Source organism: Choloepus didactylus, chromosome 4, assembly GCF_015220235.1.
Source record: "Choloepus didactylus isolate mChoDid1 chromosome 4, mChoDid1.pri, whole genome shotgun sequence".
Lineage (NCBI taxonomy): Eukaryota > Metazoa > Chordata > Mammalia > Pilosa > Megalonychidae > Choloepus > Choloepus didactylus.
The window spans coordinates 195,553,946-195,698,124 of NC_051310.1; the positions used below are offsets into that span (position 1 = coordinate 195,553,946).

At 38.1% G+C, this 144,179-nt stretch overlaps 2 protein-coding genes, 1 long non-coding RNA gene and 1 pseudogene across 3 annotated transcripts; 1 reads left to right on the forward strand and 3 right to left on the reverse strand.

The window, feature by feature from the left end:
* Window positions 1-7,338: 7,338 nt before the first annotated feature.
* On the reverse strand, window positions 7,339-78,051 carry LOC119533097 (zinc finger protein 596-like). Its single transcript, XM_037835209.1, has 7 exons — window positions 77,883-78,051; window positions 14,737-14,822; window positions 12,900-13,026; window positions 12,067-12,156; window positions 11,471-11,547; window positions 10,270-11,045; window positions 7,339-7,483 (listed from the first exon to the last, which is right to left on the reverse strand). Exons 2-7 carry the CDS (start codon window positions 14,746-14,748, stop codon window positions 7,339-7,341), a joined length of 1,227 nt encoding a protein of 408 aa, XP_037691137.1. The 5' UTR covers window positions 14,749-14,822; window positions 77,883-78,051.
* Window positions 14,866-17,555, reverse strand: LOC119532509 (annotated as a pseudogene).
* Window positions 64,614-64,990, reverse strand: LOC119532516 (60S ribosomal protein L36a-like). Its single transcript, XM_037834987.1, has one exon. It carries the CDS (start codon window positions 64,947-64,949, stop codon window positions 64,629-64,631), a length of 321 nt encoding a protein of 106 aa, XP_037690915.1. The 5' UTR covers window positions 64,950-64,990; the 3' UTR covers window positions 64,614-64,628.
* Window positions 78,052-78,054: 3 nt separating the features above from the next.
* On the forward strand, window positions 78,055-104,780 carry LOC119532521. The gene is made up of 2 exons (XR_005216556.1): window positions 78,055-78,469; window positions 103,771-104,780. It is a non-coding gene; the product is annotated as an uncharacterized LOC119532521 (long non-coding RNA).
* Window positions 104,781-144,179: the final 39,399 nt, after the last annotated feature.

Consider the following 144,179-nt stretch of genomic DNA (forward strand, 5'->3'; position numbering starts at 1 on the left):
ATGGATGAACCTTGAAGACATAATGCTGAGTGAAATTAGCCAGTCACAGAAGGAGAAATATTATATGCTACCACTAATGTGAACTTTGAAATGTGTAAAACGAATGGTTTATAATGTAGAATGTAGGGTAACTAGCAATAGAGAGCAATTAAGGAAGGGGGAACAGTAATCCAAGAAGAACAGATATGCTATTTAATGTTCTGGGGATGCCCAGGAATGACTATGGTCTGTTAATTTCTGATGGATATAGTAGGAGCAAGTTAACAGAAATGTTGCTATATTATGTAACTTCCTTGGGGTAAAGTAGGAACAGGTTGGAAGTAAAGCAGTTATCTTAGGTTAGTTGTCTTTTTCTTACTCCCTTGTTATGGTCTCTTTGAAATGTTCTTTTATTGTATGTTTTTCTTTTTCTTTTTTTTTTTTTTTAAATGTTTTTTCCATACAGTTGATTTAAAAAGGAAAAACAGGTTAAAAAAAAAAAAAAAAACATGGAAAAAAGTAAGTAGTGCCCCCTTGAGGAGCCTGTGGAGAATGCAGGGGTATTCACCTACCCCACCTCCATGGTTGCTAACATGACCACAGACATAGGGAACTGGTGGTTGGATGCGTTGAGCCCTCTACCGTAGGTTTTACCCTTGGGAAGACGGTTGCTGCAAAGGAGAGGCTAGGCCTCCCTATAATTGTGCCTAAGAGCCTCCTCCCGAATGCCTCTTTGTTGCTCAGATGTGGCCCTCTCTCTCTAGCTAAGCCAACTTGAAAGGTGAAATCACTGCCCTCTCCCCTACGTGGGATCAGACACCCAGGGGAGTGAATCTCCCTGGCAACGTGGAATATGACTCCCGGGGAGGAATGTAGACCTGGCATCGTGGGACGGAGAACATCTTCTTGACCAAAAGGGGGATGTGAAAGGAAATGAAATAAGCTTCAGTGGCAGAGAGAGTCCAAAAGGAGCCGAGAGGTCACTCTGGTGGGCACTCTTACACACACTTTAGACAACCCTTTTTAGGTTCTAAAGAACTGGGGTAGCTGGTGGTGGATACCTGAAACTGTCAAACTACAATCCAGAACCCATGAATCTCAAAGACAATTGTATAAAAATGTAGCTTATGAGGAGTGACAATGGGATTGGGAAAACCATAAGGACCACACTCCACTTTGTCTAGTTTATGAATGGATGAGTAGAAAAATAGGGGAAGGAAACAAACAAACAAACAGACAAAGGTACCCAGTGTTCTTTTTTACTTCAATTGCTCTTTTTCACTTTAATCATTATTCTTATTATTTTTGTGTGTGTGCTAATGAAGGTGCCAGGGATTGATTTAGGTGATGAATGTACAACTATGTAATGGTACTGTGAACAATCGAATGTACCATTTGTTTTGTATGACTGCGTGGTATGTGAATATATCTCAATAAAATGAAGATTAAAAAAAAAAGAAGTGGAAAGTAACTTTGATATACAAGGATTTTCATCTATACATCCTACAGAAATTGCTGCTCTTCCTGAATGCTGTAATGAACTCACAGGAGAGAATAGCTCTGAAGTTATTAGGCATGACTTGTGGTGAATTAATTTTATAATCAGGTTCAGAGAAAGTCTCAATAATAATGGGACTACATGTTGCTCTTGATTCAGATTGTGAAACTGGCAAGATGGCCACTCTTGATGTAAGGGTCACAGGATGTATAGCCTGCAATGCATGACAAGTAACTTGTCAGAGGTGACCATATTATTTTCTCCTTGAATTAGACTTGGGGTGACTCTGTTAAAAATGTTTGAAACAACTGGTTTTGAATTTGAAGTCAATACAAAAATATCAGCTCAGCATCTTCATTTACATGTTCCACATCAACAAAGATCATTTCAGGGTCTTCACCATCCACTTGTTTGGTTTCTTTCATACTTTTCTGTGGTTCTGGCTCTTGTACACACATACCAGTGCTTCCTTTACATAAAATGCAACCTTAAATGTGCACTGATACTTCTAAATAAATTGAGATATTTCAGGCAGAAGGTCACATCTTGTCCACATCCATGGTGATACTGGAGCTCCCAGTGGCACACCAGTGTTACAACACTACCCAGGCAAAGACCTTAATGTCTAATTTTTATGGTATTACTCTAACTACCCTGGATCTGTTTTAGCTACTACTTGCATGTTATATTTTTTTATCCCTTCACTTTCAACCTACTTTTATCTTTAAATTTAAGGTGAGTCTCTTGCCGACGGCATATACTTGAGTTAATTTTTTATGGCCAAATGATTTTTTTTTTGCAATATATAATACATATACTAGAAGATGATAACTTTCAAAGTAAAATTAAACAGGAGTTTAAAGAGCAAATTTCAAAGAATTGTATGGGCTACTGTTCTGCAATTTCAGCTATTTCCTTCTAGCTGTTCTAATACACTAGAAACTAAAAATATATTTATATGATCCAGTATTCATGGTCCTTTGTTAAAACTTATCTTGTCTTTTGCTACCTCTCCCTCTCATTGGACCACTATTTCAATCTTCAGGGATATGTGGGCACTGACCACCCTAATTTTTCTTATTGTAAAGGGGTGTCAATAGAATGGGGAAAGGGGTACACCAGATTGATGTTTTTGAAGAGGCTATTACCTCTGGATGTGGGGACATCTATAGCATAGGAATACCCTGGAGGATTTAAATTTCTGAGAAATAAACCTAGTGAGTGAAATTTTAAAGAGTCTCAGATAGGGACCTGTGTATTCATTAGAATTTGGGGGACCAATGTTGATTTGGGCTTGGCATATTGTGGCCATTTGAAATATTTAGCTGATGCTTTCACCATAGTAACCTCTAGGAACAAACTCTTGACTATTTTAAATATCTTAGCCACTGAACTCTTATTTTGTAAGCTTTCTTTCTCCTCTTTTGGGCAAGAAGACATTCTCAGTTTCTTGATGTCTGGGTCAGGCTCCTTCCTGGGAGTCATATCCCACATTGCCAGGAAGATTCACTCCCCTGGGAGTCATGTCCCATGTTGCAGGGTGGGTAATAACTTATTTGCAGACTTGGGATTAGATAGAGAAAGGCCACACATAAGCAACAAAAGAGGTCCTCTGGAAGTGACTGTTAGAAATAATTAGAGGTAGAATTAGCCTTCACTTTACAGCCATAAGTTTCACAACAGCAAGCCTCAAGATCAAAGGTTTGACTTATTAAATAGGGGGTTCCTAATTTCACAGAAAATATATTCTGTCCAAGGTAAGCACTGTTGCACATTATCTTCACTTTGTTGTTCAATCTTCATCTCGCTTTTAAAAAATTATCATAACCCAAAACACCCCAAAGCTCTTAGTATGTCCTAATTATTTATTCCTAGCATTAATGTGGTTCTAGTAAGGTATTCCTATTAAATATAGTACATGGTACACCATGGTTACTTTTCCCCATATATCACTATGTTGTTAACTCTGTACCAGTGTCATACCTTATAAGCACAGCATGCAATCACTTATTTATATTTGTATTACTTATCTGTGGGATACATGGCATTAAACAACCCCTTTCAATCATGTTCACCTTCATTAAAACACTGATACTTTTAATCCCATTAATGAGATTTCCTCACCCCTGTCCTTTCCCATTCCTTTAAGTTCAGCCTCATTAACAGGTCTGTATACGTTAGGTAATCATTCTCCCTCTAGATTCTGTCTACATCTGGGCCCTCTATAATCTACATTTTAAGACACTGATTTTACATTATACAAAAAGTTCATATTTGTGATAATATGCAATGTCTCTCCATTTGTGTAAGCATTATGTTGTCAGGCTTCATCCATTTTGTCATGTATTTCAGGATTTAATTTCTTCTTATTTCTGCATAATATTCCATGAAATGTATACACATTATCTTTATCCACTCCCCTGTTGAAGGAACTTGGATGTTTCCATCTTTTGTCAGTTGTGAAAAGGCCACTAAAACATCAGTGTGAAAATGTCCGTGTCATTTCTTTCAGATCTTCTAGTTATATACAGCATAGTGAAATTGAAGGATCATAGAGTAATTTAACATTCAGTTTTCTGAGGAACTGCCAAACTGTCTTCTACAGCATCTGTAAAATTATACATTCCCACCAGAAGTGGGTAAGAGTCCCAACTTCTCCACATCCTTTTCCATCATTTGTAGTTCCCTGTTTGTTTAATGGCAGCCATTCTTACTCATGTGAGATGATAGATCATTGTAGCTTTGATTTGCATTTCCCTAATTGCTATTAAGATGAATATTTTTTCATTTGAGTTTTAGCCATTTGTGTTTCCTCTTTGGAAAAATGAATTTTCATATCACTGTTCCTTTCATATTTGGGATGTTTGTACATTTGTTGAGTTGTAGGATTTCTTTACGTATGCTGGATATCAGTCTCTTATCAGATATATGGTTACCAAAACTTTTCTCCCATTGAGTTGTCTGCCTCATGGGCTTTTTGACAAAATCCTTTGAGAACACAAGCTTTTGATTTTGAGGAGTTCCCATTTATCTATTTTTTTATTTGTTTCTTGTGCTTTGGGTTTAAGGTCTAATTAAATATCTCTTATAATAATTGTATTGATGATGTATCTCTATATTATCTTCTAGGGATTTTATTGTACTGGCTCTTATATTTAGGTCTTTGATCCAAATTGAATTAATTGTATAGGGTGTGAGGTAGGGTTTATCTTTCATTCTTTTGGATATGTATATTGAGTTCTCCCAGCCTCATTTGTGGAAGAGACTACTTTGTCCCAGTTCAGTGGATTTAGGAGCCTTGTGAAAAATCAGTTGACCATAAACCTGGGTGTTTGTTTCTTAATTCAAGATTTTATTCCATTATCAATATATCTATCTTTGTGCCAGTTCCATGCTCTTTTGACTACTGTGGCTTTCAAGTCAGGAAAAATAAGTCCTCCCACTTCATTCCTTTTAATAATTTTTTTTTTTTTTTTTTTTTTTTTTTGCAATTCAAGTTCCCTCTCTCTTCCAAATAAACTTGATAGCTAGTTTTCCAAGTCTGCAAAATAGTTTGTTGATTTTTTTTCTAGTGCATTGAATAAGTAAATCAATTTGTGTAGAATTGACATCTTAATGATGTTTAGCCTTCCTATCCATGAACATGGGGTATCTTCCCACTTATATAGGCCCTCTTTGATCTCTTTTAATAAAGTTTTGTAATTTTCTGTGTAGAGGCTCTTTACATCCTTGGTTAAGTTTCTTCCTAGGTACTTGATTCTTCTGTGAATGGATTTTTTTGTTGTTGATTGTCTATTCAATTAATCATTACTAGTATAAAGGAACATTACTGATTTTTGCACATTAATCTTGTATTCCTCACATTTTGCTGAATTTATTAGCTCAAGCATCTATGTTGTCAATTTTGCAGAATTCTCCAAATATACATTCATATCATCTAAAATTAATGAAAGTTTTACTTCCTCCTCTCTAATTTGGATGCATTTATTTCTTTTACTTGCTGTATTGTTCTGTCTGGAACTTCTAGCACAATGTTGAATAGTGCAAGGCAGGTGGCTGACAACTTTTGATCCCAGGTTCTGCTCTACCTTCTCTCTCAGCTCCTGTGCATCCTTGGTACTTTCTGCCAGGACATTTCTATTTAAGCACCTGGGGGTTCTGTGTTAGCATATCCCAGGGAAAACTCTGGGCTTCATCTGGTAGCTAAACATCCATCTGTCTGCATCTCCAAATATCTCTAAGTGTCAGTGTCAGCTCTTAGCTCTTAGGTTCCCTCCAAAATATCCCTCTCTGCTGCTCTGAGCTCATTCTATTTGTGAGTTCTTTTCTAGGATGCCAGTGATTAAATCCAGACCATCTCTGAATGGCAGGGTCTGTATATCCATGGAAAAAATTTAATCAGTTGATTGAGTCATATCTCCATGGAAACACAATCAAAAGTTTCAAACCTGACACTAATACATCTGCCCCCAGAAGGTTGCATTAAAGGATATGGCTTTTGAGGGGACAAAATATATCCAAACTGACACATTCCACCCCTGGATTCCCAAAAGACCTATTCTTTCCAAATACAAAATACATTCATCCCATCACAATATCACAAAAGCTGAAATCCATTCAGTAACAATAGGTAAGTACAAGACCCCATCCAAATCAATCACAGATGTGGTCTTGTCCTAAAACAAAATTCTTTCCACTCTGGATGTGGACCTGTGAAACTTATAACAAGTTATCTGCTTCTAATATATAAAGGAGGGGCTGTCATAGGATAAACATTCCCATTATCATAAGGAGAAACTGAAAGGAAAATAGGGTCCACAGTACCAAAACAGTTCCTAAAACACCCAGGGCATGCTTCATTAGATTTCAAAGTCTGAGAGGCATTTATCAAATGATGTTTTATCCTTGGGGCTTGTGAGAACAGGAGTCCAACAATTTCTAAAGTCTTATATGGCAGCCCTTTTTTCTCCAAATTCTAGGGTGAGAGCTCCAACATATCCATGCACTGAGGAAACCACATCCTTCTCAGCCCCACCCTCCACAAGCAACAGGGTGGCACCCATCTCTCTTCCATCTCCAGGGAACATGCTCAACCCTATCTAAACAGGCTCACCACAATCACCAGGAAGTTTTGCCAATCTCAGGTCTCAGGCAGCAGCACTCCTCCTGAGCATTGAAGCAGAAGGCCCACACTCTGACTCCAGGGAAAACTCACTCTTTCCACATGCTTCAGTTGCTCTTCTCTCCTTCCCAGAGATTTCTTGGTTCCAGATCTCAATTTCCATGGTTCTGTCTTTGAAGAAATTTTTCCTCCATTTTTTCCTCCTCCATTCCCTCCAGCCCAAACTGGCAGTGGTTCCATTTATACAGATATTGCAAACAATTGTTGGCTTTCTGCAAGCACACAGGGGTCAAAACCTGCAGAAAATCAGACTTTCCACAAATACTTTCTTAATAACACCATCTCCAATCCTGGCTTGTACTGAAATGGAAGTCAGTTTCCATGTAGTTAAATTATCACATGGGGCACTATCCTCTGGGGTATCACTTCCTGGTAGCCCAGAGTTTTGCAGTCCATTGATTTCTTGTTTCTTTGTAACCAAGACTTCAATTCTTAGCATAACCCTTTCCTCTCACATTTTATTATAAGCTGTAAGGGGAAGTCAGGCTGCATTTTCAACTCTTAGTTTTGAAATCTCTTCAGCTAAGTATCCAAGCTCATCATTTTAAAATTCTACCTTCCACCTAAAAGCAGGGCTCATTTTACAAAACTCTCTGACACTTTAAATCAAGGATATCTTTTCTTCCATTCAACATTTCTGTTCAAGGCCACATCAGAGCTATCTTTAGAGTCCATAATTTTAGCCAGTCTCTTCAAAGCCATGCTGGTGAACTGGTGACCTGATTTCAAGCAGCAGGCAGGCAGATATGCTGTCTTCACTCTGGGTGGCTGATGTGCACAAGCTCCTGCTGTTTTCCAGGAACAGGGAGAGGAAGAAGCACTCCCTGCAGCAGCATTGCAGGCAGCTGAGGGGATTGCAGGGACTGCCAGGTGGCAGCCACAACAGCCACTACATATGTGCAACATGCTTGTGCTGGTGTTCCTCAAACCCCAGTTGACCACCATCATGGGTGTAGCTTTTGGTATCTGGTGCAGCCCTGTGTATCTCTGGAGTTCAGAGACATGGAGTTATTCTTGGAGCCTGTGCTGGTTTCAATGTATTATGTTGCCAAAAATGCCATGTCTTTGATGCAATCTTCTGAGGGTGGATATATTAATGTTGATGAGGTTGGAAGCTTTGGATTAGATTGTTTCCATTGATATGTGACCCATCCAACTGTTGATGATAACTGATTAGACAATTTCCATGTAGATGTGGCCATGCCCATGAAGTATGGGACTTGATTAGTTTGCTAGAGTCCTTTATAAGCTCATACTGAAGCTTTCTGCTGCAGCTTACAGATATTTTAAAGACAGCTGTTGAAAGCTGATGCTATTTGGAGAACACCACTTCCCACTTCCCAACTAACAGAGATTTTGGGGATGCCATCGGCCATCCTTCAGTGATGGTACCCTATTGATGCCTTAGCTTGGACATGATTATGGCCTTAAGATAGTAACTTTGTAACTAAATAAACCGACTTTATAAGAGCCAATCCATTTCTGGTATTTTGCATTCTGGCAGCATTGGCAAACCAGAACAGAGCCATGGCTGAGAAATATCATGGGGCAAGTCATGCCCAGAACTGCCAAAACACCCATCACCTCAGCCCCCTTAGAAAGTGCTTCATCATTGCCACAGCCTGAGCCACCCTCCTGGAGATAGATAATGGCAACACATTTTTAATGCATGGCATGAGCAAATGTCTGATCAGGATTATGGGGATTTTCCATTCCCATGTCCCCAAATACCCCAGGACTTACAATGTTATTATTCTAAGATTTAATTTTAATTCCATTTTAAGTTGAAGGACCAATAAAGATATTTAAAAGGGGAAAAGTCTGTATCACCAGAAATGACTCCCAAGTTATCTGTTTATTTATCTATGTTCTGTTCATTAATACTCTGTACATACTTGTTAACAGTATATAAGAATTATGACACATCATCTTTGGTTGTACATTTGTCAGTTAACATTTAAAGATATTTTCTGATTTAACCTAGTCATCATAATTATGTTTAGAGTTGTATGAAAAAATAGAACTTGAAAACTAGAAATTTCAGCCAGTTTCTACCTCATAAATATGTGTATGTGCTAATCTGTTGAAAAGAACTCTGATTTCCCTGCCTACAACTCATTACAAAAGTCTGCTTTCAGCAGTTCCAGATCACGTCACAATCCTATATTTTATTTTTCATTAATATGTCAAAAGGAAAAACTCTGAATTCGTGTCTGAATTTTGTTGTAAAGCATTCTTGATAGTTACTTTTCCCAATCTGATATTCCTGGTGTGAACTCCAGCTGAACACTTTTTCACCTTGATTTTAGTGTGGACATTTCCTCAGTATGAGAAATTTAACATTGATGGGTAAATTGAGAACACGAAAGACTTTTCTTCATTCTATATATACATAGAATGTATTATACAATGTGAAACTTTATGTGTTCTACACATTGCTTTCTAAGTAAAAAATTTCTCACATTTTTTCACTAAGTAGCCACTCCATCAAATAGTATATCTTGTTCTCCCAGAATATTCTCCTCCTAGCAAGGATATTTTTGTCCATTTTTATGGTTTAGGAGTTATTCCTACTCTGAGCTTTACTTGTATACCAAAGGATGGAGCTAAGTTGAAATTTATTATAGGTAACTACAGACTTTGAGTTCATCCTAAAGGAGTAAAATCATGTTATTTAAAGATAGATTGTAAATAAAAGCATTTACCCATTTATTACATTGAGAGATATTTATTACACTCCTGTGTGAATTCTTTAATTTTAAATATTAGAGCTGTGGCTGAACACTCCTCCATAAGCAAAACATATTTACTGACTTCTCTAATGTCCAATAGCCAAATAATGTCTAAAGGTTTTCCTGTGTAAGATGGGAGAAATGTTTTCTCCCCAGTGTTAATTACCTTGTGTCACCTGAGACTATCAGTGAAGCATTTCCCACATACATGGCAAGTGTATAGTTTCTTCTCACTGTGAGTTCTTTCATGTAACCTAAGTTTACCACATAAATGGAAGGATTTCCCACATACATGGCAGACTTATAGTTTCTCCCCAGTGTGAGTTCTCTCATGTTGCCTAAGTTTTCCACGTAGATGGAAGGATTTCCCACATGGTTGGCCAACTTATGGTTTCCCCTCAGTGTGAGTTTTCTCATGTTGCCTAAGGGTACCACAATGACTGAAGGATTTTCCACATATATTGCAGACATTGGGTTTCTCTCTAGTGTGAATTCTTTCATGTTGCCTAAGGTTACTAAAATGACTGAAGGATTTCCCACATATATAGCAGATATTGGGTTTCTCTCCAGTGTGAATTCTTTCATGTTGCCTAAGGTTACCAGATTGAATGAAGGATTTCCCACATACATTGCAGACATTGGGTTTCTCTCCAGTGTGAATTCGTTCATGTTGCCTAAGGGTACCAGAAAGACTGAAGGATTTACCACATATACTGCAGATATTGGGTTTCTCTCCAGTGTGAGTTCTTTCATGTTGCCTAAGGTTACCACAATGACTGAAGGATTTCCCACATATATTGCAGACATATGGTTTCTCTCCAGTGTGAATTCTTTCATGTTTCCTAAGGTTACCAGAATGACTGAAGGATTTCCCACACATACTGCAGACATATGGTTTCTCCCCAGTGTGAATTCTTTCATGTTGTCTAAGGGTACCACAATGACTGAAGGATTTCCCACATATTCTGCAGATACTGGGTTTCTCCCCAGTGTGAATTCTTTCATGCTGCCTAAGGATACCAGATTGAATGAAGGATTTCCTACACATATTGCCGACATATGGTTTCTCCCCAGTGTTAGTTCTCTCATGCTCTCTGTGTGTGGAACTATCAGTGAAGTCTTTCCCACATACATGGCAGACATATGCTTTTACTTCAGTATGAGTTCTCTCATGTTGTCTGAGGCTGGTACTATCTGTGAAATCTTTCCCACATCCATGGCAGGCATATAGTTTCTCCACATTGTGAATTCTTTCATGTTGCCTAAGGTTAAAACTTTGACTGAAGGAATTCCCACATAGATGGCAGATATATGGATCCTCCACAGTGTGAATTCTTTCATGTTGTGTGAGGGTAGAACTACCAGTGAAATCTTTCTCAGATAGATGGTAGCCATATGGCTTTTCTCTAGTGTGTATTTTCTCAGGTTGTCTAAGGCCAGAACTACTTCTGAAGACTTTTCCACATAGATGACAGTTATATGACTTACATCCATTTTCAATTTTCTTATTTTGATGAAGGAATGAATGATAATTGAGAACTCTTTGAAATTGTTTGTTTACATTGGGTATCTTTCCCATGTCAGTCATTGTGGAGTGAGTGAAATATTCTCCCAAATCATTACTTTCCAGGGGACCCTCTTCAGTGTGAGAAATCTGATGGTATAAATGACAAGAGAGAGTTAATGACATGTTCACATATATTTATTAACATAATTCTCTATTCAGTTTCCAGTTATTCTTCATTATGATAGTTCCATGTACACAGATTACTACATTCTTGTATGCACAGATTTTCTCTTTTGTATCATCTCAACTGCAGAGTTAATTAATTTTGAAAACTTCATTATGTTTCAAAGAATAGGTATATGAATAATGTTTATGCAATTATTCTTTTATAAGACTTCAGGTTATGGTTTTGAACTGAGGTTAATTTTTTGCTTAATTGAAACTATCCACAACTTTTGGATGGGAGAGTGTATAATACCATCTATAATTACTCAGGTGATCATGATGATCTCCTAAATTATTCAATCCTATCTCTCTAATTAGGAGACAAATGATCACAATATGAAACTTACCTTTGTCTGGTTGGTAGATATGTCCTTAGAGATATGTTGTATGGTTATCACTTCTTTTTTATGGTCATTTTCCCCGCCTGGAACAATTTTAAATGCATTATAGAGTGGCAGAAGCAGAATGAAATATTTGAAAACCCTCAATTATCATGTTTTATTTTTTAAATATTGTCATTTAGAGTGGATAACAATGTAAAAGTAAGGTGTCCTTTAGGAGGTAGCAACACTTTTCTGGAAATTGACAAATAAAATATTCTCAGCATTAAAGTAAGGGAAAATAAGATAAGAAGATGCAAAATTCAGTGGTAAAGAGAGGGAAAATCCTCAAACAGGAAGACCAGAACACAGGCCATTATGTGAAAGTTTAACTCCTGTAAGTAAATAACTTTTCCCTAAGTGAAATATAATCACAGATGGATTCTTGAATAGAAATTGATACACATATGGAAAAATTACACATTTGAGATTTCCCCCAAATTCATAGCCTACATTTCAGAGAATATCATTCACTTCAGGAAATCTTCTGTTGATACTTCTAAGGACCTGCTTATTCAGTGACAATGCTTCTCCTCATAGTGAAGCTCAATCTTAGAACTCACCTGGACTCCATACTTGAAGAAACCTTAATACTCTCCACAGTTCTCCTTGTTCTGACTGTGAAAGCACTTCTGATATGCAGACCTGATATCCTATGTATGAGAAACAGAAGCATAGATTTTGAGATCTATAGTGATATAAGTTCATGATCTTCAAGTCCAGGGCAGAGTATGAGGAATAGTAGGTAAGCTCTTATGAACAGCACAAGGAACTATAATTTAAAAACAGTATATTGAAAATCCTTTTCCTGCAAATGATAATTCTTGACCTTCAGTCAAAAACACTAAGGATATATTGATGCCCATGCCTAAATTCCTAGACTACAGTATCCTCAATATTTTCATACCAGGAGAAATTATGATTCCAAAATGGTTGAAGTATATTTTATAAAAGCATCCAATAAACATAAGCTCAACCAAAACAATCTATGTTCTATGTGGAAAATAGTATGCCTTCTGTTTGCCAAAACTTCACTACAGTCCCTAAGTCCCTAGTGGAAAATAATTTTCTAGAGAATATTTATTTTGTCCATTGAAATAAAATTTATTGCATTCTCACATTGTTATTAATGTTGGAGATTGAGCAGCAAGAAAGACCTGAAATTTTAGAGCAGAAAATCACATGCCACTGATGGGACAAATAAGACATAAGGAATAAACAAAAACACAAAGTTTCTTTTAAGTACCCATAAGAGATATGAAAGAATCAGAGTAGAGATCAGTGTGGCACATGGGGCCATTGTCTAGATACTTGAACAACTTGATGCTAGATTAAATGGATGGATGGATGAATAGAGAGATAGCTGTATACAGATAGAATATTTTGAAAAACTCACCCATGAACACCAGATGATTGATATTCTCCAGCATAACATCTCTGAACATCTTTCTCTGGTTTGTGTCCAGCATGGCCCACTCTTCCTTGGTAAAGCTGATAGCTACATCACTGAAGGTCACTGATTCCTAAAATCACATAGGCATTTTGGTTCAGTCAATTCCATCCCTACCAATATCCAGAGTATACTGGATGAAATGAGAACCCTGAGGAAGAGTGGTGGTTGTGTACAAAATGCTCAAACTGTGCTTGGGATTCCAGTTTTGTAAGGTAATCATCCCCACAAACATGGGTTCTTGAGTACCCTTCCATTTTCACAGGCTTTTGCTTTAAACTAACCAATCACTGACTCCTGTGGAAAATCTACTAACTTACACTTTTGGCCCATATTAAAAGCACAATACCAAGGGTCCCTTTTGCTCAGCTGTGTGCTGCCCACACAGAACCAGGGCTGTTCATGTTTTCACTGGCTCCACATGGCAACCCTCTCTCCCTAGGGTCTTGGAGTAATCAACTACTTTTTCACATATTATTCTTGCACTCCTCAATTATGTAATACCTGATGTGCAATAATATATAAGTTTAAAATCCAACTTCACCAATTTGATCAACTTCAATGACCTCAGTTTCCCTGTCTAGGAAATTGTTTAACAAAATGCAACAAGTTTTGAAAAGTCCAATGAGCTGATGATACCTATGTAATCAACACTTGTTAAGTAAAAGTGATAAATCTATTATTCATTAAAATGGAAGCTATAACTGAAGCAAAGTACATAATTCTTCAGAAGTGTACAGTCTTTATACAGAACTTCAGAACATTATTTTTCCTCTTTCACCTCTAAAAAAACTCTGGTTTTTATTATGAGATATGAGGTTAAGCTGTTTAGTAGGACAAACCAGGGCCCCCTAGGACTACTATACTAAAGGACAGTCCTACGGTGACTCTTCCTATGGTAGAAGTCCTTCCATACTCAATAATTACCTGGACCTCCAAATTGGAACTTACATTGTGTCTCTTGTATACTCATCTTGATTCTGTTCAGTGACAAATAGACTTGTTATTTGTTCTGTTCTCTTTATAGTTCTTCAAATATTTTCACTGGTCCTAATATTTTACTATACATACAATACCCCTCCTCTGTGCACAGCTTAAAATAAGGAAACAATATTACCTGTTCATTGCTTCCACTTACAAAGTTGTACACATTTTTTTAAAAGAAAGAAAATGGTTAACTGGGGACAAGATAGTAATGAGAATTTCAAACATCTTTTCAAAATGTGAAAATATTCTCTCAAAACTGTAAAAAAAAGTATTGGACAAAATAAATACATTCCTTTTCATTGCCTTTACTGTCCTCTTTCTCGTGCTCTCCTGAACATGGCATAGACCTGACCCCAACATTCATAACACTAGACTCATTGAGCTCACCTGATGAACCATCTGCCTCCCTATTGGACTAAGTTGTGCAATTTCTCATCACAATCCCTTGTGTTCACCACAATCCTAAGAAAGGCACTACCACTAAAATAGTGAATGAATGAATTACTTCTACACTGAGGCCATAGGATGCATGAAGAAAATAAATCTTCTCATATCTCTTCTGTGAATACATAGCTTTAATAGAGACTCGATAAATTAGTGTAAATGGGGGACAGAAGATTATTTCTTACCCACTCCCTCACCCACTACAATAATAGCAGAGTCCTGGGTATACACAAGTGGATCGCAAATACGTGAGTATCCTATGAGTGTACTTAGAATGTGTCAGATCAGTACAGGAAATCTGCATATCTTAGAAAGGTTTAAATTTCAGTAGAAATAGCAATTCCCTACTCACCACTGGTTTCATTGCCAGTAGTTCTGCCACCAACTAACTTCCTCTGGGTTTTCACTCTCACACAGTCCAAGCACTAAGCATCCAAGCTGAGGATGGAGCAAGAAGCCATGAGAATCAAAACTTGTCCTATCACATATACCCAATCCTTCACCTGGAAATACCACCACCACCCCCAGTTCAACCAACAGAAACATATAGTCTACTCTAAGAGAAATAGGGGAAGGCCCTCATCTCCTAAACTCATATATAAGAAGGCTATGGATTATGTTGCTAATAATGAAAATGTGGCTACAGGTGTCTTATAAATAATAACATAAAAATCATTGTCTTTCATGTGTTGATTATCCCATGGTGCTCAAAGCCTTAATCTCTCCATCATTCAAAAAGAGGTATCTCACTTGAAGAGTTAGGCTGCTTTGCATCTACCCAGCATCTAGAACCAATTACATCTTCTTAGCTCAGCTGCAAATGAACTCCCTTAGGTGTTTGGTAGCAATGTAGCCAGTAGTTAAAGACTAGGAATCCCTGAAGTGGTTAAAAGTGCAGGCTGTTATCTGGAGGTGTAAGTGCATGTTTTGGAGGGAGATTGCATCTCATTCTGGGCACTGGGAGGCACATTTAAGAAATCCCAAATCAAAATAGTATTATCATGGGAGCTGCTGATGATTTGAAACTCATCAAACTGAAGCTGAAACACATGACCAGAATGTTCCACCAACATGCACAAACACAAAGTGCTTGCTGGTCTGCAGGGGTCAAGAGCGGCTTGCAAGTTCCAAACTTTAATTTTCCCATTATATGCCCTGCTGACAATCCTCTTGTTATCAAAGTGGATGCAATGGACCAATTCTTCATGTCCCTTCAGGACTCTTACACAGATGCCACATTCAATATCCCATAGCCTAATGATATTATCTGATGATCCACTAACAACTAGCTGATCCCTGGACAAGAGGTAGGTAATGCCTCACTTGTGCCCATTCAGAGTACAAATTCACAGGTACTCATGCCTCACACTTTGATGGCTCTGTCACCAGAGGCACACATGATTACTTATCATCAAAGTCTACCACATTGACAGTAGTGTGGTGGCCAACCAGGACATGGCATAAACTGATATCAGTGGCAGAAGCCATGTCCCACATGGTGATGGAGTGGACCTTGGAACAGGTCACCATGAGTCCACTGCTAAAGTGTAAGTGCAATACAGCCTCACTGTGGTGGATCAGTGTATTCAGAACTTCACCTGTGTTCACATCTCAGACTCTTACTATAGAGACTGAAGAGCCAGTTACAATGACATGTTCATCACACTGCAGACAAAGGACAGTGTCCCATTAACATTTTCAAACATTCCAAGCTGGTTTTATCCCAAATCTTAATAGAATTATCTCATAGGCCACCGATAATTTTTTCATCACCATACTGTTAACAGTAGACACCTTTACTATATTCAGAGTGGCCCTGAATCCTCTGCAAGTTGTATCATCCACACCACCAATCAGATTCTGTAGTCTCTATATCCTGGATAATCTTTGGGTATAATGACCTACAAAATGAATTTGGAGGGCCATCTGTGAGTCTGTTGTTAAACAGGTACTGAACCCACCCTCTTTTTTTCTGAAAGTCCTTTCCATAGAGTGTCTGTGCATGCAATTCATTCAATCATCTTCTTCTGATCACTCATTGCCATTCTTTACAAACCAGCACTACTGCACACAGAGACCTGGTATCCAGGTAGGAAAGAATGTTTTCTGCTATGTGATCTAAGCCTTGCTCTGGTAAAGCAGTAATAAAGTCCTGCTGCAACATGGGTCTCAGGTAAGAGTTAATATGTCCATGCTGATAGTGACACATTCATGAAATAAAAGGTTCCACAAATTCCACTTGATCTGATTCAGAGCAGTGGTAAAAATATTTAATACACAAGTCTTTTTTCTTTTTGATAGCTTCCATCTGATGGCCTCTTTCTGGAGATGATCACAGATGATGTTCCATTAATTATCTGGAAAATATTTTGTATTTCAGATCCATGAATCCAGAATGAATGTGTGTATTCTCTTTCAGACTAGTCTGAGAAAAGACAGCAGTGAAGCATCTTCCAAGATTCTTTCTGTTTATGGTATCCAGCTTTCTTCAACAAAGTGCCAAAAATACACTCTGGCAACATGAACTCAATTGTCTTGTCTTCATTCACTGAGTCAGGCTCCATGGTGGCCCCAGTGGCCCTGCCTCACTCTCCCCACACAGCAGTGAGTGGATCTGGTGGAGGAGGTGACAGCAGATGCAACAGAGGCCTAAAGTGTTCTTTTAAATCAATTAGGGAAAAATGATAATCAGTAATAGAAAAATGGGGTAATGAAATAAAGAAAGGGTTAATAGAGAAAAATACAAATGGGAAGTGGAAAAAAATTTAGCTTTATTAATGAAATAAATGCAAATTAGAATAGTAAAATAATAGTTATCTCTAACTCCTACTGCATGTGGATTTTGGTCTTCTCATGCACATAAATATTGTGCAAATCTCAGATTTATGAATTTTTCATTTATGCTCTAACATAGGTTTTCCAAGACCTATCCATGCCCTCTGGACCCTCACTCTATTCCTGCTCTATCCTTCCCTGGCTTTTTGTATGCACTTGCTGTAAATCATCTTAGTTAAACTCCTTAGGGTTCTGGAAAGACCACTCTCTCAACCCCCTTGACAGATTTTCAGAACTTTCTCTAGTGGATTTGGATAGTGCGCAAGATTGAAACTGTTTTGGACCCCCAGAAGAGCCACAGTCTTTAATTCAGTCTTGTTGGGTGAGATTTTTGATTGCTTTTTTTTTCCCAGGATGTGTGATCACATCCATTCAGGGTAGGTCTTAATTAGATTACCAGAGTCCTTTAGATAGCTGAGATCCCACACAGACCCAGAAACTTGAGTTGTTGGAGATGCAAATAAATGTATATTTGAAGATGCTAAAATGAGAGATGAAGCATAGAGTTTGTACCAAAGATGCTAAGAGAGCACCCCCAGATGCCTAGAGAGAAATGCCCTGGAAGAGCAAGCAAGGAAGCACAGGAAAGGAGAAAGAGAAACTACAAGACACAGAAGCCCAGAGACATTTTGGAGACAACTATTTTGAAACCAGAACCAAGGTGCAAAGGAAGAGCAGACTCCAGCCATGTGCCTTTCTAGCTGACAGAGGTGTTCTGGATACCAGCCACCATTCTTTGGTGAAGGTATCCTGTTTTAGATGCTTTAGTTTGGACACTTTGGTGGCCTTAGAACTGCAAATTTGTAACCTAATGAACCCCATTTATAAAAGCCAATCCAGGGAGGCTTCTGGAAGATGGCAGTTAGGAGAGAAAGGGCAAAAACAACTCCATGAAAAACACTAGATAAAAGACAGAAAGTGACCCAGAACAGCAGTTTCAGTGATGCACCAGCTGGACAAGGTCTTCTTAATCCACAGGGACCATGCACTTGGTAAAACTGGGAATCTGCATTCTGAAACAAGTGAGTGAGCCTGCTGGATAACCAGCAGCCATGCTGCAGTCTCATGAAACTGTGGTTGGCATTTGGAGTTGGACTAGTTTTAAAACCCAAAAGTAGCTGCAGATATGGCAGAAAGAACTGCACAGTGAAGCATGGCAGGAACTGCATCCCCACAACCTGTGGGCATGCATCAATATCTGGTTGGACAATAGCTTTTCAGGATCCACTGCTAGTTATCTTAGAGCTAGGAAGGCAGAGGTTTAGCAAAAAGGGGAAATTAACCACACCCCATACAGCCATCTGGTCATCTGGCCAGCAACACAGCCCAGAGCTGCTCCAAACAATCTGGCACAATGGGAAGTGTTTCAAGCAGCATGTGCACATGCCACAATATCTGGTATGGATGATAGCCTTTTGCACACCCACAGCTATTTGTCCCAGAGCTAGGAAGGCAGAGGTGTGCAAAAAGGAAGAAATTAACATGCCACATAGATCCATCCTTTCAGCAGGCTGGGAAAACATGTACATGGCCCTGTGGCCCAGGACTTTCCTTGGGAGATTATGCTCACTTTTGATATAGCACAATCTTCCCTCAGCAGAGGCCCTGGGGGGGGGGCATGGCTTGGAAGAGGGACCCACTCAGAAGTGCCAGGGACCATATACCAATACCAAGCACTTCTGGGTCAGTGGCAGAGACAAACTGTGGTGAGACTCAATGGAAGGTTTAGACTCACAACAGCTTTAAATCAAAAAAAAACAACAACAACAACAACAAAAAAAAAAAACAAACAAACAAACCTTGGGAGGTTTGATTATTAAACCTGCCCTCCCTCTCTAACCACTCAGACAAATGCCCCACATTCAGGGTGGGCAGCAACAAGTACACATGCATACTTTGTGCACCAATTGGACTCCCATAAGATTCAGACCCCACTCACTACAAAGACAAGGTTGGGGAAGACTGACTTGAGGGGAATAAGTGGCTCATGGATGTCACAAGCTGGTTAGAGAAAGTCTATACCACTAAGATGTAGATCTGATAAATTAGGGATAAGTGTTTGTATAAGCCTACATATCCTAAAATAACCCAATCAAGTTAAGCAAATGCCAAGAGGCCAAAAAACAACAGAAAATATTAAAGCATATGAAGCAGATGATATGGATAACCCAAACCCAAACATCCAAATCAAAAGATCAGAGGAAAAACATTACTTGGAGTAATTAACAAAGAACTAAAGACAAACAATGAGAGCATGGGACAGGATATAAAGGACATGAAGAAGACCCTAGAAGAGCATAAAGAAGAAATTTCAAGAGTAAATAATAAAATAGTCAATCATATGTAAATAAAAGAAACTGTTGACCAAATTAAAAAGATTCTGGATACTCACAGCACAAGACTAGATGAAGCTGAACATCAAATCAGTGACCTCAAAGAAGAGAGAATGGAAAGAGAGAGAACAAAAGAAAGAATGGGGAAAAAATTGAAAAAATTGAAATGGACCTCAGGGATATGATAGATAATATAAAACATCCAAATATGAGTCATTGGTTTTCCAGAAGGGGAAGAGAAGGGTAAAGATCTGGAAAGATTAGTCAAAGAAATTTTGGGGGTAAACTTACCAAACCTCCTAAACAACATAAATACACAAATCATAAATGCCCAGCAAACTCCAAATAGAATAAATCCAAATAAACCCACTCCCCAGACATATTCTGATCAGATTGTTAATTACTGAAGAAGAGCAAGTTCCGGAAGCAGCAAGAGAAAAGCAATTCACCACTTACAAAGGAAACAGCATAAGACTAAGTAGTGACCACTCAGTGAGCACCATGGAGGTGAGAAGGCAATGGCATGACATATTTAAAATTCCAAGAGAGAAAAATTGCCAACCAAAAATTCTTTACTCAGAAAAGCTCTCCTTCAAATTTGAGGGAGAGCTTAAACTTTTGACAAACAAACAAATGCTGAGGGAATTTGCTAACAAGAGACCTGCCCTACTTAATACAATACTGACAAAGAAACAAAGAAAGGAGAGCAAGATATGGAAAAAGTTTCAGTATAAAGAGATTCATTATGGGTCCATTAAGTGTGAGAGGGAAAAATATATCTGACAACATAAGCCAGAGGAGAGGATGGCTGATTCAAGAAATGTCTTCACAGTAATAATGTTGAATGTAAATGGATTAAACTCCCCAATTAAAAGATACAGATTGGCAGAATTGATAAAAAAAATATGAACCATCAATATGTTGTATGCAAGAGACTCATCTTAGGCATGGGGACACAAAGAATTTGAAAGTGAAAGGGTGGAAAAAAAGAAACACATGAAAAAATGTTCAGGTACACTAGCTATCAGAGAGATGCAAATTAAGACCATAATGAGATACCATCTCACACACAATTGAAAGGGCTGGCATTAAACAAAAAGGTAACTACAAATGCTGGAGAGAATGTGGAGAAACTGGAACTCTTATTCATTGTTTGTGGGACTGTATAATGTTTCAGCTACTCTGGAAAACACTCTGGCAGTTCCTCAGAAAACTAGATATCAAGTTACCCTTCAATCCAGCAATTGCACTTCTCGGTATATACCTGCAAGATCTGGAAGCAGTGACATGAACAGATATCTGCATGCCAATGTTCACAGCAGCATTATTCACAATTGCCAAGCAATGGAAACAACCCAAATGTCCTTCAACAGATGACTGGATGAATAAAATGTGATATATACACATGATGGAATACCCCACGGCAGTAAGAAAGAACAATGTCATGAATCATGTGACAACATGGATGAATCTTGAAGACATAATGCTAAGTGAAATAAACCAGGCACAGAAAGAGAAATATTATATGCTACTGCTAATGTGAGCATTGAGAAATATTAAACAAATGGTTTATAATGTAGAATGTAGGGGACCTAATGATAGAGAGCAATTAGTAAAGGGGGAATGATAAACTAATAAGAACAGATAAGTTATTTTGGGTAAATTTAACATTCTAGGAATGCCCAGGAAAGACTGTTAATTTCTGGTGGGTATGGTAGGAACAAGTTTATGGAAATGTTGCTGTCTTAGGTTATCTCTCTTTTTTATTCCTTTGCTGGGTTATAGCCTGTATGTTTTCTTGGGATAGAATAGTAACATGTTGGAAGTAAAGTAGTTATTTTATATTAGTTGTCTTTTTCTTATTCCCTTGTTTTGGTTCATTTTAAATATTTTTATATTGCATGTTTTAAAAATATTTTGATATAGTTAATCGATAATTAAAAAAAAAAATGAAAAATATGCAGAGCCCCCTGAGGAACTGGGGGAGAATGCAGGGGTGTTGGTTTTCCCCACCTCAAAGACTGCTGATGTGCTCACAGACATTGGGGACTGGCAGTTTGATGTGCCAAGAACTCTATTACAGGACTTGCCCTTGGGAAGACTTACTGCAAAGGAGAAGCTAGGCTTGCTTATAACTGTGCCTAAGGGTTTCCTGAGTTCCTCTTTGTTGCTCAGATGTGGCCCTCTCTCTCTAGCTAAGCCAACTTGGCAGGTGAAATCACTGCCCTCCCCCCTTTGTGGGATCTGACACCCAGGGGTATACATCTCCCTGGCAACATGAAATTTGACTCCTGTGGAGGAATCTAGACCCAGCATTGTGAGATGGAAAACATCTTGAGCAAAAGGGGGATGTGAAATGAAATGAAATAAGTTTCAGTGATGGAGAGATTCCAAAATCAGCTGAGGTCACTCTGGTGGGGACTCTTATGCACAATGTAGATAACCCTTTTTAGGTTTTAATGAATTCAAATAGTACAAAATACCTGAAACTATCAAATTACAACATGGAAACCTTGAATCTTGAAGATGATTGTATAACAGTGCAGCTTATGAGGGGTGACAGTGTGATTGGGAAAGCCATGTGGATCACAATCCCCTTTGTCCAGTGTATGGATGGATGAGTAGGAAAATGGGGGCAAAAAAACTAAAGGAAGAATGGGAGAGACAATTTGTGTGTTCTGTTTTTACTCTTGTTTTACATATTCTTGCTTTCACTTTTTCTGGTACAAGGAAAATGTTAAAAAATTGGTCAGGGTGATGAATAAACAACTATATTATGGTAGTGTGATCAATTAATTATATACTTTGCATGATTGTATGGTATGTGAAATAAATCTTAGTAATTTTTTTTAAGAAACAAATATCTACCATTCAAATTCAAAATGATTTCATGATAGGGTTAATAAATTCAAATACTACCTTCATTTGGAGGTATCAGTGATGTCCATATATCAAATCAATTCTTTAAATCTCCTTTATAAGGAAGTAAGGGGAACACATGGTCATAATATTTATGTCATCTCCCACAGTCCTCAGAAGTGAGGAAGTTTAGAAAATACAGAATGAATGGGTTTGTCAGGATATCCAGTTGCTCCATCTGATAATTTCATAAAATGGTTGCTGTAGTACTGCCCCATATTAATCTTCATTTGTGGGAACACCCCTGCATTTCTCTTTCTCTCTTTATATATGGTATGTGTGTTTGCATGTGTATCTGTTTGCATGTGTGTGTGAAAGCATTAATCTTCATAGCCAGTAAATTTTTCCCTAAAACACTGTTAAGAATGCATTTCATGGACAAATGGTGATAATTTGTCATAAACAATGGTAGGCTTAATTCACCAATTTGTATCCAAGAAGCAGAGAAAAAGAGAATAAACTATGTATTATGTGTGATGCTATTGATGTTTATCTGTATTTGTTTACTTTTCATAATAATTCCATTTATGATTTACAAAGTTAACAAATTACATGACCACAGACTCAGAAATTTCAGAAAATTTTAATATTATGACAAAATTACATGGTGGAAAATTACACAGCTAGAATTAGAAGTTTTCTCTGCTTTTCCCCAAGCATAAATTCCTGGAGTTTTATACATCACACACAGGTTTTTACATGGAATGTCCCTCTCACATCAAACATCAGAGTTCCCACTCTGGGACTACAACCTGATCTCCTAGTTTCTCCACAAAAATACTCCCTATCTCCAGATTCTCATACTACATGGAAATGTATACTGCACTGGCCCCTCTCAACAAACATCATTTGCTAGGTCTCATTTTTACTGCCCAGTTTACTCCAGAGTTTGTAATTTCAACAGATACTACCAAGGCAAACATTATGTCCCTATGACTGTTTACAACATTTACCAACCAAAACCTCAATATTCAATGACTTCAAATACCTGTAATTATCCATGACTACACCTTACACAATACATGAGTAAGATACTGATCCAGGAATAAGCACAGATTCACAAGTTCTAGAGGTTTTCAAATATACCTGGGAACTGTACTATGTCTTGCTAATTAGACCATTCCTGCATACTCCATAACTACTCCAAACCATCTCCATACCTTGTGAATCTCATGCACTCTATCATTTTCCCTCATTTTTAACAGATGAAATTACCTCCTCCTAAGCAGATTGAAATGTAATTTGTGAAATTACACTTTAATACCATAATATTTTCAAATATCCCTGAATGCATACACATTATTAGTTACTCCATCTCTCCTATTAAATAGAAAAGTCATGGTACCTCTGGCCAAGCCCAATGTCTCCAATTGATCACAATCTCAGGTTTTGTTGTGCACTGTATTATTGATTATAAATTAAATTGCCTTTATCAGAAACCTCTTGCTCTCTTCACAATGTCCTCATTTAGGCTCATTTTTTACTCTTCCATTTTGAAAAAAATAAAAACAAGGCAAATCTACTGTGTATGCATTTTCTCTCAAGTTCCAACTCTCCAGATCTTCCCTTGACAAACTGAAAGTGCACCTATCATGGCCTCACATTCATCTCACTCTTTGACTCACAAAAATCAAGGCTGGTGCCCTCACTAATTACTAATGATCTACCCATAAATAAATACTTACTTGGAACAACATTATTGGACCACAATATCCTTTTTAGGACTTCCTTTTTCCTTTCTTTTTCTATCACATCTCCAGATTGTATTCAAACTACTCTAGATACTTCCCCATGTCTGCTGCAAAGAACTTCTCCAAGAACACTATTAGAATATCTTGAAACTAAATCCTATCCCCCTTCTCTCCTCATTTGATGTGCTGTACTGGTCTGTTCTCACATTTATTCAATTTCATTAATTTCTTCTATTGATATTTCTAAACTGAAAGTCAGAAAACACTTTTCTGTATTCCATTTCAGAACTATCATGGCTACTTGCTTAATTGTGTGCACCTAAAATGAAATATATCACAAGATATTATCTTCCTAATAGCCAAAATATAAGTATTACCCCTCCCCCTGTCTCTAATCTTTGTTAAATTCTCCAATAGGCATTTAGTGATTCAACTTTTACATGTCCTCTTGAAATCACCAAGCCTAATTAAACATTGCTATTGTCTCCACTGAAGACTATTTTCACCCATTTCCACCTCAATCCACAAGCATACCTTCTCATACTACACTCATCTCTTTTCAATTTTAGTTTAAATGAAAATTCCTCAGAAATTCTTTTAATGAACAATGATAAAGTTACCTTTGCCCTCCCTCTCCCACTTTATTACAATCCTATTACTCCTTCAGGCAACTCTTCAATTTGCCAGTATGAAAATGATCTATCAATGCATACCTTCATCCAACTACCTATCTATGGTCTCTCTCCCCTACTGATCTAAATGCAGAAAAATTAAAATGCTGAATGTTAAGATCTGGCAAGATTCATTTATACCACTAGGGATATATTTTAAATACAGAGAAATATCAAGTTATAACTTCCTAACTTACCCTCAGAATGTCTGCCAAAAACACCTAAGTCAGATTAAATGATGATCTTCTGACTAAATTTTAATTTATGAAAAAAGGGAGGTCTGATCATCTGGGCAAAAATTCTCCCCAATAGTCACCAGAATTCAAATTAACTTAGGAGAGAAAAACAATCAAATTCTTTGTTCCTATTTGCTAATGCTGCCATCATGCCAAATAACAGAAATGGATTGGCTTTTATAAATGAGGTTAATTTGGTGACAAATTTCCAGTTCAAAAATTAAAAAATGTATCCATGCAAGGGCATCAACAAGGGGGTACCTTCACTGAAAAAAGGCTGTTATCACTGGGAAAACTCTGTTACCCCTGAGTCATGTGGATGGCACCTGCTCACTCCCAGGTTGCATTATAAAATGGCATACTCCAAAATGTCTCCTGGCTTAGCTTCTCCTGGCAAACTCTGGGCTAACATCTCTGAAGCATCAGCAAAATCTGTTTTCAGTGACTGTCTCTAAAATGTCTCTCTCAGCTACAGCACTGAGATCTTTCTTAGCTCTTATAGGGCTCCAATAAGCCATTCAAGACCTGTGCTATATGGGTGGGGACACATCTCCATGGAAAAATCTAAACAATGTTATCACCTAGATTTTGGTGGGTCAAATTTCCATGGAAAAAAACAAATCCAAAATTTCCCACTAAATCAACACTAATACATCAGCCCCCACAAAATTGCATTAAACATAGTTTCTCTGGGGGACATAATATATCCACACTGGCACATTCCACACCCTGGAACCAAGAAAGCACGACCTTTCTATTCATAAAGTACATTCATCCCATTGCATCACAGAAACTTAAATCCTTTCAGTAACAATAAGTACAAGATCCCATCAAAATCAGTCACAGGAGTTGTCATGTCCTAAAACAAAATTCCACTCTAGCTGTGGACCTGTGAAACTTAGAACAAGTTATCTGCTGCCAATATAAAAAGGAGGAACACCCATAGCATAAAGGTTCCTATTGCCATAGGGAAAAACTGAAAGGAAAACAGGGTCCACAGAACCAAAACAGTTTCTATAGCCCTCAGGAAAATATCATTAGAATTCAAATCCTGAGTCACTTATACAATGTTGTATCCTTGGGGCTTCAGAAACCAGGAGCACTAACTTTTCCAAAGATTTATGCAGAAGCCCCTTTTTCTCCAAATACTAGGATGAGTATTCAAACATATCCACACATTGGGAAGACCACCTTCTACCTGGTCCCATTTTCTTCCAACATCAATGTGCAGCATGAAATCTGCCTCTCCAGGGCCAATGCCCTGCCATCTCCAAATAGTGAGGTGGTGACCAGTTTCCCCCAATCTGTGTGGAATGTGCTTCCCCAAATCTGAATCTTAGGTGTCAGCCCAGTTCCTGAGCACCAAGGCAGAGAGCCTGCTTCCTAATTCTTGGGCACAATGACCCTTTCCATAAGCATTGGTTGCTCTATTCTCCTTGCCTGAGATTTCTTGACTCCAGACCACAATTTCCATGATTTTCCTTCAAGAATATTTTCCTTCAATTTGTCCCAGTTCCATTCCCTCCAGTCCAGACTGCCAGTGATTACAATTATACGGATCTTGCAAAAATTGTTGGCTTGGCATGAAGCATGCAAGGGGTAAAACCACTAGACAATATGACATTCCACAAATCCTATCTGATAACCACATCTCCAATCCTGGCTTGTATTGAAATGGTGGTTTGGTTCCATGTTTGGTTAAAACCTCATGTAGGGCTGTAGCTTCTGAGATGTAACTTTTTGGAAGCCAGAATTTTCCAAACTATCAGTTTCTATTTTTGTAGTACCTAAGAGTACATTTCTCAGCTTAACTCTCTCCTCTTGCATTTTACTGTATGCTGCAAAGAGAAACTGGGCTACATCTTTGACATGTAGTTTGGAGATCTCTGGAGCTATGTATTCCAGGTTGTCACTTTCAAATTATGCTTTCCATCGGACACCAGGACCCAATCTTGCCAAATTCTCTGCCACTTTGGAACAAGGATTGCTTTTCTGCCAGAATGCAACATCATATTCAACATTTCTGTTCAAAGTCTCATCAGAGCTATCTTCAGAGTTTATATTCCTGCCATCAGTTTCTTTGAAGCCATCTAGGCCTTTTCTATCAAGTGCCTCATAATTCTTAAAGAATCTTCCCCCTTATCCATGTAAAAAGCCATTCCAAAATGTTTGGTATTTACAAAGTCAGCAAAACCCCTCTTCTCTGGTAACAAAGTCTTATTCAAATTTGCTAATGCTGCTGTTATGGAAAATACCAGAAATGGATTGGCTTTTACATAGGGGGTTTATTGGGCTGCAAATTACCAGTTCTAAGGTCATAACAGTGTCCATGCTACAGTATCCACAATGGTGTACCTTCCCTGAAGAAAGGCTGCGGGCATCCATAAAACCGCTTTGCTCAGAAGACGTGTTTGGCATGTGCTTGATCCCATTTTCCACGTAAAATGTGGTTCTCCAAAATATCCCTGGTCTTAGGTTCTTGGCATAAACTCTGGGCTGCTATCTTCTAACCATCAGCAAAATCTGCTGTCAGCAGCTGTCTCTAAAATGTCTCTCTTAGCTGCAGCACAGAGCTCCTTCTCTCTGAGCTCTTATATGTCTCCAGGAAACTAATCAAAACTGGTGCTCTATGGGTGGAACCAAACATTCATGGAAATAATCTAATCAGAGTTACCACCTCCATGGAAACAACCAAATCCATATTTTCCCACTTACTCAACATTAATCAGCCCCCACAATACTGCATTAAACATGGCTTCCCAGGGTACATAATGTATCTAAACTGTGACATTCCACACCATGGACCCCAGAAAAATATGATCTTTCCATACACCAAATGCATTCATCCTATCCCATCACAGCAACTTACATCTTTCAGTAAAAATATGCAAGTACAGGAGGGGCAAGATGGCAGAGTGGTGAGGTGTGTTTTAGTTACCACTCTGGGACAGTTGGTAGAAAGCCAGGAACCACCTGGAACAGACACCACAGAGGAATTTGAGCTTGGGCATGCTTCATACAACACTCACAGATGTGCAGAGCAGCTGAGATCAGCAAAGTCGGTGAGTTCTTGTGGTCAGGGGGCCTGCATCCCTCCTGGCCAGGCACAGTCCCAAGGGAGGAGGGGCCTTCAATGCTGGGAACCAGGAGGGAGAACTGTACTTGGAGCTCTGATTGAAAATTTCAGGCTCCTGAAAAAAATCTCCAACCATAAAGGGACTGAGACCAGAACTGGAGCAGTCAGCCTGGCGGAGAATCAAGTATTTAAGAATAAACTTACCCAAGGACACAAAAGACATGTTTAAAGAAAACTACAAGAAACTGCTAAAAGAAATTGAATAGAACCTAAAAACATGGAAGAACCTGCCATGTTCATGGATTGGAAGACTAAATATAATTAAGATGTCAACCCTACCTAAACTGATTTATAGATTCAATGCAATACTAATTAAAATTTCAACAACTTACTTTGCAGAAATAGAAAAACCAATAACCAAATTTATTTGGAAGGGCAAGGTGTCCTGAATAGCCAAAAATATCTTGAGAAAGAGGAACAAAGTGGGAGGTGTCACGCTACCTGACTTTGAAGCATATTACAATTCTACAGTGTTCAAAACAGCATGGTACTGGCATAAGGACAGAGATACTGACCAATGGAATCAAATTGAGTGTTCAGAAATAAACTCTCACATCTACAGACAACTGATCATTGATAAGGCATTCAAGCAAAAGCAAATGGGACAGGGCAGTCTCTTCAATAAATGGTGTTTGGAGAACTGGATATCCATTTCCAAAGGAAAGGATATTATATGAAAATTAACTCCAATTAGATCAAAGACCTAAACATAAGTGCTAAGACCATAAGATTCTTAGAAGAAAAAGTAGGGCAATATTTAAAGATCTTGTGAAAGGAGGTGGTTCCCTAGACCTTACACCTAAAGGGCAAGTAACCAAAAAACAAATAGACAAATGGGATCTCCTCAAAATCAAACACCTTTGTACATCAAAGGACTTTGTTAGAAAAGTAAAAAGGCAGCCTACACAATGGTAGTCAATATTTGGAACCACATATCAGATAAGGGTTTAATATCCAGAATATATTAAGGAGTCCTAGAACCCAACAACAGAAAGGCAAACAATCCAATTAAAAAATGGGCAAAAGACATGGATAGACACTTTTCCAAAGAGAAATACAAATGGCTCAAAAACATATGAAAAAATGCTCAACTTCACTGGCTATTAGGGAAATGCAAATCAAAACCACAATGAGATATCATCTGATAACTACCAGAGTGGCCATTACACAAACAATAGAAAATTACAAGTGCTAGAAAGGATGTGGAGAAACAGACAATTATTCATTGCTGGTGGGAATGTAGAATGGTGCAACCACTCTGGAAGACAGTTTGGGGTTTCCTCAGGAAGCTAAGTATAGATCTGCCATATGACCCAGCTATTCCATTGGTAGGTATATACTCAAAGGAACTGAAAGTTAAGACACATACAGACATTTGTAAACTGATCTTTATTGTGGCATTATTCATGATTGCCAAGAGATGGAAACAGCCCAAATGTCCAACAAAAGATGAGTGGATAAACAAACTGTGGTATATACACATGATGGACTATTATGCAGCTGTAAGATAGAACAAAGACATGAAAAATATAATAAGTTGGATGAACCTTGAGGACATTATGTTGAGTGAAGTCAGCCAGAAATAAAAGGACAAATACTGTATGATGACACTAATATGAACTAACATTAAGGAGCAAATTTTGAAAGTTAAAAGCTGATAAAAGAGGCTACCAGGAACTAGAGAGTAGAGATTGGGCATTTGATGCTGAAGGACTACAGAATATTCAGCAGGATTGATTGTATATATCCAGAAAAAGATATCATAATAATGTGTGAAGGTAGCACATTTTAAATATACTGAACAAAAATATCTGTGAGTGAAGCTGAAAGTGGGGCTAGGGGAGTGTATGACACCAGAGGTAATGGTGGATGATGGAGATGGACTATGTAACCTGGCAAAAACTGGAGTGGCCAATGACTTGCTAAATGTAGAAATATAAAATGTTTTTACCTGTGGTAGAACAAATGAAGGTCAACCTTGCTGAGTGTTGTAAAAGGGATGGTACTGGGGGAAAAAAAACATAGCCAAAGCACACTGGAGTCTGTAATTGGCAGTGACATTGTAATGTGCTTCCATTGGATGTGGCAAAGGCAATGCAGCAAAGTTGAGTGTATATGAGAGGGGGATGTGGGGGAGGTATATGGGATTCTTGGTCATGGTGTTGTTTTCTGTCCTTACTATTATATTGTATGGCATTTTATTTTTCTTTTTACTATCATTTTATTATTCACCGAAAAGCTCTTTCTTACTAATCAATATATTCAAGTGCTGATTGTGGTGATAAATCTACAAATATATGATGATACCATCAACAACTAACTCTACACTGTGGATAATTGTATGGTATGTGAATAGATCTCTATAAAATTATAGGAAAAAATATAAATATGGGTAAAAGTGCTGGAGAAAACATGGAGGGAGGGATGTGCCCATTTACTTTTGATGGGGAGGTGGAATGGTATAGCCTTTCTGGAGGTGAGTGTGTGGTTCCACAGGAAGCTTGGTGTGTGGGGCCATGAGGTCCTGCAGCCTCATTATGGAGTGTGTACTTGGAGCTGAGAGTGGGGATGGATGGACATTTGCACACTGGTATTTTAACATTCTTTCATCAACTGTAACAAATGTACTGTAACAATACGATCAGTCAGTAATGGAGGGGGATGTTCAGGGGTATGGGAGGATTTGAGTTTTCTTTTTTTGTGTCTTTATTTTTCTGGAGTAATGAAAATGTACTAAAAATTGAAAAAAAATGTAATTGTGGTGATGGATGCACATCTGTGTGATGGTACCATGGGCAAGTGATTGCGCACTTTGGCTCTTTGGATAATTGTATGGTATGTGAACAATCTCAATAAAATTAAATTAAAAAGGAAAAAGAAGAGCCACATAGGCCATGATGCTAGCTGCATCTGAGAGACACATTTTGAAGATAGCCACTAGGATCTTACACTGACATTTTGGGGAATGCCATTTTGAAATGCAACCTGGGAGCAAGCAGATGCCAGCCACATGCCTTCCCAGCTAACAGATTTTCAGACACCATGGTCAACCTTCAGTGAAGGTACTCTGTTGTTGATACCTTACTCTGGATAATTTATGGACTTAAGGCTGTAACTTTGTAACCAAATAAACTTCCTTTATAGAAGCTAAAATAAAAGAATATGACATTATGAAATGTTCTGAATTGTTTTAAATGGATATTGTAAAACTTAGACCATTTATTTATTTGCAGATTGGCAGGTAGCAGGGGGATCACTGCACAGTAAAGTTTACCTGGGGTAAGTAGAATATTGCATAGGTGCTCTCATCCCATACAATATAAAATCAAATTTTATTCACTTTAATGCATAAACTTGAAGAAGGCAATTTTCAAACTGAAGAATCATTATGGTAATTTTTCATTTTTTTATCCGTACTTCCTTATAATATTTAAAATAAAGTTAATCAATGTTTCAAAATATTCAGATGTGAATAATATGGTGTGTGGATGAATCACAAACAAATGCTTTATACTCTTTCATTAATGCTATGAGAAATCACTGGAATTACACCCAAAATATAAGGGGATCATATACATATTTTATTTTTATGACAAGGATTCATTTACTCACTTTGTGTCACTTGAATATATAGCACAGAAGTTAGCAAAGAGAAGATAAGTTGATATTTGTTCTAATTATTAATGAAATATCAACAGATAATAAAATATCCAATTCTTAAGATAAACAGAATCCATCATAATTAAATTATTTAAATCATTTAAGTTAGTATTCTGTATATTGAAAATTTTTCTGCAAGGAGAGCCCTCTGGTCCCTCCCTGTTTAGCTGTCACCAGTTTCACGAAGTGCTGTCATCCAATAAGTCTGCACTTTGATTAACAATTATCCATTCTGCTTAAAACTTCTGGGAGTGAGTTTTTCAATTCAATGAATAATATAGAATACGTTAGTCTCATTTTTTGAATAGTATCCCATCAGTGTTTTCTATTCCAATCTTATAAAAAAAAAAAAGAGCAGGAGAGAAGTGGGGTGATTCATGGAGGGAGATGAAGAGTAGGAAAATAAGAGAATGACATAAAACACTCACAATACTGTTTTTTCTTACACTAGAGAGGCAAGGCAGGACTTCTGTTAAAGATCCAGTCATGTTTTAGGTGCAGACAAGGATGAGTGCGCACCAAGGATGATGAAGACCATGACAGGAATCATTCTGTTTTATAACCAGGCCATCTTTGTTCAGTTTTAGTTTAAAATGTATGGAAGCAATGACACTAGAGAAAACCCGAGTATGTAACACTTGGCATAAAATGAAGCAATCAACACAAGTACACATTCACCAAAAGAAGGCCAATGGCATCAGGAAAAACCTTGTTAGCTGGAAAGGCAAGGGGCTGGCATCTGCTGATCCCAGGTCATGTCCCAGCTCCACTCTTGGTTCCTGTATGTTCTTTAAGATACATCTTCAAAGTATACCAGTTGGCTCCAGATGCACTGAGTTCCTTCTGTTTGTCAGCTCTTTTATATGGCTCCAGTGATTTAATTAAGACACATGCTGAATGGGAGGGGTAAATACCTCCATGGAAATGATCCAATCAAAGGTCTGTCCCACAGTTGATTGAGTCAGAAATATGGAAATACATGGAAACACTCAATTATTAGGTTCCAACCAAACCAACCCTAATACAAGATTGCATCAAAGAACATGGTGTTTTGGGGGACATAATATATCCAAACTAGCACAGTCATCAAAATCATTTTTTGAACCTAAACAAAGATCATGATATTCATGGACACTCTGAACCAGGACCAGCAACCTGCAAAGACCACATACTATATATGAGATGATTCAAATGAAAAGGCTATGCTTTGAATAAAATAATCAAATATGTGGCTGATTTGCCCCCTCCTCTCCCTGAAAGCATGTCCTATTCTTACTCCGGACCCTTTCACCTAATCCCCCTGAAGACAAGCAGAACTTAGAATAAGGAGACCAGACTGAAATATAAGCTTTTCCAGAGCACCATGGGCTTGGGCAAGTAAACCTCACATCCAATGATTTTTACACTCTTTATTACCCAAAACAATGTTTTAGAGTTTTCCATGTATTTTGTATGTATTTGTTATGTTTTATCCTTAGTTTTTTTGTTTCTGATTCTCTGCAAAGTTACTTTTACATTTCTTTTTCCAAATATGTTTCCTAGTATATAAATAATAAAACTGATTTTTCTATTAAAAAGAGGAATAACATTTGGGGCACCTCTTAGAATATTAAGATTTGCCAGTACAATTCAATACAATAAACACACCCATCTCTGGAAATAGCTTTCCATGCAATGATTCTGTAGGAATATATGCACATCCTTGATGACCAGAGTGGCCTGGAAGGAATGGAGATCCAGGCTGTTGACAGACACAGATTGAATTTGTTCCCAAGGTTGTATCAGCAAACAGACAAACTAGAAGGGTGAAGTGGGAGAAATACACCACTTCCATGATTTCATGTAAAAAGAATGGCTACCTTAACTACAAGGTCAGCACACCAAGACATTCTTAAAATCGTTTTTTCCTTATAAAGTACCTATCTGATTGTTGTATCAGAGTGCAACTGGCAAAATAAAATGAGTTGGGGAGTTGTTCCTCATTTACTTTCCAGAAGAGATTGCACAGAATTGATAGTACATCAATGTTAATTACATATTGGGTAGAATTCACCAGTGAAACCATCTGGGCCTGAAGTTTTCTTTTCTGGAATGTTTTTCACTACAAATTCAATGTCCTCAACCAATACAGGTCTATTCACTGTTTCTTCAGTGAACTTTGGCAGTTTCTACCTTCAAATTAATTTGTCTATTTCTTCTAAGTTGTTAACTATAAGCCATGAAATTGAGGTTTCTAAATGATCCTTGAGACCCCCATGACTGAGGCTAAGATACCCTACCCATGAGAACCATTCTGGGCCACTGGCCCCTAACCCTCAGCACCTGCCCTCAAACCATGCACACAAGGGGAGTGACTGCCAGATAGCAGAGGCCTTCACTACCTTCCCTGTCATGAAAGATTTGAGACGAGGGAACATCCCTTCCCTTGGCACATGGGAACCACACTCCAGGCTTCTCATTCACTCCAGACCCCAGGACACAAGACCCACCCAGCCAGCCTCACACCCCTTTGAGGATGATGGTGGTGTGTGGGTGGGGAGTGCTCTCAGGAAACCTAGTGGCTCCATGAGCTGCCTCTGCATGGCCATTCTGCAGACATTGCAAAGGGAAACCATCAAGCAGCCTGGGAAAAAGAGAAACAGATGTAACACAGGGTCCCATAAGTTTTCCTGTAGTGGCTGGCAGATCCAGATGGAAGGCACCCAAGAGAGACCATGGTGGAGTCCACGGTGGCAGCGCCACACATCTGGGGCCACCTTGGCTGATTCCCATCAGCAGGGCAGTGCCTTCCACTCTGGGACCAGTGCTAGCATGAGCTCCTGGCTCAGTTCACCAGTCTCTTTTCACGAGTCATCTTTCCTTGGGAACTGGCCAGCAACTGACCCAGAATGACCATGTCCATGTCCTTAGGTTTGGGATCCAGCCCATCTGGCAGCACCCTAGGCTTCCTAGCCTGTTGGTATGGGAGAGGAGAGGAATGAGTCACTGGCTCTCAGGCTCCTTAGTGGCAAGTGGGTGGAGCCAGGCTGACCAAAGGGACCAGGGAGTTACTCTAGCCATTGGGAGGTTTGTGGAGGGACAGCTCAGGCCTGGGAGATCTGAGAAGCACACTCTGTCCCCACCCCCAATTGATACCCTACTGGGAGTAGGAACCCAGTAGGATGCCTTTGGCAAGTCTTGGAAACAGAGCTCATCATCTTCCCATGACCCTGGGCCACATCTTTCTGGGAGCTTTGTGACCACCTGGGTCAGAATTCTCAGTAGCCTGAAGGCCTAGTGGATGTGGTGCCAGGTGGGGGTGGGGAGGGGAAGAGTGAGTGCTAGAGGAGTTCTGGGGTGGCCAGGCAGGACCCACCACAAGGCTGCCAAAGACAAGTGCAAGGCAGCCTCTGTGCTCCGAGGGCCTTAGCAGGGAACCTGCCCACAGGCTGCCCAGGAGTCTGAAGTGTGTATGACACTCCACCCACTTTCCTGCAGAGATGCAGCCACCAGTGCAGGGAGTGTATGGCATGCAAGCATGCCTCAGGCTTTCTCCTCACCCTGGTCTGCCCTGGTGCCCTATGTCCAGTCCACTACTCTTGCAAGGCAGAGCCAGATAAGCAGGGTCACAGCTTTCTGCCCCACAGTTAGGGGACTGGAGAAAGCAGATTCTGGGCATGTGTGGGCAGATAGGGTTTTAACAGGGTTGTGCAGGGTGACTGGGTGATGATAGTTAGTGGAGTCCATCTAGGGACTGAACTGGGTAGGGCAGTGCTGTCCTGCACTGGTGGTCCTTGGTACAGCTATACTGCCTGAATGTGCTGGTTCTTTTCTGATCCTGGAAGCTAATCAGGTTCAAGCCTGGTTACTATCTGGATAGGAGGACATCTGGGAATACTGGGTGCTGTAGGCTTTTGAATCATATTGAGTACCCTTGGCTCCCTTGCTACTTCTTTTGGCCACTGCCCAGATCATGGCTTCTCCCCATGAATACCTGGAGCCCTCCTGCCACAGGTGAATACCTCCATGGACACCCACTGCCCTAGCTCCTGCCATTCCAGCACAGGCAGGCAGATGGCTGCAACCTGGCACACCCCTATGTCTAGCAACTGAGAAGAAACCCAGGCCTGACATGGGCTGGGCTGAGACCACTCCTAGGGCCAAGGTCAACACCCCTTACCCTCTAGACACATTCTCAGCCATCCACCCCTGTTCATTTACAGCTGCATTCAAACCCTGCACACCATGGGCACACCCAACCTGGACTTTGCTGCCTTCCCTGGCACATTAGGGATGAGGTGAAGGAACATAAATTACTTTGGCACCTGGGCAACACTATCCAGCCTTCACATTCACTCTGGGTCCCAGAGTATAGGACACACCCAGCCACCTCTCCAGCCCCTTTGAGTACAATCAGGGACCTCTGCTCTCCAGAAACCACATGGGGCATTCAGCCCCTCCCAGACCTCTCTGCAGAGGAAGAGAACCCTACAAAAACCTCAGGAAATAGACACATTCCAGGTGTCCACTGGTCTTCCCACTTATCCACCCCAGCTGGCTAATCTGCTGTTATCTCTATCCTGGGGTCAGAATCCCTTCTCTGGAATGCTCTTTCCAAAAAGTTTTTGACCAGCTCTTTTTGATTATCCTTTACAATCCATGTGTTGCTCCTGTATTTATTTTATGTTACTGAATATTTGTTCATTTCTCATTGAATATTATTAAATTCCTATTGTATAATTGTGGTAATAGTCCAATGAGCTGTTAGTGCCCAGACCAAGTTTATGCAGAGTTCTGGGGAGGTTGGGGGGTTGCTACCAAGAGAGTGAAAAACACCCCAGGTATAGAAGCAGACACAGATGTGCTGGGACTTATGGACAGGAGAGGTTCTCTGGTGGTGGCTGATCTGGAGGTTTAGTGCTTCCATGAGGAATAGCAGTGCAGGGGTGGCAGGGTGTTAATATGTGATATTAGAACAACACATTAAATATAGCATGAGGATGTTGGGTCCCTATTACTTTCATTAAAGGGACCTAAAATCTAATGTTTTACTAAGATTATTATTTACAAGACTAAGATATGATCAATGCTTCTTTTACCCCATGGTTATATTCTTCCCCCTTCTGGGAGATTGTTTACCTTCTTGACCTCTGTCCTTGGCTAAAGAAGGGTTCTTACCAGCATTTAGGAGGGGCCATATCTTGGGAACCATGTAATTAGAGGGCAGTTTCTTTCTTTCCTTCTCCTTATCAGACCCTCATTTCACATCCTTCTTTGCTTGTATAGATACATGTTTTAAAAGAAACTTCAGTGCCCTAGGAGATATTGTGTAGCTTGTGCCTTGTTTCCTCCATGGACATATTTCCCATCTGTCCTTGACTCTTGGTCATTTCACTCCATAGGATTCATACATTTTAAGTAGTTAGCATAGTCTAGTTTAGTTAAATATTAAAATATTCCTGCAGTTATATGTCATTAACTTCCACAATTCACCATAGTCATTCATGAATTATAGATGCCCACCAACTCGGAGAACTGGAAAGCTCCCTATGCCTGTGTGGAACCCTGGGCCCTGTCTCTGCATTTCTAGTCAGTGAAGAGTGTGCCGGATATGTGCAGAAGGGGTGGGCCCTAGGCCTGCTCATGCCATTTGTCCTGCCTTCTCACGTCTCTCCAAATTGTTTCATGTCTCTCCTTCCTGTTGAGTTCTGTCTTCTGGTTTCTTTTTCCTCATCCTGCTGTCTGAGCATTTTGTGGCAGTCTGCCTTTGCACCCTCTATGTTCCCTCAGCAAACCTGACATTCTGCATGTCTGAATCTCATGTCTGCCCCATGGCATCCACTTCTGCAGTCTAGAGGAGCTGTGGTTCATAGAGGAGGCCCCGAGGTGGCACCTGCACAGTGAGCATTTTCTCAGCAATTTGAATGGGCAGCCAGCATGGCTGGTGCAGGTGGGGCTGCCAGGCTATGGAGACCCAGAGCCTGGACCCCTCCCCTCCATAGTGATTTCACATAGACTCCTACTTGACCAGGACAGGTGTTAAAATTCATCAGATGTCCCCAGGGGAGGAAAAATATATTGCAAACAGAGCACAGAAATTGCCCTTCATTGATCAATGTTGATAACAAATCTTCACACCCTGTGTCTCAAGGGCTTGCCTAAACCCCGTTCTTACACCCTCCTTGTTCTAACCTTTATAAACCACCACCTGTCACCCCCTACTTTTGCAAAGCACTAATTTCCATCTTTCCTGGCCTCCACTGCTGTGGAACAAACCATCTCCTCTAAGTAAGTCCTACTAAATTCATGTCCAACCCCATGCCTAGTGTATCTTCAGTTCTAAGGTTAAGCTGGGTTGAAACATGGCCCTATGGAGCTGGCCTTCAGCCTGTGTGGGTACCTACTAGCCTTCCTGCTGCAGCTGTATGCTCCAGGGTACTGCCAGGCTGACACATTCCACCACACCTTCTTCACCTTCTGCTGTGGGGAACCACCCTGCTGCACTAGCCTGCACAGTGAAACTGCCTCCAGATGCTGGGTGGGGGCTCTGGTTGGCAGTGCAGACCCATTTTGCTGTTATACCCTTCCTTGGACATTTATTCTTTTCTCAATGCATTTTTTATTCATATTCTTGAAAGCTGCTTGGTGCACAGGGTTAAAATTCCAGCAATAAATTGAGGGTATAAATATACAATTTCCATTCCTGTCATCATTTTCCCACCATTTAACAAGCTCCATTTCCCACCCAAACACTATCATAACTTTCATGTGTCCTTCCAAGGATGTTGTCTTTAATAAAATGATGCATTTGCTAAGCCTCCACAATACACTAGAACAGTTGTAATCTCCAGCTTTTGAATTAATCAGTTGGGACTAGGTGTGGGTGTGTGAGTTCCCACAGTCCCATGCCCTCCTCCATTTTCAGTGCATGTAGACACCTACTTGAATGGGACAGATGTCAAGGTCAACCAATCCTCCATGGGTGGGGGGATGTAAAACTCCCTTCCCTTGATCAGTGTTAATTCCCAGGCCTCATGAGACCATGCTGAAATTCCATTGTCACACCCTGTGGACCTAAGTCTTTCTAAGCCACCTCCTCTGGCACTTCTCTTTTTCTTTTCTTTGTCTTTCACTTTCCATAGCCAGCCACAACCATGAAACCATCATCTCCTGTAAAGTACCAATTAAAAAAATATCTCCTTCTCTGCCTGGTGTGCCCTTCAGTCTTAGGGCTAAGCTGTGTTGGAACAATTGGTGAGCCAGGCAGGAAGCCCAAAAGCCACTGGCCATAGTGGGTCTGGGTCCTGAGAAGTGGGAATCCATGGAGGCAATCCCAAATTGCCCCTCCCCTATCATCCATGTGAGGAGGGGTAGATGCCCTCCTGGATGAATGGGGCTGCTGTGAGAGTATGGGAATGCCCTAGAAACTGGCAGGTCTGCTAACTGTTTTGCAGGGGGTACCAGGATAATTAAATTTGAGAAAAAAGAAAAGGGACTGAAAATACTGGCAGTCATAGCATGGCCCCTTTTAGGAGCCCCACAGATGGCTACCAAGGCAGAAAAAGCAGTGAAAGCTACTGCATGCCATTTAGAGGAGAAAGTAAAACTAGAAAGAGATATGCCCAGGTGGAAATGAAGGACATTTTAACTGATCACCTGCTCTGAGTGGAAAATCAACTAAAGACTCAGGCATGCAGATATGCCCAAGTCAATGGCTGTAAGTTTCCTGGGGCTCAAGCATGTAGGAATTCAGCTACTCCAGATGGGACCCCCAAAGCATGGGACCCCATAGACTCCTCCCAGAGTTGGAAGGGGAGGAAGGATAGGAGGTGGAGGAAGATGAGCCCTGACAGGTGTGCCCCATAATACAACAGAAATGGAAGGCATCACAAAATCAACTGCCTGGGCTCAGCAATTGCAGCCTCCTGAACAGAAATTACATATTACTATAAGAGTGTACCATGGCAGAAATGGAAAATATGGGGCAGCAGTATAGACAATATCTGGGGAGTCCCCATCCAAATGGCTTCTGAGTTTATGGGGCAACAGAACAGAGGGAATAAGTGCTTTCTGGGTGTAGAGATGAGTAAATTGGCATCAATTTCCACCCACCCTTCTCTATGAAAATGCTTGTGTGCTACCTCAGCCAATGGGAGACCCACCTCCTTATTGGTGTGGCTGACTGACATGTGTAGGGCTGCATGACCCAATGAAGGGGATATATCTACACAATATCCCCAATTGGTAAACTATGGAGGAGCTACAAGACATTTTAAGGGGGCTTGGAATGAAGCACACCATTTATGCCATAGTTTTTGTAGGTCCTGACACTGAAGATTTTACCATAGGAATGGAAAACATGGTATTGCATGGTGCTGTCAACCATTACTATGGGCTTCTCATGTCTATCCTAAGTCTGCTAGTAGAACAGGACATTTCCCTTGCTGCTCAGGCCATAGCTGACCTCAGGGAGGTGGAGAGGCTGCATAGAAGGGGGTGGGAGTAAGGGCAATGGGAAAGGCTCCCATGAGGTTTACTGCTGTAATTGGGTATCCCCTAAACAGAGGTGGGTGAATCTCATCACTGTAGGCAAAGAAATAGAAACTACAGATAAGCAACCAGATAGAGTCCTAGTAAAACTATGGAGCAAACTGCCTAGGGGCCAGAAATCACTAAAGTGAGTTCCCAATCCTCTGAGGTAGAAAGGAAGTCAGAAACCTCTGCTCTCCCAGGAGTTGTGGTAAACCCCTTTCCCTATTCCTTAGGAGGGAGGTCAAGCTCCAAAGATGCAAAAAATAGTGAATGACCCCTGGGATCAGAGACCATATATAGAAGTAACCATTTACTGGTTCCCTACTAACTAACAGAAAATGTTAACACTAGTAGGTATAAGAGCCAAATGTACTGTGGTTTATGGAAATGTAGCCTGATTCAAGGGATCTGTGCTGTCCATGGATGGCTATGGGGAGAACAACAGTCAGAGCTAAATGGCATAATTTGATTTTTGCCTAAAGAGCTTAATTTGATATACCTAAACTGATTTATAGATTCAACACAATACCAATTAAAATTGAAGGGACATTCCCCAAATATGTGTTTGTTGCTTGGTGCAGCTAATAGAAGTCATACTGAACCAGGCAGAAGAGGAAAATATGGTTTAGTTTATGGTTTAGTTTAGTGGGAAGATGGGGAATTTTCCCAAATCAGCATCCCTGAAGTGTTTCTCCAATTGAGTTTTATACCCAGGTTCAGAGATAAAAAGAGATATTCAGCCAACATGCAAAAAGAGTGAAAGACAAAAGAACCATCTATCTGGGAAGTTTGGGGCAGTTTCCCATTGATTTTTAATTGGCTAAATCCATTAGAGACAAAGGGAGTCAATTATTTTAGTTAACATGCAACAGGTTTGGAGAACTTCAGTAATATATTGTCTCCTGTTTTCTAGGTGACACCTGGGAAAGGTGCAAACTGTACATTTATATGTTTGCACACTTTACATTTACAAATTGCCCCTTTGTGAGAATAGGCATGTCCATTATATGCTGTCTCCAGCTTTGAAGGTTATATTTTACAATTTCTTGCTTGCTTACAGTTTGATTATATTTTAAAAGTAACCACTGTAATTTCCCCCTTAAAATAATATTCATTTCCAGTCTTGGGAATTGGCCATTGGTGGCCTGGCTACTATTTGGTGACCATTGGGGTGAAGTAATTCAGGGGTTAGACCACTGGGGTGAAGTAATTCAGGGGTTATCTGGTAAAACATTTGACTTATAACTTATAGAAACTGTCAATTTCTTATGGGGTAGAATGGATTATTCTTAGCCAGAGCTCTGGAAGATGAAAATGGTTACATTATGTGAATTATTAGGCACATTCATATAGCATTGAACATTAATCAGAGCACAAGCACCACCTTTGGTGGCAGCCAGAACATTTATTGGCATTTGGTTTTGAAAACCACCTCTTTTAAGTTGTGAGGTTTTACCATTAAGTAGTGATATGACTAGTCTTTACCATTTTCCTACCTTGACCAGAGAAATAAATTTCCCTTTCTGTGAACTTTCTGCAACTTTCTTCCTCCATTCAGGTTTTTGTCCCACATTCTGAAATGACCAGATATTTAGGACAAAACTACTTTCTTTTTCCCTCTAATAAAAACATTCCTTATATCCTCTACATTCAAGTCATCATGGATCATTCTTAGCCAGAGTTTTGGAAAATGAAAAGTGTTTCATACATACTTGAGTTATTATTTGAGTACATAGAGATAAGAGGTATTTGTCCAGGACAAGAGTAGACATAACAATTAGGAAGATTGTAAGTATGGTTTGAAAAGAGTCTATAACCATGACTGTATTTCTGGAGTATTTACTTTTACTACAGTTTTTGTTTAACAGGAAGTGTGTCTTCACCCTGGAAAAGTTGTAACTTGACTCTGGTATGGTGAATTCCAGGGCTTTATTTCCTGCAACTTAAGAAAAAATGAGTAACAAGTAACACTAAATAAGTCCTAGCCCATTTAGAATTTAATTGAACCTGTAGATACTGGTTGTTAAGGTGTAGACCCAGATGTAATTCTTAGGCTGGCAATGTTTAGGGTGTACACCTGTGGGGAATTTAAAGCATTAGTGTCTTAATCATTAATTTCATCTAAAGTAGTACTTAAGAACTTTACATATTGAATTGTAGTTAATTCTGAAATGGGATGCATGTTACCTGCTTATTTAACCTTTAGAAATGGCCTTCTAAATGTTATTTTAAAGGACTCAAACCCAGCCCACTTCAGAGTGCTAATCTTATTCTCAAGAGGGCAATAGGTAGACATTTGTCCAATTTCTCAAGCAGATTTTGGTGAAGTTGTCTTTTAAAGTTTAATTCACACATTCTGTTTTTCCTGTAGACTGTGGCTGGTAATCAGAATGCAGGCACCAGTTGATACTGAAGAGTCTTGAAATACTTTTAACAATTTTGCTATGAAAGCCGGTCTATTGCTTTGAACAGAAATCAGAACTCCAAATTAAGGATTTTTTTTTTTAAGTAACCATTTTACAACTTGGGTGTCAGACCCCAGAAAAAAGAGTCTAAAATATAGAAGGAATGTCTGATCCAGGGGCCCTGCTGCTTATCTCATAGATACCAGATGCACCATAAACTAAGGGTTGAAGGCTGTTTTAGAAACCCCAGTCACAGTGGTGCCTAGACCCCAGGGGGCTGACAAGGGAAGATCAGATATGTGCATAAGATGAATGACCATAAACAAGCCAAAAGGCCTACTAACTCCACATAGATAATACAGTGCACATCAAAGATGAGTAGTATGTTAAAACCTTAGTAACCAGTCAGCAGAAACTAATAAGCACTCACCCAATCAAGGCCCAGAACACACTCAGCAGAACCCTCCCCCCCCAACACCCAATGTGGGTTTTTCCTTTTAAAATGCTGCTCTCAGAGAGGGCCAGAGCCATTTTTTCCTTTCTTTCTTTTCTGATGGCTCCCACCTGCTTTCTTCTGCTTTCTTCCTCTAATAAACCTTAAATTCACTACTTAAACCATGACTCGCTGCATTGTGTGGATTCCTGAATGACCTAACATTTGGTGCTGAAGACCTGGGATGGCAGTTTGACTGAGGTTTAAGTTTCCTGGCCCCTCAGGGCAATGGGGCAGCCTCCCAGTCAACTCCATTCCACGAACTACATAGCTGTTCAGGTTTCCATGCATTCAGTGGCTTGAGTCCATCAACTCAGACCACCTTGATGTGATGCCGGCTCACCCTCATGGCTCTGAAACATCTACAACTAATTTGGCCCTAGGTAGGTAAGTGACATCTTTCTGCCCAGATCCCCCCTCAGGAGTTTTGTTCGATGTCCCATGGGCATCCTGATCCACCTTAGTGTGGCACTTTGGGCAACTTTAACATGGTGCCTGTCTTCATAAGCCTAGGAAACCTGAGTGCTCAGTCAAAACTCCCTGACACACTCTGTGAGTGTCTTTCCCCATTGCAGCAGTCAAAGTAACCCAGGGGATGCCTTGGGTGAATGACTGCTTGCATTTCCTGACCCCCAATGACAAACTGGGGATGCCTGCTTTGTGGTGACCAGGTCGTATGGGTCTGGGCTGTTAAGTCTCACTTCAGAAACATTTTGGGTGGTCTCTGTAAGCCTCTAAAGGACCAGAGAACCATGGGTCTGCCCACAGGTGATCTCCATAAGCCTCTGACAAGCAAAGTTCCCTAACAAATCACAACCCTGTCAAATTTCTTAGATACTCATAGGTAATATACAGTCACTTTTCAATAGCACCAAAACTAAATTTCCTCCTAAATCTACCCCCTCAGATTTTTAAACTTCAATAAATTGGGGAAGTAGAATCAATACAATTTGGCTGTCATATCCTTTAGAACAAAAACATTAGCCAGAAAATGGCACTTTCAATTAGCAAATTCTCACTGACCTAAATAATTTTATTCGGCACAACAACAAGTGGTTTGTAGCTTTTAATCTTAAGCTTTCTAAACTGTTTGGTCCCAGCTATTCTTTTTTTTATTATTATTATTAAATTCAGTTTTATTGAAATACATTCACACACCAATCATCCATGATATACAATCCACTGTCCACAGTATGATAACATAGTTATGCGTTCATCACCACAGTCTATCTCTGAACATTTTCCTTACATCAGAAAGAACCAGAACAAGAATAAAAAATAAAAGTGAAAAAAAAAACCACCCATATCATCCCCCCATCCCACCCCATTTGTCCTTTAGTTTTTATCCCCATTCCTCCACTCATCCATACACTAGATAAAGGGGGTGTGATACACAAGGTCTTCATAATCACACTGTCACCCCTTGTAATCTACATTATTATATAATAGTCTTCAGGAGTCCAGACTGCTGGGTTGGAGTTTGGTAGTTTCAGGTATTTCTAGCTATTCCAATACATTAAAGCCTAAGAGGTGTTATCTATATAGTGCATAAGAATGTCCACCAGAGTGACCTCTCGACTCCATTTGGAATCTCTCAGCCACTGAAACTATTTCGTCTCATTTTGCATCCCCCTTTTGGTCAAGAAGATACTCTCAGTCCCAGGATGCCGGGTCCACATTCATCCCCGGGAGTCATACTCTGCGTTGCCAGGGAGATTTACAACCCTGGGAGTGGTCCCAGCTATTCTTATGCCACTCTGTCCTCTCCTACCAAATCCTCCTCCTTCACAAAAAATCATTCTAAGTCTTCTGCTTTCCTCTCTACAAAAGTTAGCCCTGAAAAGCCTTTAAGCAGCCTCTCTTCTTTAACCCTGCAAATCATCCCCCTTGTAACTCTTCTCTAACCCCTTCTGCTCCCCTTCCCTCACTGTTAGCCCCCCCCCCCACTTCTCATCCTATCGCTGCCACCCTGTCCTCACCTCACCCCCCCCCCCGGCAGCCCGCTTGCTGCCTGTGAACCCCTCCCCCATCTCCTGCTCCAGCCTGCCTCTCCCAGGCAGGAGAGTGCAGCACAAGCCCCGAGCATGGGTCTAGCATAACCAAGAAATCAATAAATCCAAAGATAAAAAACAATTTTCTAAGCCACAAGTCACTTACTTAAAAATTTCCCTCTCCCCTAACAAAACTGAGATCAGGTGAGCCTAACTATTTAAAACCATGTTTTCAAATGCCCTAATTCATGTCTCATGGGCTGTGGCGCTCCCCTTAGCTGTCCAGAAATTTTTCCTAGAGTACCGGGACTCAGAAGTCCAGGTGGAAGGGCCTGCCGCAAACATCAAATGCATCTGAGTTAAGGTAAATTTGCAATTGAGACTTTCCCTGTGCTTGGTAAGTGTAATTTTTTGTTTATTGTGTTCACTTTGCTTTCTTTTGTTTTAATTAGTCTACTGTCTAGTAAGACTAATTAAATTAATCCAAGGGTTGTGTATGCAACCTCAGTGGATTTGAGCCCCACTAACCATAACCCTAGATTCATAGTTCTCCTTTTAAATTTTGTGCAGTTTGCACAATTTGCATTTGTGTGAAAAAAAACAGTTACATTTAAACAGCTCCTACTCCTATGTTTTGTCTTTATAATTTCTTTTTCTGTTGTTCAGCCATGGGAAACTCTCAAAATGTGCCAGTTACATCTTCCCTAAAAAGTATCCTTAATAATTGGCATAAATTTAAAAAGTGTCATTAAAATTATTAATGAGCTATAGCTGCAGCCAGCTGGCATTTATGTGTGAAATGGCTAGCTATAGCAAATGGTCTCAAGAAAAACAACAAAATCTATAAGTTAAAAGAAAAGTTACAGCTTAAAAATATATGCAGAACTTCCACCTCTGCTTTAATATCATAGCTTCCAAAGCAATTAAAAAATATAATAATGTAAATGTGCTAGCCTATCAGTTTTCAAATTTAAGAAGTCAAAAAGAACCTAGTCAAAAGGGTCCTTGCAAAAATCTAAAATTACTGAAAGGACATCAAAAGAAACTATACAATTTAAAAAATCAGCAAAAGTGCAAATTGTCAAACCAATGTTGTAAAATAATATCTCTACTAAGAAATCTGATAATGAGAACTTTGACTCCCTCTCTATAGAGAATGTTTTATTTTGAATATTTAGCATCATTCTAACAAGTTTAATTTTAGTGGTAATAGCATGTTGTATAGAAGGTATAAAAAATGTTTTTCTAATTAAGGGAAAAAGGCAAGTAGCTTTGTCCTAAATGACTGATTGTTTAGGAATAGAAAATAAAGCCTGGAAGGATAGAAATGCGGGATAAAGCTTAGATAGGTAAAGAAAGCTGTAAAAAGGTTGTAAAAACAATTATTTCTGTGGTCAAAGTTAAAACAAATGCTAAAAACTAGTAATAACACTGATTAACAACAAAACCTCAAAACTTAAAGAAAAAAGTGGTTTTATAAAACAAAATAGCATTAAATATTTTAACCACCGCCCAAAGCAGTAATATGCAATGTTGTGGGTATGTGCCTAATAATTCACAAAATATAAATATTCCTCACCATACTGCAAGCTCCTCACATTAAGGTCTCCTGCTGTTTTTACTAAGAAGAAGTTTCCTTAAATTATTCTGATGTTATTTCTTAATAAAATGTTATAGAAGTGGAGGCGGGGCAAGATGGCAGACTGGTGAGCTGTATGTTTTAGTTACTCCTCCAGGAAAGTAGGTAAAAAGCCAGGAACTGCATGGACTGGACACCACAGAGCAATCTGTCTTTGGGCATACTTCATACAACACTCATGAAAACGTGGAACTGCTGAGATCAGCGAAATCTGTAAGTTTTTGCGGCCAGGGGACCCGCGCCCCTCCCTGCCAGGCTCAGTCCCGGGGGAGGAGGGGCTGTCAGCTCCGGGAAGGAGAACGGAGAATTGCAGTGGCTGCTCTTATCGGAAACTCATTCTACTGATTCAAACTCCAACCATAGAGAGACTGAGACCAGACACCAGAGACTCTGAGAGCAGCCAGCCCAGCAGAGAGGAGACAGACATAGAAAAAAAACAACACAAAAAACTCCAAAATAAAAGCAGAGGATTTTTGGAGTTCTGGTGAACACAGAAAGGGGAAGGGCGGAGATCAGGCCTTGAGGCGCATATGCAAATCCCGAAGCAAAGCTGATCTCTCTGCCCTGTGCACCTTTCCTTAATGGCCCTGGTTGCTTTGTCTATTAGCATTTCAATAACCCATTAGATCTCTGAGGAGGTCCGTTTTTTTTTTTTTTTTTTTTTTTTGTTTCGTTTTGTTTTTTTAAATCCTTTTTGCTTTTTCTAAAACAATTACTCTAAGAAGCTCAATACAGAAAGCTTCAAAGAATTGAAATTTGGGCACGTCAAGTCAAGAGCAGAACTAAGAGAGCTCTGAGACAAAAGGCAATATTCCAGTGGCTGAGAAAATTCACTAAACAACACAACTTCCCAAGAAAAGGGGGGTGTCCGCTCACAGCCACCATCCTGGTGGACAGGAAACACTCCTGCCCATCGCCAGCCCCATAGCCCAGAGCTGCCCCAGACAACCCAGTGTGACAGAAGTGCTTCAAATAACAGGCACACACCACAAAACTGGGCGTGGACATTAGCCTTCCCTGCAACCTCAGCTGAATGTCCCAGAGCTGGGAAGGGGGAGCAGTGTGAATTAACAGAGCCCCATTCAGCCATCATTTGAGCAGACTGGGAGCCTCCCAACACAGCCCAGCAGCCCAGAACTGCCCTGGGGGGACAGCACTCACCTGTGACATAGCACAGTCACACCCTCAACAGAGGACCCGGGGTGCACAGCCTGGAAGAGGGGCCCACTTGCAAGTCTCAGGAGCCATACGCCAATACCAAAGACTTGTGGGTCAGTGGCAGAGACAAACTGTGGCAGGACTGAACTGAAGGATTAGACTATTGCAGCAGCTTTAAAACTCTAGGATCACCAGGGAGATTTGATTGTTAGGGCCACCACCCCTCCCCGACTGCCCAGAAACACGCCCCACATACAGGGCAGGCAACACCAACTACACACGCAAGCTTGGTACACCAATTGGGCCCCACAAGACTCACTCCCCCACTCACCAAAAAGGCTAAGCAGGGGAGATCTGGCTTGTGGAGAACAGGTGGCTCGTGGACGCCACCTGCTGGTTAGTTAGAGAAAGTGTACTCCACGAAGCTGTAGATCTGATAAATTAGAGATAAGGACTTCAACTGGTCTACAAACCCTAAAAGAACCCTATCAAGTTCAGCAAATGCCACGAGGCCAAAAACAACCGAAAATTATAAAGCATATGAAAAAACCAGACGATATGGATAACCCAAGCCCAAGCACCCAAATCAAAAGACCAGAAGAGACACACCACCTAGAGCAGCTACTCAAAGAACTAAAGATGAACAATGAGACCATAGTACGGGATATGAAGGAAATCAAGAAGACCCTAGAAGAGCATAAAGAAGACATTGCAAGACTAAATAAAAAAATGGATGAGCTTATGGAAGTTAAAGAAACTGTTGACCAAATTAAAAAGATTCTGGACACTCATAGTACAAGACTAGAGGAAGTTGAACAACGAATCAGTGACCTGGAAGATGACAGAATGGAAAATGAAAGCATAAAAGAAAGAACGGGGAAAAAAATTGAAAAACTCGAAATGGACCTCAGGGATATGATAGATAATATGAAACATCCAAATATAAGACTCATTGGTGTCCCAGAAGGGGAAGAAAAGGGTAAAGGTCTAGGAAGAGTATTCAAAGAAATTGTTGGGGAAAACTTCCCAAATCTTCTAAACAACATAAATACACAAACCATAAATGCTCAGCGAACTCCAAATAGAATAAATCCAAAAAAACCCACTCCGAGACATATACTGATCACACTGTCAAACATAGAAGAGAAGGAGCAAGTTATGAAAGCAGCAAGAGAAAAGCAATTCACCACATACAAAGGAAACAGCATAAGACTAAGTAGTGACTACTCAGCAGCCACCATGGAGGCGAGAAGGCAGTGGCACGATATATTTAAAATTCTGAGTGAGAGGAATTTCCAGCCAAGAATACTTTATCCAGCAAAGCTCTCGTTCAAATTTGAGGGAGAGCTTAAATTTTTCACAGACAAAGAAATGCTGAGAGAATTTGCTAACAAGAGACCTGCCCTACTGGAGATACTAAAGGGAGCCCTACAGACAGAGAAACAAAGACAGGACAGAGAGACCTGGAGAAAGGTTCAGTACTAAAGAGATTCGGTATGGGTACAATAAAGGATATTAATAGAGAGAGGGAAAAATATGGCAAACATAATCCAAAGGATAAGATGGCCGATTCAAGAAATGCCTTCACGGTTTTAACGTTGAATGTAAATGGATTAAACTCCCCAATTAAAAGATATAGATTCGCAGAATGGATCAAAAAAAATGAACCATCAATATGTTGCATACAAGAGACTCATCTTAGACACAGGGACACAAAGAAACTGAAAGTGAAAGGATGGGAAAAAATATTTCATGCAAGCTACAGCCAAAAGAAAGCAGGTGTAGCAATATTAATCTCAGATAAAATAGACTTCAAATGCAGGGATGTTTTGAGAGACAAAGAAGGCCACTACATACTAATAAAAGGGGCAATTCAGCAAGAAGAAATAACAATCGTAAATGTCTATGCACGCAATCAAGGTGCCACAAAATACATGAGAGAAACATTGGCAAAACTAAAGGAAGCAATTGATGTTTCCACAATAATTGTGGGAGACTTCAACACATCACTCTCTCCTATAGATATATCAACCAGACAGAAGACCAATAAGGAAATTGAAAACCTAAACAATTTGATAAATGAATTAGATTTAACAGACATCTACAGGACATTACATCCCAAATCACCAGGATACACATACTTTTCTAGTGCTCACGGAACTTTCTCCAGAATAGATCATATGCTGGGACATAAAACAAGCCTCAATAAATTTAAAAAGATTGAAATTATTCAAAGCACATTCTCTGACCACAATGGAATACAATTAGAAGTCAATAACCATCAGAGACTTAGAAAATTCACAAATACCTGGAGGTTAAACAACACACTCCTAAACAATCAGTGGGTTAAAGAAGAAATAGCAAGAGAAATTGCTAAATATATAGAGACGAATGAAAATGAGAACACAACATACCAAAACCTATGGGATGCAGCAAAAGCAGTGCTAAGGGGGAAATTTATAGCACTAAACGCATATATTAAAAAGGAAGAAAGAGCCAAAATCAAAGAACTAATGGATCAACTGAAGAAGCTAGAAAATGAACAGCAAACCAATCCTAAACCAAGTACAAGAAAAGAAATAACAAGGATTAAAGCAGAAATAAATGACATAGAGAACAAAAAAACAATAGAAAGGATAAATATCACCAAAAGTTGGTTCTTTGAGAAGATCAACAAGATTGACAAGCCCCTAGCTAGACTGACAAAATCAAAAAGAGAGAAGACCCATATAAACAAAATAATGAATGAAAAAGGTGACATAACTGCAGATCCTGAAGAAATTAAAAAAATTATAAGAGGATATTATGAACAACTGTATGGCAACAAACTGGGTAATGTAGAGGAATTGGACAATTTCCTGGAAACATATGAACAACCTAGACTGACCAGAGAAGAAATAGAAGACCTCAACCAACCCATCACAAGCAAAGAGATCCAATCAGTCATCAAAAATCTTCCCACAAATAAATGCCCAGGGCCAGATGGCTTCACAGGGGAATTCTACCAAACTTTCCAGAAAGAACTGACACCAATCTTACTCAAACTCTTTCAAAACATTGAAAAAAATGGAACACTACCTAACTCATTTTATGAAGCTAACATCAATCTAATACCAAAACCAGGCAAAGATGCTACAAAAAAGGAAAACTACCGGCCAATCTCCCTAATGAATATAGATGCAAAAATCCTCAACAAAATACTTGCAAATCGAATCCAAAGACACATTAAAAAAATCATACACCATGACCAAGTGGGGTTCATTCCAGGCATGCAAGGATGGTTCAACATAAGAAAAACAATCAATGTATTACAACACATTAAAAACTCGAAAGGGAAAAATCAATTGATCATCTCAATAGATGCTGAAAAAGCATTTGACAAAATCCAACATCCCTTTTTGATAAAAACACTTCAAAAGGTAGGAATTGAAGGAAACTTCCTCAACATGATAAAGAACATATATGAAAAACCCACAGCCAGCATAGTACTCAATGGTGAGAGACTGAAAGCCTTCCCTCTAAGATCAGGAACAAGACAAGGATGCCCGCTGTCACCACTGTTATTCAACATTGTGCTGGAAGTGCTAGCCAGGGCAATCCGGCAAGACAAAGAAATAAAAGGCATCCAAATTGGAAAAGAAGAAGTAAAACTGTCATTGTTTGCAGATGATATGATCTTATATCTAGAAAACCCTGAGAAATCGACGATACACCTACTAGAGCTAATAAACAAATTTAGCAAAGTAGCAGGATACAAGATTAATGCACATAAGTCAGTAATGTTTCTATATGCTAGAAATGAACAAACTGAAGAGATACTCAAGAAAAAGATACCATTTTCAATAGCAACTAAAAAAATCAAGTACCTAGGAATCAACTTAACCAAAGATGTAAAAGACCTATACAAAGAAAACTACATAACTCTACTAAAAGAAATAGAAGGGAACCTTAAAAGATGGAAAAATATTCCATGTTCATGGATAGGAAGGCTAAATGTCATTAAGATGTCAATTCTACCCAAACTCATCTACAGATTCAATGCAATCCCAATCAAAATTCCAACAACCTACTTTGCAGACTTGGAAAAGCTAGTTATCAAATTTATTTGGAAAGGGAAGATGCCTCGAATTGCTAAAGACACTCTAAAAAAGAAAAACGAAGTGGGAGGACTTACACTCCCTGACTTTGAAGCTTATTATAAACCCACAGTTGCCAAAACAGCATGGTACTGGCACAAAGATAGACATATAGATCAATGGAATCGAATTGAGAATTCAGAGATAGACCCTCAGATCTATGGCCGACTGATCTTTGATAAGGCCCCCAAAGTCACCGAACTGAGCCATAATGGTCTTTTCAATAAATGGGGCTGGGAGAGTTGGATATCCATATCCAAAAGAATGAAAGAGGACCCCTACCTCACCCCCTACACAAAAATTAACTCAAAATGGACCAAAGATCTCAATATAAAAGAAAGTACCATAAAACTCCTAGAAGATAATGTAGGAAAACATCTTCAAGACCTTGTATTAGGAGGCCACTTCCTAGACTTTACACCCAAAGCACAAGCAACAAAAGAGAAAATAGATAAATGGGAACTCCTCAAGCTTAGAAGTTTCTGCACCTCAAAGGAATTTCTCAAAAAGGTAAAGAGGCAGCCAACTCAATGGGAAAAAATTTTTGGAAACCATGTATCTGACAAAAGACTGATATCTTGCATATACAAAGAAATCCTACAACTCAATGACAATAGTACAGACAGCCCACTTATAAAATGGGCAAGAGATATGAAAAGACAGTTCTCTGAAGAGGAAATACAAATGGCCAAGAAACACATGAAAAAATGTTCAGCTTCACTAGCTATTAGAGAGATGCAAATTAAGACCACAATGAGATACCATCTAACACCGGTTAGAATGGCTGCCATTAAACAAACAGGAAACTACAAATGCTGGAGGGGATGTGGAGAAATTGGAACTCTTATTCATTGTTCGTGGGACTGTATAATGGTTCAGCCACTCTGGAAGTCAGTCTGGCAGTTCCTTAGAAAACTAGATATAGAGCTACCATTCGATCCAGCGATTGCACTTCTCGGTATATACCCGGAAGATCGGAAAGCAGTGACACGAACAGATATCTGCACGCCAATGTTCATAGCAGCATTATTCACAATTGCCAAAGAGATGGAAACAACCCAAATGTCCTTCAACAGATGAGTGGATAAATAAAATGTGGTATATACACACGATGGAATACTACGCGGCAGTAAGAAGGAACGATCTGGTGAAACATATGACAACATGGATGAACCTTGAAGACATAATGCTGAGCGAAATAAGCCAGGCACAAAAAGAGAAATATTATATGCTACCACTAATGTGAACTTTGAAAAATGTAAAACAAATGGTTTATAATGTAGAATGTAGGGGAACTAGCAGTAGAGAGCAATTAAGGAAGGGGGGAACAATAATCCAAGAAGAACAGATAAGCTATTTAACGTTCTGGGGATGCCCAGAAATGACTATGGTCTGTTAATTTCTGATGGATGTAGTAGGAACAAGTTCACAGAAATGTTGCTATATTAGGTAACTTTCTTGGGGTAAAGTAGGAACATGTTGGAAGTTAAGCAGTTATCTTAGGTTAGTTGTCTTTTTCTTACTCCCTTGTTATGGTCTCTTTGAAATGTTCTTTTATTGTATGTTTGTTTTCTTTTTAACTTTTTTTTTCATACAGTTGATTTAAAAAAGAAGGGAAAGTTAAAAAAAAAAAAAAAGAAAAAAGACAAACAAGGAAAAAAAAAAAAAAAGATGTAGTGCCCCCTTGAGGAGCCTGTGGAGAATGCAGGGGTATTTGCCTACCCCACCTCCATGGTTGGTAACATGACCACAGACATAGGGGACTGGTGGTTTGATGGGTTGAGCCCTCTACCATAAGTTTTACCCTTGGGAAGATGGTTGCTGCAAAGGAGAGGCTAGGCCTCCCTGTATTTGTGCCTAAGAGTCTCCTCCTGAATGCCTCTTTGTTGCTCAGATGTGGCCCTCTCTCTCTGGCTAAGCCAACTTGAAATGTGAAATCACTGCCCTCCCCCCTACGTGGGATCAGACACCCAGGGGAGTGAATCTCCCTGGCAACGTGGAATATGACTCCCGGGGAGGAATGTAGACCCGGCATTGTGGGATGGAGAACATCTTCTTGACCAAAAGGGGGATGTGAAAGGAAATGAAATAAGCTTCAGTGGCAGAGAGACTCCAAAACGAGCCGAGAGATCACTCTGGTGGGCACTCTTACGCACACTTTAGACAACCTTTTTTAGGTTCTAAAGAATTGGGGTAGCTGGTGGTGGATACCTGAAACTATTAAACTACAACCCAGAACCCATGAATCTCGAAGACAGTTGTATAAAAATGTAGCTTATGAGGGGTGACAGTGGGATTGGGAATGCCATAAGGACCAAACTCCACTTTGTCTAGTTTATGGATGGATGTGTAGAAAAGTAGGGGAAGCAAACAAACAGACAAAGGTACCCAGTGTTCTTTTTTACTTCAATTGCTCTTTTTCACTCTAATTATTATTCTTGTTATTTTTGTGTGTGTGCTAATGAAGGTGTCAGGGATTGATTTAGGTGATGAATGTACAACTATGTAATGCTACTGTAAACAATCGAAAGTACAATTTGTTTTGTATGACTGCGTGGTATGTGAATATATCTCAATAAAATGATGATTTAAAAAAAATGTTATAGAAGTGTTTTTCTGAACAATCAGTGTAGGATGCAAAAAGTCTCTTTTATCAAAATAACTTCTTGCACTTCATGTTAACATTATTATGTCCTTGATTGTTTATTTAAATTCTTGTACTAAGCATCTTTTATGTTTAAATTATTGTCTGTCCCTATACTCTTATTTGAATGGGAGATTACTTAAAAAACCCAAACTGGCTAAATGATGACCTGATGAGGCTCAGACCTTTTCTAATAGAAACCATAGGTTTAAAGTGTAACAAACAAACCTGTAACATGAGCACAAAGTCCCTTTAACAGCCTTCTTTAGCCAGTAAATAAAATTATGTTTACTCATTTTATATTAAATACTTTGTAAATGTATAAAAATATTATTTGTTTTCTAAGTTATCCATGCCCCAAATAAATATATCCATTACTTAATAATCACTGTAAATAAACCTAGGACATATAAAGAAAATATCTTCACTTCAACTTGTCATCAAACCTCAAATATTTAACAGTATTAAGTTAACACACTACATAAAATATAATAATAAGAGAACACTTTGCTAAATAATTAATTAAATAAGAAAAACTTCTCCTTGTAATCACAAAGCAAAAGCTTTAACCCATCTCCTCCTAATATGTCCCAAACCTGCCAAGGAAGCTGCCTTAAAGCACATAAAAAATGTGGGCATAAAAGGCAGCCATAAAATGGGAAATAGCAAAATCCTCTCAAATACTCTAATTTAATAGTTGTTATACAACATTATAAAGCTTATTTGTAACTGCACCCTTGTTCAATAATAATCAACAAATTCATAAAGCCAATATGCTATAAAAAAATTAACAAAACTAAGAAAACAAAATACTTTCTTGAATTTCAAAATTGATATAAAGTTAAATCATTGTACTTTTTAAAAAAATAATGTAACACCAACACATTCCATTAATCTTTGCAAAAATTGTTATTACTATTTCAAGATGCATTAACTAAAGTGTTTTAATTATTTAGCAATATTCTAACAAGTTTAAACCCATAACTTAAAGTTACTCTAAATCAAGATGCTATAAACTGTCTGTAATTCAAACAAAAAGGAGCTCTCTCTAGTCTCAAAACCAGCTTTGTCTGGAGGAGTGGGGGCTCTCTCTCTTGGTAATGTATCAATTAATTTTTACATTGTAAACTTGTTCCTTTTAGCTTAAGTGCTCCTTTAGTAAAAATGGGTTAAAGGTGAATTCTTTTCTTAAGTGTTCTTTACTTTTAAACAATTGCCTGTCCCTAATATACTTAATTGAGTGAGAGGTAACTTGATGAAGCCCAAACCTATTAAATCAGGACCTGATTAGGCTTAGGCCTTTTCTAATGGAGATCATAGACATGAGGTGTAAAGAAATGAACCCCTGACATTAGACAGAGACATGGATGACTGAGCAGAAGAATTAGAAGCCATAGGTGAGACAGAGGAGGACAGATTGCCATGTGACATGGTTCAGGGGCTAAGTTATGTCTCTGAGTCACCACCAGGACTCTATAGACATCAGAGAATGCAGGACCTGCCAATACCTTGATTTTGGACTGCTAGCCTCCCAAACTGCCAACAATAAATTGTTGGTGAAGCCAACCAGTCTGTGGTATTTGTTATAGCAGCCTGGCAAACTAACACAGCATTTATTACTCTGTATGGTAGCATTTTTATATGAACTCAACTCCTTCAATGGATTAATGAGTTTAGGGACCCTTGTTCAGTGATGCATTGTCCTCAGAGTATAAGGTATAAAGAAGAACACTGGGCAGTGAATTAAATAGGCAATGAAATACTTCTGAAGAAATGTCTGAAATTTAATCATAAGATGCTTTCTAAAACAGTGATAGACAGGGAATTAGTGAGATTTTAGTTGCATTAATATCCCAGTATCAAATTTTTACCTGAGCTTCTTCTCCCACTAGAAATCCCTTCTTTACATGTCAGAAATTCGAAAGTTGTAGACCTATATTTTCTAGAGTCCAGTATACTTATTATGTGTTTTGATGCACATCAGTGTCATACTTATGGGAATAACAACAGTCAAAGCTAGCTGAGCCTAAAACACAGAAGAAAGTGTGCGATATTACATCCTTATATATTTTTTCTTCTATTTCCAGTTATTCCCCAAACACTGAAACATTGAATCCACAACCTGTGCCTATTCTCCCATCTATAGCCAATCCTGGTTGGAAGATGACTGCATTGAATTCTTTCTTATCTTTAGGCAAATTTATGAACCTCTTTTAACATGTTTCCTCATTTAATAAGATTATTAAAAAGATTAAATTATATTTTCTATGTAAACACAGCATAGTGACTGGAATATAAAAAGAATCCAAGGGGCAGACTGGTGAGCTGTATGTTTTAGTTACTCCTCCAGGAAAGTAGGTAGAAAGCCAGGAACTGTGTGGACTGGACAACACAGAGCAATCTGACTTTGGGCATACTTCATACAACACTCATGAAAACATGGAACTGCTGAGATCAGCGAAATCTGTAAGTTTTTGCAGCCAGGGGACCTGCGCCCCTCCCTGCCAGGCTCAGTCCTGTGGGAGGAGGGGCTGTCAGCTCCAGGAAGGAGAAGGGAGAACTGCAGTGGCAGCCCTTATCGCAAACTCATTCTGCTGATCCAAACTCCTACCATAGATAGACGGAGACCAGACACCAGAGAATCTGAGAGCAGCCAGCCCAGCAGAGAGGAGACAGGCATAGAAAAAAAAACAACACGAAAAACTCCAAAATAAAAGCGGAGGATTTTTGGAGTTCTGGTGAACATAGAAGGGGGAAGGGCAGAGCTCAGGCCAGAGCCCAGGCCCTGAGGTGCATATGCAAATCCCGAAGAAAAGCTGATCTCTCTGCCCTGTGGACCTTTCCTTAATGGCCCTGGTTGCTTTGTCTCTTAGCATTTCAATAACCCATTAGATCTCTGAGGAGGGCCCTTTTTTTTTTTTTTTTAATCCTTTTTTCTTTTTCTAAAACAATTACTCTAAGAAGCCCAATACAGAAAGCTTCAAAGACCTGCAATTTGGACAGGTCAAGTCAAGAGCAGAACTAGGAGAGCTCTGAGACAAAACGCAATAATCCAGTGGCTGAGAAAATTCACTAAACACCACAACTTCCCAAGAAAAGGGGGGTGTCTGCTCACAGCTATCATCCTGGTGGACAGGAAACACTCCTGCCCATCCCCAACCCCATAGCCCAGAGCTGCCCCAGACAACCCAGTGTGATGGAAGTGCTTCAAATAACAGGCACACACCACAAAACTGGGCATGGACATTAGCTTTCCCTGCAACCTGAGCTGATTGTCCCAGAGTTGGGAAGGTAGAGCAGTGTGAATTAACAAAGCGCCAATCAGCCATCATTTCAGCAGACTGGGAGCCTCCCTACACAGCCCAGCAGCCCAGAACTGCCCTGGGGGGATGGCACTCACCTGTGACATAGCACAGTCATCCCTCAACAGAGGACCAGGGGGTGCACAGCCTGGAAGAGGGGCCCACTTGCAAGTCTCAGGAGCCATACGCCAATACCAAGGACTTGTGGGTCAGTGGCAGAGAGAAACTGTGGCAGGACTGAACTGAAGGATTAGACTATTGCAGCAGCCTTAAAACTCTAGGATCACCAGGGAGATTTGATTGTTAGAGCCACCCCCCATCCCTGACTGCCCAGAAACACGCCCCATATACAGGGCAGGCAACACCAACTACACACGCAAGCTTGGTACACCAATTGGACCCCACAAGACTCACTCCCCCACTCACCAAAAAGGCTAAGCAGGGGAGAACTGGCTTGTGGAGAAGAGGTGGCTCGTGGACGCCACCTGCTGGTTAGAGAAAGTGTACTCCACGAACCTGCAGATCTGATAAATGAGAGATAAGGACTTCAATTGGTCTACAAATCCTAAAAGAACCCTATCAAGTTCAGCAAATGCCATGAGGCCAAAAACAACAGAAAATTATAAAGCATATGAAAAAACCAGACGATATGGATAACCCAAGCCCAAGCACCCAAATCAAAAGACCATAAGAGACACAGCACCTAGAGCAGCTACTCAAAGAACTAAAGATGAACAATGAGACCATAGTACGGGAGATAAAGGAAATCAAGAAGACCCTAGAAGAGCATAAACAAGACATTGCAAGACTAAATAAAAAAATGGATGATCTTATGGAAATTAAAGAAACTGTTGACCAAATTAAAAAGATTCTGGACACTCATAGTACAAGACTAGAGGAAGTTGAACAACGAATCAGTGACCTCGAAGATGACAGAATGGAAAATGAAAGCATAAAAGAAAGAATGGGGAAAAAAATTGAAAAAATCGAAATGGACCTCAGGGATATGATAGATAATATGAAACGTCCAAATATAAGACTCATTGGTGTCCCAGAAGGGGAAGAAAAGGGTAAAGGTCTAGGAAGAGTATTCAAAGAAATTGTTGGGGAAAACTTCCCAAATCTTCTAAACACCATAAATACACAAATCATAAATGCTCAGCGAACCCCAAATAGAATAAATCCAAATAAACCCACTCCAAGACATATACTGATCACACTGTCAAACACAGAAGAGAAGGAGCAAGTTCTGAAAGCAGCAAGAGAAAAGCAATTCACCACATACAAAGGAAACAGCATAAGACTAAGTAGTGACTACTCAGCAGCCACCATGGAGGCGAGAAGGCAGTGGCACGATATATTTAAAATTCTGAGTGAGAAAAATTTCCAGCCAAGAATACTTTATCCAGCAAAGCTCTCGTTCAAATTTGAGGGAGAGCTTAAATTTTTCACAGACAAACAAATGCTGAGAGAATTTGCTAACAAGAGACCTGCCCGACTGGAGATACTAAAGGGAGCCCTACAGGCAGAGAAACAAAGAAAGGACAGACAGACTTGGAGAAAGGTTCAGTACTAAAGAGATTCGGTATGGGTACAATAAAGGATATTAATAGACAGAGGGGAAAAATATGACAAACATAAACCAAAGGATAAGATGGCCGATTCAAGAAATGCCTTCACGGTTATAACGTTGAATGTAAATGGATTAAACTCCCCAATTAAAAGATATAGATTCGCAGAATGGATCAAAAAAAATGAACCATCAATATGTTGCATACAAGAGACTCATCTTAGACACAGGGACACAAAGAAACTGAAAGTGAAAGGATGGAAAAAAATATTTCATGCGAGCTACAGCCAAAAGAAAGCAGGTGTAGCAATATTAATCTCAGATAAAATAGACTTCAAATGCAGGGATGGTTTGAGAGACAAAGAAGGCCACTACATACTAATAAAAGGGGCAATTCAGCAAGAAGAAATAACAATCGTAAATGTCTATGCATGCAATCAAGGTGCCACAAAATACATGAGAGAAACACTGGCAAAACTAAAGGAAGCAATTGATGTTTCCACAATAATTGTGGGAGACTTCAACACATCACTCTCTTCTATAGATAGATCAACCAGACAGAAGACCAATAAGGAAATTGAAAACCTAAACAATCTGATAAATGAATTAGATTTAACAGACATATACAGGACATTACATCCCAAATCACCAGGATACACATACTTTTCTAGTGCTCATGGAACTCTCTCCAGAATAGATCATATGCTGGGACATAAAACAAGCCTCAATAAATTTAAAAAGATCGAAATTATTCAAAGCACATTATCTGACCACAATGGAATACAATTAGAAGTCAATAACCCTAAGAGACTTAGAAAATTCACAAATACCTGGAGGTTAAACAACACACTCCTAAACAATCAGTGGGTTAAAGAAGAAATAGCAAGAGAAATTGCTAAATATATAGAGACGAATGAAAATGAGAACACAACATACCAAAACCTATGGGATGCAGCAAAAGCAGTGCTAAGGGGGAAATTTATAGCACTAAACGCATATATTAAAAAGGAAGAAACAGCCAAAATCAAAGAACTAATGGATCAACTGAAGAAGGTAGAAAATGAATAGCAAACCAATCCTAAACCAAAGGAAGAAAAGAAGTAACAAGGATTAAAGCAGAAATAAATGACATAGAGAACAAAAAACAATAGAGAGGATAAATATCACCAAAAGTTGGTTCTTTGAGAAGATCAACAAGATTGACAAGCCCCTAGCTACACTGACAAAATCAAAAAGAGAGAAGACCCATATCAACAAAATAATGAATGAAAAAGGTGACATAACTGCAGATCCTGAAGAAATTAAAAAAATTATAAGAGGATACTATGAACAACTGTATGGCAACAAACTGGATAATGTAGAGGAAATGGACAATTTCCTGGAAACATATGAACAACCTAGACTGATCAGAGAAGAAATAGAAGACCTCAACCAACCCATCACAAGCAAAGAGATCCAATCAGTCATCAAAAATCTTCCCACAAATAAATGCCCAGGGCCAGATGGCTTCACAGGGGAATTCTACCAAACTTTCCAGAAAGAACTGACACCAATCTTACTCAAACTCTTTCAAAACAATGAAGAAAATGGAACACTACCTAACTCATTTTATGAAGCTAACATCAATCTAATACCAAAACCAGGCAAAGATGCTACAAAAAAGGAAAACTACCGGCCAGTCTCCCTAATGAATATAGATGCCAAAATCCTCAACAAAATACTTGCAAATCAAATCCAAAGAAACATTAAAAAAATTATACACCATGACCAAGTGGGGTTTATTCCAGGCATGCAACGATGGCTCAACATAAGAAAATCAATGTATTACAACACATTAACAAGTCAAAAGGGAAAAATCAATTGATCATCTCAATAGATGCTGAAAAAGCATTTGACAAAATCCAACATCCCTTTTTGATAAAAACACTTCAAAAGGTAGGAATTGAAGGAAACTTCCTCAACATGATAAAGAGCATATATGAAAAACCTACAGCCAGCATAGTACTCAATGGTGAGAGACTGAAAGCCTTCCCTCTAAGATCAGGAACAAGAGAAGGATGCCCGCTGTCACCACTGTTATTCAACATTGTGTTGGAAGTGCTAGCCAGGGCAATCCGGCAAAACAAAGAAATAAAAGGCATCCAAATTGGAAAAGAAGAAGTAAAACAGTCATTGTTTGCAGATGATATGATCTTATATCTAGAAAACCCTGAGAAATCGACTATACAGCTACTAGAGCTAATAAACAAATTTAGCAAAGTAGCGGGATACAAGGTTAATGCACATAAGTCAGTAATGTTTCTATATGCTAGAAATGAACAAACTGAAGAGACACTCAAGAAAAAGATACCATTTTCAATAGCAACTAAAAAAATCAAGTACCTAGGAATAAACTTAACCAAAGATGTAAAAGACCTATACAAAGAAAACTACATAACTCTACTAAAAGAAATAGAAGGGGACCTTAAAAGATGGAAAAATATTCCATGTTCATGGATAGGAAGGCTAAATGTCATTAAGATGTCAATTCTACCCAAACTCATCTACAGATTCAATGCAATCCCAATCAAAATTCCAACAACCTACTTTGCAGACTTGGAGAAGCTAGTAATCAAATTTATTTGGAAAGGGAAGATGCCTCAAGTTGCTAAAGACACTCTAATAAAACAGAAAACGAAGTGGGAGGACTTACACTCCCTGACTTTGAAGCTTATTATAAAGCCACAGTTGCGAAAACAGCATGGTACTGGCACAAAGATAGACATATAGATCAATGGAATCGAATTGAGAATTCGGAGATAGACCCTCAGATCTATGGCTGACTGATCTTTGATAAGGCCCCCAAAGTCACTGAACTGAGTCATAATGGTCTTTTCAACAAATGGGGCTGGGAGAGTTGGATATCCATATCCAAAAGAATAAAAGAGGACCCCTACCTCACCCCCTACACAAAAATTAACTCAAAATGGACCAAAGATCTCAATATAAAAGAAAGTACCATAAAACTCCTAGAAGATAATGTAGGAAAACATCTTCAAGACCTCGTATTAGGCGGCCACTTCCTAGACTTTACACCCAAAGCACAAGCAACAAAAGAGAAAACAGATAAATGGGAACTCCTCAAGCTTAGAAGTTTCTGCACCTCAAAGGAATTTCTCAAAAAGGTAAAGAGGCAGCCAACTCAATGGGAAAAAATTTTTGGAAACCATGTATCTGACAAAAGACTGATATCTTGCATATATAAAGAAATCCTACAACTCAATGACAATAGTACAGACAGCCCACTTATAAAATGGGCAAAAGATATGAAAAGACAGTTCTCTGAAGAGGAAATACAAATGGCCAAGAAACACATGAAAAAATGTTCAGCTTCACTAGCTATTAGTGAGATGCAAATTAAGACCACAATGAGATACCATCTAACACCGATTAGAATGGCTGCCATTAAACAAACAGGAAACTACAAATGCTGGAGGGGATGTGGAGAAATTGGGACTCTTATTCATTGTTGGTGGGACTGTATAACGGTTCAGCCACTCTGGAAGTCAGTCTGGCAGGTCCTTAGAAAACTAGATATAGAGTTACCATTCGATCCAGCGATTGCACTTCTCGGTATATACCCGGAAGATCGGAAAGCAGTGACACGAACAGATATCTGCACGCCAATGTTCATAGCAGCATTATTCACAATTGCCAAGAGATGGAAACAACCCAAATGTCCTTCAACAGATGAGTGGATAAATAAAATGTGGTATATACACACGATGGAATACTACGCGGCAGTAAGAAGGAACGATCTCGTGAAACATATGACAACATGGATGAACCCTGAAGACATAATGCTGAGCGAAATAAGCCAGGCACAAAAAGAGAAATATTATATGCTACCACTAATGTGAACTTTGAAAAATGTAAAACAAATGGTTTATAATGTAGAATGTAGGGGAACTAGCAATAGAGAGCAATTAAGGAAGGTGGAACAATAATCCAAGAAGAACAGATAAGCTATTTAACGTTCTGGGGATGCCCAGGAATGACTATGGTCTGTTAATTCCTGATGGATATAGTAGGAGCAAGTTCACAGAAATGTTGCTATATTAGGTAACTTTCTTGGGGTAAAGTAGGAACATGTTGGAAGTTAAGCAGTTATCTTAGGTTAGTTGTCTTTTTCTTACTCCCTTGTTATGGTCTCTTTGAAATGTTCTTTTATTGTATGTTTGTTTTCTTTTTAAGTTTTTTTTTCATACAGTTGATTTAAAAAAGAAGGGAAAGTTAAAAAAAAAAAAGAAAAAAAAGAAAAACAAGGGGAAAAAAAAAAAGATGTAGTGCCCCCTTGAGGAGCCTGTGGAGAATGCAGGGGTATTCGCCTACCCCACCTCCATGGTTGCTAACATGACCACAGACATAGCGGACTGGTGGTTTGATGGGTTGAGCCCTCTACCATAGGTTTTACCCTTGGGAAGACGGTTGCTGCAAAGGAGAGGCTAGGCCTCCCTACGGTTGTGCCTAAGAGCCTCCTCCCGAATGCCTCTTTGTTGCTCAGATGTGGCCCTGTCTCTCTAGCTAAGCCAACTTGAAAGGTGAAATCACTGCCCTCCCCCCTACGTGGGATCAGACACCCAGGGGAGTGAATCTCCCTGGCAACGTGGAATACGACTCCCGGGGAGGAATGTAGACCTGGCATCGTGGGACGGAGAACATCTTCTTGACCAAAAGGGGGATGTGAAAGGAAATGAAATAAGCTTCAGTGGCAGAGAGATTCCAAAAGGAGCTGAGAGGTCACTCTGGTGGGCACTCTTATGCACACTTTAGACAACCCTTTTTATTTTTATTTTTATTTTTTTTTTTATTTTTTATTTTTTTTTTGACCATAACTTCAAGATTTTATTATCATAATAAAACAAAAGACAAAGCTTAGAACTGGATCACTTGGCCCTTTCTCTTCTTGTCTCCTGCCAGTTCAAAATGTTTGCATCTCTTAATAGCCAACATTCTCTTAGATCTGCAGTTGGGCTCAACGCATTCAAGCCTCAGCACAATCTTCTTTGTAGTTTTAGCCTTCTTCCGGAAAATTGGCTTAGTCTGCCCACCGTAGCCACTCTGCTTCCTGTCATAACGCCGCTTTCCCTGGGCATATAGAGAATCCTTGCCCTTCTTGTACTGTGTCACTTTGTGGGGCTGGTGCTTACCACACTTCTTACAGAAGGTCCGGCGGGTTTTAGGAACGTTCACCATGTCTGCTGGAGCGCTAGCAGCACGAAAAAAAAGCTAGACAACCCTTTTTAGGTTCTAAAGAATTGGGGTAGCTGGTGGTGGATACCTGAAACTATCAAACTACAACCCAAAACCCATGAATCTTGAAGACAGTTGTATAAAAGTGTAGCTTATGAGGGGTGACAATGGGATTGGGAAAGCCATAAGGACCACACCCCACTTCGTCTAGTTTATGGATGGATGAGTAGAAAAATAGGGGAAGGAAACAAACAGACAAAGGTACCCAGTATTCTTTTTTACTCCAATTGCTCTTTTTCACTCTAATTATTATTCTTGTTATTTGTGTGTGTGTGCTAATGAAGGTGCCAGGGATTGATTTGGGTGATGAATGTACCAGTAGGTAATGGTACTGTAAACAATCGAAAGTACGATTTGTTTTGTATGACTGTGTGGTATGTGGATATATCTCAATAAAATGAAGATTAAAAAAAAAAAAATCAAAAGGAAAAAATATGCTTGTAATTTTTAAAAAGCATCTTTCTGACAGAAAAAGAAATAAAATGACTCTTAAATATATGTAAGGATGCTCACATCTCATTTAATTAAAAAAATGGAAAATCAAAAAAAAAAAAAAAAAAAGAATCCAAGGAACATAAGCTAAACCACAAAATAGGAGCACTTAGCTGTGGATACACAATAATTATTTTTCTCCTATTTATTCTCTAAATCATCTCCTTAAATCTTTTTCCCCTTTTTTATCTGAATCCTATTACTTTTCTCATTTGTTTTATTAGAGAAGTAGTAGATTTACAGAAAAGCTCATGCATAAAGTACAGTTGTTACCACATACCATCCTATTATTTAAATTATACATTACTGAGGTATATCTATTACAATTCACGAAAACATTTTATAATTATACTATTAACTATTGTCTATTGTTTGCATTAAGGTTCACTGTGTTGTATTGTCCTCTTTCTATTTTTACATTTTTGTTTTAGTAACACATATAAACCTAAACATCCCCCTTTTAACCACATTCGACTATAACATTCATTGCTGTTGATTGTATTCACAATATTGTGCTATCACATCCACCATCCATTACTAAACCTTTCCACCAACCCAAATAGAGACTAGTTCCAAAAAGTCACCTCTCTCTCCCTCCCAATATCTCTCTCTCTCTAGTTTTCTCTCTCTACTTTTAATAAATGCACTTGCCTGCTTTACTCTGAAGCTAAATTTTCATAAACTCTGGGAAAATGGCTGGAGTTTGGGAGGAACCTGGGATTTACAGCTATAAAAACAAAACTGGTGATGCTTTAGTACTTGGAGCTTCATAAAACTGTTAAATGCTATAAATATTCTACTTTGTGTTTATCTGTTAAGTAAACAAATAAATGAAAATTAAAAATCAATATTCATATTTATGACATTTAGAAATTACAAAATCAGTACCCTATTTCCCAAAATCTAACTTAAAGATCAAAAATTATGAAAACAAGAGGGAAAATCATAGTTTATGCCCACATGAAAACAAATTTAAAGACTGCATTGAAGATATAATAATAAAGAACTGTATTAAGTGAGAGTTGCAGCATACATGGAGGAAAAGATAGTAAAACAACAAGAAAAAACAGAAAATAGCAAGGAAATAGTGAGACAATTATATTAGGATATTGTTTAGAAACTTGATATATAATTGACAAATCTACATAAAATAAGATTCCTTAAATAGAACAAAGATGTGGCTCCATTTAGTTTCTTTAAATAACCAATGTACTCCAATGTACATCAAGAGAGAAAGAGAAGAAACACATATGTAGTACATTGTGAATGATGCATAACCTCAGATTCAGAAGAAATTAAAAAAGTACAATGAGGCAAGAAGGTGGCATAGAGAGGAGTGGAAGCTAAGTAGTCCCCCTGGAACAACTACAAAAAACCAGAAACAACTAGTTAATAATCCAGAATACCTGTGGGGGGACAAACGAGACCATCCACTCATCATACACCAACCTGAATTGGGAGGAATGCCTGAGAACACAGCATAAAATCTGTAAGTAAAACCTGCGGATCCAAGTCGTGAGACCCCCTCCCCCATAGCCTGAGCGGCAAAGCCTTGTGGTGCCAGAGAGAAGCTCTCTCCCAGCAAGTGAATACAGCTCAGCTGAGCTCCAATTGGGGTTTTAAGTAGCGAGTGTGAACTGCTCACTACAGGTACGAATCCCAAGAAAACAGACAGAAGCTTTGGGTGATGACTGACCTGGGAGAGCTGGAGGGTCACCTTGGGCTGGGTCTGAAGGGGACTATCTGTTTCTTTTTTGGCTCAGTGGAGAAACCCCAGTCATTTTCAGTTTCCAGGGCTGTGAAGCGGAGAAGGGTGGAGACAGCACAAGCAGAGAGCGAGACCATTGAAATGCTAATGACCTCCACCTGGGGGCTCTGTTCTCTCTAGGAGGAAAGGGGTGGGGCCCTTTCCATTCAGAACCAGACCCCAGAGCCTGGGGGAACACGGCCATACCTCTTCACACCAGTCAAGAATTATAGGCTAACAGGCATCACCTGCTGGGCAGAAAAGCATAGTGACCCGAGGCATCAAAGGGTGGAGCAATTTTCTAAGACACACCCTCAGGGAAACCAGATACTGAATATTTCTTCCCTCTGGGACCTGAGCCTGTTCTGGTCTGGGAAAACCTGATTTGGATAACCAAGGAAACCATGCTTAGACAACAGAAAATTACAACCTACACTAAGAAAAACAAAGTTATGGCCCAGTCAAAGGAACAAATGTACACTTCAACTGAGATACAGGAATTTAAACAACTAATGCTAAATCAATTCAAAAAGTTTAGAGAAGATATTGCAAAAGAGATAGAGGCTGTAAAGGAAGCACTGGGCATGTATACGGCAGAAATCAGAAGTTCGATAAAACAACTAGTAGAATCTATGGAAATGAAAGGCACAACACAAGAGATGAAAGACACAATGGAAACATACAACAGCAGATCTCAAGAGGCAGAAGAAAACACTCAGGAACTGGAGAACAAAACACCTGAAAGCCTACACGCAAAGGAGCAGATGAAGAAAAGAATGAAAAAATATGAGCAACATCTCCGGAAACTCAAGGATGAAATGAAGTACAATAATGTACATATCATTGGTTTCCCAGAAGGAGAAGAGAAGGGAAAGGGGGCAGAAGCAATAATAGAGGAAATAATTAATGAAAATTTCCCATCTCTTATGAAAGACATAAAATTACAGATCCAAGAAGTGCAGCGTACTCCAAAGAGAAGAGATATGAATAGACCTACGCCAAGACACTTAATAATCAGATTATCAAATGTCAAAGACAAAGAGAGAATCCTGAAAGCAGCAAGAGAAAAGTGATCCATTACATACAAAGGAAGCTTACTAAGACTATGTGCGGATCTCTCAGCAGAAACCATGGAGGCAAGAAGGAAGTGCTGTGATATATTTAAGATACTGAAGGAGAAAAACCGCCAACCAAGAATCCTGTATCCAGCAAAGCTGTCCTTCAAATATGAGGGAGAGCTGAAAATATTTTCTGACAAACAGACAATGAGAGACTTTGTGAACAAGACACCTGTCCTAAAGGAAATACTAAAGGAAGCACTACACGGTGATAGAAGACAGGAGTGCATGGTTTGGAACACAATTTGGGGAGATGGTAGCACAACAATGTAAGTACACTGAACAAAGGTAACTATGAATATGGTTGAGAGAGGAAGATGGGGAGCATGTGAGACACCAGAAGAAAGGAGAAAAGATAAAGACTGGGACTGTGTAACTTGGTGAAATCTAGAGTATTCAACAATTGTGATAAAATGTACAAATATGTTCTTTTACGAGGGAGAACAAGCAAATGTCAACCTTGCAAGGTGTTAAAAATGGGGAGGCATTGGGGGAGGGATGCAATCAGCATAAACTAGAGACTGTAACTAATAGAATCATTGTTTTATGCTTCCTTTAATGTAACAAAGGTGATATACCAAGGTGAATGCAGATAAGAGGGGAGGATAGGGGAGGCATGTTAGACACGACATTGGTGATATTGTCTGATTCTTTATTCTACTTTGATTTAAGGCTATTTTTCCTTTTGCTGCTTCCTAGCTGTCTTTTTTTTTCCTCTTTCTTTTGCCTCTCTACCTTGACTCTCCCTCCTGCCTTGTGGAAGAAATGTAGATGCTCTTATATAGATAATGGTGAAGGTGGTGAACACATAAATGTATGACCATGCAAAAAACCACTGATTATTTACTTGGGATGGAATGTATGGTGAGTGAACAAAACCATATTAAAAAAAAAAAAAGGGTTGATGACAAAACCTCGAGGGCAATATACTGAGTGAAATAAGCCAGACACATTAGGACAATTATTGCAGGGTCTCACTGATAGGAACTAATTATAATATGTAAACTCATAGACATGAAATATAAGGTACCAAGATATAGGATGAGGCTTAAGAATGGGGAGTGGTTGCTTAGTATGAGCAGAATGTTCAATTAGGATGCACTTAAATGTTTGGAAATGAACAGGGGTGTTGGTAGCAAGATGTGAGAATAACTAACAGCACCAAATGGTGTGTGAATGAGGTGGAAAGGGGAAGCTCAGAGTCATATATGTCACCAGAAGGAAAGTTGAAGGTCAAAAGATGGGAATGTATAAAACTGAATCCTATGGTGGGCAATGTCCATGATCAACTGTACAAATACTAGAAATCACTTCCATGAACCAGAACAAATGCATGACAATACAATTAGAAGTTAATAATAGAGGGGCATATAGGGAAGAACTATATACCTATTACAAACTATATACTACAGTTAGTAGTATTTCAGCATTTTTCATAAACAGTAACAAATGTACTATATCAATACTACGAGTCAACAACTGAGGGGGGTTGGTTAGGGATAGGGAAGGATTAGAGTTTCCTTTTTTTTTCATCTTTCACTTTATTTCTTGTCTGGAGTAATGAAAAGTTTCTACAAATTGAACAAAAATTAAGTGTGATGGATGCACAGCTGTATGAGGCAAGTGATTGTATGGGGCAAGTGATTGTACACTTTGGATCTTTGGATAATTGTATGGTATCTGAACAATCTCAATAAAAATGAAAAAAAAAGTACAGTGAATGTGAGACCAATAAACTAAATGGATATTAGATCTACAAGAAACAGACAATTTGTAAACAAAACCTCTGGTGAGACAACAGGCTAATGCAGCTGCTTCTTTCTGGTGAACTGTTCTATTTTTCTATTTGATTATTCTACAATGAGTAAACTTTGATTGTACAACAAAAAGATAAAACAAAACATTCTAATTGACTAGAAAACCTTCATATTATGAGTTCTGTAAATGCACATCTTTGCAAACCTCATCCAAACATATATGAAGATAGTTATTTCCTCCTTGGAGGGAGTTTATGATATTTGCATGAACTCCAAAATTTCATGTATTTTGGACTGGCCTATTTGGATTTAATAAAACCATACCTTTAAATTGTTTGCATATTCAAGATTAAATTAGATTTTCTATATGTGTGTATGAATGTGTATATGTGTGTAATATGTATATTTATAAATACTTAAACTATATACTTGTATATATACATTTATATATATAAACTATATATTTTTATATATATTAAACTATCCAGATATATTTCTGAATTGATAAATCCCCAGGAAGACAAAACTTATGCATACATGAAATGATAAAAAATAAAGATAAGTATCTTGCTTATACTCCATAGTCATCACTACATTGTATGCCATTTACTTCCATTATAGTGTCTATGCCAGATGATCAGACGGAATAGGATTCCTATAACAAATTTGAATGTTTAGGGCATGTTCAAGATTACATCCCTAAAATATGGAGTTCAAAGTTTAATTATATCATATTGTAGCCAATAAAGGATGTCAGAAAAGAACACTTTAGAACAAAGTTAATTTTTTCTTAATTTTCCAACATGGATTCAAAATCTCTAAAAATATTTTGGAATGACTTGATATTATAAATCCAAGTCCTTTCTGCTTAAACAAGAAAGCTGCTTAAAACAGTTTTAACTGCATGTCTAACTTTCTTTCATCTCAGGAATATTTTTTAAAGTGGTTTTCCTTCCAACAATAAGGTTTGTTGATATTTTGAGTACTAATTAAAATATGGTGCATTCTGGAAAACTGCTGAAATATGTTTTCTCAGATCACTAAATCATAGCAATATCAGTTTTTGCATCCAATGTTTCAAAGGGTCATTTCAGAGTAAAGAGTAGGGAGATCAGTGTTAAAACCTTCAAGAGTTGTTTCAGGGCTAGCTAGGCCTTCTCAAGTTGGAGAGTAGAATTGTAAAGTGGACATCAGCATTCCTGGAACTAAGCCAAGGTGTAGGGCCCCATTCCCAGCAAAGAAATGAGAGCAAAGCAGGAAATTATGGATATCATCTGTCTTGATCCTTAAGACACATCTTTTCAAAATCTCTTTTACATATGAAGCTTGATTGGCATCAGGTTTTTAATTTATCTTTTCTTTGAGAGAATGCATGCTATTTTTGTTATGTTCTCAAGTACATTGAATTTATAAATGTTTCTAAGCAATGTTTCTAATAAGCACTTCAAGTATGCTTTTAAAAGTACCTCAAATAAAATCTTTAAATGGATAAGAATATATTTTGTGTCATCTTAATATTATTTTCCTCAATAAAATTCAATATTTCACTACAAATGGCCAAGAAATACATGAAAAAATGTTCACCTTCACTAGATTAGAGAGATGCAAATTAAGACCACAATGAGATACCATCTCACACCAATTAGAATGGCTGTCATTAAACAAACAAGAAACTACAAATGCTGGAGGGGATGTGGAGAAATTGGAACCCTTATTCATTGTTGGTGGGACTGTATAATGTTTCAGCCACTCTGGAAGTCAGTCTGGCACTTCCTTAGGAAACTAGATATAGAGTTACTCTTTGATCCAGCAATTGCACTTCTCAGTATATAGCCAGAAGATCTGAAAGCAGGGACAAGAACAGATATCTGCATGCCAATGTTCATAGCAGCATTATTCACAATTGCCAATAGATGGAAGCAACCCAAATGTCCTTCAACAGATGAGTGGATAAATAAAATTTGGTATATACACATGATGGAATACTACACAGCAGTAAGAAGGAATGATATCATGAAACATATGACAACATGGATGAACCTTGAAGACATAATGCTGATCAAAATAAGCCAGGTACAAAAAGAGAAATATTATATGCTACCACTAAGGTGAACTTTGAAAAATGTAAAACAAATGGTTCATAATGTAGCATGTAGGAGAACTAGTGATAGAGAGCAATTAAGGAAGGGGTAATGACAACCCAATAAGACCAGATAAGCCATCGTGGGTAAATTTAACATTCTGCGAACGTCCAGGAATGACTATGGTCTGTTAATTTCTGATGGGTATAGTATGAACAAGTTCACAGAAATGTTATATTAGGTTACTTTCTTGGGGTAGAGTAGGAACATGTTGGAAGTATTCAAGTAGTTACCTTAGGTTAGTTGTCTTTTTCTTACTCCCTTGTTATGGTCTGTTTGAAGTGATCTTTTATTGTGCTTTTTAAATTATTTTTTATTTTTATTTTTTATACAGTTGATTTAAAAAAAAGAGTTAATTAAAAAAAAAAGGAAAAATAATATGCAAAGCCCCCTTGAGGAGCTGGTGGAGAATGCAGGGGTATTGGGCTGCCCCACCTCAATGGTTGCTAATGTGCTCACAGACATAGGGGACTGGTGGTTTGATGAGTTGAACCCTCCACCACAGAACTTGCCCTTGGCAAGACTGTTGCTGCAAAGGAGAGGCTAGACCTCCCTATAATTGTGCCTAAGAGCCTCTTCCCAAATGCCTCTTTGTTGCTCAGATGTAGCTCTCTAGATAAGCCAAACTGGCAGGTGAAATCACTGCTCTCCCCCTTAGATGGGATCAGACACCCAGGGGAGTTAATCTTCCTGGTAACATGAAATATGACTCCTGGGGAGCAATGTAGACACAGCATCATGGGATGGGGAACATCTACTTGACCAAAAGGGGGAAGTGAAAGGAAATGAAATAAGCTTCAGTGGCAGAGAGATTCCAAAAGGAGCCAAGAGGTCACTCTGGTGGGTACTCTTATGCACAATATAGACAACCCTTTTTAGGTTCTAATGAATTGAGTTAGCTAGTGGTAGATACCTGAAACTATCAAACTACAACCCAGAACCCATGAATCTTGAAGATGATTGTATAAAAATGTAGCTTATGAGGGGTGACAATGTGATTGGGAAAGCCATATGGACCACACTCCCCTTTGTCTAGTTTATGTATGGACGAGTAGAAAAATGGGGGAAGGAAATAAACAAACAAACAAAGGCAGCCAGTGTTTTTTACTTTAATTGACCTTTTTCACTTTAATTATTATTCTTGTTATTTTTGTGTGTGTGCTAATGAAGGTGTCAGGGATTGACTTGGGGAATAAATGCACAACTATGTAATGGTACTGTGAACAACTGAACATACAATTTGTTTTGTATGACTGCATGATATGTGACTATATCTCAATAAAATAAATTTAAAAAAATCAATATTTCACAACTAAATTATAAGTAGGAGGATGCTTCCTGGTTAAAACATTTAAAAACTTCAAAATTTTGAGAATCAATTTTCAAATAAGGATATCAAAACCTTTTAAAATGCATATCTTTCTTTGTATACTTGCTTATCATTCAGAGTATGCTGACTACTGACCTCTAAAAAATTATTTTGAGTTTAGAATGAAGGTACCCTCCTGGAAAGAGTATTTCAATTGTTTCTGCCTTCAGAAAGGTACCAGTCCCTCTTTGAAGGGCTTTTATCCGATTAACTCTGGTTAACCCAGTGCAATCTCACTTTTGACTAAAGCAAGATTACTGATCTGGGACCTTAATTCCATCTGCAAAATTACTTCAGCCTTGACATATTCTATGGGCTACAAGTAAGTCACAGGTCCCACCCACACTCTAGGGGAGGGAATAAAAAGCCATGAAAAGCATCAGGAGGGAATCATTCCAGCCTCCTGCAGTCCATCCACCATACTAGCTCACCCACCCTCCTCATATCCACAGTGCAAATCTGCACAGAACACATATGCCTGGGTTCTCAATGGTAGCCTATTTTTCTTGTTCTCCCTTCCGCTATTCTCACAGCCAAAGCAGCTTTTACTCTAGACTGCTGGTGTTGATATGAGGGGAGATGGGCTTACTAAATGACTACTGAATCATTATACAGATATTTCTTTTTTAGTTTCTAGTGTATTAGAACAGCCAGAAGGGAATAACTGAAATTGTGGAACTGTAACCCATACCATACTTTGAAATTTGCTCTATAACTACCTGTTAAACTACATTTTGAAATTTATCACTTTTCTTGTATATATATTTCACAATAAAAAGTGTCTTAAGATTTGAGGAAGGTGTACAAGGCATACACCATATAACCTGCACCACTCCAGCATCACCTGGGCCAGCATCCCTTAGTCAACCCCACACTTATTTACATCACAAATCATCAGATAAGTGGGTAAACAGAGACCATCAATAGTGTCACACCAGCACAGGTCAAGTTTGCTGCCAAGTGAAGACAGGGCCTTGGGACCTGGGATGAGCTACCTATATACATTGTGGACCCTTTGGCCTGCACTCAGGGCAGCTCTGCTCCCCTCTGCCCTCCCCCATCCTGCCCAGGCCTACCTCTAGGAGATTGCAAGCAGCCTGTGGCTACTCCTGCCAGGCCAGCATGCATGCAAACACTGGCAAAATGTCCGCACTGTCCACCAGGTGCAGGCAGGTTCAGCTCTCCAGCAGAGTCTCCACCAAGGGCTCCACCTTGACCAGGTCATCCTGCAGGTCCCAGCACAACCTTTCTACAAGTGCCACCAGCTTCAGGGCTGGTGGGCAGGCATCTCTGCTCTCTTACAGCAGTGCCAGGTAGCTCTGAAACACATCTCAGGCCAGGGTTCCATGCTGCCAGCAGGGGGAACAGTCTCAGCATTACCAGCCAGATCACCACACCATGCACATGGCACCAGCCACAGCCTCTGCATTCTCAGACAATTTCCACATGCTGCCTCAGAGTCACAGGAGTCCACCTGAGAAAAGGTAGGTGTGAGGGGTGCCAGATGCCCTGGAGAATTTCCTCCCAATCCTCTAAAGAATGCAGTCCTCTAGGAACTCTATCTGAGCACCACACAGGTGACTGGGGCCACCTTACACAGCTCACCTCTGTCTCTGAACCTCTCCTTTGCTCCTGTGGGCCATGCTGACCCTGGTGCCCCAACCACACAGCTCCATCTGGACACTCTTTGACTTCATGTCCTCCACCCTCATCCTACAGTTTGCAATTGGGTTTCTCTCTGACTCCTTCTCTGGGATCTAAGCTCGATGGGGGCTGCTGTCTGCCTCATCAGCATTTTCCTGGCATCTGCCACAGAAGTCACATGCCTTCCCATGTACTTAGGAAGCACCCTGGCTAGGATTAGCAGATGCCATTTCCATTTCAGCAAGACTACTGTCACCATCTGCATATAAGCATTTTGATTTTGGAAAAAGAAACAAAATTTTACTTGACAAACACTGGAAAACATGAAGAAGTAAAAGCTGTCCTTGTCCAGCCAGTGAAATAGGCCAAGAAAGGAAAGCCCCAGTTAGCAGTGCTGTTTGTGGATCCTGGCAGGGATAGGTCCTGAATGGGAGCTTTAATCCAGTTTCCTTCAGAGTAGCATATGAGATGACTCCTAGAGCTTCCCCAATTGGCAGGTTAGGACATCCAGTTCAGAGTAATGGAAACATCCAAAGGTTGCAAGGTGGTAACCCCAGCAGGCTGGCCTCCATGCCTGAGCACAGAACTCATCTAAACCCAAAAGGCTACTCTGCCACCTGGGGAGTCATGTGTTCTCCCCCATGGACCATCTACTTGGCTCCTGCAGAGCTAAGCCCTAGTTGGTTGGATTCTCAGGATTTCTGAACTTTTCCTCAGTTTATACAAATCTATGTGCACACACCCCCATTTTAACCTCAGAGACAGACAGGCCATTGCCTGTGCCACCCTCAGTCTGCCTGACAATGGCACACAAGTCTTTGTCCACAATGGAGGACTAGAGGAGGTTGAAGCAAGTCCCCACTATGGACACATAGGTGGCATCCTGGTGCCTGCTTTTCAAACACAACACTTCTATTTACAACTGAACTATTTCCACAGAAGACCTGTAGAACTGAAATTAAAGTGGAGAATTAACAAAATTGATATGGACATCAACAGTTTTCATTGATAATGCCAAACTGCATTCCAAAAGGCAGCAAGAACCTAGTGTCCAAAGAGGGCAGGTGGCATGCTCTGTCTGTCCTGCTGCCATGGGTGGTCTGCTCTTTCCCATTCTCTCCAAACCGGCTGTCCCTGAACACTGCCCTTGGAATTCCTGGGCTGGTTCTTTCCAAGCCCTGCTGCTGCTCCTCCTTCCCTCTCCATCTCACCCCCACAAGGGAGACTCACTAGTCTCCAGATCCCCTGCTTCTCAGACTTTACTGGTCCAACAGTTCCCAGACCCTGACTCAAGGTTTTTAGTAGCCACCCTTGGGCAGCCATGCAGGTCCACACATTGTAACTGAGAAGTTAAGACTTAAGGACTGATGATTACTGAATCGTTACATAGATATTGCTTATTACTTTCTGGTATACTAGAGTAGACAGAAGGAAATACCTGAAACCTGAATTGTAATCCAGCTGCCTTGATTTCTGATAATGAAGGTATAGCCTTTATCTTGTGCCCTTATGATTGCAAAAACCTTGTGACTAACTTTCACTTGCACCCATTTATTTTTTTCAACTCCAAAGCCTTATGACCACAAAAGACAGCCCCTGGTGTTTATTAATGAGGGGTCTTGGGTCAGCAAGAACCAACCCACCACAAGTTCAAAGTTATCTAGTTAATGGAAGCTGGATCTAACAAAAGTGGGTCTGCCTGACATGCACAGTAGCTTAGACTTTAACTTACAAGTCACCTATATCTCATTATAATACTAAAAATCACACCCATCATCATATTAAGGGCACCATTTTCTTACATATTTTCTGTGACTAAGCATGTAATCAATTCTGTGCAAGCACAATAACTGGATCACCTCTAATTACATAATCTGGGGGCCACTGTACTCATTATCCTAAAACCTCCCCATCTTTTCATGCTTTAAAACTATTAGAACTACTGCAGTTTGGGGAGACAGATTTTGGACCGACAGGCTATCTGTTCTGCTTCCTGCCTAGCAATAAAAGTCTTTCTCTCTTTGAAACCCCAGTGTCCCAGGAATTGGTTATTTGAGCACATAGGGTAAAAGAATCCATTGCCTTGGTCTGGTAACAGCATCCCACTGACTGCAGAAGGCTCTGGACTCCAGATAAGGGGAAGAAGACCCCAGGCCCCCTCCTCAAAGGAGCAAAGTTTCCAGGGCCTCCCACCGCAGGGAGGGCGCCTCAGGACCCTGTTTCCTTAAGCACAGACTCCTCCCCACCAGACACTTGGGAGCAGCTAGAGGAGGGATGAGGAGACAAAGCTGGAGGCCAGGCCGGCACTGCACATGGGCAGTCTGACCAAGAACCCGGAATTTAAGATCAGAAATGGATTAATCTGGGGCCACCCTGGTTTTGACTTGGGTATTTATGGGGGGAGGCGGACAGAGTAGAGAAAACTTGCTGGGAGAGTTGGCAGAGAGGACCCCCACCCGCCCGGCACCTCAATACCTGTCGGGGCTCGCCCGCGGCTCAGCAGGCCCGTAAACTCCCTGCAGCACCCGGCCTGGGCGCTCCCACCTCTGCGTGCTACGTCGGCTGCCACACAACACACACGCACACAGCTGCCCGTGTCTGTACTCACCCGGGTCTCCAGGGCTTGGCTACTCCCCACCGCCACTTCTGCAGCCTAAGGGCCTTTACCTGCGCCGTCGGTGGAGGCCTGGGCGCCAAAGTGGAGCCATCAGCGGGGTCACGGGGTCGCAGGCGTTACTATGTGGGCCGCGCCTGCGCTTCAGTCCCTCGCGAGAGGGCCGGCCCCGCCCATCGGCTCGGGTCCCAGGGCTTCCGGTGCCGGGAGGGGCGGGGGCGCCTGGGATGAGCTTGGCAGTTTGCCGAGCTGGAGGAGTTGGGTTTCCTACTGGAAAGGGTTGGCCGCTTCCCACCAGAGCCCCTGGACACAGCACCCTCTCGCGTCCCCACCCTGGGAACCCCTGAGTCCTCCGAGGTCAGGATCCTGCGGGTGGAAGCTGCGGCCTTAGCGCCCTAAGTTGAACAGAAGTGCGGACATCCTAACCCGCGGTAAGGAGGGCAGGGAGCGCCAGAACCCCCATTCCAGCAGCCTGTGCGTGGAGGAGGTGATGAGCCTTGGACAACCCCCACTGCCTTGGCCCCAAGTTACTCTGGGAACCGAAGCTGGCTCTGGAGACGCTGGTTGCAGAGAGGCCTGAGGTAGGTTATCAACTAAACTTAGCCCCTGACACCCACTGCTTTCTACCCCCGCCCCCACCTCTGGCTTCCAGGATCTGGATGGGAGAGGGGGCGGGGGACACCTCGTAAACCCAGACCCCAAGGATGGGCCCGGACGGGTCTGAGCAGATGCCCCTCTGGGGTTGCTTGTTCTTCCACCCCAGTGATCCCTGATCAAGGAGTTGGAGGGCGCCAGGTGGCAGCGATTTCCTGATCCCGGGAACTGCAGGTGGCAGGCCTTAGAGCGTTTGACCTTTCCCCTGACAACCTGCAGGCCTGACCTCACCGTGACCCTGGGCCTGCGGGCAAAGCTTCGCAATGGAGAAGAAGAGAGTGAGGCTCGAGGATCCTGAGGGTGCATTGGTAGTTCTCCATTACCAGGGTTAAATAATGGTTGGGTAATTACCAAACTGTTCAAATCCTGGCTTGAGACGTCTAGTGAATACGTGAATGGTGAGCCTTGTAGTGAATTCCACCTTGTCTTGTGGAGTTTGCAGCTTTGGGTTGCAAATCAAAGGCTAGTTATTAGCCATAGGAAGGAGGGGAGAGGTTCACAGATTGAGAGATGGAGATTTTTGCATTGGCTTCTAAAGTGTGAAAGAAAGACTTCTGACTTCATGGCTTAATTTATTTCAGAGAATTAGGTAGGAAAATAAACATTTCAGCATTAGTTCAAGAAACATCTGGAAGCACTCCATTGGGCCCAGCCCACAGAAGATTTGCCAAGTAAACCGGGACTGTGGGAGGGGTGGGTCGAATGCAGTCACAGGCCTGAAGGATGTCGCTGATACATTGTACAGGAGAAAGGCATGCTGCAATACACTTTCCAAGATAGGAGCCATCCTGGAGTGCTAGAGGTAAAATGTAGTTGCCACATTACTCAACCCTTGTTGCTCCTGTAGTGATAGATAAAATAATAAAGCATATTAATTTTCATCTTTGTGATTATCCATATTTTCTAATTTTTATTAATTGATAATCTCAAGGTTTTCTACTTTTAAAGAGTGGAAAGACAAAACAGAGGTGTTAATAGGGTGGGGTTAGTGCAATGGTGACCAAATCTACTGAGGCTGGAGTGATTGGGACAAGGGGGGGAAATGAATGGAAATTAGAGAATTTAAGTCTGCATTTGAGCATCTATTTGCTGCAGCAGATTTCTCATTTACAGTGAAACATTTCTGAGAATTCAGTCATGGGCCCTTTAGGACACACTGGATGCTCAGTGAATATATTCCTGATCACCCATAAAACACTAATAAATTATAACATGCAATGTAACCTGTCAAAAATATCAAGTAAAATATGGTGTACTATTAAATTAAACCTTAAAGTAATTCAACAAATTCTGATTCTAAATTTTCATTGTTTTAAAATCAGTTACTTTTTTGTGTTGCTGTGCACTCAGTAAGTCCCAGGTAAGATGTTTCATTTTACAAACAGTGCCTTAGTTGTCCCTTTGAGCTGGGCTTGCTGTTGTATTGTTACTATCAGGGAACAGGTCCAGTGAATTCTAAAACACATCCGAAAGCTCCCTGCCATTAAGTGGCAACTCAGATTTTGAACCCATGACTGTCAGACTCTAAAGCTTACACTCTTAACCTCAACACTTCACTGTTTAAATAGTATTTTTTATTGTAGAATATAACATATTTACATAGTAGTGATTACTTCCCAAGTGCAATTTAACAAGTAGTTAGAAATCAAATTTCAAAGAATATTATGGGTTACAGTTCCACAGTTTCAGTTATTTACTTATTGTGACATATAACATATATGCAAAAAGGTGATAATTTTCAACATGCAAATTAGCAAGTAGTTATATAGGAAATTTCCAAAAAATGTTATGGGTTATAGTAACATAGTGTCAGTTATTTCCTTATTGTGAAATATTACATATATACAAAAAGGTGATAACTTTCAAATTATAATTTAACAAGTAGCTATATAGCAAATTTCAAAAATCTTATGGGTTACAATTACACCATTTCATTTCTTTCCTTCTAGCTAATCCAATATCCTAGCAACTAAGAAAAAGAAAATTATATAGAGATTCAGTATTCATGGTCCTTTGTTAAATTCCACCTTGTCTGTTGCTACCCCTTCCTCTAGTTTAATCACTTTCCCAATCTTTAGGGATGTCTAGGCAGTGACCAGACTAACTTGTTCATGTTGACAAGGGGTGTCAACATGGGAAAAAGGGACAAAACTGGTTGATGTTCTTGAAGAAACTGTTGCCTCTAGGTTTGGGGGACTTAGCTGGAATAGGAGCTCTCTGGGTGATTTAAGTTCCTGAAGAATAAATTTAGTGATTGAAACTTTTATAGTCTCAAGTAGGGACCCAGGTATTCTATAGGGTTTGTGGGACTACTGTTGACTTGAGCTTATCATACTGTGGACATTTAGGATATCGAGCTGAAGCTTGCATAACAGTAACCTCCAGAACAGCCTCTTGACTATGTTTGAAATCTCCTAGCCACCAAAACCTTATTTTATTGTCTTTCTTTTCCCCCTTTTGGTCAGAAAGGCATTCTCAAGCCCTTGATGCCAGGGTCATGTTCATTTCTGGATTCTGGGTCCCCCATTACCAGGGAGACTCTTTCATCTGTGGGGTTCCTGTCCCATGTCAGTGGCAGGGTGATGGATTTATTTGCAAAGTTGGTCTTAGAGACAGAAAGTCTGCATTTGAGCAAAACAACAATAGAGGTTCTCTGGAGGTGACTCTAGGCATAATTATAAGTGGGTTTAACCTCCCCTTTACAACCATAAGTTTCACAGGAGCAAGCCTAAAAATTGAGGGCTTGACTTTTATAAAGTAGGGGATTCCTCATTTCACATGGCATAGGCTCTGAACACAGTAATTAATCAGTATCTCACATTATCATCCCTTAGTTGTACAGTCCTCATCACTCACCATTTTAAACAATTCTCATGACTCAAAACATCTCATAGCTCTTTTTAACCCTTAATTATTTGTCACTAGTATTTGTGTGGTAGTAGTAAGGTATTCCTATCAATTAGAGTTCCTAGTATGCAATAGGTAGATTTTTCCATATACCACTCTGTTGTCAACTCTCTGTACCTGTGTCATACCTTAGAAGTATATCATGCAAGCATCTATGTTTATAGTTCTGATCTGTGGGATACATGCCTTCAAACAGTTTCTTTCAATCCTGTTTGCCTTCATTGCAGCTCTGATACTTATAATCCCATTAACAATCATCACCCCTATCCATTCCCATACTTTTAAATTTACCCTCACTAACATATCTGAACATATTAGGTTATTATTCCCTCTTTATTAATATCTGTTCATGTCACTGTTTTCAGATCCTCTGGGAATATACCAAGAAGTGTAATTGCTGGATCATAGGGTAATTCAATATCTAGTTTTCTGAGCAACTACCAACTTGTCTTCACAGCAGCTATACCATTATACAGTCCCACCAGCAATGAAAAAGTGTTGCAATTTCTCCACAACCTCTCCAGTACTTGTTGTTTCTTATTTGTTTAATGACAACATTTCTTATTGGTGTGAGATGGTATCTCATTGTGGTTTTGATTTGCATTTCCCTAACAGCTAGTGAAGATGAAATTTTTTAATGTGTTTTTTTAGCCATTTGTATTTCCTCTTTGGAAAAATGTCATTTCATATTTTTTTGCCCATTTTAAAATTGCGCTGTCTGTACTATTGTTGAGTTGTAGGATTTCTTTTTATATGCAGGATATCCATCTCTTATCGGATACATGTTTTCCAAATATTTTCTCCCAGTGAGTTGGTTGCCTCTTCACCCTTTTGACAAAGTCTTTTGAGCCACAGAGGCTTTAAATTTTGAGGAGTTCCCATTTATCTGTGTTTTTTTTCTTACATTTCTTGTGCTTTGGGTGGTAAGGTGTAAGAAGCCATCTCCTATTACTATGCCTTGAAAATGTTTCCTTATATAATCTTTTAAGAGTTTGTTGTGCAAGGTAAATCATGGGAGGAGGGAAGAGACATGAACTGATATAGCATAACTTTATGGAAGAAAATTTATTGAATTACGAGACTACAAGCATTTATCATTAATGAGGCGATAGCTGAAAATAAAGCAGTCTGTTCAGCAAAGGAAAAGAAAAGAAAAACACACCAAACCAGGGAAAACCCCCACATCCAATACTACTGGCTGGGGAGGTCCCAATCTTCAGCTGATCAGAGTCCTAGTTGGCACATGGTCCGAGGCAGAGCATCCCCTCCTGGGTGAGACCTCCAACTTTTCCTGGGACTCAGGCCAGTATTTACGGCAATTTGTCCAGAAGTAGAAGTACTTTGCTGCACATCTCAAAAAAGGGCTAATTCCTTAGGATGATTACAAAGACTTCCTTATCTTAGTTTCATTGGCATGTCCACAGTGGGGGAGCCTAACCTTGGTGGAGGTACAGGTGATCTATTAACTATTATCAAAACTCCTGGGTAAACTCTGTTATGCTTCAGTGACTTCCTTTGTTATATGTATCTTTGTTCCTCACTCCCTTGTAGACAGAGCAGCACCTGCTAATGTGCAGGGCAGTTATCTGCTTCATGTTGGTTTGATCCACACATTATATTTTTTTACAGTTTCTAACACAGAGTTTTATTGTGCTGTCACTTGTATTGAGGTCTTTGATCCACTTCCAGTTAATTTTTGTATAGGGTGTGAGGTAGGGGTCTTCTTTCATTCTTTTGGATATGGATTTCCAGTTCTTCCAGCACCATTTGTTGACTGTTCTGTCCCAGCTCAAATATACTCCACTCCCTGCCTGCCATGTGCCTACAAGTGCAGCTCTGATACTTATAATCCCATTAATAAACAATCATCACCCCTATCCATTCCCATACCTTTAAATTAACCCTCAGTAACATATCTGAACATATTAGGTTATTATTTCCCCTTTACTAACTTCCGTCTATCTCTAGGTTCCCAATATTCTACATTATAAGGCATTGATTTTACATTTTTCAGGGAGTTCATAGTAGTGGTAACACAATATTTCTGTTTTTATATCTGACTTATTTCACTCAGCATTATATCTTCAAGGTTCATATATGTTACCATCTGTTTCATGATCCTTGTCCTTATTGCTGCATAGCTTTCCATCATATGTAGATACCACATTTTGTTTATCTACTCAACTGTTCATGGACACTTGGACTGTTTCTATCTCTTGGCAATTGTGAACAATGCCACTAGGAACATCACTGTACAGATGTCTGTTCATGGCACTGCTTTCAGAACCTCTGGGTATATACCAAGAAGTGGAATTGCTGGATAGCAGGGTAATTCAATATATAGTTTTCTGAGAATCTGCCAAACTGTCTTCCATAGTAGCTGTACCATTATACATTCCCACCAGCAGTGAAAAAGAGTTCCAATTTCTCAACACCCTCTCCAGCATTTATTTCCTATTTGTTTAATGGCAGCCATTCTTATTGGTGTGAGATGATATCTCATTGTGGTTTTGATTTACATTTCACTAATAGGTAGTGAAGATGAACATTTTTCCATGTGTTTTTAGCCATTTGTATTTCCTCTTTAGAAAAATGCCTTTTCATATCTTTTGCCCATTTAAAATTGGGCTGTTTGAACCCTTGTCATTGAATTGTAAGAAGTCTCTTTTTTTTTGCTCCCATTTTTCTACTCATCCATCCACACACTGGACAAAGGAGAGTGTGGTCCATATGGCTTTCCCAATCACATTGTCACCCCAAATAAGCTACAGTTTTATACAATTGTCTTCAAGACTGAAGGGTTCTGAGTTGCAGTTTAACAGTTCCAGGCATTTACTGCTAGCTATTCCAATTCAGTAGAACCTAAAAAGTGTTGTCTAGATTGTGCTTAAGAGTGCCCAACAGAGTGACCTCTCAGCTCCTCTCAGAATCTGTCTGCCACTGAAGGTTATTTCAATTCCTTTCACATCTCCCTTTTAGTCAAGAAGATGTTCTCCATCCATCATGCCAGGTCTAGATTCCTCCCCAAGTCATATTCCATGTTGCCAGCAAGATTCACTCCTTTGGGTGTCAGATCCCATGTAGTGGGTAGGGCAGTGATTTTATTTGCCAAGTTGGCTTAGCTAGAGAGAGAGGGTCACATCTGAGCAACAAAGAGGCTTTCAGGAAGAGACACTTAGGCACAATTATAGGCAGGCCTAGCCTCTCCTTTGCAGCCACAGTCTTGCTAAGGGCAAGTCCCATGGTAGAGGGCTCAGCCCATCAAACTTTCAGTCCCTGATATCTGTGGGTACATCAGACCATTGAGATGGGAGGCCCAACACCCTTGCTTTCTCCACCAACTCCTCAGGGGGGCTCTGCATATTTTTTTCATTGTTTTATCTAATTAACTTTTTAAAATTAACTATTAACTATATAAAAAAATGAAAAAAACATTTCAAACAAACCATAACAAGGGAGTAAGAAAAAGGCAATTAACCTAAAATCACTACTTCCAACATGTTTGTACTCTACCCCAAGAAAACAACCTAATATAGCAACATTTCTGTGAACTTGTTCCTACCATACCCACCAGAAATTCACAAATCATAGTCATTCCTGGACATTCCCAGAATGTTAAATTTACATGTGATAGCTTATCTGTTCTTATTGGGTTATCATTCCTCCTTCATTAATTGCTTTCTTTCAGTAGTTCCCCTACATTCTACATTATTAACCATTTATTTTACATTTTTTCAATGTCCACATTAGTGGTAGCATATAATATTTCTCTTTTTGTACCTGACATATTTTGCTCAGCATTATGTCTTCATGGTTCATCCATGTTGTCATATGTTTCACAACATTTTTCCTTCTTAGTGTCATGTAGTATTCCATAGTGTGTTTATACCACATTATATTCATCCACTCATCTGATGAAGGACATTTGGGTTGTTTCCAACTCTTGGCAATTGTGACTAATGCTAATATGAACATTGTTGTGCAGATATCTGTTTGTGTCCCTGCTTTAAGATCTGCTGGGTATATAATGAAAAGTGCAATTGCTGGATCAAAGGGTAACTCTATATCTAGTTTTCTAAGGAACTGCCAGACTGACTTCCAGAGTGGCTGAAGCATTATGCAGTCCCAACAGTGAATAAGAGTTCCAATTTCTCCACATCCTTTCCAGCATTTGTAGTTTCTTGTTTCTTTAATGGCAGACATTCTAATTGGTGTGAGATGGTATCTCATTGTGGTCTTAATTTGCATCCAATACCTAGTGAATCTGAACTTTTTTTCATGTGTTTATTGGCCATTTTATTTCCTCTTCAGAGAACTTTCTCTTCATAATTTTGCTCATTTTATAATTGGGCTGTCTGTACCATTCTCATTGAATTGTAGGATTTCTTTATATATGCAAGATATATGTAAAGTCTTTTGTCAGATACATGGTTTCCAAAAAATTTTTCCCATTGAGTTGGCTACCTCTTTACTTTTTTAACAAATTCCTTTGAGGTACAGAAACTTCCAAGCTTGAGGAGTTCCCATTTATCTATTTTTTTCTTTTGTTGCTTGTGCTTTGGGTGTAAGGTCTAGGAAGTGGCCACCTAATACAAGGTCTAGATGTTTCCCTACATTATCTTCTAGGAGTTTTATGGTACTGTCTTTTATATTGAGGTCTTTGATCTACTTTGAGGTAAATTTTTGTGTAGGTTGTGAGGTAGGGGTGCTCTTTCATTCTTTTTGATATGGACATCCATCTCTCCCAGTCCCATTTGTTGAAAAGACTTATGTCCCAGTTCAGTGTCTTTAGGGCCCTTATCAAAGATCAGTCAACTGTTGATCTGGTGGTCTATTTCCAAATTCTCAATTCAACTCCATTGATCAATATGTCTTTCTTTCTGTCAGTATCATGCTGCTTTCAATACTGTGGCTTTATCATAAGCTTCAAAGTCAGGGAGTGTAAGTCCTCCCAATTCATTTTTCTTTTGTAGAGTGTTTTTAGCAATTTGAGGCATCTTCCCTTTCCAAATAAATTTGATAATCCATTTTTCAAATCTGCAAAGTAGGTTGTTGGAATTTTGATTGGGATTGCATTGAATCTGTAGATGACTTTGGGTAGAATTGACTGACATCTTAATGACATTTAGCCTTCCTATCCATGAACATGGAATATTTTCCATCTTTTAAGCTCCCTTTCTATTTCTTTTAGTAGAGTTATGTAGTTTTCTTTGTATAGGTTATCCACATCTTTGGTTAAGCTTATTCCTAGGTACTTGATTTGTTTAGTTGTTTTTGAAAATGGTATCTTTTTCTTGAGTATCTCTTCACTTTTTTCATTTCTAGTGTATGGAAATATTACTGACTTATGTGCATTCATCTTGTATCCTGCTACTTTGCTAAATTTGTTTATTAATGCTAGTAGCTGCATCATTGATTTCTCAGGGTTTTCCAGATACAAGATCATATCATCTGCAAATTATGACAGTTTTACTTCTGTCTTTCCAATTTAGATGCCTTTTATTTCTCTGTCTTTCCAGATTATTCTGGCTAGAACTTCTAGCACAGTGCTGAATAACAGGAGTGACAGCAGGTACCCTTGTCTTATTCCTGATCTTAGAGTGAAGGCTTTCAGTCTCTCACCATTGAGTACTATGCCAGCTGTGGGTTTTTCATATATGCTCTTTATCATTTTGAGGAACTTTCCTTTAATTTCTACCTTTTGAAGTGTTTTTATCAAAAAGGAATGTTGGATTTTGTTGAATGCTTTTTTAGCATCTATTGAGATGATCAGATGATTTTTCTCTTTTCATTTGTTAATGTGTTGTAATTGATTTTCTTGTGTTGAAGCATCCTTGCATGCCTGAAATGAACCCCACTTTGTCATGATGTATGATTTTTTAAATTTGTCTTTGGATTCAATTTGCAAGTATTTTGTTGAGGATTTTTTTCTCTGTATTCATTAGAGAGATTTGCCTGTAGTTTTCCTTTTTTGTAGCATCAGTGCCTGGTTTGGTATTAGATTGATGTTAGCTTCATAAAATGTGTTAGGTAATGTGCCAGTTTGAATGTATTATATGCCCCAAAACACCATTATCTTTGATGTAATCTTGTGTGGGTGGATGTATCAGTGTTGAGTAGATTGTAATTCTTTGAGAGTTTCTGTGGAGATGCACCCCACTCAACTATGTGTTATGACTCTGATTGGATAATTTCCATGGTGTTGTTACCCCACCCATTCAGGGTGAGTCTAAATTAAATCACAGGGCCATATAAATGAGTTGAAAAACAGAAGGAACTCAGTGCATCTGACAGTGACATTTCACAGAGGAGCTACAGCCAAAAGGGACACTTTGTAGAACACACTGGAACTGAGAGAGGAGCTTCAGCTTACAGAGACATTTTGGAGATGGACTTTGAAAGCAGACTTTGGCTCCAGAGAAGCTAAGTGAGGACAAATGCCTCAAGAGCAACTAAGAGTGACATTTTTGAGGAGCTGAAGCCTAGAGAGGAACATCCTGGGAGAAAGCCATTTTGAAATGAGAACTTGGAGCAGATGATGGCCACATGCCTTCCCTGCTAACAGAGGTTTTCCAAACACCATTGGCCATTTTCCAGGGAAGGTACCTGATTGCTCATGCATTACCTTGGACACTTTATGGCCTTTAGACTGTAACTGTGTAACCAAATAACCTTCCTTTTATAAAAGCCAATCCATTTCTGGTGTTTTGCATTCTGGAAGCATTAGCAAACTAGAAGATATAATATTCCATTTTCTTCAATGTTTTGAAAGAGTTTAAGTGAATTGCTGTCAGTTCGTTTTGGAAAGTTTCATAGAATTCCCCTGTGAAGCCATCTGGCCCTGGGCATTTATTTGTGGGAAACTTTTTGATGGCTGATTGGATCCCTTTTCTTGTGATTGATTGGTTGAGGTCTTCTATTTCTTCTCTAGGTTTTCCATATGTTTCCAGAAAATTGTCCATTTCCCCTACATTATCCAGTTTTTTGGCATAGAGTTGTTCATAATATCCACCTATAATTTTTTAAATTTCTTTGGCATCTGCAGTAATGTCACCTTTCTCATTCATTTTTTTAAATATTGCTCTTTTCTCTTTTTGATTTTGTCAGCCTAGCTAGGGACTTGTCAATCTTGTTGATCATCTCAAAGAACCAGTTTGTTGATGTTATTTATTCTCTCTGTAGTTTTTTTTTCTCTAGGTCATTTCTTTCTGCTTTAATCCTAGTTATTTCTTTTCTTCTACTTGGTTTTGGATTGGTTGGCTGTTCCATTTTTAGCTTCTTCAGTCACTCATTAGTTCTTTGAGTTTAGCTCTTCCTTCCTTTTTGATGTATGCATTTAATGCTATAAATTTCCCCCTCAGTACCACTTCTGCTGCATCTCCAGGTTTTGTTAGGTTGTGTTTCTCATTTCATTCATCTCTATATATTTAGAAATTTCTCTTGTTATTTCTTCTTTAACCCACTGATTGTTTAGGAGTGCATTGTTTAACCTACAGTTATTTGTGAATTTTCTGTCTGTGATGCTTATTGACTATTAATTGTATTCCATTGTGGTCAGAGAATGGTGCTTTGAATAATTTCAATTTTTTAAAATTTGTTGAGGCTTGTTTTATTTCCCCACATATGATCTATTCTGGAGAAAGTTCCATGAGCACTAGAGCAGAATCTGTATCCTTGTGATTTAGGATGTAATGTTCTATACATGTCTGTTAAATCCAATTCATTTATCAGATTGTTTAGGTTTTCAATTTCCTTACTGGTCTTCAGTCTGATAGATATATGTATAGGAGAGAGCGATGTGTTGAAGTCTCCCACAATGATGTTTGTGGAAACATCAGTTCTTTTCCTTTAGCTCTGCCATTGTTTGTCCCCCTATATTTGTGGCCCCTTGATTGGGCACAAAAACATTTATGATTGTTATTTCTTCTTGTTGAATTGCCCCTTTTATTAGTATGTAGTGGCCTTCTTTGTCTCTCATAATATTCTTGCATTTAAAGTCTATTTTATCTGTGATTCATATTGATATTCCTGCTTTATTTTGGCTGTAAGTAACATGCTATTCCATAAAATCCCACTAAATTCCATAGCATTCCATTCCATTTCATATAATTCCATTCCATTCCATTCCATAATATTCCATTCCATAAATTTTATTTCATTTTGATCATTCCTTTTCATAACATTGCATTTCATAATATTCCATTCCATTCCATAATATTGCCTTCCACCACATTCCAATCTATAACATTCCATTCCATTTTATTTCTCTTCATTCTGTAATGTTCCATTCCATAACACTTCATTCCATTACATACAATTGCATTCCATTATATAAGTTTTCATTCATAACATTCACTGAATAACTTTATATTCCATAACATTCTGTTCCAAAATATTCCATTCCATAACATTGCATGCAATAATATTCTCTTCCATATCATTCCATTCCAAAAGGAAACATTCCATTCCATTACAGTCCATACCATTAAATTCCTCTCCATTCAATTCCATTTCATTCACTACATTCCATAACATTCTATACTACTGTGTAACATTCTATTGCATATCACTACATTGCATTCCATAACATTCCATTCCATATCATTCCTTCTGTCACAGTCCTTACCATGCTGTACCCTAAAATTCCATAATATTCAATATCATTCCATTTCATATTACATTACATTCCATAGCATGACATTCCATATTATCATGATCCCTAACATTTGCTTCTGTTACATTCTGTTCCATAAAATATCTTTCCATTCTATAACATTCCATTCCATAACATTCCATTCCATATCATTAATTTCTGTACCATAACATTCCTTTCAATAACTTTCCTATCCACAACATCCCATGCATAATATTTCTCTCCATAACATTCCATTCCATAAAATTTCATTTGATATCATTCCATCTCATTTCAAAACATTCCATTCCATAGTATTCCAATCCATTCCATAGCATTGTATTCCATTTCATAGCTTTGATTTTCATCACTTTCCATTCAATATCATTCCATTCCATATGATTCCATGACAATCAATTACAACCCATTTTATGCTCTTCCATTCCATAACATTCCTTTCCAAATCCTTTCATTCATTTCTGAAACATTCCCTTCTATAATATTATGTTGTGTAACATTCCCTTCCCTTCCATTCAATAACATTCCATTACAAAACATTCAACTGCACTCCATTCCATAATATAATGTTCAAGTGCATAACATTCCACTCATACTATCAAAATAAAAAAATGATTCCATAACATCCATTCCATTCCATTCCATTCCATCACCTTACATTCTATTCCATGATCTTTCATTACACATAATTCCATTCCATAACATAATTTATTACATAACATTATTTCCATTCCATAATATTCCATTATATAACATGTCATTACAAATAATTCCATTCCATTCCATAGATACATTCCATCCCATTTCAGAGCATGCCATAACATTCTGTATCATTCCATTCCATAACATTCTATTCCATAACATTCCATATCATACCATGTTATTCCATCCCAAAACATTCTGTGCATATCATTCCATTCCATAACCTACCATTCCATATCTTTCTGTTCCATAACATCCCATTCCAATATATTCCAATGTATAACAAACCATTCCTTATCATATCATTCCATTCATCACATCCCATTCCATAACATCACATTCCATTCCAAAATATTTCATTCCATTCCATAACATTGCATTCAATAACATTCCATTCAATAAGATTTGCAAGAGCTTCCAGAAGATGGCAGTTAGGAGAGACAGGGCAAAAAAAAATCTCCATGATAAATACTAGATAAGAGAAGGAAAGTGACCCAGAACACAAGTTCCAGTGATTTACCAGCAGGACAACATCTGCTAAATCTTCAGGGACCATCCACTTGGTGAAACCAGGAGTCTTAATTCTGAAATGAGTGAGTAAGCCTGCTGAATAACCAGCAGCCATGTTGCAGTCTGAGGAAGACATGGGTTGGTGTTTGCAGTCAGACTAGTTTTAAAAACCCAAAAGTGGCTGTGGATATGGCATTGAGAACTGCATCCCCACAACCTGTGGGAATGCCTCAATATCTGGTGTGGACAATAGCCTTTCATGCACCCACTGCTAATTGCCTCAGTGCAAGACAGGCAGAGGTTAGCCAAAAGAGGAAAATAACCACACCTGTTACAGCCATCTTCTTGGTGGGCTGGGAATACTGCTGCCTGGCACCAGTGCTGCAGTTCAGATCTGTGCCAGAAACCCAGTGCAACAGGAAGTGTTTCCAGCAACATGTGTGCATCCACAATATCTGTTGTGCACAAAGACTTTCATCACCCACAGCTAGTTGTCCCAGAGCTGGGAATGTGGTGATGTGTGAAAAGGGGAAAATTAGCACACTCCATACAGCCATCCTTTCAGCAGACTAGGAATGCACCTACATGGCCCTGTGGCCAATAACTTCCCTTGTGGGATGGTGCTCACTGATAATGTAGAAGCCTTCCCTCAGCAGAGGCCCTAGGAGGGCACAGCTTAGAAGAAGGACCCACTCAGAAGTCCCAGGGATGATACACCAATACAAAGGACATATGTCAGTAGCACAGAAAAACAGTGTCAAGACTGAACTGAAGGTTTAGACTATTGCAACAGCTTTAAATCTCCAGGAACACCTGGGAGCTTTGATTAAAGCTGTCCTCCCTCCCTAACCACTCAGACACATGCCCTACATTCAGGGTGGGCATCACCAAATGCACACAAACATGGTGCACCAATTGGACCCCCACAAGATTCAAAAGCACTCAAGACAAAGACAAAGTTGGGGTGAACTGGCTAGAGGGGAATAGGTGGCTCATGGATGCCACATGCTGGTTAGAGAAAGTGTACCCATAAATCTGTGGATCTGAAAAATTAGAAATAAGTGTTTGAATAATCCTACATACCCTAAAAGAACCCTATCAAGTTAAGCAAGTTTTTTTGCCAAGAGGCCAAAAACAACAGAAAATTTTAAAGCATATGAAAAAAAACAGACAATATGGATAACCCCAAAACAAACAAATCAAAAGATCAGAAGAGACAAAGTACTTGGAGCAATTAATCAAAGAACTAAAGATAAACAATGAGAGCATGGCACAGGACATAAGGAACATGAAGTAGACCATAGAAGATCGTAAAGAAGAAATTGCAAGAGTGAATAAAAAAGGATGATCTTATGGAAATAAAAGAAACTGTTGACCAAATTAAAAAGATAATGGATACCCAAAGTACAAGACTATAGGAAGCTAAACAATGAATCAGCAACCTCAAAGATGACAGAAAGAAAAATGAAAGAACAAAGGAAAGAATGGGGAAAAATTGAAAAGTCAAAATGGACTTCAGAGATATGAAAGATAATATAAAACATCCAAATATGAGACTCATTGGTGTTGCAGAAGGGGAAGAGAAGGGTAAATGTCTAGGAAGAGTATTCAAAGACATTGTTGGGAAAACTTCCCAAACCTACTGAAGAATATAAATTAAAAAAATCACAAATGCCCAGTGATTAAATCTAAATAAACCCACTCTGAGGCATATTCTGATCAGACTGTCAAATATTGAAGGGAAGGAGCAAGTTCTGAAAGCAACAAGAGAAAAGCAGTCACTACTTACAAAGGAAACAGCACAAGATTAAGAAGTGACTACTCAGCAGCCACCATGGAGGCAAGAAGGCATATTAAAAATTCTGAGAGAAAAATTTGTCAACCAAGAATTCTTTGTTCAGCAAAAGCTCTCCTTCAAATTTCAGGGAGAGTTTAAATTTTTACAAACAAATGCTGAGAGAATTTGCTAACAAGAGACCTTCCCTAATTGAGATACTAAAAGGGAGCCCTACCAACAGAAAAACAAAGAATGGAGAGAGATATGGAGAAATATTCAGTACTAAAGAGATTCAGTATGGGTACATTAAAGGACATTAAGAGAGAGGGGTAAAATATATCTAAAAAAATAAACCAAAAGATAGGATGGTTGATTCAAGAAATACATTCAGAGTAATAATGTTGAATATAAATGGATTAAACTCCCCATTTAAAAGATATAAATTCACAGAATGGATCAAAAATATGAACCATCAATATTGTACATACAAGAGATTCATTGTATACACAGGGACACAAAGAAATTGAAAGTGAAAAGATGGAAAAAATCTTTCATGCAAGCCATAGGCAAAAGAAAGCAGGAATAACAATTTTAATCTCAGATAAAATAGACACTAGATGCAAGGATGTTATGAGAGACAAAGAAGGCCAGTACATACTAATAAAATGGGCAATTTAACAAGAATAAATAACAATCATAAATGTGTATGCACCCAAACTAGGTGTCACAAAATACATAAGGAAACACTGGCAAAACTAAAGGAAGCAATTGATGTTTCCACAGTAACTGTGGGAGATTTCAAAACATCACTTTCTCCTATAGATAGATCAACCAGACAGAAGACCAATAAGGAATTGAAAACCTAAATAATCTGATAAATGAACATGATTTAGCAGACATATATAGAACATTACATCCCAAATAACCAGGATACACATTCTTCTCTTGTGCTCACAGAACTTTCTCCAGAATAGATCATATGAGGGGACACAAAACAAGCCTCAATAAACTTAAAAAATGCAATTATTCAAAGCACATTCTGTGACCACAGTGGAATACAATTAGAAGTCAAACCATCAGAGACTTAGAAAATTCAAACATACCTGGAGGTTAAACAGCACCCTCCTAAACAATCAGTGGGTTAAAGAAGAAATAGCAAGAGACATTTTAAATATCTAGAGATGAATGAAAATGAGAACACAACATATCAAAACCTATGGGATGCAGCAAAAGTGGTATTGGGTGGGAAATTTATATTACTAAATACATATATCTAAAAGGAAGAAAGAACTAAAATTGGAGAACTAATAGAGCAGCTGAAGAAGCTAGAAAATGAACAGCAAACTAATCCTAAACCAAGTAGAAGAAAATAAATAGCAAGGATTAAAGCAGAACTAAATGACAGAAAGAACAAAAAAAAAGCAAAAGAGAGAATACATAACAACAAAACTTGGTTCCTTGAGGAGATCAACAAGATTGACAAGCCCCTAGCTAGACTGAAAAAATTAAAAAGAGAGATGACCCATATAAACAAAATAATGAGAAAGGTGACATTACTGTGGATCCCAAAGAAATTTAAAAAATTATAAGATAATATTGTGAACAACTGTATACCAACAAACTGAATAATGTAGAGGAAATGAACAATTTACTGCAAACATATGAACAACCTAGAATGATGGGAGAGGAAATAGAGGACCTCAACCAATCAATCACAAACAAAGAGATCCAATCTCTCATCAAAAAATTCCCCACAAATAAAGGCCCATGGCCAGATGGCTTCACAGGGGAATTCTACCAAACTTTCCAAAAAGAACTGACACCAATCTTACTTAAACTCTCAAAACTTTGAGGAAAATGGGACACTACCTAACAGTTTTATGAAGCCAACATCAATCTAATACCAAAACCAGGCAAAGATACTACAAAAAAGGAAGACTACATGCCAATCTCCCTAAAGAATACAAAAGCAAAAATTGTCAACAAAATACTTGCAAATTGAATCCAAATACACCTGAAAAAAATCATACACTCTGACCAAGTGGGGTTCATTCCAAGCATGCAAGGATGATTCAACATAAGAAAATCAGTCAATGTAGTACAACACAGTAACAAAACAAAAGAGAAAAATAAAATAATCATCTCAATAGATGCTGAAAAAGCATTCAACAAAATTGAACATCCCTTTTTGATAAAAACACTTCAAAATGTAGGGATTGAAGGAAACATCCTCAATGTGATAAGCAGCATATATGGATCACCCACAGTCAGCATAGTATTCAATGTTGAGAGACTGAAATCCTTCCCTCTAAGATGAGAAATGAAAAATAGATGCCTGCTCTCACCACAGTTATTCAACATTGTCCTAGAAGTGCTAGCCAGGTCAATCTGTCAAGACAAAGAAATAAAAGGCATCCAGATTGGAAAGGAAGAAGTAAAACTGTGATTATTTGCAGATGATATGATCTTATATCTGGAAAACCCTGAGAAATCAATGATACAGCTACTAGAGCTAATAAACAAATTTAGCAAACTAGCAGGATATAAGATTAATGCACATATGTCTGTAAAGTTTCCATGCACTAGAAATGAATGAAGTGAAGAGACACTCAAGAAAAAGATATGATTCTCCATACAACTAAAAAATTCAAGTACCTAGGTATAAACTTAACCAAAGATGTAAAAGACCTATACAGTGATTTTAAAAGATGGAAAAATGTTCCATGTTCATGGATAGGAAGGCTAAATGTCATCAAGATTTCAATTCTTCCCAAGCTCATCTACAGATTCAATGCAATCCCAATCAAAATTCCAACAACTTACTTTGCAGACCTGGAAAAGCTAGTTATCAAACTTACTCGGAAAGAAAAGATGACTCAAATTGCTAAAAACACTCTAAAAATGAAACAAAGTGGGAGGATTTACACTCCCTGATTTTGAAGCTTATTATAAAGGCACAGTAGTCAAAACTGCAAGGTACTGGCACAAAGATAGATATACTGATCAATGGAATTGAATTGAGAATTTGGAGATAGACCCCAAGATCTATGGCTGACTGAATTTTGATAAGGCCCCCAAAGCCACTGAACTGGGACATAACAGTCTTTTCAACAAATGGGGCTGTGGGAGTTGGGTATCCATATCCAAAAGAATGAAAGAGGACCCCTACCTCACATCCTACACAAAAATTTAACTCAAAATGGATTAAAGATCTTAATACAGCAGACAGTACCTTAAAGCTCCTAGAAGATAGTGTAGGAGACATCTTCAAAACCTTGTATTAGGTGGTCTCTTCCTAGACCATAAACCCAAAGCACAAGCAAGAAAGGGAAAAATAGATAAATGCCAACTCCTCAAACTTAGAAGTTTCTGAAGCTCAAAGGAATTTGTCAAAAAGGTGAAGAGACAGCCAATTCAATGGGAAAAAATTTTGTAAACCATGTTTCTGACAAAAGACTATCTTGCATATACAAAGAAATCCTACAACTCAATGACAGTAGAGCAGGCAGCCCAATTATAAAATGGGCAGAAGACATGAAAAGACACTTCTCTGAAGGAGAAACACAAATGGCCAAGAAACACAAGAAAAAATGTTCAGCTTCACAGCTTTTAGTGTTGCAAATTAAGAACTCAATGAGATACCATCTCACACCAATTAGAATGGCTGCCATTAAACAAACAGATAACTACAAATACTGGAGAGGATGTAGAGAAATTGGAATTATTATTCATTGTTGGTGGGACTGTAGAATAGTTCAGCCACTCTGGAAGACAGTCTGGCAGTTCCTTAGAAAATGTGATATAAAGTTATCCTTTGATCCAGCAATTGCACTTCTTGGTATATACCCAGAAGATCTGAAAGCAATGACACGAACAGATATGTGCACACCAATGTTCATGGCAACATTAGTCACAATTGCCAAGAGATGGAAACAACCCAAATGTCCTTCAACAGATGAATGGATTAATTAAATGTGGTGTATACACCACAATGGAATATACACAGCAGTAAGAAAGAATGATGTTGTGAAACATATGACAACATAGATGAAACTTGAAGACATAAGGTTGAGCAAAATAAGCCTGGCACAAAAAGAGAAATATTATATGCTACCACTAACATGAACATTGAAAAAATGTAAAATAAATGGTTTATAATGTAGAATATAGGGGACCTAGTGATAGAGAGCAGTTAGTGAAGGAGGAACAATAACCCAATAGGAACAGGTACACTCTCATAGGCAAATTTAACATTTTGGAGTTGCCAAGGAATGACTATTGTTTTTTAATTTCTTGTGGGCATGGTAGTAACAAGTTCACAACAATGTTGCTATATTAGTTACTTTCTTAGGGTAGAGTAGTAGTAACATGTTGGAATTAAAGTAGTTATTTTAGGCTAGTTGTCTTTTTCTTATTCCCTTGTTTTGGTTTTTTTGAAAATTTTTTAATATGTTTATTTTTTATTCATGGTTAATAGTTAATATAAAAACAATGAAAAAATATGCAAACCCCCCATGAGGAGCTGAGGAAGAATGCAGGGGTGTTGGGCTTCCCCACCTCCATGATTGCTGATGTTCTCAGAGATATTGGGGACTGGTGGTTTGATGGGCTGAGCCCTCTATCATGGGACTTGCCCTTGGTATGACTGCTACTGCAAAAGAGAGCCTAGGCTTGCTTTAATTGTGCCTGTGTGTCCTCCTGAATACCTCTTTGTTGCTTAGATGTGGCCCTCTCTCTCTAGCTAAGCCAACTTGGCAGGTGAAATCACTGCCCTCTCCCCTATGTTCTTTCTGAAACCCAGGGGTGTAAATCTCCCTGGCAATGTGGAATATGACTCCTGGGAAGGAATATAGACCTGGCATCATGGGTTACAGAACATCTTCTTGACCAAAAGGGTGAAACATATGACAACATAGATGAACTTCTCAGTGGCTGAGAGATTCCAAACAGAACCAAGAGATCACTCTGGTGGTCACTGTTATGCACAATATGGAGAACCCTTTTTAGGATCTAATGAATTGGAATAGCTAGCAGTAAACACTTGAAACTATCAAACTGCAACCCAGAACCCTTGAATCTTGAAGATGATTTTATCAACATGTATCTTATGAGGGGTGACAATGTGATTGGGAAGGCCATGGGAATCACACTCCCCTTTGTCAAGTGCATTGACAGGTGAGTAGAAAAATGGGGGCAAAAAAAGAGACACCCTGTCTTCTTTTTTACTTTAATTGTTCTTTTCCACTTTAATTTTTATTCTTAGTATTTTCTTTGAGTGGTAATAAAAATGTTCAAAAATTTATTTTGGTGATGGATGCACAACTAGATAATGCTGCTGTGAACAATTGATTGTATGCTTTGTATGACTGCATGGTATGTGAATACATCTCAATAAAATTGTATTAAAAATAACATTTGCTTCCATAGCATTCCATTCCATTACGTGACATTCCATTCCATAACATTCCACTGAATTCTGCAACTTTCCATTCCATAACATTCCATTCAGTTCCATAACATTCAATTCATACCATTCCATAAAATTCCATTACATAATATGTCTTTAAATTACATAACATTCCATTAAATAACATTCCATTCAATAACATTGCATTCCATTCCATTCCATAATATTCAATTCCATAACATTCCATTGCAAAACATTCAGTTATGTTACACTCCTCTCCATTCCATTCTATTACATATTTCATTTCATAACTTTCAATTCTACTCTATAACTTACCATTCCATAACATTCCTTTACAGAATGTAATGGAATGTTATGGAATTCTTTTCCATTTCATAACATTCCATTCCATTCTGTAATGTTCCATTCCATTCCACTCATTTCCTTTCAATTTATTCCATTTCATTCAATTACAGTAACATTCCATTCCATAATTTCCCATTTCATTGCAAAACATTCCATTCCTTTCAATATATTTCCACTTCATTACATAACATTCTTAATAACTTTAATTTCCATACCATAACATTACATTCCATAACATTCAATTTCATAATTTTCCATTACATTGGATAATATGGCATTCCATAACAAAATATTCTATAACATTCCTTTCCATCACATTCCATAACATTCCATATCATTCCATTTCATTCCATTCCATGTTTTTCCATGACATTCCACTCCATAACATAACATTTTCATTCCATTCTATAAAAATCCATTCCATAGTATTTCATTTCATTTCATAACAATCCAAGCCTTAACATTCCATTCCATTCCATTCTGTTACCACCCATAACCTTCCTTAACCTTCCATAACATTTCATATCATTCCAATCTATAACATTCCAGTCCATTCCATAATATACCATTCCAATTCATAACATACCATTCCGTAACATTGCATTCCATTACATAATATTCCATGCCATTCCATTCCCATATCATTTCATTCCATTCCATAATATCAGATCTGTAGCATTCTATTCCATAACATTTCGTTCCATAACAATCCATTCATTAATTTCCATTCCATAACATTCAACTCCATTGCATCCATTCCAAAGCATTCTTTTCCTTAACATTCCATTCCAGTATATTCCAATCCACATTACATTCTGTATCATTTCATTACTTTCCATAGCATTCCATTCCATTCCAAAACATTCCAGTCCATAATACTCAATTGCATAATATTAAATTCAATAACATTCACTTCCATATCATTCCATTCCATGAAGAAACATTCCATTCCATAACATTTAATTCCAAAACTTTCCATTTCATAACATTCCATTCCATTCCATAAGATTCCATTCATTTCTGCAACTTACATTCCCTTCCATTCCATAACATTCCTTTCCATAACATTCCATTCATTCCATTCCAATCCATAACATCCCATTCCATATCCTGTCATTCCATTCCAAAACATTCTCTTCCATAACACTTCATTCCATTCCTTAAGTTTCCCTTCCATTCCATAAAAATCTTTTCAACATTTGCTTCCATAACATTCCATACATAAACTAATATTACATTCCATAACATTCCATTCAATTCTGCAACATAAAATTCTATAACATTCCATATCATTGCATTTCATAATATTCTGTTTCATAACTTTATATTCCATTGTATTCCAATCCATAACATTCCATTTCATTCTATTCTGTAACATTCTATCCTATAATACTCCATTCCATACCTTAATGTTCCTTTCCATTCCATAACATTTCATTCCATAGCGTTGCATTCAATCATATTCACTTACATATCATTCCATTTGAAAAGGAAATATTCATTCCATCATATTCATTCTGTAACATTCCATTCCATTTCATAGCATTCCATTCCATAAAGATTCCTTTGAATCATATCTGTGACATTCCAAAATATTCCATATCATTCAATTCATAACATCTTCCATCACATTTCAATCCTAATATTCCATTCCATATAACATTATACCATTTGAAAACATTCCATGCCATAACGCATTCAATTCCATAAGATTCTATTCCATTCCATAACATTTGTGTCCATAACATTGTATTCAAAAACATTCCATTCCATTCCATAATGTTCCATTCAATTCTGCAACTTTCCATTCCATAACATTCTGTTCCATTGCATATCCTTCTATTGCACACACACACATTCCATATCATTCATTCAATGGCATTCCCTTATAAAATTGTTCCATTCCATTCCTAACATTCCATTCCAAATATTCAGTTCAAGTACATTGCTCTCCTTCCTTTCCATTCCATAAGAAGATTCCATAACATTCTAATTTATCCTGTAACATCCATTCCATAGCTTTCCATTTCATTCCATAACATTCTATTCCATAACTTTTGTTTCCATTCCTTAATTCTACTTTCATTTAATAATATTCCAATCCATTCCAAAATATTGCATTCCAAAACTCCATTCAATATCATTCCTTTCATCATATTTCGTCACATTGCATCTCAATCCTTCCAGTTTTCATCATGTAAACATCCTTCTGCAATATTGCTTTAATTCTATCACATTGCATTCCATAACATTCCATTCCACTCCATGAACATTCATTACATATGTAACATTCCATAACATTTCATTCATTCCATAACATTCCATTCCATATCATACCATTCCTTCATAGTATTCATACAAAATTCCACTCCATATCATTTCCATTCGAAATTGCACTCCATACATTTGTTCAATTCCATTACATCATTCCATAATGTTCAATTCCATTACACTCCTCTTCATTCCATACCATTCCATAACATTTTAGCTCATAATTTTCAATTCTATTCTATATTATCTCCCATAATATTCCTTGCCAATTCATAACATTCCATTCCATTCCACTCATTTCCATAAAATTTATTCCATTACATTCAAGTACATTAAGTAACCTTCCATTCCACCATATCCCATTTCATTGCATAACATTCCATTCCTTTCCATATATTTCCACTCCATTACATAACATTCTATTCCATAACTTTCATTTCCATAGCATAAAATTCCATTTCATAATTTTCCAATACATTATATAATATTGCATTCCACATTTCATTCTGTATCATTCCTTTCCATCTCATTACATAACATTTCTTATCGTTACATATCATACCATTCCGTAGCATTCTATTCCATAACATTCCATTCTATAACATAACATTACATTCTATAACAATCCATTCCATAATATTTCATTGCATTCCATAACATTCCATTCCATAACATTCCATTCCATAACCTTCCATTACCTTCCATAATGTTCTAAAGCATTCCATATCATCCCATTCCATAACATTCCATTCCATTCCATTCTATAATAATCCATTCCATAATATTTCATTGTATTCCATAACATTCCTTTCCATAACATTTCATTCCATAACCTCCCATTACCTTCCATAATATTCTATAACATTCCATATCATTCCATTCCATAATATTGCATTCCATTACATAATATTCCATGCCATTCCATTACATGACATTGAATTCCATTCCATAACATCCATTCCATAGCACTCTCTTCCATAAACTTCCATTCCATAAATTTCCATTCATAACTTTCAATTCCATAGCATTCCATTCCATATTACTCCATACCATAAAATTTCTTTCCATATCATCCCATTCCATAACTTTCTTTTCATAACAGTTCATTCCATTGTATTCTAATCCTCAACATTCCATTCCATATTATTTCATTTCATTCCCTAGCATTCCATTCCATAATACTCCATTCCATTCCATAACATTCCATTGCATTCCATAACATTCCTTTAAATAAATTCTATTCCAAATCATTCCATAACATAATGTTGCATTCCTTATCATTCCATAACATTCCATTCCATTCCATTCATTTCCATAAACTTCAATCCATTCCATTCCATTAAGTAGCATTCCATAACATTATATTTCATTCCAAATAATTCCATTGCATTTCATAACATTCTAATCCATAATTTTCATTTCTGTTCCATAACTTTCAATTCCATAACATTCCATTTCATAACATTCCATTCCCTTCCATAGCATTGCATTCAAGAACATCTCATTCCATTGTATTCTATCACATTGCATTCCAACCATTCCATTACTTTCCAATACCTAACACTACTTTCCATAACATTCCATTCCTTTCAGTCTATTCCATAACATTACAATCAATAACATTCCTTTGCATCACATTCCATGACATTCCATATTATTGCATATCATTGAATTCAATAACATTCCATTCCATAACATAGCATCCCATAACATTCTGTTCCATAACTTTACATTCCATTATATTCCAATCCATAACATTCCATTCCATTCCATAACATTCTATTCCATTATACTCCATTCCATTCTGTAATATTCCATTCCATTTCATAACATTCCAGTCCATAACATTGCATTGCATAACATTACATTCTGTAACATTCTGTTTCATAGCATTCCATTCCATAACATTACATTCAGTAATATTTGTTTCTACTTCATTACATTAAAAAAGGAAACATTCCACTCCATTACATTAATTCTGTAATATTCCATTTCATTACATAATGTTCCATTCCATTCCATAATGTTCCTTTCAAACACATTCCATAACTTTCCAAAGTATTCTGTATCATTCCATTACATAACATTCTCTTCCATCACATTCCAATCCATAGCATTCCATTCCACATCACATCATACCATTCCAAAACATTCCATACCATAACATATAATGTATTATTTACAAAATAATTTTATATAATTTACAAAAATAATAATTTTTACAAAAATTTCTAAAGGAAAATATAAAAAGGATTTCATGCAGGCATATAAGATAGTCCACATCTGTTCCTTTATTTCCTATCACATAAATTAAAACCCTACTTGGTAATGCACATGGTGGTTTATCCAACAAAATTGCTGATATCAAGTAGTAGAGTAAACTATTGGCTTACGTACTTGGCCAGAAGTAGATGATTATATGGAAAAGAAGAAAACTTTTTGAAAACAGAATACATCAGAACATATGACTAATAAACCTTTTTATTGATGGAAGCATTTACTGTTAAAGCTCTTATTATTGCCACACACACTCACATACATGGACACACACACATATTTATTAATGTGTGCTAAGCATTAAGTAGGAAACTTTGATGATCTAGATACCTTCAATAATAGTTTTTTATTTTTATTGCAGAATTTCATCAAGAATAAACTGTACCTTAAAGGTAACAGAATTTCTTCTCTTGGATTTTTCTGGCCCATGAAAACTTCAGTTACTGCAAGCCTCAATTTTTGTACAAATATACCACTCTGCCCTAACGGAGAATGGTCTCATCATCACCATAACTTCTGTGGACCCATTCCTCCACAAGCCATGTACTTCTTTTTAAGGAATCTGTCCCTATTTGATCTTTGCCTCATTTGTGCAGTTGTCCCAAGGACTGTTGTCAACTCATTGGCCCAGAACAATTCCATCTCATTTCTTAGTTGTGTCACCCAGGACTTTCTCATGTTTTATCAGCAGGTGCAAACCTTTTACTACTCACAGCAACATCCTTTGACTGCCATGCTGCTATTTGCCATCATCTGCACTATGAAGTCATGAACAGGGACATGTGTTTGCAGATGGTAGCTGAATCTTGGTTCTATGGTGGCTTTATATCCCTTATGCACACTATAGGCACCTTTTCTTTTTCTTACTGTGGACTCAAAAAAATTTAACAATTTTTTCTGTGATCTTCCGCACTTGCTTTCTGTCCCTTGTTCAGAGGATATAACTACACAAATTGTGGTCATTCACCTTATTGCAGTACTTGATTTATTCTGGTTTATCAGCATCATAATCTCATACATCTACATCTCTTCCACTATTAGAAAGATTCCCTAACACAAGGGCAGCCAAAAGACTATTCAACTTGCATCCCACACCTGGAAGTTGTTGTGATTTTCCTCTCAACTGCTTTCATTGCTTACCTGAAGCCAATTTTTGGGGTATACATTATTCACTGATATCATTCTATCTGCTTGTTATATTTTATTGCACATTTCCTTTAATCCTATAATATACAGTCTGAGAAACAAGGTCATGAAGAAAGGATTGAAGTGGCTAATCATTAGAAAACTCAAAAAAGAAAATTATTAGATTTCCTCAAGAATAGAGGTGTTCCCCTCTTAACATTTGTTTAAATAAATTGTTAACTTAAACTGTTCTCTTTCGACTCTGATTATCTCCAGCATTATCTGGAAACACTGTGCTGATTTTTGGCCACAGTGAAATGTAATATACTAAATAGTTATTAATGAAGTCATGTGTGGGTCTGAAAAATTACAGCTTCTGACCTGTAGTACATAGTGTGGTAATTTGAATTATGCACCCCAGTGAAAGACATCCTTAGTTTTAAACTGTATTCTTAATTTTAAACTGTAGTCTGTGAATTTGAATTTATTTGTAAACAGGTGTTTTAAAATGTGCTATTTTTAGTTCAGGTATGGCAAACAGAATCAAGTTGGTTCTTAATCCATATTACTGGAAATCTTACAATGGTAAGGCCACAGAAAGAAGCTAGAAGCTGATAGAAACCAGAGAAGAGTAGAAACAAGGATATAGAGATCAAAACATGATGAGAAGCAGAGATGCAAGTCAAGGAATCCAAGGATTGAAGCAGTCCAGTACCAGAATGCTCCAGGATTTTTTGAGAAATTATACTTGATGGTGGCTTGATTTTCAACTTCTGTCCACCAAAATCATAATGAAATAAATTCTTGTTCTTTAAGATAACCCATGGGTGTGTTATTGGTTACAGCAGATGGGTACACTAAGAAACCCACAAAGACACACACATACAATTTATAATAACTACAGAAAATCTGCACATTGATATTTTGCAACTGGTTTCTGTTAATCTTTCTTGGTTATTGCTTATTTTCCTACTCACAAATCATGGTATGTAAGTGACATGACTAAAGACTGGCAAAAACCTCTTCTTCAAATGAGACTGTAGTTTCCCTGAGTCCCAATAACTCCCAGGCATCTGGATCATGTTCCTGAGAGGAAGCTGGTCCTGTGTGACTGAAAAAAATCATGGGAATCTATTCTTGTATGTTCTGAAATTCCATAATATTGCATTAAGGTTTCTTGATCCTGCTAGACTATATCCTTTTCTTATAAAAAAATTCTCTCCTGAGTATATATTGAGAGAGTCTTGTTGAGTTTTTTCTGTTGTCTAAATTAATGTAAGTGACAAAACTCTCAAAAAATCATTTACTTCAAGCTCAGCAATGTATACATAAATGCCATTGGATAAAACAAGGGAGGAAAACCACAATGGAAAAAATTACTCATTCCAATATTTATGGGATTATTATCTGAAAAGTTAATAAAGTTTAAATTCACTACACTCATACATTTGTATCATATCAGCATTTATGAAATATAGAAGGGTAAAAATTTTTAAAAATGACTTCTATCAGGGTGATACTTTTATTCTTTTATTTAACCTTGCTATCTTCTTTCTCAATATTTAAAAATAGATACTGTGCATAATTCTCTATTCTCACTGAACAGTACAAGGGAAATGATATATTTTGAATTTTTTTATTTGACTTAGTATTCCCTTTTGGTCTATAACTGATATTCTTTTCAAATAGTCAATTTAGCTTGATTCCTGGGAAAAAAATAAAAAATGTTCCTTTCATAAGAGGAATAAGAAACCCATTTAATTCTTGTTGTTACAAGAATAATACAAATTTTAATGATTCTCTTAATGAATCATAGAATCAAAGTAATGCAAAAGATTAAAATAAATTAGTACAGAAGTGGGGCAAGATGGCAGAGCAGTGAGGTGTGGGTTTTAGCTACTCCTCCAGGGCAGTTTGTAGAAAGCCAGGAACTGCATGGACTGGACACTGTGGAGAAATTTCATTTTGGACATACTTCATACAGCACTAATGAATGTATGGAACAGCTGAGATCAGTGAAATCTCTAAGTTCTTGTACCCAGGGGGGCTATGCCCCTCCCTGTCAGGTACAGTCCAGTGGGAGAAGGGGCCATCAGTGCTGGGAAACAGGAGGGAGAACTTCAGTTGCAGTTCTGATTGAAAAATCAGACTACTGATCAAAAACTCCAAACATAGAGACCAGACACCAGAGAATCGGAAAGCAGTTACACAGAGAAGAGGAGATACAGCTAGGAAAAACAGCAAAAAAAATCCACAAAAATAAATACACGGAGTTTTTGGAGTTCTGATTAACAAAATACAAAGAAAGGCAGGGCTGAAACAAAATCAGGCACATACACAAATCCAGGGTGCCAGGACTGCTTCCTTGATTGTTCCTTAATCACCCTCAACTCCTTGTCTTTAAGCCTTTCAATAGGCCATTAGATCTGCAAGGATGGTAAAGAGTCCATACTGGGCCCTTCTTTTCCTTAACTTTTTCTTTTATTTTTATCTTTTTTTCTCTTTTCCTAAAACAATTATTCTAAGAAGCCCAATATAGAAAGCCACAAAGACTTGAAATTTAGGCCCAGGCAAGAGCAGAGATAAGAAAAGTGTGAGAGACAAAGCAATAAGTCTACTGGCAGAGAAAATTCACTAATCACCATAACTTCCCAAGAAAAGGGGAACATGGCCCAGCTCCAGTGGTGACCTCCTTTTGGGAACTCAGATACCAGGGGCTGAAATTCAGAAACCAGCTTTAGCCAGCCACACCCCTGACAGAGTCAGAGTCATCTAGAGAACTAAAGTCTCCACACCTCCTTACACTGGTGGTGGAACTGCAGCTGGCAAGAGTGACCTGCTGGATAGCATAAGAAAGCATAGATTCTAGAAGCCTCAGAGGAGGGTCTCATACTCAAGGAAACTCCATACCCTCCTTCTGAGACCTGGGACACTCTGAACTGGGAAAATCTGACTGGGGTTGACCATATCTGAGGAGACCATCACAAGGAAGGCTATATAGAGGCAGGGCAAGAAACAGACAAAAAGAGGTGAAAAAACTCTGATCAACTAAACAGAATCTAAGTTAAAGGTGAATAATAGATTGAACTGAACATCAAGAGTTAGAGAACAAATGCAACCAACAAGAAAACCTTAGGTAAAAGTGAACACAATCTCCAGAATAATTAATCAAGAACTCCAGCCTACGCAGCTTAAGATAATGAGCATACAAGGAAACATGAAAATATGGAGCACGCCAAGAACAAACTAATATTTCACTGAGACAAAGGAGTTTAAGCAATTATTGCTACATCAATTCAATGAACTGAAGGAAGAACTAATTGGAGATGTTCAAACAAGCTAAATCAATTCAAAAATCAAGACAATGAACCGAGGGAAGACATAGCAAAAGAGATGAAAGATATAAGAAGGACACAGGATGATCATAAGGAAGAACATACAAACTTGAAAAAGAAAATGGCAGAACTTATGAGAAAGAAGGGCACAATGGAGGAGATGAAAAAGACAATGGAGGGATACAACAGTAGATTTGAACAAGAAAACCAGACATCTGAATTCACACACATGAAAGAACAGATGGGGAAAAGAGTGGATAAATATGAGCAGGGTCTTAGGGAGTTGAGTGACAACATTAAACACACAAATATATGTGTTATGCATGTCCCAGAGGGAGAAGAGAGGGGAAAAGTGGCAGAAAGAATAATGGAGAAATAATCACTGAAAACTTCCACTACTCCAAGACACTTGCTGATCAGATTGTCCAATGTCAAAGGCAAAGAGAGAATTCTGAAAGCAGCAAGAGAAAAGCAATCCATCACATCAAGGGAAGCTCAATAAGACTACATACAGATTTCTCCTCAGAAACCACAGAGGCAAGAAGACAGTGGTATGATATATTTAAGATACTGAAAGGGAAGAACTGCCAACCAAAAATTCTATATCCAGCAAAACTACCCTTCCAAAATGAGGGAGAGAAAAAAAATATTTCCAGAAAAACAGACACTGAGAGAGTTCATGAATAAGAGACCAGTATTACAGGAAACACTAAAGGATACTACAGGCTGATAGGAAAAGACAAGAGAAAGATGTTTGAGAAGAACATAGAATGAAGATTATCAGGAAGGGTAAAATGAGAGAGGAAAATATAAGACATGACATACAAATCCAAAAAACAAAATGAAAAAGAAGAAATTACTGCCCTTACAGGAATAACACTAAATGTTAATGAATTAAACTCCCCAATAAAAAAACACAGACTGGAAGAATGGATTTAAAAACAGGATCCATCTATATGCTCTCTACAAGAAACACCTTAGGCACAAGGACAAAATTAGGCTGAAAGTGAAGGCTTGGAAAAAAGATATTTCATGCAAACAGCAACCAGAAAAAATCAGGAGTAGCTATGTTAATATCAGACAAAATAGACTTCAAAAGAAAAACAACTGGGGAGACTTCCAGAAGATGGCAGTTAGGAGAGACAGGGCAATAAATCACCTCCATGAAAAATACTAGATAAAAGCCAGAAAGTAACCCAGAACACCAGTCCCAGCAATGTGCCAGCTGGACAAGGTCTGCTAAATTCACTGGGAAGGTGCACTTGGTGAAACCAGGAATCTGTGTTCTGAAATGAGTGAGTAAGCCTGCTGAATATCTAGCAGCCACACTGTGGTATGGGGAAACCATGGGTTGGTGTTTGGAGTCAGACTAGTTCTTTTTTAGAAAACCCTAAGTGACTGCAGTCACAGAAGCGAGAACTGCACAGTGAAGTGTAGCAGGAATTGGCTGTGGGTAGCTTCAATATCTGGTGTGGCTGATAGCCTTTTGCACACCCACTGCTAATTGTCTCAGAGCAATGAAGGCAAAGGTGAGCCAAAAGGGGAAAATGACTATGCCCTTTACAGCCATCTTCCTGGTGGGCAGAGAATTCTCCTGCCCAGCACCACAACTCAGAGCTGTGCCAGGAAAACCAGTGTGACAGGAAGTGTTTACAGCAATATGAGCTCACACCACAATATCAGGCATGGAAACTAGCCTTTCACACACCCACAGCTAGATGTCCCAGAGTTAGGAAGGAAGAGCTGTCCAAAAAGGGAGAAATTAACACTCCTAATACAGCCATTCTTTCAGCAGGCTGGGAATGCCCCTACATGGCCTGTGGCCCAGAACTTCCCTTGAGGGAGAACATGCACTTATGATGTAGCATAGCATTCCCTCAGCAGAGGCCCTAGGAGGGCATGGCTTGGAATAGGGACCCACATGGAAATCCCAGGGATCATAGGCCAATACCAAGGACTTGCAGGTCACCAGCAGAGACAATCTGTGGTGAGACTGAACTGAAGGTTTGGACACTTGCAACAGCCTAAAAACTTCAAAAATGCCTGGGAAGTTTGTTTATTAAAGTTGTTCTCCCTCCCTAACTGCTCAGACACATGCCCCACATTCAGGGCAGACAACACCAACAACACAGCCAAACTTGGTGCACCAATTGGACCCCCACAAGAATCAGAACCCCACACACCAAGAAGACAAAGTTGAGGAGAACTGGCTTGAGGGGAATAGGTGGCTCATGGACACCGCCTGCTTGTTAGAGAAAGTGTACACCACCAAGCTGTAGATCTGAGAAATTAGAGATTGGTCTTTGAATTAGCCTACATATCCTAAAATAACCCTACCAAGTTAAGCAAATGCCAAGAGGCCAAAAACAACAGAAAAGTTTAAAGCATATGAAAAAACCAGGTGATGTGGATAATCAAAACCCAAAGACCCAAATCAAAAAAACAGAGGAGAGGCAGTACTTGGAGCAATTAATCAAAGAAGAAAAGACAAAAAAAGAGGGCATGTCACAGGATATAAAGGACATGGAGGAGACCCTAGAAGAGCATAAAGAAGAAATTACAAGAGTAAATAAAAAAAGATAACCTCATGGAAATAAAAGAAACTGTTGACCAAATTAAAAATATTCTGAATACTCATAGTACAACACTAGAGGAAGCTGAACAATGAATCAGAGACATGGAGGATGACAAAACAGAAAATGAAAGAACAAAAGAAAGAATGCGGAAGAAAATTGAAAGAATCAAAATGGAATTCAGGGATATGATAAAATATAATGTCCAGATATAAGACTCATTGGTGTCCCAGAAGGGGAGGAGAAGGGTAAAGGTCTAGAAAGAGTATTCAAAGAAATTTGGGGGAAAAACTTCCCAAACATTCTACACAACATAAATACACAAAGCGTAAATGCCCAGCAAACTCCAAATAGAATAAGTCCAAATAAACCCACTCCAAGATATATTCTGATCAGACTGTCAAATACTGAAGAGAAAGAGCAAGTTCTGAAAGCAGCAAGAGGAAAGCAATTAGCCACATACAAAGGAAATAACATAAGACAAAGTAGGAACTGCTCAGCAGCCACATGAGGCAAGAAGGGAGTGCTACAACATATTGAAAATTGTGAGAGAGAAACTGCCAAGCAAGAATTCTTATCCAGAAAAGCTCTCCTTCAAATTTCAGAGAGCTTAAATTTTTTTCAGACAAATAAATGCTGAGAGATTTTACTAATAAAAGACCTGCCTAACTTCTGATACTAAAGGGAGCCCTACTGACAGAGAAACAAAAGAGAAGGAGAGAGATGGAGAAAGGTTCAGTCCTAAAGAGATTCAATATTGGTTAAATAAAGGCAATAAGATAGAGGGAAAAACTATACCTGACAAATATGAAACAAAGGATAGGATGGCTGATTCAAGAAACGCCTTCACAGTAATAATGTTGAATGTAAATGGATTAAACTTCTCAATTAAAAGATATAGATTGGCAGAATGGATCAAAAATATGAACCATGAATATGTTGCGTACAAGACACTCATCTTAGACACAAGGACACAAAGAAATTGTAAGTGAAAGGAAGGAAAAATATTTCATGCAATCTACAGCCAAAAGAAAAAGAAAGCAGATAGCAATATTAATCTCATAAAATATATTTTAAATGCAAGGATGTTATGAGAGACAAAGAAGGCCACTACATATTAATAAAAGGGACAATTCAAAAAAAAAGACATACAAATCATAAATGTTTATGCACTCAATGAAGGTGCCATAAAATACATGAGACAAACACTGGCAAAACTAAAGGAAGCAATTGATGTTTCCACAGTAATTGTGGGAAAATCAAAACATTAATCTCTCCTATAGATAGATCAACCAGACAGAAGACAATAAGGAAATTGAAAACCTAAACTATCTGAAAATGTATTTGATTAACAGATATATATATAGAATATTACATCACAAATCACCAGGATAAACATTCTTCTGTAGTGCTCATGGATCTTTCTCCAGAATAGACCATATGCTGAGACATAAAACAAGCCTCTATAAATATAAAAAAATGGAAATTATTCAAAGCACATTCTCTGACCACAATGGAACACAATTATGAAACAATAACCATCAGAGACAGAAAATTCACAAATACCTGGAGGTTAAACAACGCACTCATAAACAATCGGTGGGTTAAAGAAGAAATAGCAAGAGAAATAGCTAAATGTATAGAAATGAATGAAAATGAGAAAACAACATATCAAAACATATGGGATGCAGCAAAAGTGGTACTGAGGGGGAAGTTTATAGCACTAAATGCATACATCAAAAAGGAGGAAAGAACTAAAATCAGAGAAATAATGGAAGAACTGAAGAAGCTAGATAATGAACAGCAAACTAATCCTAAATCAAGTAGAAGAAAAGAATTAACAAGGATTAAAGCAGAAATAATGACATAGAGAACAAAAAACAATAGAATAAATAACACTGTGTTGGTTCTTTGAGATCAAGACAAGCTCCTAACTACACTGACAAATCAAATCAAAAAGAGAAGACCCATATAAAAAATAATGAGGAAGGTGACATTACTGTGGATCCTGAAGAAATTTTAAAAGTTTTAATTGGGTACTATGAACAAATGTATGCCAACAAACTGGATAATATAGAGGAAATGGACAATTTTCTGGAAACATATGAACAACCTAGACTTACCAGAGAAGAAATAGAAGACCTCAACCAACCAATCACAAGCAAAGAGATCCAATCAGTCATCAAAAAGTTCCCACAATAAAGGTCCAGGGCCAGATGGGTTCACAGGAGAAATCTACTCCAATCTTTCCAAAAACAACTTGACACCAATCTTACTTAAAATCTTTCAAAACATTGAAGAAAATGGAACACTACCTAAGGCATTTATGAAACTAACATCAATCTATACCAAAACCAGGAAAAAATGCCACAGAAAAGGAAAACTGACATGCCGGACTCTCCCTAATGAATATAGATGCAAAAATTCTCAACAAATTCTCACAAATCAAATTCAAAGACAAAGTTAAAACCATCTTGCACCATGACAAAGTAGGGTTCATTCCAGGCATTCAAGGATGGTTTCAACCTAAGAAAATCAATAAAATACACACATTAACAAATAAAAAGAGAAAAATCTAATGATCATCTCAATAGATGCTGAAAAGATGTCAAAAAATTCAACATCACTTTTTTGATTAAAACACTTCAAAAAGTAGGAATTAAAGGTAACTTCCTCAATAAGATGAAGAGCATGTATGAAAAACCCATAACCAGCATAGTAGTCAATCCTGAGAGATATAAAGCCTTCCCTCTAGGTTCAGGAATGAGACAAGGATGCCCACTGTCACCACTGTTATTCATAATTGTGCTAGAAGTGCTAGCCAGGGCACAATCTGGCAAGACAAAGTAATAAAAGGCATCCAAATTGGAAAGGAAGAAGTAAACTGTCATTATTTACAGATGTGATCTTATTTCTGGAAAACAACTGAGAAATCAACAATACTGCTACTGGAGCTTTTAAACAAATTTAGAAAGTAGCAGGATACAAGATTGATGCAATAAGTCAGTAATGTTTCTATGCTAGAATGAAAGAAGTGAAGAGTCACTCAAGAAGAAGATAACTTTTTCCATAGTAACTAAAAAAATCAAGTATCTAGAAATAAACTTAACCAAAGATGTAAAAGACCTATACAAAGAAACCTACATAACTCTACTAAAGAAATAGAAAAGGAGGCCTTTAAAAGATGTGAAAAATATCCCATATTCATGGATAGGAAGGCTAAATGTCATTAAGATGTCAATTCTACCCAAACTCATCTACAGATTCCATGCAATCCCAATCAAAATTCCAACAACCTCCTCTGCAGACTTGGAAAAGCTAGTTGTCAAATTTATTTGGATAGGGTAGATGCCTTGAATTGCTAAACACACTCTAAAAAAGAAAATTGAAGTGAGAGAAGTTCCACACCCTGACTTTGAAGCTTACTATAAATTCACAGTAGTCAAAAGAGTATGTTACTAGCACAAAGATAGATATATTCATCAATGAAATTGAATTAGGAATTTGGATAGGACCCCAGATCTATAGTTGACTGATCTTTGATAAGTCCTCCAAAGTCACTGAACTGGAACATAGTCTTTTCAACAAATGGGGCTGGGAGAGTTGGATATCCATATCCAAAAGAATAAAAGAGTACCCCTTCCTCACACCCTACACAAAATTTAACTCAAAGTGGATCAAAGACCTCAATAAAAAAGACAGTACCATAAAACTCCTAGAAGATAATGTAGGGAGACATCTTCAAGACCATGTATTAAGTGATCTCTTCCTGAACCTTAAACCCAAAGCACAAGCAACAAAATAAAAAATAGTTAAAAGTGAACTCCTCAAGCTTAGGAGTTTCTGTACCACAAAGGAATTTGTCAAAAAGGTGAAGAGGCAGCCAACTCAATGGAAAGAACTTTTGGAAACAAGTCATCTGACAAAGATTGATATCTTTCATATATAAAGACATCCTACAACTCAATGAAAATACTGCAGACAGCCCAATTATAAAATGGGCAAAGATATGTAGAGACAGTTCTCTGAAGAGGAAATACAAATGGCCAAGTAAAACATGAAAAAATTTTCAGCTTCACTAGCTATTAGAGAGATGCAAATTAAGAACACAGTGAGATACCATCTCACACCAATGAGAATGGCTGCCATTAAACAAACAGGAAACTAAAAATCTGGAGAGGATGTGGAGAATTTGGAACTATTATTCATTGTTGATGGGACTGTATAATGATTCAGCCACTCTAGAAGACACTCTAGTAGTTCCTTAGAAAAATAGATATAAAGTTACCCTTTAATCCAGCAATTGCACTTATTGGTATATACCCAGAAGATCTAAAAGCAGTGACATGAACAGATATCTGCATGCCAATGTTCATAGAAGCATTAGTCACAATTGCCAAGAGATGGAAACAACCCAAATGTCCTTCCACAGATGAGTGGATAAACAACATGTGGTGTATACACACAGCAGAATACTATGCAGCAGTAAGAAGGAATGATGTGAAAAACATGACAACTTGGATGAATCTTGAAGACATAATGCTGAGTGATATAAGCAAGGCACAAGAAGAGAAATATTATATGCTACCACTAATCTGAACTTTGCTGGGGGAGAATGCAGGAGTGTTGGGCTTCCCCACATTGATGGTTGCTGATGTGCTCACAGATATTGGGACTGGTGATTTGATGGGCTGAGCCCTCAATCATGGGACTTATGTTTGGGAAGGCTGTTGCTGCAAAGGAGGGACTATGCCTGCTTATAATTGTGCCTAAGTGTCTCCTCCTGAATACCTCTTTGTTGCTCAGATGTGGACCTCTCTCTCTAGCTAAGTCAACTTGGCAGATGAAATCACTCCCTCCAATCTATGTGAGATCTGACACCCAGGGGTACAAATACACCTGTCAACGTGGAATATGACTCCTGGAGAGGAATCTGGACCCATTATCATGGGATGGGGGACATCTTTTTGACCAAAAGTGGTATGTGAAATGAAATGAAGTAAGTTTCGGTGACCGAGAGATTACTAAAGGAACCAAGAGGTCACTCTGTTGGGCACTCTTTTACACAATATAGATAACCCTTTTTAGTTTCTAATGTATTGGAGTAGCTAGCATTAAATACCTGAAACTATCAAACTACAACCCAGAACCCTTGATTCTTGAAGATGATTCTATTAAAATGTAGCTTATGTTGGGTCACAATGTGATTGGGAAAGCCATGTGGATCACACTCCCCTTTGTTCAGTGTATGGATGGATGAGAAGAAAAACAGGGACAAAAAAAGCACCTAGTGTTCTTCTTTAATTTAATTGTTCTTTTTCACTTTAATTTTTATTCTTATTACTTTTGTGTGTGTGGTAATGAAAATGTTCAAAAATTAATTTTGGTGATGTATACTCAACTATATGGTGATACTGTGTACAACTGATTGTATGCTTTGTATGTGCATGGTATGTGAACATATCTCTATAAAATTGAATTATTAAAAAAGGAAAACAATTGGACTTTCATCTAAAATGGCAGCATAGAGAGGATTGCAAACTAGTTAGTCACCCTAAAACAACTAATAGACAACTAGAAATAACCAGTAAATAATCCAGAATAACTGCAGGGGGACAAACATCACCATCCACTCGTCATACACCAACCTGAATTGGGAGAAATGCCCCAAGATTGAAGCATAAAATCTGTAAGTAAAAACTGTGGATCCAAGCCAGGAATTCTGTCCTCCCACAGCCCAAGCACAAACATACATGTTAGGAGTTTCCCAGAGGGAGATGAGAGGAGGAAAGGGGCAGAAAGAATAATAGACTATATAATCACTGAAAATTTCCCAACTCTTATGAAAGACAGAAAATTAGATATTCAAGAGGTACAGCACAACCCAAACAGAATAGACCCCAATAGACACACTCCAAAACAAGGACCAGGTTGTCCAATTTCAAAGACAAAAAGCAAATTCTGAAAGCAGCAAGAGAAAAGCATTCCATCACATATAAGAGAAGCTCAATAAGACTATGTACAGATTTCTCCACAGAAACCATGGAAGCCAGAAGACAGTGGTATGATATAATTAAGATAGTGACAGAGAAGAACTGATAACCAAGAATACTATATCTAGCAAAACTGTCCTTCAAAAATGAGGGAGAAATTAAAATATTTTCACACAGACAGACACAGAGAGTCATGAATATGAGACTGGTGCTACAGGAAATACTGAAGGGAGTGCTACAGACTGATAGGAAAAGACAGGAGAAGGAGGTTTGGAGAAGAGTGTAGAAATGAAGATTATCAGGAAGGGTAAAAAGAGAGAGAGGAAAAAATAAGGCATGACATAAAATCCAAAAGACAAATTATAGAAGAAATTACTGCCCTTACAGTAATAACACAAAATGTTTATGGATTAAACTACCCAATAAAAAGGCGCAGACTGGCAGAATGTATTAAAAACCAGAACCCATCTCTATGCTTTCTACAAGAAACTAATCTTAGATACATGGACAAAATCAGGCTAAAAATGAAAGTTTGTAAAAAGATATTCCATACAAACAACAACCAGAAAAAAAGCAGAAGTAGCTATATTAATACCAGACAAAGTAGACTTCAAAAGTAAAACAATTAAAAGAGACAAAAAATGACACTATATACTAATAAAAGGGTCAGCTCATCAAGACAACATGACAATCATAAATATTTATGCACCAAGCCGGAGTGCCCCAAAATTCATGAGGAAGACACTGAGTACACTGAAAGGTGAAGTAGATAACTCCACAATAATAATTGGAGATTTCAACACACCACTTTCATCAATGGATAGAACACCCAGACAGAATCAACAAGAAAGCAGAGATGAATTGTATGATAAATGAACTACACTTGAGAGACATTTATAGAACACTACACCCCACAACAGCAGTATGCAATTTCTTCTTGAGGTCTCATGAACATTTTCTGGGATAGATCACATGCTGGGTCAGAAAACAAGCCTCAACAAATTTAAAAATATTGATATTGTAAAAATGGTATCTAGGATCATAATGGAATGAAGTTGGAAATAAATAACAGGTGGAAGACTGGAAAATTCACAAATATATGGAGAATAAACAACACATTCTTAGAAAATCAGTGGGTAAAGGAAGAAATTACAAGAAAAATTAGTAAATACCTTGAGGCAAATGACAATGAAAACACAACATACCAAAAGTTATGGGATGCACAGAGTAATTTGGGCAGATAATAAAAAATTTTTTTACATCCTCCCCCTCCCCAGCCCCGTGGATCTGGGGGAAGGTGCAGATGTGTTGGACATCCTCACCTGGACTGGTGTTGATGTTGTCACAAACATTGGGACTGGCAGTTTGATGTGCTGAGCCCTCGATCATGGGACTTGCCCTTATGAAGCTCGTTACTGCAAAGGAGAGGCTAAACTTGCATATAAGTGTGCCTAAGAGTCTTCCCCTGAGTGCCTCTTTGTTGCTCAGATGTGGCCCTCTCTCTTTGTAGCTGAGCCATCTTGAAAGGTGAACTCGCTGCTCTCCCCCCTACATGGGACCCAACTCCCAGGGTTGTAAATCTCCCTGGCAAGGCAGAATATGACTCCCAAGGATGAATGTGGACCCAGCATCATGGGACTGAGAATATCTTCTTGTCCAAAAGGGGGATGCAAAATGAGATGAAATAGTTTCAGTGGCTGAGAGATTTCAAATGGAGTCGAGAGGTCACTCTGGTGGACATTCTTATGCACTATATAGACAACACCTCTGAGATTTTAATGTATTGGAATAGCTAGAAGTAAATACCTGAAACTACCAAACTCCAACCCAGCAGTCTGGACTTCTGAAGACAATTATATAATAATGTAGATTACAAGGGGTGACAGTGTGATTGTGAAGACCTTGTGGATCACACCCCCTTTATCTAGTGTATGGATGAGTAGAAAAATGGGGATAAAAACTAAAGGACAAATGGGGTGGGATGGGGGGATGATTGGGGTGTTCTTTTTTCACTTTTATTTTTTATTCTTGCTCTAGTTCTTTCTGATGTAAGGAAAATGTTCAGAGATAGATTGTGGTGATGAACGCATAACTATGTTATCATACTGTGGACAGTGGATTGTATACCATGGATGATTGTGTGGTGTGTGAATGTATTTCAATAAAACTGAATTTAATAATAAAAAAGTTACAGGGTGCAGCAAAAGCAGTGCTGAGAGGGAAATTTATTACCTTAAATGCCTATATTAAAAGAGAAGAGAGAGCAAAAATTGAGGAATTAGCTGTCCACCTGGAAGAACTAGGGAAAGAACAGCAAATAAATCCAAAAGCAAACAGAAGGAAAGAAATATCAAAGATTAGAGCAGAAATAAATGAAACTGAGAACAGGAGACCAATAGAGAGTCAACAAAACCAGAAGGTGGTTCTTCAAGAAAATCAACAAAATTGATGGAACCCTATCTAGGCTAACAAGAAAAGAGAGTGGATGCAAATAAATGAAATCATAAATGGGAAAGGAAACATAACTACTGACACTGCAGAAATAAAAGAGATAAAGTGAAGATACTATGAGCAACTATGTGCTGATAAACTGCAAAACTTACACAAAACGGACAACTTTCTAAAAAAGCAGAAACAACAAACATTGACTTGAGAAGAAATAGAGGACCTCAACAAAGCAATTATAAGCAAAGAGATTGAGTCAGTCATCAAAAAGCTCCCAAAAAAGAAAAGCCCAAGACCAGATGTCCTCACATGTGAGTTCTACCAAGCACTCAAGAAAGAATAAATACCAATCCTGCTCAACCTCTTCAAAAACTTGAAGAGGAGGGGAAGCTAGCCAACTCACTCTATGAAGCCAATATCACCCTATTACCAAAATCAGACAAAGATAATACAAAAAAAAGAAAACTATAGACCAATCTCTTTAATGAATATAGATGCAAAAATCATTAACAAAATATGAATCAAATCTAGCAGCACATTGAAAGAATTATACCCCACAACTAAGTGGGTTTTGTTCCAGTTATGCAATGCTAGTTGAACATAAGAAAATCAATTAATATAATACACCACATCAATCAATCAAAGCAAAAGAACCACATGATCATCTCGATTGATGCAGAAAAGGCAAATGACAAAATTCAACATCCTTTCTTGATCAAAACACTTCAAAATATAGGAATAGAAGGAAATTTTCTCAAAATGATAAAGGCAATATGTGAAAAACCCACAACTAACATCATACTCAATGGGGAAAGACTGAAATCTTTCCCTCTAAGATCTGGAACAAGACAGGGATGCCCACTGTCACCATTGTTATTCACCATTGTGCTGGAAATTCTAGCTAGAACAATCAGACAAGAAAGAGAAATAAAAGCCATCCAAATCAGAGAGAAAGAAGTAAAACTTTCACTTTTTGCAGGTGACAAGATTCTATATGTAGAAAATCCAGAAAAATCTACAGCAAAGCTATAAGAGCTAGCCAATGTTACAGTAAATTGGCAGGCTACAAGATCAATACACAAAAATTTGTAATGCTCTTACATACAAGTAATGTCAACAAGAGTAAGACATAAAATAAATTTGCTTTACAATAGTAACCAAAGGAATCAAGTATTTAGGAATAAACTTAATGAAGGCTACAAAAGTTCTATACAAAGAAACTTGCAAGAAACTGCTAAACGAAATTGAACAGGACCTAAAAACCAATGGAAGAACATACCATGTTCATGGATTGGAAGGCTAAATATAATTAAGATGTCAACTCTACCTAAACTGATTTATAGATTCAATGCAATACCCATTAAAATCCCAACAACTTACTTCACAGAAATAGAAAAACCAATAATCAAATTTATTTGGAAGGACAAGCTGTCCCAAATAGCCAAAAATATCTTGAGAAAGAGGAACAAAATGGGAGGTTTCACACAATCTGACTTTGAAGCATATTACAAAGGTACGGTGCCAAAAACAGCATGTTACTGGCATAAGGGCAGAGAAACCAACCAATGGAATTGAACTGAGTGTTCAGAAATACACTCTCACATCTACAGATAATTGATCTTTGATTAGGCAGTCAAGCCAAAGCAAAAGGGACAGAGCAGACTCTTCAATAAATGGTGCTTGGATGACTGGATATCCATTTTAGAAAGAATGAAAGAAGAATCCCACCTCACACCTTACACAAAAGTTAACTCTAATTGGATCAAAGACCTAAACATAAGCAGTAATACCATCAGACTCTTAGAAGAAAACTTATCACTATCTTAAAGATCTTTTAATAGGAGGTGGTTTCCTAGACCTTACACTCAAAGTGCAAGCAATCAAAGAACAAATAGACAAAAGGGATCTCCTCAAAATCAAACATGTTTGTACATCAAAGGACTTTGTTAGAAATGTAAAAAGGCAGCCTACACAATGGGAGACAGTATTTGGAAACCACATATCACATAAGGGTTTAATATCTCAAATATAGAAAGCAATCCTACAACTCAAAAACAGAAAGACAAACAACCCAATTAAAAACTGGGCAAAAGACATGGACTGACACTTTTCCAAAGAGGAAACACAAATGGCTCACATACATATGAAAAACTGCTCCACTTCACTGGATATCATCTCACACTTACCAGAATAGCCATTATCCAAAAAACAGAAAATTGCAAGTGCTGGAGAGGAAGTGGAGAAAGAAGCACATTTATTCAATGCTGGTGGGAATGTAGAATGGTGCAAACAGACTGGAAGAAAGTGTGGAGGTTCCTCAGGAAGCTAAGTATAGTTTTGCCACATGACTCAGCTATTCAATTGCTAGGTATATACTCAAAGAACAGAAAATTAAGACAGAAATGGACATTTGTAAACCAATGTTTATTGCAGCATTATTCGTGATTTGCCAAGAGATGGAAGCAGCCCAAATGTCCATCAATGGACAAGTGGATAAACAAACTGTGGTATATATACATGATGGAATATTATGCAGCTGTAAGACAGAACAAAGACATGGAACATATAACAAAGTGGATGAACCTTGAGGACATTATTTTGAGTGAAGTTAGCCAGAAACAAAAGGACAAGTACTGTATGTTCTCACTAATATGAACTAACATTAATAAGCCAACTTTAAGAGTTAAAAGCTGATAACACAGGCTACCAGGAGAAAGAAAGAGGGTAGAGATCAGGCATTTGATGCTGAAGGACTACAGAATATTCAGCAGGATTGATTGTATAGATCCAGAAATAGATAGTATAATACTGTATAATGGTAGCACAATATTGTAAGTACATGAAGAAAAGATGTCTATGAGTAAAGCTGAAAGAGATGGGATAGGGGAATGTATGATACCAGAGGTAAAGATAGATGATGAAGTCTGGAACTGTATATCTTGGCAAAATCTGGAGTGGCCAATGACTGTTATTAAATGTACAAATACAGAAATGTTCTCAATGTGGGAGAACAAATGAATGTCAAACACGCAGAGTGATGAAAAAGGAACAGTTTTTTGGAAAAAACATTATCAAAACAAACTGGAGTCTATGGCCAATGGTAACATTCCAATATGTTTCCATTAAATGTAACAAAGGCAATATGCCAGATTTCAATGTGTGTGAGTTAGGAATATGAGGGAGAGATAAGGGATTCTTGGTGATGGTGTTGCTTTCTTTCCTTACTATTATATTGTATTGTATGACATTTTAATTTTTTCTTTTTATTGTATTTTTTATTATTCACCAAAAAGAACCTTTTTCATAATAAACAATATGTTCAAATGCTGACTGTGGTGATAAATGTACAACTCTCTAATTATGCTATGAACAACTGATTGTACATTGTTGATAGTTGTAGGTTATGCAAACATATCTCTATATGACTGTGCCGGTTTGAATGTATTGTGTCCCCCAAATGCCATTATCTTTGTGCTCTTGTGTGGGGCAGACCCTTGGGTGCTGGTTGGATTTGTTTGGAGTGTGCCCCACCCAGCTGTCGGTGATAATTTTGATGAGATGTTCCCATGGAGGCGTGGCCCCACCTATTCGGGGTGGGCCTTGATCGGTGGAGCTATATAAATGAGCTGACTCAGGGAGGAAACGAGTGCAGCTGGGAGTGATGTTTTGAAGAGGAGCAAGCTTGCTAGAGAGGAACGTCCTGGGAGAAAGCCGTTTTGAGGCCGGAGCTTTGGAGCAGACGTCAGCTGCCTTCCTAGCTAGCAGAGGTTTTCCGGACGCCGTTGGCCATCCTCCGGTGAAGGTACCCGATTGCTGAGGTGTTACCTTGGACGCTTTGTGGCCTTAAGACTGTAACTGTGTAGCGAAATAAACCCCCGTTTTATAAAAGCCTATCCATCTCTGGTGTTTTGCATTCTGCAGCATTAGCAAACTAGGACAATGACTATAGGAAAAAATATAAATGGGGTAAAAATGCTGGAGAAAGCCTGGAGAGAGGGATGTACATATTTACTGTTGTGAGGAGGCAGAATGGCATAGCCATTCTGGAGGTCTCTGTGGTTGCTCCAAAATAGGCTATGTATGTTGGGTCATAAGATCCTACAACCTCATTATGGGGTATGTATTTGGAAGATCTGAGAGCAGAGACAGGAATGGACATTTGCACATTGGTGTTTATGGAGGCAGTATTCATGATTTGCAATGATCTGTGGTGGCCTAAGAGTACATTGACTTAGGAACAGAATGGTGAACTGTGGTGTATTCATACAATGGAACACTGAGCAACTATGAGAAGGAGTGAAGCTGTGAGACATGCAACGAGGTGAATGGATCCTTTAGACAGCATGTTGAATGAAGTATGCCAGAAAAAAAGGCAAACACTATAATGCCTCACAGATATGGACTAACTACAATATGTAAACTCAGAAATGAATCTTAGAGCACAGCCTAATTGGGAAATGATTATTGTCATGGTCCCTAGATAGTAAGCCCTTACAGCAGTCATATCTATTCCTGAATTGTAATGGCTCCTCCAAACTCTGAGATGTTGATCCCTTAGTGTATAACCTGATTGGTCTCTGGAACATTGGGTATCTGTGTTACACCTGAAACTCAGAGCTAGAGGTTGGCAGATATGAATATCAGTATTAAATCATTCAGCAACTGTTAAAAATAAAGCTGAAATAGAACCCAGACTTCAAATAGAGATATGAATAAAGCAGATCTAGTTAAAACTAGAACAAATCAGGCCAAAGGGTAAAGGTTGAAACTGACTGTGTGTTAAAACTTCAACTTCCATGTGAGACCGAGGGAAGAGATGTTTATTTGGTGTAGGATCTATATTTTATAAACAATATAACTTCTACAGTTTCTTCAAACACTACAATTACAAGGAACTTTGAATAGGAAGTGAGTTATGGTAGGTCTGTATAGATTAGAATGATACAGCAACACATCCTAAAGTGGAGAATAAAAATATATATTCATGGCCCCCCTGAACAGTTGTGGGGAGGAGGCAGAGGTGTTGGACTTCCTCACCTGGATTGTTGCTGGTGTTCTCACAAACATTGGGGACTGATTCCTTGATATGCTGAGCCCTCTGTCTTGGGGCTGGCTCCTATGAAGCTGGTTGCTGCAAGGAGAGGCTAAACTTGCTTATAATTGTGCATAAGATTCTGTCCCTGAGTGCCTATTTGTTGCTCAGATGTGGCCCTCCCTCTCTAAGTAACCTTGATGTGTGATCTTATGGACCTCCCCCTTTTGTGGGACCTGACTCCCAGGGGTGTAAATCTCCAGGACACTGCAGGATATGTCTCCCAGAGATGAATCTGGACCAAGCATCATGGGATTGAGAACAACTTCTTGACCAAAAGAGGGATGCAAAATGAAAATAAATAAAGCTTCAGTGGCTGAGAGATTTCAAATGGCGTTGAGAAGTCACTCTGATGGATATTCTTATGCACTATATAGATAACCCTTTTAAGGTTTTAATGTATTGGTATAGCTAGAAGTAAATACCTGAAACTACCAAACTCCAACCCAGTAGCCTTGCCTCTTGAAGATGATTGTATAACAATGTAGCTTACAAGGGTGACAGTATGATTGTGAAAACCTTGTGGATCACACTCCCTTTGTCTAGTATACAAATGGATGTGTAGAAAAAATGGGAACAAAACCTAAATGATAAAAGGGTGGGATTGGGGTGATTTGGGTGTTTTTTCATGTTTTTATTTTTATTCTTATTCTGATTCTTTCTGGTGTAAGACAATTTTCAAAAATAGATTGGGGTGATGAATCCACAAGCATATGATGGTACTGTGAAGAGTTGATTGTGCACCATGGATGATTTTATGGTATGTGAATATATCTCAATAAAACTGATTTCTTTTAAAAAAGAGCCATTGTAAATAAAGCACTAACATTTTACTCAAAAAAAAAAAATAGTTGATATACACAGAAAAGATGTTCCCTATAAAGCAGGGACACCAAGATAAAAATCTTACTTTCATTTTTAACAAAACAAAAATAAACTTACTCTCTAGACTTCTATTCCCAGTTTTTGAAGTTTCAATTGCCATAATACATGATTAAACATTGTTATGTATTTTCCAAAAATTACCCCATAAAGAAGAGAATAGTATTAAATTTGAGTCCTACCAAAGTCCTCACAAAATTTCTAATGTTTCAGAGTACACTTTCCATTACTTAACTTTGAAGAGCAAAGTACTGACACCCAATCAAAGTTAACTTGAGATATTTATAGGATACACATTGAGGTCACTAGCCAGAATTGGTTAAAATATAAAGGAAGTAAAGAAATCTAACAGAGATTTGTTAATATTTAAGGGTGAGACCTCACAATTGCAAATATTGATGCCATGCAAAAAAAACTTTTAAAAATCATCTTTATAAGCAATTGATTGCATGTTTACATTGAAGAAACTATGAACATATTCCTATCAGAAAAATCAAACAATCGGTTTTGGGAGCTGGAAATAAAATTTGCAACAGCAGACCTCATAGAGTTTACCTTAAGAAATTTAGGCTGAAGTGAACACAATATACTCAAGAAAGCCAAGTGAAATGTTTGTAAAAAGTGTCTCCAGTAAGGATGAAGAAAGGGATGCTAATTTAAATGGGATGAATTTTTATTGAAATAGTTTGATTAAGTATCACAGACAGAAAAGCAGTATTCTAATTTAATATATTATTTTACAAAATGAAAGACTATAAATGTTTATGTGTAACTACATAAAGTAAATAAAAGTAAAACAAAATGAAACAAAAAATGCTATATCTGAAGAAACTATCCCTCAAATATGAGGAAGAGTTTAAATATTCTCTGACAAACAGACAGTAACAGAGATTGTAAACAGGATAACTGCTCTAAAGGAAACACTAGAGGAAGCACTGCAGGCAGAAAGGAAAAGACAGCAGTGAGAGGTTTGGAAAACAATTTTGGGAAATAGTAGGACAGCAATGTAAGTACACTGAACAAAATGACTGTGAGTATGGTTGAAAGAGGAAGTTTGGGACCATGTGGGACACCAGAACAAAAGACAAAGAATAAAGACTGGGACTGTAAAACTCAGGGAAAATTAGGGTGCTCAACAATTGTAATGAAAGGTAGAAATATGTTTTTACATGAGGTAGAACAAATGAATTTCAACATTGGAAGGTGTTAAAATAGGGTGGGATTGGGGGAAATAAAACTAATGCAAACTAGAGACTATAATTTATGAAAATGCTGTATTATGTTTCCTTTAATATAACAGAGGCAAAATACCAAGGCTAAATATATATGGTGGCGTGGGGAAGGTTGTGGGACTCCTGGCATTGGTGATATTGTCTGATACTTTATTCTACTTTAGGTTAATGCTATATTTACTTTTGTTGCCATCAGCTGCCAAGTTTTTTATTACATTTTCTCTTGCTCTCTTCTTTTTCTTTTGTCTTGCTGCCTTCTTTGATTCTTCCTCCTTCTTTGTGGAAGAAATGGAGATGTCCTTATATAGATAGTGGTGATGGTGCTGAATACATAAATACATGACTCTACAGGGAACTAATGATTGCTTACTTAGGATGGAATATATGGTGTGTGAACAAAATTATCTTAAAAGAAATGGGTTAGATGGTGGCACAACATTGTGAACATAATTAATAGTACTGAATTGTGTACTTGAAAGTGGTTAAATTGGGAAATGTTATATTGTATACATGTAACCAGAATAAAAATTAAAAAACAAATCCAAAAAAAAAAAAAAAAGAAATGGGTTGATGAAGAAAACTTGAGGGCACCCTATTGGGTGAAATGGAAATGACACATAAAGGCATATATTGCAGGGTCTCACTGATATGAACTGGTTGTAATTTATAAACTCATAGACATGAAATATAAGTTACTAGGATATAGAATGAGGCTAGGAAATGGGGAGTGGTTGCTTAGTAGGAGCAGAACATTCAATGAGGATGAACTTCAACATTTGGAAATGGACAGAGGTGACGGTAGCATGTTGTGAGAATAACTAACAGTGAAGAAAGGTGTGTAAAGGTGGTGGAAAGGGCAAGCTCAGAGTCACATATGCCACAAGGAGGAAAGTTGGAGGTTAAAAGATGGGAATGTATAAAACAGTGAATCTTTGTGGGGGATGATGTCTGTGATTAACTATACAAATATTAGACATCTCTCTCACAAACTAGAACAAATGCATGACACTATAACTCAAAGTTAATAATAGAGAGGTTTCTACCATCAGTTTGTTCAAACAACACAATTACATGGAATTTTGAACAGGAAGTGAAATATGGTAGGTCTGTATAGGTTAGAGTGAAATAGCAACACATCCTAATGTAATTTGGGTGGAGAATAAAAATATATATCTGTGCCCCCCCCAAGGACCTGGGGGAGGATGCAGAGATGATGGTCCTCCTCATCTGGATTGTTGCTAATATTTGCACATACACTGGGGACTGACAGCTTGACATGCTGAGCCCTCTGTCTTGAGGCTTGCCCCATGAAGCTTGTTACTGCAAAGGAGAGGCTAAACTGCTTATAATTCTGCCCAAGTGTCTCCCCCAAGTGCCTCTTTGTTGCTCAGTTGTGGCCCTCTCTCTATGTGTCACCATAGCAGGTGATCTCACTGCCCTTCCCCCATATGGGATCTGATTCAGAGGGGTATCAATCTCCCTGCAACACAAGATATGATTCCCAGGGATGAATCTGGACTCAGCATTGCAGGATTGAGAACATCTTCTTGATTAAAAGGGGAATGTGAAATGAAATGAAATAAAGCATCAGTGGCTGAGAGATTTTAAATGGGGTGGAGAGGTCACTCTGGTGGACATTGTTATGCACTATATAGATATCCCCTTTTAGATTTTAATGTATTGGAATTGCTAGAAGTAAATAACTGAAACTACCAAACTCCAACCTAGTAGCCTTGACTCTTGAAGATGATTGTATAACAATATAGATTACAAGGGCTGACAGTGTAACTGTGAAAACCTTATGGATCACACTCCCTTTATTCAGTGTGTGGATGTATGTGTAGAAAAGTGAGGACAAAAACTAAATGAAAAATAGGGTGTGATGGAGGGATGATTTGGTTGTTCTTTATTTTTATTTTTTATTCTTATTCTAATTATTTCTAGTATAAAGAAGATGTTCAAAAATAGATTGTGGTGATGAATGCACAACTATCTGATGGTACTGTGAACAGTTGATTGTACACCGTGGATGATTTTATGGTATGTGAATATACCTCAATAAAACTGAATTAAAAATATAAAATAAATTAGTACAAGCCCTTTCATCAAAGCCGTTTTCCAAAACTATAGATACTAGACATATTGTTAGACATAATATTTTTCCAAATACTTTTGAATATTGTCACAGCCTTCAAATATTACAATTTTATTTTTCTTACCCTGAGAAATATGGCAGAAACCTTAGAATTTTCACAGGATTTATGTAAATAACTTGGTGTAGCAGCACAAGTAAAATATACCCTAAAGCCTTCCAATATCACTTGAAGTTTTAAATAGAATATTCAAAATTTCCATCACATATATCTTGAAGTATTTATTGAATCAACATTGCACCACAGAGAAATTTAATAAGTGGTTTAAAGACTTTTTTTTCAGTAGGATATTATGATTTAAGACTTCTATAAAGGGTTAAAACAACACATTATAGATGTGAACGCAGATGATTCCATGTTAAATTCATCTTTCTTTTGGATTGTGATATAGAAGTTTTCAAGTTACAGACTAATTCATGCAGTTTTTAAACACAAGTTAAATCAAAATACTTTAAATATATAATCATTTTTATCGATACTAAGAAAAAATTTTTACATTATACTTATCTGCTGAATATACTGGTAATAAAACTCATGTTTTCTAAAATGTTTATTGATACTCTGCAGTTTCTCAAAAATTTTCTAACTCATCTAAAATGTATTTGCTTGACTACTCCTAGCCACTGAGGGAAAATAGGTGGATATAATTTTTTTTAAAACAAGCAAGTCAAAGAATAGGGAATTTAAAATAATATTTATAAACAAAATATTCATGTAGATTTGAAATACTGTTCATTGTTTTCTTTACTGAATAAAAGTATAGTACATGTACCAATCTCCCAGCATTCCCTATTTGATGGTATAAATCACAGGTCATTAAGTTAAAATCATGCATACTGCTTTGTCTTTATCACTATTTATATAGCTAAGGAAGTCCAGTCTGGGAACTGCCTAATCCCTGTCCTCTCACCTGCTCTACACTGTTGATTTCTCATCACACTCAAATTTTGGCACAAGATCATGTTCTTCCATGTAACAACATTATATGTATAAGTTTGGTTTGTGGTCATTTAATTCAAGATGATGGTTTCAAAATCAGTCCTGCAACTATAATGTTGTAATTGTGAGAAAGTTACATACTCCCTCAGTGTCATCATCTATATAATGTGGATTATTGGAATACTTAACTTGTAAATTTATTTGGAAAATTTTCTGAGAAATCCATATTTAGAATGATGCCCTTTTTTTTCTGAGCGAATACATATCTCTGTTTTTAGAGATACATATCATTATTGGAAAATGAATATAAAAATATCTAATTCATGCTTTGTGCTCATCTGCCACCTTTCTGGGCTTTCTTGATTCATTTCAGATTGGAGATGAAAAATGGATGTAGCAAACCAAACAACAGTGAAGGAAATGATTTTCCTTGGATTTTCTGGTGGCCCCCAACTACAGCTCACATTGTTTTTTTGACCCACCTAGAATGGGCTGGGTCACATTCTCCATGGAAACAACCCAATTAAAATGTCCCACCCAACTATAGTTCTGTCTCCACAGAATCAAATAAGAGAACATAGTCTTTTATGGGGTACATAACAGATTCAAACCAGCACAGTGGGATTTCCTTTACTGTGATCTGTGGTATTTGGAAGGATCCATGTCTGGTGTCACATAACATACAGAACCTGTAAACTGGAAAATTTGGCATGGGGTTAGAGTGGAGAAGGAATTTGAAAATTCCAGTGAAACAAAGTGAGAAGTGCTCATAAATGTCCATTCAAGAAAATGCTCTGTATATTCTTTGTTTTCCAATTTCCACATTGTGATGCTTGGTATTTTTTAGATTGGGAATAAATGACTGATGCCCACATGCTGGGAAGAGGAATTGACCTATAATGGGTTTTTGTATTTATTCAATATGCATGTTTAGTGTTCTTTCAGTATAAATATTCTGGAAAGCATTTCAATATCTTACCTGTTTGATTTCTGACTTTGATATCTTAAGCATATTTTCAACTGTTTTGTCCATTAAGCTTATCCATTAGTATAGTATTTCAAAGTATCTAGAAAAAGGAAATTGTTCCTCTACTAAAATTCTAGAATCACACAGACACACACGAATATGCATACATACAAATACACAACTAGATGCATTACAGAGATGATACAAAAGTAGGTAGGTATATATGTAGATAGATAGATAAATAGATAGATAGATAGATAGATAGATAGATAGATAGATAGATAGATAGATAGGTATAGATAGTAGACAGATAGATGAGAGGCAGATAGATATATGTGACAAATATGTAACCCAAAGCTAATGATTTGGTAGGTAGTTTTATATGTTTACTTTTTTTGGGGGCATGTAATTAAATTTTATTAAAATTAAATCAGGAGACAGGGCAAGATGGCAGACTGGTGAGCTATATGTTTCAGTTACTCCTCCAGGAAAGTAGGTAGAAAGCCAAGAACTGCGTGGACTGGACATCACAGAGCAATCTGACTTTGGGCATACTTCATACAACACTCATGAAAACGTGGAACTGCTGAGATCAGCGAAATCTGTAAGTCTTTGCCGCCAGGGGACCCGCGCCCCTCCCTGCCAGGCTCAGTCCCGGGGGAGGAGGGGCTGTCAGCTCCGGGAAGGAGAAGGGAGAACTGCAGTGGCAGCCCTTATCGGAAACTCATTCTACTGATCCAAACTCCAAACATAGATAGACTGAGACCAGACACCAGAGAATCTGAGAGCAGCCAGCCCAGCAGAGAGGAGACAGGCATAGAAAAAAAACAACACGAAAAACTCCAAAATAAAAGCGGAGGATTTTTGGAGTTCTGGTGAACATAGAAAGGGGAAGGGCCCTGAGGCGCATATGCAAATCCCAAAGAAAAGCTGATCTCTCTGCCCTGTGCACCTTTCCTTAATGGCCCTGGTTGCTTTGTCTCTTAGCATTTCAATAACCCATTAGATCTCGGAGGAGGGCCCGTTTTTTTTTTTGTTTTTTTTTTTTTAATCCTTTTTTCTTTTTCTAAAACAATTACTCTAAGAAGCCCAATACAGAAAGCTTCAAAGACTTACTACTTGGGCAGGTCAAGTCAAGAGCAGAACTAGGAGAGCTCTGAGACAAAACGCAATAATCCAGTGGCCGAAAAATTCACTAAACACCACAACTTCCCAAGAAAAGGGGGGTGTCCGCTCACAGCCATCATCCTGGTGGACAGGAAACACTCCTGCCCATCGCCAGCCCCATAGCCCAGAACTGCCCCAGACAACCCAGTGTGATGGAAGTGCTTCAAATAACAGGCACACACCACAAAACTGGGTGTGGACATTAGCCTTCCCTGCAACCTCAGCTGATTGTCCCAGAGTTGGGAAGGTGGGGCAGTGTGAATTAACAAAGCCGCATTCAGCCATCATTTCAGCAGACTGGGAGCCTCCCTACACAGCCCAGCAGCCCAGAACTGCCCTGGGAGGGATGGCACTCACCTGTGACATAGCACAGTCATCCCTCAACAGAGGACCCGGGGTGCACGGCCTGGAAGAGGGGCCCACTTGCAAGTCTCAGGAGCCATACGCCAATACCAAAGACTTGTGGGTCAGTGGCAGAGACAAACTGTGGCAGGACTGAACTGAAGTATTAGACTATTGCAGCAGCTTTAAAACTCTAGGATCACCAGGGAGATTTGATTGTTAGAGCCACCCCCCCCTCCCTGACTGCCCAGAAACACGCCCCATATACAGGGCAGGCAACACCAACTACACACGCAAGCTTGGTACACCAATTGGACCCGACAAGACTCACTCCCCCACTCACCAAAAAGGCTAAGCAGGGGAGAACTGGCTTGTGGGGAACAGGTGGCCCGTGGACGCCACCTGCTGGTTAGTTAGAGAAAGTGTACTCCACGAAGCTGTAGATCTGATAAATTAGAGATAAGGACTTCAATTGGTCTACAAATCCTAAAACAACCCTATCAAGTTCAGCAAATGCAACGAGGCCAAAAACAACAGAAAATTATAAAGCATATGAAAAAACCAGACGATATGGATAACCCAAGCCCAAGCACCCAAATCAAAAGACCAGAAGAGACACAGCACCTAGAGCAGCTACTCAAAGAACTAAAGATGAACAATGAGACCATAGTACTGGAGACAAAGGAAATCAAGAAGACCCTAGAAGAGCATAAAGAAGATATTGCAAGACTAAATAAAAAAATGGATGATCTTATGGAAATTAAACAAACTGTTGACCAAATTAAAAAGATTCTGGACACTCATAGTACAAGACTAGAGGAAGTTGAACAACGAATCAGTGACCTCGAAGATGACAGAATGGAAAATGAAAGCATAAAAGAAAGAATGGGGAAAAAAATTGAAAAAATCGAAATGGACCTCAGGGATATGATAGATAATATGAAACGTCCAAATATAAGACTCATTGGTGTCCCAGAAGGGGAAGAAAAGGGTAAAGGTCTAGGAAGAGTATTCAAAGAAATTGTTGGGGAAAACTTCCCAAATCTTCTAAAGAACATAAATACACAAATCATAAATGCTCAGCAAACTCCAAATAGAATAAATCCAAATAAACCCACTCTGAGACATATACTGATCACACTATCGAACACAGAAGAGAAGGAGCAAGTTCTGAAAGCAGCAAGAGAAAAGCAATTCACCACATACAAAGGAAACAGCATAAGACTAAGTAGTGACTACTCAGCAGCCACCATGGAGGCAAGAAGGCAGTGGCACGATATATTTAAAATTCTGAGTGAGAAAAATTTCCAGCCAAGAATACTTTATCCAGCAAAGCTCTCGTTCAAATTTGAGGGAGAGCTTAAATTTTTCACAGACAAACAAATGCTGAGAGAATTTGCTAACAAGAGACCTGCCCTACTGGAGATACTCAAAGGAGCCCTACAGACAGAGAAACAGAGAAAGGACAGAGAGACTTGGAGAAAGGTTCACTACTAAAGAGATTCGGTATGGGTACAATAAAGGATATTAATAGACAGAGGGGGAAAATATGACAAACATAAACCAAAGGATAAGATGGCTGATTCAATAAATGCCTCCACAGTTATAACATTGAATGTAAATGGATTAAACTCCCCAATTAAAAGATATAGATTCACAGAATGGATCAAAAAAAATGAACCATCAATATGTTGCATACAAGAGACTCATCTTAGACACAGGGACACAAAGAAACTGAAAGTGAAAGGATGGGAAAAAATATTTCATGCAAGCTACAGCCAAAAGAAAGCAGGTGTAGCAATATTAATCTCAGATAAAATAGACTTCAAATGCAGGGATGTTTTGAGAGACAAAGAAAGCCACTACGTACTAATAAAAGGGGCAATTCAACAAGAAGAAATAACAATCGTAAATGTCTATGCACCCAACCAAGGTGCCACAAAATACATGAGAGAAACACTGGCAAAACTAAAGGAAGCAATTGATGTTTCCACAATAATTGTGGGAGACTTCAACACATCACTCTCTCCTATAGATAGATCAACCAGACAGAAGACCAATAAGGAAATTGAAAACCTAAACAATCTGATAAATGAATTAGATTTAACAGACATATACAGGACATTACATCCCAAATCACTAGGATACACATACTTTTCTAGTGCTCATGGAACTTTCTCCAGAATAGATCATATGCTGGGACATAAAACAAGCCTCAATAAATTTAAAAAGATTGAAATTATTCAAAGCACATTCTCTGACCACAATGGAATACAATTAGAAGTCAGTAACCATCAGAGACTTAGAAAATTCACAAATACCTGGAGGTTAAACAACACACTCCTAAACAATCAGTGGGTTAAAGAAGAAATAGCAAGAGAAATTGCTAAATATATAGAGACGAATGAAAATGAGACCACAACATACCAAAACCTATGGGATGCAGCAAAAGCAGTGCTAAGGGGGAAATTTATAGCACTAAACGCATATATTAAAAAGGAAGAAAGAGCCAAAATCAAAGAACTAATGGATCAACTGAAGAAGCTAGAAAATGAACAGCAAACCAATCCTAAACCAAGTACAAGAAAAGAAATAACAAGGATTAAAGCAGAAATAAATGACATAGAGAACAAAAAAACAATAGAGAGGATAAATATCACCAAAAGTTGGTTCTTTGAGAAGATCAACAAGATTGACAAGCCCCTAGCTAGACTGACAAAATCAAAAAGAGAGAAGACCCATATCAACAAAATAATGAATGAAAAAGGTGACATAACTGCAGATCCTGAAGAAATTAAAAAAATTATAAGAGGATACTATGAACAACTGTATGGCAACAAACTGGATAATGTAGAGGAAATGGACAATTTCCTGGAAACATATGAACAACCTAGACTGAAGAGAGAAGAAATAGAAGACCTCAACCAACCCATCACAAGCAAAGAGATCCAATCAGTCATCAAAAATCTTCCCACAAATAAATGCCCAGGGCCAGATGGCTTCACAGGGGAATTCTACCAAACTTTCCAGAAAGAACTGACACCAATCTTACCAAAACTCTTTCAAAACATTGAAGAAAATGGAACACTACCTAACTCATTTTATGAAGCTAACATCAATCTAATACCAAAACAGGCAAAGATGCTACAAGAAAGGAAAACTAACAGCCCATCTCCCTAATGAATATAGATGCAAAAATCCTCAACAAAATACTTGCAAATCGAATCCAAAGACACATTAAAAAAATCATACACCATGACCAAGTGGGGTTTATTCCAGGCATGCAAGGATGGTTCAACATAAGAAAATCAATCAGTGTATTACAACACATTAACAAGTCAAAAGGGAAAAATCAATTGATCATCTCAATAGATGCTGAAAAAGCATTTGACAAAATCCAACATCCCTTTTTGATAAAAACACTTCAAAAGGTAGGAATTGAAGGAAACTTCCTCAACATGATAAAGAGCATCTATGAAAAACCCACAGCCAGCATAGTTCTCAATAGTGAGAGACTGAAAGCCTTCCCTCTAAGATCAGGAACAAGACAAGGATGCCCGCTATCACCACTGTTATTCAACATTGTGCTGGAAGTGCTAGCCAGGGCAATCCAGCAAGACAAAGAAATAAAAGGCATCTAAATTGGAAAAGAAGAAGTAAAACTGTCATTGGTTGCAGATGATATGATCTTATATCTAGAAAACCCTGAGAAATCGACGATACAGCTACTAGAGCTAATAAACAAATTTAGCAAAGTAGCGGGATACAAGGTTAATGCACATAAGTCAGTCATGTTTCTATATGCTAGAAATGAACAAACTGAAGAGACACTGAAGAAAAAGATACCATTTTCCATAGCAACTAAAAAAATCAAGTACCTAGGAATAAACTTAACCAAAGATGTAAAAGACCTATACAAAGAAAACTACATAACTCTACTAAAAGAAATAGAAGGGGACATTAAAATATGGAAAAATATTCCATGTTCATGGATAGGAAGGCTAAATGTCATTAAGATGTCAATTCTACCCAAACTCATCTACAGATTCAATGCAATCCCAATCAAAATTCCAACAACCTACTTTGCAGACTTGGAAAAGCTAGTTATCAAATTTATTTGGAAAGGGAAGATGCCTTGAATTGCTAAAGACACTCTAAAAAAGAAAAACGAAGTGGGAGGACTTACACTCCCTGACTTTGAAGCTTATTATAAAGCCACAGTTGCCAAAACCGCATGGTACTGGCACAAAGATAGACATATAGATCAATGGAATTGAATTGAGAATTCGGAGATAGACCCTCAGATCTACGGCCGACTGATCTTTGATAAGGCCCCCAAAGTCACTGGACTGAGTCATAATGGTCTTTTCAACAAATTAGGCTGGGAGAGTTGGATATCCATATCCAAAAGAATGAAAGAGGACCCCTACCTCACCCCCTACACAAAAATTAACTCAAAATGGACCAAAGATCTCAATATAAAAGAAAGTACCATAAAACTCCTAGAAGATAATGTAGGAAAACATCTTCAAGACCTTGTATTAGGCGGCCACTTCCTAGACTTTACACCCAAAGCACAAGCAACAAAAGAGAAAATAGATAAATGGGAACTCCTCAAGCTTAGAAGTTTCTGCACCTCAAAGGAATTTCTCAAAAACGTAAAGAGGCAGCCAACTCAATGGGAAAAAAATTTTTGGAAACCATGTATCTGACAAAAGACTGATATCTTGCATATATAAGGAAATCCTACAAGTCAATGACAATAGTACAATCAGCCCAATTATAAAATGGGCAAAAGATATGAAAAGACAGTTCTCTGAAGAGGAAATACAAATGGCCAAGAAACACATGAAAAAATGTTCAGCTTCACTAGCTATTAGAGAGATGCAAATTAAGACCACAATGAGATACCATCTAACACTGGTTAGAATGGCTACCATTAAACAAACAGGAAACTACAAATGCTGGAGGGGATGTGGAGAAATTGTAACTCTTATTCACTGTTGGTGGGACTGTATAATGGTTCAGCCACTCTGGAAGTCAGTCTGGCTTTTCCTTAGAAAACTAGATATAGAGTTACTATTCGATCCAGCGATTGCACTTCTCGGTATATACCCGGAAGATCGGAAAGCAGTGACACGAACAGATATCTGCACGCCAATTTTCATAGCAGCATTATTCACAATTGCCAAAAGATGGAAACAACCCAAATGTCCTTCAACAGATGAGTGGATAAATAAAATGTGGTATATACACACGATGGAATACTACGCGGCAGTAAGAAGGAACGATCTCGTGAAACCTATGACAACATGGATGAACCTTGAAGACATAATGCTGAGCGAAATAAGCCAGGCAGAAAAAGAGAAATATTATATGCTACCACTAATGTGAACTTTGAAAAATGTAAAACAAATGGTTTATAATGTAGAATGTAGGGGAACTAACAATAGAGAGCAATTAAGGAAGGGGGAACAATAATCCAAGAAGAACAGATAAGCTATTTAACGTTCTGGGGATGCCCAGGAATGACTATGGTCTGTTAATTTCTGATGGATATAGTAGGAGCAAGTTCACAGAAATGTTGCTATAATAGGTAACTTTCTTGGGGTAAAGTAGGAACATGTTGGAAGTTAAGCAGTTATCTTAGGTTAGTTGTCTTTTTCTTACTCCCTTGTTATGGTCTCTTTGAAATGTACTTTTATTGTATGTTTGTTTTCTTTTTAACTTTTTTTTCATACAGTTGATTTAAAAAAGAAGGGATAGTTAAAAAAAAAAAAAAAAGAAAAACAAGGAAAAAAAAAAGATGTAGTGCTCCCTTGAGTAGCCTGTGGAGAATGCAGGGGTATTCGCCTACCCCACCTCCATGGTTGCTAACATGACCACAGACATAGGGGACTGGTGGTTTGATGGGTTGAGCCCTCTACCACAGGTTTTACCCTTTGGAAGACGGTTGCTGCAAAGGAGAGGCTAGGCCTCCCTATGGTTGTGCCTAAGAGCCTCCTCCCGAATGCCTCTTTGTTGCTCAGATGTGGCCCTGTCTCTCTAGCTAAGCCAACTTGAAATGTGAAATCACTGCCCTCCCCCCTACGTGGGATCAGACACCCAGGGGAGTGAATCTCCCTGGCAACGTGGAATATGACTCCCGGGGAGGAATGTAGACCTGGCATCGTGGGACGGAGAACATCTTCTTGACCAAAAGGGGGATGTGAAAGGAAATGAAATAAGCTTCAGTGGCAGAGAGAATCCAAAAGGAGCCGAGAGATCACTCTGGTGGGCACTCTTACGCACACTTTAGACAACCCTTTTTAGGTTCTAAAGAATTGGGGTAGCTGGTGGTGGATACCTGAAACTATCAAACTACAACCCAGAACCCATGAATAATCTCGAAGACAGTTGTATAAAAATGTAGCTTATGAGGGGTGACAAGGGGATTGGGAAAGCCATAAGGACCACACTCCACTTTGTCTAGTTTATGGATGGATGAGTAGAAAAATAGGGGAAGGAAACAAACAGACAAAGGTACCCAGTGTTCTTTTTTACTTCAATTGCTCTTTTTCACTCTAATTATTATTCTTGTTATTCTTGTGTGTGTGCTAATGAAGGTGTAAGGGATTGATTTGGGTGATGAATGTAGAACTATGTAATGGTACTGTGAACAATCGAAAGTACGATTTGTTTTGTATGACTGCGTGGTATATGAATATATCTCAATAAAATGAAGATTAAAAAAAAAAAAGACATAATGCTGAGCAAAATAAGCCAGGCACAAAAAGAGAGATAATGTATGTTACCACTAATGTGAATTCTGTGAAAAATGTACAATGTTTTATATTGTAGAATGTAGGGGACCTAGAGATACCAATTAGTGGAGAGGGAATGATAATCTAATAAGAACAGATAAACTATGGAGGGTAATCTCAATGTTATGGGAATGCTCAGGAATGATTATTGTTTGTAAACTTTCTTGGATATAGTAAGATCATGTTGGAAGCAATAGAGTTATTTTAGGTTTTTTTTTTCTCTTATTCCATTGTTTTCTTAGGGGTTGTTAATTTTCTTGGGGTATGGTAGGAACATATTGGAAGCAAAGTAGTTATTTTAGGTTATTTGTTTTCCTTAATCCATTGCTTTGTTTGAAATGTTGTGGGGTTTTTTTGGTTGTTGTTTGCCTGTTTGTTTTTAATTTTTTGATAAACAAACTAAAAAAATTGAAAAAAAGTCAGTAGAAAAATGGGAGTAAAAACTAAATGACAAATAGGGTGGGATGGGGGGATGGTTTGGGTATTCTCTTTTCACTTTTATTTTTTATTCTTATTCTGATTCTTTCTGATGTAAGGAAAATGTTCAGAAATAGATTGTGGTGATGAACGCATAACTATATGATCATACTGTGAACAGTTGATTGTATACCATGGATGACTGTATGGTTTGTGAATATATTTCAATAAAACTGAATTAAAAAAAAATTAAATCAAACTTCATTGTTCCAAGCAATGTATTCATTATTTTAATAGAAGTAATTACAAAAACAAAGATGGATAATTAAAATGCAGAAAACTGAAAGCCATAAATAATTCTCTCCATCAGTTTATAGGTTTATATATAATTAGAAAGATATAAAAATAGAGTTAATATTATAATTAATATATGGATGTGATAATGACATGTTTAAAATAAAATATTCATTCTTACATTCTGCTACTTTGCACTTATTTACCCAATGAGTATTTTTTTTCTATTTCTAAAATATTGCATGGCTTTTACTAAGCAAAAGTGCATAAAACATTAAATCAGATTAAGATGAAGATGAGCTTCTCTGTTCTTTAAAGCTGTTGAATTAGAATATTTTATATTCACTAAATCTTCAGAAAATAACACTAAATTCTCAATTTTATAATATACATATTTTATACACTTATTTTCTAAATGTATTGTACAATCCTTTCAAACATTCTCAAATGTCAACATCTGTAAAGAATTTTAGTGTTTATCAATGAAATGGATTTCATTGTCTTTTTTCCTAGTGGTAGTTAACACTGAAATGTTTAAACTTAACATGTTTATTTTCCTTCAAATGTATTTTAATTTGAAATGGTTTATTTATTACTCTGGTGATAGATAATGACAAGCTACTTATTTGTGTTAAATTTTTCTAGAGAGATACTTATCCCCTATGAAATTTGCTGTTCATTACTTGAAAATCTTTAGAAATGGTCTTATAATTTTGAGTGGACTTGTCATATATCATTAAAAAGTGTAAATAACTGTTATTTCCAAATCTCATTTCCTTATGCAGAAAAAGAAGACATAAAGATAATGAAGAAATTGTCCCTCAGCAGAGGAGCTAGGAGTGCCTGGTTTGGAAGAGGGACCCAATTGCTAGTCCCAGAGACCATATGCCAATAGCAAGGACTTGTAGGTCAGTGGCAAAGACAAACTGTGGCAAGGCTGAACTGAAGGATTAGACTATTGCAACAGCTTTAAATCCCCAGAGACACCTGGGAGATTTGATTATTAAAGCTGACCCCTCCCTAACCACACACACAAATGCCCCATATGCAGGACTGGCAACACCAACTACACACACACAAGCTTTATGCACCAATTGGACCCCACAAGACTCACACCCACACTCATCACAAAGACAAAGTGAGGGAGAACTGGCTTGAGGGGAAAAGGTGGCTCACAGATGCCACCTGCTGGTTAGTTAAAGAAAGGGTACTACAAGAAGCTGTAGATCTGACAAATTAGAGATAAGGGTTTGAATCAGTCTACATATCCTAAAAGAACCCTAACAAGTTAAGCAAGTGCCAAGAGGCCAAAAACAACAGAAAAATTTAAAGCATGTGAAAACACCAGACGATATGGATAACCCAAGCCCCAACAACCAAATCAAAAGATCAGATGAGACACAGTACTTGGAGCAATTAATCAAAGAACTAAAGACAAACAATGACAGCATGACACAGGATATAAAGTATATGAAGAAGAGCATGGCACAGGATATAAAGGACATGAAGAAGACCCTGGAAGAGAATAAAGAAGGCTTTGCAAGAGTGAAAAAAAAAAATAGATCTTATGGAAATAAAAGAAGGTGTTGACCAAATTAAAAAGATTCTGGATACTCAGAGTACAAGACTGGAGGAAGCTGAACAGTGAATCACTGACCCAGAGGATGACAGAATGGAAAATGAAAGAACAAAAGAAAGAATGGGAAAAAAGTGAAAAAATTGAAATGAACTCAGGGATATGAGAGGTAATATAAAACACCCAAATACAAGACTCATTGGTGTTCCAGAAGGGGAAGAGAAGGGTAAAGGTCTAGGAAGAGTATTCAAAGAAATTGTTTGGGGAAACTTCCCCAATCTTCTAAACACCATAGATACACAAATCATAAATGCCCAGCAAACTCCAAATAAAAAAAATCCAAATAAATACACTCTGAGACAAATTCTGATCAGACTGTCAAATACTGAAGAGAAGGAGCAAGTTCTGAAAGCAGCAAGAGAGAAGCAATTCACCACATACAAAGGAAAAAGCATAAGAATATGTAGTGTCTACTCAGCAGCCACAATGGAGGCAAGAAGGCAGTGGAATGACATATTAAAAATTCTGAGAAAAATTGCCAAAAAAGAATTCTTTATCCAGCAAGGCTCTCCTTCAAATTTCAAGGAGAGGTTAAAGTTTTCAAAAACAAATTGTGAGAGAATTTGCTAACAAGAGACCTGCCCTAATTTAGATACTAATGGGAGCCCTACCAACAGATAAAAAAAGAAAGGTGAGAGAGAGATGGAGAAAGGTTCAGTACTAAAGAGATTCAGTATGGGTATGTTAAAGGACATTAAGAGAGTGAGGAAAAATAAATCTGACAAACATAAACCAAAGGATAAGATGGCAGTTTCAGGAAATGCTTTCACAGTAATAACATTGAATGCAAATGGATTAAACTCCCAAATCAAAAGACAAAGACTGGCAGATTAGATCAAAAAAACTGAACCATCAATATGTTGCATACAAGAGACTCATCTTAGACACAGGGATATAAAGAAATTGAGAGTGAAAGAATGGAAAAAATATTTCATGCAAGCTATAGCCAAAAGAAAACAGGAGTAGCAATATTAATCTAAGATAAAATAGACTTTAAATGCAAGGAGGTTAAGAGAGACAAAGAAGGCCACTGCATACTAATAAAAGGGACAATTCAACAATAAGAAATAATCATAAATGTTTATGCACCCAATCAAGATGCCATAAAATACATGAGATAAACACTGGCAAAACTAAAGGAAGCCATTGATGTTTCCCCAATAATTGTGGGAGACTTCAACACATCATTCTCTCCTATAGATAGATCAACTAGACAGAAGACCAATAAGGAAATTGAAAATCTAAGCAATCTGGCAAATGAATTGGGTTTAACATACATATGTAGAACATTACATCCCAAATCACCAAGAAACACATTCTTCTCTAGTGCTCATGGAACTTTCTCCAGTATAGATCATATTCTGGGACATAAAACAAGCCTTAATAAATTTAAAGATAATTGAAATTACTCAAAGCACATTCTCAGAACACAATGGAATACAATTATAAGTCAATAAACATCAGAGACTTAGAAAATTCATAAATACCTGGAGATTAAACAACACACTCCTAAACAATCAGTGGGTTAAAGAAGAAAAAAGAAGAGAAATTGCTAAATATATAGAGATGAATGAAAATGAGAACACAGCATAACAAAACCTATGGGATGCAGCAAAAGTGGTACTGAGGGGGAAATTGACAGCACTAAATGCATACTTTTAAAAGGAAGAAAGAGCTAAAATCAAAGAGCTATTGGATCAACTGAAGAAGTGAGAAAATGAACAGCAAACCAATCATAAACCAAGTAGAAGAAAAGAAATAAGGATTAAAGCAGAAATAAATGACAGGAACAAAAAAAAATTAGAAGAAATAACACCAAAAGTTGGTTCTTTGAGAAGATCAATAAGACTGACAAGCCCCTTGCTAGACTGACAAAATCAAAAAGAGAGAAGACCCATATAAACAAAATAATGAATGAGAAATGTACCATAACAGTGAATCCTGAAGTAATTAAAAAAATTATAAGCAGATACTGTGAAAAGCTATATGCCAACAAACTGGATAATGTAGAGGAAATGGACAATTTCCTGGAAACATATGAACATTCTCAACTGAGCAGAGAACAAATAGAAGACCTCAACCAAACAGTCACAAGCAAAGAGATCAAGTCATCAAAAAGCTTCCCACAAATAAATGCCCAGGGCCAGATGGCTTCACAGGGGAACTCTTACAAACGTTCCAAAAAGAACTGACACAAATCTTACTTAAACTCATTCAAAATATCAAAGAAAAGGGAACTCTACCTAACTCATTTTATGAAGCTGACATCAATCTAATACCAAAACCAGGCAAAGATGCTACAGAAAAGGGAAACTACAGGCCTATCTCCCTAATGAATGTAGATGCAAAAATTCTCAACAAAATACTTGCAAATTGAATCCAAAGACACATTTAAAAAAATCATACACCATGACCAAGTGGAGTTCATTCCAGACATGCAAGGCTGGTTCAACATAAGAAAATCACTCAATGTATTGCAACACATTAACAAATCAAAAGAGAATATCAAATGTTCATCTCAATAGATGCTGAAAAAACATTTGACAAAATCCAACAGCCCTTTTTGATGAAAACACTTCAACAGGTAAGAATTGATGGAAACTTCCTCAGTATGATAAACAGCATATATGAAAAACCCACAGCCAGCTTAGTACTCAATGGTGAGAAACTGAAAGCCTTCCCTGTAAGTACAGGAACCAGACAAGGATGCCTGCTGTCATCACTATTATTCAACATTGTGCTGGAAGTGCTAGCCATGGCAATCCAGCAAGACAAAGAAATAAAACATATCCAAATTGGAAAGAAAGAAGTAAAACTGTCATTGTTTGCAGATGATATGATTTTATATCTGGAAAACTCTGAGCAATTGATGATACAGCTACTAGAGCTAATAAACAAATTTAGCAAAGTAGCAGGATACAAGATTAATGCACATAATTCAGTAATGTTTCTATATGCTAGAAATGAACAGTTTGAAGAGACACTCAGCAGAAAGATACCATTTTCAATAGCAACTAAAAAAATCAAGTACCTAGGAATAAACTTAATCAAAGATGTTAAAAACTTATACAAAGAAAACTACATAACTCTACTAAAATAAATAGAAGGGGACCTTAAAAGATGGAAAAATATCCCATGTTCATGGATAAGAAGGCTAAATGTCATTAAGATGTCAATTCTACCCAAACCAATATACAGATTCTATGCAATCCCAATCAAAATTCCAGCAACCTACTTTGCAGAGTTGGAAAAGTTAGTTATCAAATTTATTTGGAAAGAGAAGATGCCTTAAATTGCTGAAAACACTCTAAAAAGAAAAAAAAATGGGGAAGGACTGACACTTTCTGACTTTGAAGCTTATTATAAAGCCACAGT

Excerpts from the sequence above, each read along its gene's own strand:
- LOC119533097 (XM_037835209.1), bottom strand. Across the intron at positions 11,548-12,066 it reads TCTTCAAGTATGGAGTCCAG|GCGGGGAAAATGACCATAAA; the intron begins GTGAGTTCTAAG and ends AAATTGTTCCAG. Across the intron at positions 7,484-10,269 it reads AAACCATATGTCTGCAGTAT|GGAGTGCTTCTTCCTCTCCC; the intron begins GTGTGGGAAATC and ends ATGCTGCTGCAG.
- LOC119532516 (XM_037834987.1), bottom strand. The coding sequence starts at position 64,949 with ATGGTGAACGTTCCTAAAACCCGCCGGACCTTCTGTAAGAAGTGTGGT.